Source organism: Perognathus longimembris, chromosome 19 (assembly GCF_023159225.1).
Source record: "Perognathus longimembris pacificus isolate PPM17 chromosome 19, ASM2315922v1, whole genome shotgun sequence".
Classification (NCBI taxonomy): Eukaryota; Metazoa; Chordata; class Mammalia; order Rodentia; family Heteromyidae; genus Perognathus; species Perognathus longimembris.
In genome coordinates this window covers 25,139,334-25,283,512 of record NC_063179.1, presented here as the reverse complement: position 1 = coordinate 25,283,512, position 144,179 = coordinate 25,139,334, and the positions used below count along the sequence as shown (strand labels likewise).

General features: G+C 38.6%; 1 protein-coding gene and 1 long non-coding RNA gene across 5 annotated transcripts; one reads left to right on the top strand and one right to left on the bottom strand.

Annotated features, from left to right (window-relative positions):
• Positions 1–27,204: 27,204 nt before the first annotated feature.
• Nnt (nicotinamide nucleotide transhydrogenase) lies at positions 27,205–135,106 on the bottom strand. Of its 4 annotated transcripts, none has more exons than XM_048368472.1 (22): positions 134,952–135,106; positions 129,349–129,551; positions 125,040–125,269; positions 120,130–120,347; positions 117,796–117,883; positions 113,430–113,518; positions 108,802–108,989; positions 74,665–74,798; positions 74,017–74,208; positions 72,833–72,986; positions 69,984–70,145; positions 68,850–68,960; positions 67,813–67,958; positions 65,902–66,097; positions 62,917–63,150; positions 61,330–61,490; positions 59,875–60,054; positions 47,146–47,305; positions 45,235–45,316; positions 31,500–31,618; positions 29,939–30,054; positions 27,205–28,130 (listed from the first exon to the last, which is right to left on the bottom strand). In XM_048368472.1, exons 2-22 carry the CDS (start codon positions 129,497–129,499, stop codon positions 27,981–27,983), a joined length of 3,261 nt encoding a protein of 1,086 aa, XP_048224429.1. In that variant the 5' UTR covers positions 129,500–129,551; positions 134,952–135,106; the 3' UTR covers positions 27,205–27,980. The 4 variants fall into 4 exon arrangements, with proteins under 4 accessions (XP_048224429.1, XP_048224431.1, XP_048224430.1 ...); XM_048368474.1 differs by lacking the exon at positions 134,952–135,106 and adding an exon at positions 134,745–134,837; XM_048368473.1 differs by lacking the exon at positions 134,952–135,106 and adding an exon at positions 134,452–134,606.
• Positions 47,659–62,834, top strand: LOC125367782. Its single transcript, XR_007214153.1, has 3 exons — positions 47,659–47,798; positions 50,948–50,951; positions 62,824–62,834. It is a non-coding gene; the product is annotated as an uncharacterized LOC125367782 (long non-coding RNA).
• Positions 135,107–144,179: the final 9,073 nt, after the last annotated feature.

Here is a 144,179-nt window from a genome sequence, read left to right as displayed (position 1 = left end):
CACCTGATCGAGGGTCTCAACCCCACTGCCACCCCTGTAATTCTAGCACATGACCATCACCTCCAGTCCTTTGAAAAATTATCTGAGGTATGAAAATAATAAATGGCAATAGCCAACACAGGGGCCAGTGGTTCATTTGCTCCATTCCCTCTGAAAGTGAATCATACAGCTCAGATCTGGTAGACCAGGTATGTATTGACAATGGATTGCCAAGCAATAAACAAGTCTTACATGTCAAATCCAGAGGACAAAACTAAGAAGGGCTGTGGACAGCAGCAGAGGATGTCTTAATGAGTTAGTACACAGACATGGTGATACCACAGCCTTCTTCAGACTAAGCTTCAGCTAACCACATAGCAAAACACAGAAGCAAGGCTCTGCCAACATTGGCTTGGGCCACAAACCAGAGTGCAATCGACATGTATACATGTGGCAAACTCTGCTTGTCAGATGTTGGTTTTCCTAGCCACAAGCTCATACGGTGGGGGTATCATCTTCAAATTTTGAAGGACAGTTTGATTCTTTAATTCCCCAGTCATTCAGCCACATAACCTACACTGACAAGTTAATGTCTTTGTAAGAAAGATCAATTATAAAATGTGTCATTTAGGGTGCTGCCTATATTTCCAGAATCAACTCAAACCATCTTTGTTTGGACTGGCATCTCAAGAGAATGATTAATGGCTGAGTCTCTACAGTCAGACAGAACTGGGTTTCAATATTAGCTCCACCATTCATTGGCTTTGTGGGCTAAGAAGAGTTATTTAATATCTCCAAATCCAAATTTTCTCAACTCTGCAAGTGGATATTAGCAATTTGTAGGCTTGAAGTGAGGATTAAATATGATGGTTCAGGTAGGGTTTCTACCACCACTCCTGGCAAAGCATTGGCCTTGGTTGAATACTGGCTGCCTGGGAAACATTGTGGTTCAAAAGGAAAATCACTGGGGCTGGGGATATGGCCTAGTGGCAAGAGTGCCTGCCTTGTACACATGAGGTCCTGGGTTCAATTCCCCAGCACCACATATACAGAAAATGGCCAGAAGTGGCACTGTGGCTCAAGTGGCAGAGTGCTAGCCTTGAGCAAAAAGAAGCCAGGGACAGTGCTCAGGCCCTGAGTCCAAGCCCCAGGACTGGCCAAAAAAAATGGTCGTGTATCACCTTCTTGTGATTGTATCTTTGTAATCTTATCTGAGTGTATGGGAAACAGTGTGTACTGGTATTAGAATTAGGAAATTCAAAGGGAATACCAAAATTGAGAGACAAAGGGTAAAATAAGAGAAACAACAACAAAAGCAATACTTGCAAAACTGTTTGGTGTAAGTGAACTGAACACTGCAGGGGGGGGAAAGGGGGAGGGGGGAGGGGGGTATGAGGGACAAGGTAACAAACAGTACAAGAAATGTATCCAATAACGTATGAAACTGTAACCTCTCTGTACATCAGTTTTATAATAAAAACTTTAAAAAAAGGAAAATCATTCATTTTTATTTTCACATGCCAAATTCTATATTCAAAAAAAGGACATAAATTCTATCAAACATATATGATAACAGAACTGAGGAACAGGGTACCCAATACAATTAAAAAAATGTTGACTCATGAATTTGTTCATGATTTTTTTTCTAAGATGTGGACATAACTTTGTCATACACACACACACACACACACACACACATAAATATACATATGTGTGTGTTTCTCCTGTGTTCTCTTTATATCCATATTCACACTATTGTGAGAGACAAAAAAATATTTTGTGTGTGTAGGTACTAGGGCTTAAGTTAGGACTTAGGCACTGTCTCTGAGCTTCTGTGCTCAACACTAGTGCTCTACCACTTGAGCTATAGCCCCACTGTGTCTTTTATTTGTGGTTATATTGGAGATAATAGTCTCATGGACTTTCCTGCCTCCGCTGGCTTGGAATTATGACCTTCAGATCTAAGCATCCTGAATAGCTTGGATTGCAGGTGTGAGCCACTAGTACCCAACTCAGATATTTCTTTTGAATAACTTTTTCCTCATACACTTCTCTATTTTTACTGTGATACTAGCCAGCCACACACAGGAATCTGCCAGCACCAGAAGTTCCAGGGACAGAAGTTTCCTATCAGTTGCTACAGTGGCTTAGTCTCAACTGTTACAGTGTAGAAACAAATCCATTTCCTACAGTTCAGAAGCTAAGGGATTCTGAAGTGCATGTAGTCTTAGTAAGATATAAGTCAGCTTCACATATATAGGCAGAATAATAATAGGTTCACAATAGCCCCCTGATCAAGTGGGCTAAAGACTTACAAAGAGACTTCTCTGATGAGGAAATGAGAATGGCCAAGAGACATATGAAAAAATGCTCTACATCACTGGCCATAAAAGAAATGCAAATCAAAACAACATTGAGATTCCATCTCACCCAAGTAAGAATGTCCTATATCAAGAAAACTAACAATAACAATTGTTGCAGGGGATGTGGCCAAAAGGGAACTCTACTTCATTGTTGGTGGGAATGTAAACTGGTTCAGCCACTCTGGAAAGTAGTATGGAGATTCCTCAGAAGGCTAAATATAGAACTCCCCTATGACCCAGCAACCCCACTTTTGGATATCTATCCAAAAGACCACAAACAAAATCACAGTAAAGCCACCAGCACAACAATGTTCATCGCAGCACAATTTGTCATAGCTAGAAGCTGGAACCAACCCAGATGCCCCTCAGTAGACGAATGGATCAGGAAAATGTGGTACATATACACAATGGAATTTTATGCCTCTATCAGAAAGAATGACATTGCCCCATTTGTAAGAAAATGGAAGAACTTGGGAAAAAAATTATACTAAGTGAAGTGAGCCAGACCCAAAGAAACATGGATGCTATGGTCTCCCTTATTGGGAATAATTAGCACAGGTTTAGGCAAGTCACAGCAGAGGACCATAAGTGCCCAATAGTTATACCCTTATGATCACATAAGATGATGCTAAGTGAAATGAACTCCATGTTATGGAAACAATTGTTATATCACTGTTGTAACTACTTTCAACATCCCATGTGTATCTGTAACTTCTACTATTGATGATGTTCTTGTATCACCTTCCTATGGTTGTATCTACACTATATAATCTTATCTGAGTATATTGGAAACCGTCTATACTGGTATTAGAACTAGGAAATTGAAAGGGAATACCAAAATCGAGAGACACAAGGTTAAAAAAAGACAAACAACTACAAAAGCAAAACTGCAAAACTGTTTGGTGTAAGTGAACTGAACACCTCATGGGGGGAAAGGGAAAGGGGAAGGCGGGAGCGGGGAATGAGGGACGAGGTAACAAACAGTACAAGAAATGTATCCAATGCCTAATGTATGAAACTGTAACCTCTCTGTATATCAGTTTGATAATAAAAATTTGAAAAAAAAAGAATAATAATAGGTTCAAACACTAGAATAAGAGAAAAGAATAAAAGAAACATGAACTTAAACTGGCATTTTCTTCTATTATTTTGTAATTTACTTGGTAAAATATGTGGGAAAAAGTCAGCCTTTAGTCTAAGTTTTTAACTTGTATTGGTTCACAAGTATATATATGAAAAACAAATCATAATATCTTCATTTTATAAGAATTATAGAAGCAAAAGAAGCATTAGTAGAGTACCCAGAATAGCTAATCCACTCACTAGTCAGAGGCAGATCTAGAATTTAGATCTCAAACATCATGTGCCCAATGACTTTTCCTTTCAAATTCTATACTTTGTGCCCCCCCATAAACATAAAAGTGTACTGAGTATCAGACAGCATTGAAAATATGACCAACTCATTTCACAAAATAAATAATAAAGCTAGTAACATGCCAGTAACAACTGAACTAAGTTTGCTTCCAGCTGAAGATTAATGGTGCACTTTAAAGAGAGCAAAGAGAATCTTTTAATTCAGTGGGATTAGACAAACCACAAAACATTCAGAATCTGATGATGGTAATAGTCTTAATGAGTAAATTTTTTCTTCCAAGAGTTCAAAATTTTTACCAGAAAGGAAAATGAGGTTTTCTCCAAGTCATTTAACTTAACTATAAAGGGATGTCTTAAATTGTTCTAATTTTTCTTTGCCTTGTTGTGCTTAATTCACAAATTTCTCATTTCCTCTTAAGTGAATAAATGATCAACTCAAATTTTCTTCTTTTTGGCTCACAAGCACCATCTAGTGAAGAAATGGACAATTGCAAGACACTTATTGGAAATTAATCTGTAAAATATTCATGTTTTTAACAACCATTTATCATTTTTCCAAAACAGTACATGAAATGCAAATATATGGATAAAGTTAATAAAATGCACACATTGAACTCTGTTTTTATTTTGCCTTTGAAGAAAGTGAGAATTGGCCTACTTTTACTTTCAGCCCTCTTTGCCTTTCTATTGCCAATAATAATGGTCTCTCAGAAACCTAAGGGCAATATTCCAGATTGGTTTTTGACATTTTTGTTTTACATCAGCCCACATTCTGCTCTCTCCTTTTTTGTATTTATTACACTATGTTTGAACACATACACACTATATGTGTATATATGTGCGTGTATATATATTCCTTTTTTACTTATTAAGAAGTATCTGTTCTCTATGATCTCTCCATCTGGTTGATTTTGATTTCAGGGAAATAAATTATTAGAGGTATGATGACAAAGTGTAGAGTTGACTTCATCAATTCTATATCCTAAATAGGAATTCTCTTTGGTAAATTCCACTTAGGCAACTCACTATATTAATGAAGTTCCCCATTACATTAATACAGTAACTCATGAATACACCCTGCACTCTGAATGCTCAGATACCAGGCTACTCTATCCATCTCCACTGAGGTAGATCATCAAGAGACAACTGAGTTTTGTTATTGAGTTCTTCCAATCAGGTGTACTTGTAGTTATATAATAACCATTATACCATTTAAGTAAACAATGAAACAACCAAGAACATATGACTTAAAAACTGGCATTCAATCAAATGAAAATGAAACAAATATAGAGGATGGTAGAAAAGTCAAAAAATCTGAGAAGAGTCTGTATTCAAATTGAAAACTCTAACTGTAGCTCTAATTTAGAAGAAAACATGTGGAAATATTAGCTGATAGTTTAGAATATTTTATGCACATAAGACAACTTTCTAAGATCTCAAACTTTAAAATGACATGAACAAAAAATAAGAATAACATTCTTAACCAAGAATAAGCGACATAGAAAAAAATAGTGTCAAATAAAGCAAAAGCACAAAATGAGCTCAAGTTGTGGAAAATAAGAATAAACTTGGCTCTATAAATTGTATTTAGAGAGAATGAGATCATGACAGATGCAAATCTTTGTACTATGGTAGATAATGCCATAAAAACAAGAAAAAACGAAAAAGTTGTTCTTGAATCCTATTTTACTTCTATTGTAAAATAGAGTGAACTTGGTCTGGAAAAGGTGAAATAAAGGACTTCATGAAGGATCTTCTAAGAACCCAAGAAATGTGCCCAGGACATGCCTTGAAATTAGAGAAATCTGCTTTCAGCCTCTTTGAGACCAAGACAAATATTGGAGAAATGCTGTAAGATTGATGGAGGTCTAGTGTTTTTCCTATTCCTCCCTGTAATATTTTCAGGGTATCTGCTTTTACATCCAGGTCCTTGATCCATTTGGAATTGATTCTGGTGCAGGGTGATATATAAGAATCTAACTTTAGTTTTCTACACATGTTTAGCCAATTCTGTCAGCACCATTTCTTTTATTTTTTTATATATTTTTTTATTTTATTTTTATTTTTTTTCAAATTTTTATTATCAAACTGATATACAGAGAGGTTATCATTTCTTGAAGAGGCTGTCTTTCTTCCACCCTATTTTTTGTCTCCCATGTCAAAGATAAGTGGCCACAGGTCTGAAGTTTCATTTCTGGATCTTCAATTCTATTCCATTGGTCCACTTACCTGTTCTTGTACTAGTACCAAGCTTGTTTAATAACTACAGCTTTTTAGTAGAGTTTGAAGTTTTGTATTGATATTCCTCCAGCACTGTTCTTGCTAAGATTTTGTTTTGCTATTCAGGGTCTTTTATTGTTCCATATGAATTTTTTGATTGCTTCCTCTATTTCATTAAAGAAAGAAGTTGGGATTTTGTTGGGTATTGCACTCAATTTGTTAGCCAGCTCATTAACAAGTGGGCTAAAGACTGAGATATATGTTTGGTAACATACCAGCAGATTGTTGACTTTCAAGAGTGATTTCAGCTAAATAATTAGGGTCAGATCCATTTGAAAGTGTGAAAATATAAATCACGATGTGAACATTTTGATTTGTAAAGAAAATAAATTGTAAGTAGAGAAGCTGAACTAATATTTAACCAATGTTAAGTTATCCTAATTTTAAAATATTTGTGTAACTTTTGAGCCAAAAGAATCCTATGTTTAAGCTCATGAGCTATCTGCTTATATTTTCAGATTATTACCTAATTTTAGCTATAATTTGCCTATAATATTTTTATTTTAAATTACACTTACTTGCTGTATAAGCAAATCAGAAAGACTAACTCTGAGGTTTCTAATAAGAGAACTACGAAATGGTTTCACAGAACTGCTGGGCTTAAAAAACAGACAAAAGGAGTATAGACTGTGGAGGAAGGATAATTTTCTGCAAAAAGTCTACCAGCTCTGCTGTAAAGAAACAGCCTGTGCAAGAGATATAGACTAGCATAAAGGGGGGACGAAAAGTGATGAAAAACCACAGAATAAAATGAGAACTAGAAATAGGACAGATATACTGCCCAAACCAGTCTAAAGTTCTGGCTTTGTAATTTTCTAGTAAGCAAAGTAGTTAGCATCAGAACAGCCAATGGTTTTGTAGTTGACTTACTTGTTGTGTGTGTGTGTGTGTGTGTGTGTGTGTGTGTGTGTGCTTAATAAGGTCTCTAGTTTTTCTATGGAAAAAAGTAAGAAGGAGGAAAGGAGAAGGAGAAAGAGGGGAAGAGAGATTGGGAGAGAGGAGAGACAGAGAGAGGGGAGAGGGAGAGAGAGAAAGAGAGAGAGAGAGACAGAGACAGAGACAGAGACAGAGAGAAACAAGAACACAGGAGTAGTCTGTACTTCAAAACAAGTTCAGATCCTAGGAGTGAATCTCATGATCCTGTTCATGGCACTGCACCAAAAACACAGATTCTGTATTTCTAAAAGGTGAAAAAAAAATCTTTTGGAAAAACTGACTCTGCCAAACACATGCATGAAGTTAAGCAAATGTCAAATTGGTACATTAGGCTGTCCTTCTTCGCTTCTTTGTTTCATATCCCAGAGTTCACAAATTACAAGTAGTTCCCAACATACCAAGAAGTTGTAGGACAGCACAGGGCTGCCATTTTAAATGCAATCAGACTGCCCATGTTCAAATCCCAATTGTACCACCTTTTTTCATTAATTGGACCCACATCTGTAAAATGGGCAATCTGTAAAATTTCCAAGGATTGTTCTACTATGATTAATGAGCTCTAGCATTGAAACTCTTCAGAACCAAGCCTGATTCCTTGCGCATGTTTGACAAATGTTAGCTATTATGGTCATCTTCACGCTATGGGAAAAAAAAGAATGGAAAATAACTCCTAGAGCAAGAGAATTAGGGAAGAGAAGGGGAACATCACAATAGTGAGACAAAGGACAAAGGGCAAACCAATGCAAGGGGAATAGAGAGGAGGGAAGGTGAGAGAAAAATGCGAGGAGATAGCAAGTTTGACAAGAAATGTACTCATTAACTTACATATGTAACTGTAACCCCTCTGTAGATCACCTTAAAAATAAAATAAAGTTTAAAAAAAAGAGGATCATAGGGCTGTGGCAATGGGAACAAAGAGTAAAGAATGTGCGCACATGGGTGCGTGCATGCATGCACATGTACACAGTGCATATACTGGGGCCTGAGCTCAGGACCTTGAACTCTCACTTGGTTTTTCACTCAAGGCTAGCACTCTACCATTTGAGCCACATCTCCACTTCTCACTTTTTGCTAATTAGAGGTAAGAGTCTCTCAGACTTGTTTGCCTGGGCTGGCTTCAGACTACCATCCTCAGACCATAGCCTCCTGAGTAGCTAAGATTACAGGCATGAGCAACTGTATTCATAAGAGGAAGCTTCTATAGCTTACATCTCCCAAAATATTTAACAAGGTCTATTTAAATCCCCAAAACACTCACTGAACTGAAGGGAAAAAAGTGTAATTAAATTTAACTTATTTTATCAGATAACAAAGGGAAATGCTGTATAAATATCCTTTCTTTTTGAAGATTATTCAGTGGGTATTACTATCAATCATGTGATTTAAAAAAAAGAAAAAATGCAATTAATGTTATTAAATCCAATTTTTTACAAATTCGTGACCACAGAACCCATTTTTCCTTTACCTGACATTAGCGTCACACTTTGGGAAAGGCTTGCCTAGGTCAATGACTTACCAGATTTTTTGAGTTGAAGAACAAACAGAAGTTCTCCATAGAGAAATAAAAGTAGAACTTTTTGATTCACACCCCTCCTCAGAGAATTATTAAAATGCTATTCATAAGTTGCCTATTGGCTAAGCCATAGCCATTCTTGCTCAACCTATTCAAAGTCAGAATAGCAATGTTAAAATGAAAATCTAAAGCTCCATCACTTCCTTCTTCTACTCATATTTGTAAACCCACTATAAATAAATTTGCGCCTAAATTAATTACTACACATGTTAATGAAGATAAATCTCAGAACTGCAAAGTGTATTAAAGCATTTTAGTTCTTCCTTAACAAATCTGAAATTATTTAATTATAAAAGAAAGAGAAGCTTCTAAACTATTACTGCATGGAAAAACAGGAATAATATTTATGGTATTCCAGTGATGTTTTTACAATTCATGCTAGTACAATGCAGGGTAGCTCTTATTAGACTTCCTGCCTCTGGGAATGATTTTGTTCAAGGGCTAGAATCGAGAATCTAAATGGATGAGGTCTTGTAAGGAAGCTGCATAGGCCTAACAAGTCATTGTTTCAGCATGGTACTCTCAGCTTTAATTCTTCCTCTTGAAATATCACAGAGCTTTTAGTAGGTCAAATGCTTGCTTTCTTGCTCCCAATAAAAAACAAGTTCAGACAGAATAAGTTCTAAACTACAAAAGCAAGAGAGAGAGAATTTAATTGTTCAGTGTCTCAAAATATTCATTCACTCATTCTCTCCTTCAACAAATATTGACTGCTTTTACAGTCCAGTAAATGCTTAAGTATTGGGGCTACAATAGTTCCTCCTTATTCTAGTTTCTCTTTCCATAGTTGCAATTACTCACAGCCACTCATAGTCTAAAGTTATTAATATTTGTCTTGACTCTTTCAAGAGTCACCATATAGCTATTATTAAAGTAGACTCAAATAAGTTTAATAAACTTAAATTATTGTTACTTTTGTTAATTTTGTCTGTGCTTCATTTATAAATTCAACTTTATCATACATACATATGCATATGTATGTAGAGAAAAATATATAGTAGGTATATAAGATTTAGTACTATTCATGGAGTCTTAGAATTACTTCTGTACTTGAGTAAAACATGCAAGACTTCTGTCCCACTGGAGCTTATGATCAAGTCCTAGGAAAATATAACCATAATTTAGCCCATATAAAAAGGTTAAAAATGTTGATGATGTTCTTGTATCACCTTCCTGTGGTTGTACCTACACTATCTCTGTAATCTTATCTGAGTATATTGGAAACCGTGTATACTGGTATTAGAAGTAGGAAATTGAAAGGGAATACCAAAATTGAGAGACACAGGATAAAAAGATGAACAACTAGAAAAGCAATACTTGCAAAACTGTTTGGTGTAAGTGAACTGAACACCTCAGGGGGGGAAAGGGAAAGGGGGAGGAGGGAGGGGGTATGAGGGACAAGGTAACAAACAGTACAAGAAATGTATCCAATGCCTAACGTATGAAACTGTAACCTCTCTGTACATCAGTTTGATAATAAAAATTTGAAGAAAAAAAAGGTTAAAAATGGGCTGGGAATATGGCCTAGTGGCAAGAGTGCTTGCCTCATATACAGGAAGCCCTGGGTTTGATTCCTCAGCACCACATATATAGAAAAGGCCAGAAGTGGCACAGTGGCTCAAGTGGCAGACTGCTAGCCCTGTGCAAAAAGAAGCCAGGGACAGTGCTCAGGCCCTGAGTCCAGGCCCTAGGACTGGTTAAAAAAAAAAAGGTTAAATTACTGGGAGAGCACTAGCCTTGAGCACAAAGAGGCTCAGGGACAGCACCCAAGTCCTGAGTTCAAGCCCACAACCAACAGAAAAAAAAAAGGTTAAATTCTTACTACTTTAAGTGCTCTGAAGAGGAGATGGTTTGCTGTTTTAAGAGTAAAAATGAGAAAGTTTATTTAATCATAAGGGTCAAGGAAAGCATGGAGGTCAGGTATGGTTTCCCTATGTGATAATAGAGTTAAAAGGAAGCCAAGTACAATATCACACACCTGTGGTTCCAGTGACTCAAGGAGGCTGAGGTGGGAAGATGGTTTTATCTCAGAAACTCAAAATCAAAGGGGGAGGCGGGAGGGGGAAATGAGGGACGAGGTAACAAATAGTACAAGAAATGTATCCAATGCCTAATGTATGAAACTGTAACCTCTCTGTAATTCAGTTTGATATATATATAAAGAAACTCAAAATCAGCCTGGAAAAACTAGCCTGACCTCATCTAAAAAATGTTAGCAAAAATAAAGAGCAGAGGGAAGAACCAGGAGTTAACTGGAAGAACAGGAAAATAAAACTAGCATGAAAACATCTGGGTACTGGCACAAAAACAGGCCTGCGAGCCAATTGGACAGATTAGAAGACCCAGAAATGAACCCACAGACCTACAGCCACCTAATATTCAATAAGGGTGCCAAAAATAAAGTCTGGAAGATAGTCTATTCAACAAATGGTCCTGGCAAAACTGGATATCCACGTGCAGAAAACTGAAACTTATTTCCCCATATATCACCTTACACCAGTATCACTTCAAAATGGACCAAAGACCTCAGTGTAAGGTGAGAAACCATGAAACATTTAAAGGAAAGGGTAGGGAGAACACTAGGGTTCTTGGGCACATATCAAACATTTATAAGTAAAAATCCAGAAACATAACAAATCAAAGAAAGATTTGAGAAATGTGATTACACCAAACTTAAAAGTTTCTGCACAGAAAAGAGCATAGTTAAGCTAAATGGATTTTTGTATATCAAGACAACAGTGTGATTCTACCTCACCCCAGTGAGAATGGTCTCTATCAATAAAACTAGCAATAATAAATGCTGACATGAATGTCACCAAAAATGAACTCTATTACACTGTTGGTAGGAAGGTAAGCTTGTTCATCACTCTGGAAAGCAGTATAGAGGTTCCTCAAAATACTAAACATAGAACTATCCTATGACCCAGCAATTCCACTCCTGAGAATTTATCCAATACAACACAAACAATGATATACTAAAGCCACCACTACAATCTTGTATATCCAAGATTATTTACAATAGCCATCACATGCAATCAACCCAGATACCCCTCAATGGATGAAAAAATAAGGAAAGTTTCTTATGTATACACAATCAAATTCTATTCATCCATCAGAAAGACTGATATTGTACCATTTGTAAGGAAACAGAAAGATTTGGGGAAAATGATAATAAGTGAAGTAAGCCAGACACAGAGAAACACAGGTTGCATAGTTTCCCTCATTTGTGGGAGCTAGAATGTTCCTATAAATCTAGAAGTAAACATACTTGGGATTTCTAAAACTTCCATCACCCTTTCTCAGTAGCTATGTACTTATTGTCACCAAAATGTCACTAAAAATCTTAACTTTGCTTTTTTGTATCTGCAAACACTCCCCAACTCCCCCCTCCTCAGCCAGGAAAAAGATAAGATTGTATAAGAGTTGAAGCTCTCATGGTATTAAATTGTTCTCTTTGGAAAAAGTGATCATTTATATTAGAGAGCTATTTACTATTTGATCTATTTATAAAAGGTAGTGAAATATGAGTCACTAATTTTATATTTGTTCAAGGTGCTAGAAAATATTAAATGAGATGTTTTCATCACCTAACATTTCAATGACTTACACTGCCCTCAACTTCTCATCACCATTATTAACCATAATTTAGTTATATTACCATTCATGATGTGTTATAAGGAAAATGTACCAGTTAAGAATTTAATCACTTTTTACCAAATGAATAATTCATGGGGGGAGAGGGGAAGAGGGAGGGGGGAATGGGGGAATGAGGGAAGAAGTAACAAAAAGTACAAGAAATGTACCCAAGGCCTAATGTATGAAACTGTAACCTCTCTGTACATCACTTTGACAATAAGAGAAAAAAAATAAAAAAATTTTTTTAAAAATTTAAAAAGAATTTAATCATAAAAATAGAATTACGATAAATCACAGGGAAGAAGTGCTTACTAGGGGCTAGACTTCACATGATTGTGGATATTGGTAAAGAAGCCCATGAAAGACATTTGGTTCTGGTTTCTGATGATGAGCTTGAAGTGACCCTGGGTCCCCTAGCCGGATGTGATGTGAGGTGAGGAGAAACTAGTACAACTGGAGGGGCTGGGGATCCGGCTCAGCGGAAGGGCACCTGCCTGGCTAGTGCAAGGCCCCAAGTTTGGTCCTCAGCTCTGGGAAAAAAAAAAAAAAAACACTATAAAAAGAAACTAGGACAACTGGAACCCTTGGCTGTCTCCTACCATACAGCAACACAGAGAACCTAGGGAAGCTGCTGCCCTTCCCCAAATAGCCATCCAAGAGTCTTTGCAACGAAAGAAAAAAGAGATTCAGGAAAAGTAAAGTGAGCTATGCTCCCAAATGTCATGTCAGCCATGTTCTGCCAAAGGCAGGGTAAGGAATAAATTTTTAAAATACTGGGCTGGGAATATGGCATAGTGGTAGAGTGCTTGCCTCGCGTACACATATGTGGTGCCTCAGCACCACATATATAGAAAAAGCCAGAAGTAGCGCTGTGGCTCAAGTGGCAGAGTGCTAGCCTTGAGCAAAAAGAAGCCAGGGACAGTGCTCAGGCCCTGAGTCCAAGACACAGGACAGGCAAAAAAAAAAAATTTTTAAATACTGAGTGCACTGTATGTTAATTTTATTTTTACCTGAGAACAGCAAAAGAAAAAGGAGATTCGTCATTATCAAAATGGACAAAGACTGTTGGAAAGGTGCTTTTTTTCTTTTCTTTTTTAACATTGAAGCACCTGCTTCCAAATATTGGAAAGCTGAGGCAAGGAAATGACTTGATGCCAGGAATTTGAGACAAAACTGGACAACATAGTGAGGACCTCATCTCAAAGAAAACAACAAAAAAGTAACTAAAGAGTCATGGCTTAATGCCTCCTTCTCTAAATGTCAAAAACTGTTGCAGTACACTAGCATAGAGCTTTATTTAAAAGTATTTCAAAATCAGTTTTATCTTACATATTTGTAGAGAAATATCCTCTTCGTAATTTCTTGATTCAGTAAACTTTCATGTTTTTGAACACCATTTAAAAATGGCTATTCCTCAGAATATAAGACTCAGAAATAAAATGATGGAACTACAGCCATTTGATCTTTAACAAAGGTGCCAAAAGCAGGGTGTCAGGGGGAGACAGCTTCTTAAAAAAAAGGGGGGGTTCAGGGAAAACTAACTATCTGCACACAGAAAATTGGAACCAGACACCTCTCTCACACACTCTAAATATTCAACTCCAGCTCACACCTGTAATCCTAGCTACTCAGGAAGCTAAGATCTGAGGATCATGGTTCAAAGCCAGACTGGGAAGGAAAGTCCATGAGACTCTTATCTCCAATATACTACTCAGAAAAGGCAAGAAGTGGCATTGTGGCTCAAGTGGTAGAGCCTTAGCCCTGCACAAAAGAAGCTCAGGGACAGTGCCTACGCCCAGAGCTCAAGCCCCAGGACAGGCACACAAAAGAAATAAATAAAAAGAAAGAAAAGAAAAAAGAAAAAGAAAAAGAAAGAAAGAAAGAAAGAAAGAAAGAAAGAAAGAAAGAAAGAAAGAAAGAAAGAAAGAAAGAAAGAAGAAAGAAAGAAAGAAAGAAAGGAAGGAAGGAAGGAAGGAAGGAAGGAAGGAAGGAAGGAAGGAAGGAAGGAAGGAAGGAAGGAAGAAAGATTGATTCAACTCCAAGTGAATCAGGAACCATAAAGTAAAACCTGAGATCATAAAACTATTACATAAAAGCATAGGGAAATCTCTGGGAATACATAAATAGGCAATTATTTTAAGAATAGGTCTCTAATAGCTTAGAGCAAAATGAATAAGACTTCTATTCAGTAAATGTGAGACTTTATAGACATTACAATTCCCTCTATACTACTTCCAGTTCAAACTTGTTGAATTTCTACAAGATAAAGTTTTACTCTAAACAAACAAACAAAAAAGCTTTGGTGAGTGAGGGAAGGGGTGGCATGGTTCAAAAAGAAATGTACTCATTTCCTGACTTATGTAATTGTAACCTCTCTCCAATAACAGTATCACCTCTACAATAACATCACCTCTACAATAACAATAATATCTATTTTAATAATAAAAATAAATCATTTTTAAAAGCTTTGGTACATCAGAAAACGTTACTAGACCCAACCACAGAAGGGGGGCATATCTGCACTATCTATTTAACATATAAAAGATTAATACACAGAATATATGGAGAACTTGAAAATTAAACAGCAAAAAAGGCAAATAATCCAATTAATAAATGATAAATTAAACAATTCTCAGAAGAAATGCAAATGGGTAATAAATACAAAAAGAAATACTCAGTATCCCTACCCATAAAGGAAATGCAAATCAAAACAACACTAAGATTCTATCTCACCCCAGGCAGAATGGCAATTATCAAAAAACAGCCCTGGTAAGGATGCAGGAAAAGGGAAGCCTCATGTACTGTTGTTGGAAATATAAACTAATGCAACCATGATGGAAATCAGTATGGAGACTCCTTAGGGGAAAAAATAGGCCTTCCTTATGACCTACCATACCAATCTTGGGCATATATCTGAAAGAAGACCAATCAATATACAAGAGAAACAGCTGTAACCATGTTTATCTTAGCTCTGTTCACAATAAGCATATTGGAATCAGCCAAACTACCAAACAACAAATGAACAGATTTTTTTAAAACATGGTTATCTGTGCTTGGTATATGTGATGCTAGAACTTGAACTCAGGTTTTTTAGCTTGCTAGGAAGGTGCCACACCTCCAGTACTCTCCTACACTATTTTTAAATTTAATTTTATTATCAAGGTGATGTACAAAGGGGTTACAGTTACATATATAAGGTAGTGAGTACATTTCTTGTCAAACTTTTTACCTCCTCCCTCATTTTTCTCCCACTTTCCCTCCTCCCCACCCCCCCCAAGTTGTACAGTTAATTTCCAACACATTACCTTGTGTCACTGTTGCATTGGTTCACCCTTTGTCCTTTGTCTCACCATTTTGATGTTCCCTTTCCTTTCCCTAACTCAGATAAATATACATACAATATCCAGGGTACAAAAATTTTTAAAGAAATAATTTTACATAGTACATTAAAAATAAACACAATGAAAAATCTCATTTCCATATCTTGGCATTCATTTCATTTAGGATCATCTGATAAGATCATATGTACATAGCTATTGAGTTATTGTGATCTTCTGCTAGGACTATCCTAGACATATACTAAGTATTTCAAATGAGGGAAACCGTGGAATCTATTTCTTTGGGTCTGTCTCACTTCATTTAATATGATTTTTTCCAAATCTTCCCATTTCCTAACAAATGGGGTGAAATCATTCTTTCTGATGGAAGCATAGAATTCCATTGTGTATATATACCACATTGTCTTGATCCATTCATCTACTGGGTTGGTTCCATATTTTAGCTATGGTAAATAATGCTGCAATGAACACATTTGTGCTAGTAGCTTTAGTATGGCCTTGTTTGTGATCATTTGAGTAAATGTCCAGAAGTTGGATTGCTGGGTCATAGGGGAACTCTATATTTTATCTTTTGAGGAACTTCCATACTGTTTTCCTGAGTGGTTGAACAAGTTCACACCCCTCCAACAGTATAGTAGTGTTCCCTTTTGACCGCATCCCCACCAGCATGTTTTTATTAGATATCTTGATAATGGCTGTTCTAACTAGGGTGAGGTGGAATCTCAGTGTTGTTTTGATTTGTATTTCTGTTATGGCCAGAGATATTGACTATTTCTTCATGTGTCTATTAGCCATTCTTATTTCCTCTTCAAAGAAGTCTCTCTTAAAGTCTTTATCCCATTTATTAATCAAACTTGTTTCTTTGAGGATTTGTTTTGGGGGGGATTTAAGTTTTTGACTTCTAACTGTATTTTAGGTATGAGGACCTTGTCTATTATATGGCTAGTGAAGATCTCCCAATTTGTGGGCTTTCTATTTATCGTACTAGCTATATCCTTTGCCATGCAAGAGCTCTGAAGTTTCATGCAATCCCATTTGCCCAACCTTTCTTTGATCTATGGTTCTGGTTCTTTATTAAGAAAGTTTTGACCTGCCCCTGCACTATTTTTAAGACAGAGTCTTAGCTTTTGCCTAAGCCAGCCTGGAGAGCAATTCTCCTGTTTCAACTTCCTGCCATACCTGGGATGACAAGCACTTGCCACCATGCCCATCTATTAATTGATATGTCTTGAAAACTTTCTGCTCAGCTTGTCCTCAAAGCACAATCCTGCTCAGGTGTTAGATTCTAGATGTGAGCCATCTGTTCCTGGAGTTTTCTCCTCTTTGACATCCTCCCGACCTTCTTTTGAATCTCAAAGAACTATGATAGCTGGGTTCTACTCCATCTCACAAATCCTCAATTCTCCTCTCTTTTTAGGCTTCTGCTTCATACCTCAAGGAATATGAAAGTCCACTATGCTTAGCAATAGTTGCTTCACCTTCCTCAACTAGTGTTCCACCTTGTCAAGCCCATCTCCTCCTCCTGGCCTAAGTACATTTGGAATACTGATTATTTCTCCAGGTCTTTCCTTTCATCTATTTTAATTTTATGCTCAGATAGAGGTATAGATATTTAATCACAACAATTAGAAACATGCTTATCTTTTCCCATTTTAGTCAACTTTGTTTACTTCTGTAGGGAAAATAACATCATTCCAGAATAACAATAGGTTTGTGCATAAAGTAAGAACCATGACATTTACTGAAACCAGCACTTGTAATTTAAGAGAAAAAAAGTAGCTAATTGGCAGAAGATATGATTCTTATCATTCCATCTGCCACCAGATAATTATGGAAAATTTGTGATGGTTTGTGCTACAGTTTCTCTAGAGAAAATTATAATTAATAACATACACAAGAATCACTTTTAAAAAATGATTTCATGAGTCATACATCAGTACAAAAAAAATCAGATGGCCTAGAAATGTTAACTTGTGTTCTTAAAAAGAGAAAATTATTAAAAGAGCTGTGTTTTGACCTTTCTGTCTTGGTTTCAGATGTGTTCCAACTGTGAATTAATGATTCTTCTCAACTTTTGGCTATAGATTTAATACCAAAGCATTGCTGATAAACTAACAAAAATTAGATGACAGAGCACTTTTTATTCCTCATAGGACGGGAGGGGAAATTTCCCTTAAAACAACTCAATAATTTACTGTTTCTCCAAGTACAGATTTTTTGAAGCAATTCAGATAATCTCAGAAGATGAATTAAATGACTTTTCCCTACTATTTCTCTTTTTAAAACATTTGAATGAATTCCATTGTAACTTTAAATTTAAACAGATTACCTACTACTTTATCTTATAGAAAGAAGACTAATATTCCGTTTTACAGAGCTTTTCAACATTTTTCCATCCCAAAAGTAAATTGTAAATTGTTAAAATATATTGAAATTATCATGACATTCACCTGGTATTTTTCTTCTTTCTCAATACATATTATATTTAAACATTAACATTTATTGACTTAAACTTCTTGTATTTAGACCAGATAATTAGAGTTCGGTGTGCAAAGATAACAATGAAGGAGGACAATGCACATCTTTGCACATTTCAGACTGGACAAATGAGGACAATGACCCAGCTCACCCACATTGTGTCACTAACTTTTCTCCCAATTCTACTGTGTCTCTAATATGTCCTCTGGAGAAGCACAGAGGCAAGAAAACACTCTGAAGTAAAGTCAAATTTATATTGACAGGGAAAACAGAAACTCAAAAGACGAATTAGGTTCTGTCATAAAAGTCCTATTTTCACACAAGAGTTTGTGGCTTGTAGAATTCACAGCAAAGAACCCTTGCTTGACTAACTGTCCTAGAGGTAGGTGTAGGTCAGTTCACACATGGGGGTGCAGCAGGTATGGTCATGAAAAGGGAAACACAGAGTTATGTAAGGTCTACCTTCACTAAAAGAAGCATTCTCAGAGATTAGGCTTTTGTATATGGGACAAAATGGTGGTAGCTGCTTGAACAAAGAATGAGTAGGAGCACAAATAATGACTATATAATCAACCACCTTTCTAATGATGCTCTGTAAAAACTACAGGTACTTATTTTCTCTTGGAAATGGTTACCATCTCCTCTCATCTTCATACACAGGTGACATCTTGCTGAAAATATTTCTGCAATGAGTTTTACAACAACATTTAAATACTTTAGTGTGATATGATCCTGCCTTTTTATGAATAGCATCCTTCCTTTATTATTTCTTAGTGAAAGTCCACGGAGTAGGTGAGTGGACCTCACCACCAGCCAGGTCGAGGTTGAAGTCCCATTGTCTTTCTGTAGGTTGCACTGAAATTCATAGGCTGTCGACAGAGTGTTGCTTAGCAACATTAAGCAAAAGCTACTCTTTGCTATCTACCTCATGAGTCTGAAAATGAATGATGGAGAAGGGTTTTTTCACCTACAATCTAAAAATAGAGTAATAAAATAAATTTCCAGATAATAAGTCCTGACAGAAGTCAATATGAAAAAAAGTCAGTGTGAAACATACATGCCCCTCCCTCTGCTCTGCATTGTAGTGTGTGTGTGTGTGTGTTAACACACCTATATTCACATACCTATATTAAAATGCCTTTGTGTTTTCTTTAATCATGTTCCCAACTTACTTAGGATACAAAACATTAATGAAGCAGGCATTCCCAAGCAGAATCAAGAATGAGGATCCAGAAACATTTCTGGGCTTCCAGGCCTATGTTATCAAAGCAGAACAAAACCATAGAGCTAGCTATAATTTGAAAGCACAAAAATTTCCAGAATCAGTAAAAGCCTGAAAGCTTTAAAAGGCCCTTTCTAGAAATAACTTCTGTTACCTAGTATTCCAGTAAACTCAGAGACTAGTGGACAAAACAATCTAAAGAAAAAACCATGGCATTCAGCTTCACTCTTTGGGGAAAGAAATCATCCCCCTCCTGACATACCAAAGGGGTTTTTGGTCCCATTCTCTTTGGGTTCTAACTGGCTGAGGCTGCTACCTCCATTTGTGCCATAGGTGTCTAGAAGCACAGGCTCTGAAGAGAATTCACCAGCCCAGGGCCCTGCTGAATTAGTGTTAGGCTCTGTGTCCTTATGGAAAGTGCAATCCCTAATTGAGAAAAAGAAAAAACAAAAAGACAAGGCTAGCTGGTAATAACTCATGGACTTTTGGAAAATCAGTTCCAGAAATGAACATGGTTTACATAAAACTCCACTAGCTGCACCCAGCTCCATTCTTTGTTTGGACATTTCCAAGTTCTCTATTTTCTACAGTAAGCCAAAAATGACATCGGAAATAGAAGATGCATGGCCTAGTTTCAGTCTTTGAAAGATCTGTTTATAAAGATTTTTGTCCTATATGCTCTCAAGTAGCTACTTGTGTTTTCCATCTTCTCAAGTCTAACAGGGAGGAGGATGAGAAAAAGTTTATATTCTGTCTGTACCAGAAGAAATTTAAGGAACTCTACTACCTTCAACTCCTTGAATTCTCACTCTCCTTTCCACTGATCTACACTCTTTGCCACCATCTATGGGGCTTACATTCCCAAATCCAGGTCTCCACAACTCTCTTCATGTCAACTTCTCCATCCTGAGACTGATGTGTATGTCTGTCCTCATCTCAGTCACCTTAAACAAGTAGAATTGCTGTCTCCATCCATCCCAACATCTTCCCATCTTTTTTTCGTAAGCAAAAAAACAAACAAACAAAAAAAAGCAATGCATCCACAATACACATCTCTCTGAAGATCTGGATTGATTCATGGGTGAAAGACAAATCCAGACACAAACTAGACTCAGCAACCTTTAAGGACATTTTTCTATGAGTAGTTTTCTTTACAAGAATGTTTTTGGCAAGGACTAGAAAGCAGAGTTCAAGGTGGTAATCTTTGGCAAGATATAAAGTACAAAAATCTTTATACGGAATAGAGTGTTGGTAATCAATGTGACAGATATAGATAGTATCTTGCCTCTACTTAGCATTCCAACTTTGGAAGTTTTTCAGAATCATTACTTGAGATGTCTACCTCCTATACAGTAAGATTTATCACTAGTTCCTGGAATATATTATTTCTAAGGATCTATTTTTTCTACTTCTAGCTTAATCATTTTATTTAGAACTCTCTATTACTGATTTTTTTTAACAACTATTTTTTTTGGCCTGTCCTGGGGCTTGAACTCAGGGCCTGAGCACTGGCTTCTTTTTGCTCAAGACTAGCACTCTACCACTTGAGCCATAGCGCCACTTCCTAAACAGCTATCTTAACCATATCAGCTCAGGCACCCCTCAGTGGATGAATGGATCAAGAAAATGTCTAGAAGTGGAGCTCTGACTGAAGTCGTAAAGTACTAGTCTTGAAAAAAAGAAGAAAATGTGGTATATGTACACAATGGAATTTTATCTTCCACAACAAGCCTTCTATATGGTGGGACCCACTGAAGAAGCTGTGACAAAAGCTGAAAAGCTGGCTGAGGAGTGTGCACCATGAGGTGTCCCCTTGACAAACTAAGCACTCGTCTCATCCAGTCCCTCTCCTAAAATCTAGTTTTTCTCTGAAAGCAAACAAGACCCTTGAGTGAAGACATGTCCTGTCTCGAGTATTTAGGTTTCTAATCAAATGTATACCTCTCAAAACAGAAGGAAGGAAGGAAGGAAGGAAGGAAGGAAGGAAGGAAGGAAGGAAGGAAGGAAGGAAGGAAGGAAGGAGGGAGGGAGGGAGGGAGGGAGGGAGGGAGGGAGGGAGGGAGGGAGGGAGGGAGGGAGGGAGGAAGAAGGGAGGAAGGAAGGAAGGAAGGAAGGAAGGAAGGAAGGAAGGAAGGAAGGAAGGAAGGAAGGAAGGAAGGAAGGAAGGAAGGAAGGAAGGAAGGAAGGAAGGAAGGAAGGAAGGAGTACCATTTGTAAAAAAAAATGGAAAGACTTGGAAAAGATTTATGTTAAATGAAAGTAAGTCAGGCTCAGAGAGACAGAGCAACCATGTTTTCGCTTATATGTGGAAGTTAGATTTAGCCTATACACTTGTAAGTAAACACACTGAGGGGTATGGAAGTATGTACAAATGTATTAACTAACATAAAGTTGACTCAAGGGAGACCTCAAATAGTGTAATCCTTTAGAAAGCCAAAATCAGAGTTCAGCAGGTACTCAAAAGGGATGAGGTAGGATCAAGGGGGAAAAGGTAGATAGATGAAGAGGAAAAGACAGAGGAAAGGCAAACAAGATTCCAATGTATATTCTACAAAAAATAAAAAGAGTGAGGGAATGGGTAGATGGAGAGGGATGGGTGAGAATTTTGGAAGGGGTGACATTGATCAAGATATATTGTATTCATGAACTGCTTTGTTAAATGGCAACTCCTTTGTACAACTAAAGATAATTTAAGAAAGAAAAAGGAAACCTGGTGAAAAAAAATGAAATGCACCAAAAAAGAGTTCCAAAAATTGACTCATACTACACATCACTATGTTGCTAGGATCCAAAAGATTTTCACTCAGAATTATAATATGCAACATGTTAAATGCCTATAATGACTTAAATGGTAAATAAAACAGTCCATTTTCTCAGCTTGTAATTTCTAAAAGATAAAAATTTAAGAACAGGAATCCTGAGTGTTTTGAAATTTGTATGTGACCATTCCTGCTGCTTTGCGGAAACAACACTTTAAAAGCTTCATTTATAAACATTTTGTTTTCTCATTGCTAATTAATTTTTTATCCTTTGAGAATCTAAAAAGCAGCTTGATTATGCAAGTGGCTGCCACTAGAGTGAAGGATTTGTGTTTGGGGTTTCGGGGAGGGGGGTGTTTTCCTTGCCATTCTGACCCAATATCAACTGGCAAAGGCTCTCAAACACTGGCAAGAGCTAAAACTAGATGTCTGAACTACTCTCCCTAGATGTGCAAAAGATCTGTCCAACTTTCCAGCAAGAAAATGCTTTCAGTTCATATGACCTATGACTTAGAGGACTAGAAAATCTGTCTCTACGTTAGGTGAACATATGGGTTATAGGTTATTAACTATACTGACTAAAGCTCTGGGATCAGATAAATCAAACTAAACCCTAAAGCCGACTGATACATAATATATTCTATATTTGTGTTGGATGAAACAAGACAGCAGAATCTAAAAGTTAGGGTTATGACTTGGGTGGAATCAGAAAAGCTAAGGCTCACTTTCGAGGTTCAATCTTAGATACTTAACTAATAACTCCCTGATTCAGTAAAGGGCTAAATGCCCACTCATATAGCAAGACTTCTCTATTCTAATCCCAGAGGTGGGAGAGTCTGTAAAATGATAACAAGATTATATACCAGACAAAGAGATACATACAAATTTGTATATAAAAATTTACACTTTGCATCTATACATTTTGATTTAGATGAGTAATTTAAACAGTAACTCATGATTTAAGACAAGAGAAAACAATGCTTATAAGACAAATTTAGGGCTGGGATGTAGCTCAGTGGCAAAGCACTTTCCTAGCAAGTGCAATGTCCTAGGTTCAATCCCCAATACCAAAAAAGAAAAGATTTTTTAAAAAGTTAAAAAAATAAAATAAAATAAGACAAATTTACATTAGTGTTTTACCTAAGTGTAATTGTTGAGGAGAGACAGACAGTAAAGCACAATGAGTTATAAAGTACAATGAATGATACAGACAGATGTAGATAGACGGGTATATAGAGATAGACAGACAGGTAGATGGATGAATGATGCATGGATGAATGGATGGACAGATAGAACAGATGATGGATGGATTATTATATTGCACAATGGATTGTATACATACATATATTCACTGCAGAGTATGTGTATGTCTGTGGAAGTGTGCAGGATGCGCTTATTAGTATGATTTGGATGTAACTTGTTTCCCAAAAGTTTATGAACTTGAAACTTGGTCCCCAGTGTATCACTGTTGAGGCCCACACAAAGCCTTTGAAGAGGTGGGGCTTAATGAAAGGTAATTAGGTTCACCCTGAGTGAATTGCTGCTGTCTCCAAGAAGGGGGGTAAATCTCCTAAGGGTGGATTAATTTCTCTAAGAACAGAATAAGCCATGACCCCCTCCAACCCCCCCCCCCCCATTCTCCTGTTTACTTCCTCACATCTGGGCTCCTTCTGCAGAAGGCTGTATCTCCTGCTTCTCTGAACCATGCTATGACACAATCTTGGTCACCAAAATCCTGAACCAAATACCCTCTCTTCTTTATAATGTATCCAGCCTCAAGTATTTTGTTACAACATAAAATAAACCAAGACAGTTGAATATTAAACACATAGAAAATTGTACAAAAATAAATCCTACTTACCAGTTACATGACTTACCAGGAAAGGTAGAATGGCAAAACAGGATGTATGAAAAATAAATTTTTCATTTTAGATTTTGCCATAGTTAATATTCAAAGTCATCAACTTTTTGCAGTATTAAATTAAGATATTATATATTATAAAGTCTTTTAAATATCCTGACAAAGCTATATAAAACCAACTGGAGGGCCGGGAATGTGGCTTAGTGGTAGAGTGCTGGCCTAGTATGCATGAAGCCCTGGGTTCAATTGCTCAGCACCACATAAACAGAAAAAGCTGGAAGTCATGTTGTAGCTTAAGAGGTAGAGTGGTAGCCTTGAGCAAAAAGAAGCCAGGAACAGTGCTCAGGCCCTGAGTCCAAGCACCAGGACTGGCCAAAAAAAAAAAAAAAAGGAACATGAATTTTCAGTTGTTAATACAACTAGATATCTAAGAATTGGTATCAAAACTAGATCATACTAAAAAATACATATTATATAACTATTGAGCTGTTGTGATGCTCTGCTAGGACTATCCTAGACAAATTATAATCATAAAAAATTATAAAAAAGTATTATTATCCTAGACATATACTAATTACTATCCTAAACATATACTAATTATTACAAATGAGGGAAACCTATGTTTCTTATTTCTTTTTTTAATTTTATTAGTAAGTACATTTCTTGCTGAACATTGTTACCTGTGTTTCTTTGGGTCTGGCTTACTTCACTTAATATAATTTTTTTCCAAGTCTTTCCATCTCCTTACAAATAGGGAGATGTCATTCTTTCTGATGGGAGCATAGAATTCCATTGTGTATATATATATACAACATTTTCTTGATCCATTCATCTACTGAGGGGCATCTGGGTTGACTCCATATCTTAGCTATTTTAGATAATGCTACATTGAACATAGTTCTGCTGTTAAGTGTGGCCTTATTTGTGATCGTTTGGGTAAATGCCCAGGAGTGGGATTGCTGGGTCATAGAGGAGCTCCATGTTTAGTCTTTTGAGGAACTTCCATACTGATTTTTTAAGTAAAAGAGTGAATTTGCTAATGTTAATGGTTTTCCTTTTTTGTAAGTAGGTTTGTGCTAACACATAGGGACTTTAACTCAGGAATTCAAGTTCCCACTCAACTCTTTTGCTCATAGCTGGGATTTTACCAGAATTTTTGCTAGTTGCCTAAAGATACAGTCTCTTAGACTTTTCAGCCCTCTGTTAAATGATTTTCTATTAATGTTGACCTATTGCACAACTTGAAGGGCAATTAATTTCTTTGTAAGATTAGAATCAAGGCTTAAGCAGTCTAGCCATGAAGCTAGATTCTTCTCCCTATCTTTCAGAGTGAAATCAATAAGGAACATGTTTGTTATACTTGTTTTAGTAAACTTTTACAATATCATAACTGATTCATCATATCCGTCTTTTCATGTTTTCTCTTTTGTGTTGTTTTCTTTTTAACAATACTGAAGTTGGAAATCATGGTCTTGGTCTTGCTAGACAAGCACTGTACCATCTGAGGCAAGTCTTTTTGCTCTAGCTTGTTTTTAGATATAATCTAGCAGTTTGGCCAAGGCCAGCATCAAACTGCAGTCCTCCAAATGCTACATCCCAGTTAGTTGGGATTGCACATGTGAGCTACTACTCTGGGCTTCTATGTCAATTTGAAGAGTTAGGAAACATATCTGTTTTAAAATTGGGGGTAATTTACAGACTTAAAGACTTACTGAAAGTCTCTTACTAGAAATCAAAGTAAGGAGAAGATCAGTGTGTTATAAAAAATAATTTTAAAATACATACATAAAAATTTTTGAGACAGGCCTCTCTACTTAGTCCAAGCTGGCCTTGAACTAGCAGTCTTTAGGCTAAGCTTCCTTAATGCTCTGGGTTTGTTGTTTTTCTTTTTATTTGTTTGTTTATCTCAACTGGGATTCTAAAAACAGGAGCATCAGCTAGAACTCAATCAGGGGCTCAGCATATGTCTGGAAGGTACACAGGGCACTGCCTTCAGGGTTACCCCTAAACCACATGATCTTGTTTGTCCTTCATATAACTAAAGGGCTTTTGTACTAGGTGAAGTCAGTTCTCACTGAACCACCTACCCCCGTGAAGTCATCAGCTCATCTGGATACTCAGTGGCTAATGAGAGCATAGGAAGCCACTCTAGGTGTTTGCTTCTAGGTCTGTTTCATTTTTCCTGTTTTGTGGCTCAGAAAAAGCTGAGTCAATACAGTCATTTTTAAAGACCTGTCCTCTGCTGCTGACAATCCTCAGAGGCAACCAAGTTTAGTCAATCATTACAGGCTTAACGGAATCAAAGTGCTGACTGTCCTCACCTCCCGGAGCTTCAGGAAAATATAGCTTCAACATCTGATTAAGCACATAACTTTAAAAAAGACTATGAAAACACACTGTGTCCCTAAAGCTACAAGACAGAATAAGTGGCATTTAAACCATCTAGAAAGAAGTTGGACTAAAACAACAGAGCAGACCAAGGCTTCTCAACGTTGGTACTATGATCACTCTATGACTGAGTAGTATCCTGTGCATTGTGAGACACTGAGCAGCATTCTGACTGTTTCTCAGTCACTACCAATAGCTCTGCCCAGTTGAGACAATTAAAAATGTCTCCAGACATGATCAAATGGCATCCAGGGAAAGGAAAGCAAAAATATCTCCTCTAATACACTTAAATATAAGTTGAACCCACAAACTATTTTAAGTCAAATGGTTATTTCCCAGATATATCTATAACCTTCAGTTAAAAGAAGGAACAGGACTTGAATGGAGATACTGTTTAATTTTTCTTCTAACTGAATTTTCATGATAAGCTTCAGTTATGAGGTTCTACTAACCTTAGATCAATTTAAAAAATTATATTCCTTACAGTTTTTTTAAATCTTTCCTGCTTACACACACACACACACACACACACACACACACACACACACACACACACACACTCCCCAATCTCAGGCACAACAAAACATAAATTGTTAATCAAACTGAAAAATCCTAAGCATTAGAATAAGAAATTTTTACTGATTTTTTTCTGATTTAGAGATAGCATTTTAGTAAGTACACTGTTTTTTGAGAAACTTAGTAGAAAATTGACACATATGCTTCATACTCACCTATAATCAGAGCTTTTGGCAGAATACAAAACACAAGATCTTCACTGGCACTTAAATAAGCAAAGTAGCAGCCTTAAAAGTATTATTTCTCTCAAATGTCATTAAATTACATAAGACCTCAAAACATCCTGTGGTTTAAAAAAATCCATTCTTATAAACAGTTAAGACAGATTAATGACGTCTATTTCATAGCAGTAGGTCAGCAATGACCTAAAACTCATTACTATGTGAGCAATTATAATGTTAGCAGTAAGATTTTTGTTGCCAGAGATGATTGCTACATCACTTGCAAAAAGGATAAACTTATTTTATTAGTCAAATGTCCTGAATTCCATTCAAGTGCCTTCAATACAGTACTACACATTATACATTGATTGAATTAGAAAAGGGTTTTTCAAAAATACAACCAGCGTTAATTTCAAGCTATACATTTCTTTGAACCTGTAAAGCAGATCATTTGTTTCCAGCATATCTTGAAGATTGCATATACTTTTATGTATTAAAATAGAAGTGAAAAAATAGACTCGAAACCTGGAATCTAAAAAGCATTCTGAAAAACAAATAACAGTTCAAATTATCATTAAAATACAAAAGGACAAGTCAGGAGTTGGTAGAAGTTCCAAATTAATAACATTTGTTGGAAAACACATAGATATATGTACTTGTCTGTTCAAATTATGTCACATTTTTCAGACTTGGGCATACTTTAAGTCCTATAATTCTAAACACTCAAGTTGTGAAAATATTTCTAGTTCCTGAAAAGAAATTTAAAAATCCAACTGGATTACAACTAAAATGAGACTCTTCTTTTTTTCTTTTATAAAATGCTTTTGCTTCTTAACAACAAAAAAAATTGCACAGACATACACTTAAGAATTTGCATTCTTTTTGTTGTTTTTTTTATTTTAAAAAAAAATCTCTGCTCTTGAAAAATCTCCCTCAATTTTCTAAGCTCTCTTCAGCCTTCATTTTCTCCCAGGAGCTTTGCTACAGATGTGGTTCTACCATGTATACCGATACTATGCCTGTTCCTACATCTGAAGAAGTGGGTTTTTTTAGCATTTACTTCTTATAGGATTCTCTAACTTTTGCCTGTAGCTCATCGCACGTCTTCTTGGCATCCCCTAGAAGCATAGCTGTGTTGGATTTGTAGAAGATTGGATTGTCCACAGCAGCATAGCCAACACCCAAAGACCTCTTCATGACAATGACCTAAGAACCAAACATTGAATGAGAGAATGTATTCAACAGACCCAGTTAGGATCTGTGAGTCACACAAACATTGCCCTTCTCTACTTTTGTTTTTTCTTATCACTGTTGTTTTCATTTATAAACTTCTTTTAAATTTACTTTTAGAATATATGAAAGCATAAAAAACTTCATATTTATAGCCTACAAGTAGTATTTCAATACTTGCATCCATTGTGTAATATTTAAATTAGGTCAAGCATAACTACCTCCTCCGATATTTATCATTTACTTACAGTTAAAAAAAAAAATGTAGTCTCCCCTTCCCAGCTTTTTGAAGTATATAGTACATTACATAGGGCTGGTTTAAGTGGTAGAATACCAGCAATGAGCAAGAAATATACAGTAAAATTTTAGCCATCTAACTATGCAATGGAACACTCTAACTTCTTCTCTAAGTGTGAAGACAAGCCTGTAACAATTCTAATTCTTCAGTCCAGAGACTTAAAAACATTAAGAATATTTTTAAATGTATGTCTATACTGACTACATTAATGTTAGTTTTTAAGTATGAGCATACTCTCATACCCATCAAAGAAAACTACATGCTAACAATAGGCTATCTCTGAGTGATGAAATTACATTGATTTTCTTCTTCCTTGTGCTTCACTCTAGGGTGACTATGAATAAAATTCTCTAACCAGGAAAAAACAGCACCTTTAGTGCTACCATTCACCTTTCCTTGAATAAGCAAAAGACAACAAATTTAGTGCATAAGCTCCCATTTACAAGTTCTAAAGTAAGTGTGGTTGAGTGGGGAAATCGTATGAGTCTTTTCTATCACTTTAGAATAAAGAATAAAAGAAGTTTTAGAAAAAAAGAAGTCTAAAAAGTAATTAAGGGCAGAACAAATAACTAACAATACTTTAATGAAGACTGAAAGGGGTAAATGAATCTAAAGTACTGCCACACATTATGGATCTTGCTGTCCTGTTGAATATCAAGTCACTCTTAAGACTAAAAGCCTTTTTATGCTCTTCTAGAACATGTAACCTACTCAAAAATAGAAGGACTACAAAATTATTCCTACATTATATACCATTACTCTCAAATATTGGCTACTAGTGTAGTAATATTTCATATATATGTGAACAAGTATATTTCATATCTTCTGACTCGTTTCAAATGCTAAGTTTTTAAATCATGTATATATAACAAAAAAAGCAACAAATTTAGGAGGAAAGCACACAAAAGACTCGGGAATGGTAAACATATACACTCTCTTCTATGGAAGAGGAAAATGTCCAAGCCTTTGCATTCTCTTAACATTTAGCAATTAGCTTTTGTCAGAAGCAATATGTATAAGTAAAGCCACCTTCCTTATGCCATGTTATTGCTTGGATTTCGAAAACACCTTTCTGCTAGACACTCCATAACAACCTACAAATTCCCTTTCCAAAAAAATTTATTAAAAAAATGTGTTCATCTTGGTATATGGAGGCTATGATAGTGACTCACTGTCCCAGAGGGAAGCCATCTGCTCTACTGGACTTGATCTGGAAGGTGGCCAGAGTCATTCCAAAAGCTCACAGCTCTTGCTTTAACTGTGGTTACAGATTTTGTTAATTCATCCACATAAACTCATCTGGTTCTACTCATGACAAGGCACTCACTCAGTAGCCAGAGAACAGACAGAAGCTGGATACCAGAAACTAGGCATAGGTTCTTAATCCGGAGCCTCATAAAAGGCATCATCACTTCTAATCCAGTGACCCAAGGAGGCTGTATGGACATATTTCCAGTAAATTATAAAGTGCAAATCTGAAACTTACCTGCTTTGATTTCCAGACCTCAAGGACTGGCATGCCTGCAATAATAGAGTTGGGATCTTCTTGGGCTGCTGAATTAACAGTGTCATTAGCTCCAATTACAAGGACCAAATCAGTGTCTACATGAACAAAAACAGAAAATACAAATGAGTCAATTTCAACGTTTTTTCAGGCAAATTATAGTGATCTTTATAAAAGCTAGTATTTATGAGATGTTCATCGTAGCAGGCCTGTTACAGCTTTATCAGAAACATTGGTCAATTCAGACACACACCTAAAACACAGATGTAGGGTCTGCCTTGAATATGACTATCTACACTATAGCCGGCTTCACTGTACATTCCCTCTCCCAATGGTTCTATCCAATCTGACTTTGTAATTCTTTTATTATCCCCAAATTATCTTGCTATTCATATGAATCTATAAGACATGTATCCATTTTTAACTTTTAAAATGACCACTTAAGATTCAATCTTATGCCTAAAAGACAATGGCCTGAAAGTCTACATTATATTAAAGCTGTGTCCACAATTCCTGGAACTGGCGGCTTTTACACATAATTTAACAACAGCAAAATTTTAAAAGAGGCGTAAAATTAAAATGGCCTAAATTCTTTAAGGACTATAATTTAAACTACCTTAGGATGTTGCCAAAAAATGCCATGTGCATCTAGACATACACACAATGTCATTTTTTCTAGTAAATAGTATTTTTTTAAGTTTACAGTAGATACTTTCCAGGGACAACTAGTCTAATTTTAACAAACATGATCTTAGGCCAAACAGCACCATTACTCAACATCTACACAATGACAGTTACAAACTATAGTACCTTATCTCACAAGGTCCTACTACAAGAACAAAAAGACAAGAAAAGAGGGGGGCGGGGAGAAAAGAAAGAGGATCAAAAAGAATGAAGGGGAGAGGGGTCAGGAAGGAACTGCTTCCTTGGATAACATAAAATCAGTAAAATCTCAGCCAATGGCAAGAATCTAAGTCAGCAACAGAATGATAATGAGGAGCCTATGGTATCTAGTTCAAGGCCACTACTTAGTACTTCCTGGTCTGCCCAGGTCTCAGATTCTCTTGTGCTCCACACACCAGGACGTGAACCATCCTTCAATGCCTGGAGGAAAAAAATGTAAGCATGGGGGCTGGGAATATGGCCTAGTGGCAAGAGAGCTCGCCTTGTATACATGAAGCCCTGGGTTCGATTCTCCAACACCACATATCTAGAAAACGGCCAGAAGTGGCGCTGTGGCTCAAGTGGCAGAGTGCTAGCCTTGAGCAAAAAGAAGCCAGGGACAGTGCTCAGACCCTGAGTCCAAGTCCCAGGACTGGCAAAAAAAAAAAAAAAAAAAAAATGTAAGCATGCAGCTTACAAACTTCTGCACTTATTCAGTACTGCCTTTCACTTAGGTTTTATTGCACATCCACTATACACAGACCTCTTTTCATCCTACTAATCAGTCTTCAATAACCCCACAATTTAGATTTGAAGTCTGTGGCATCACTTTACATACACTAAGAGCACCTTAAACTTCATCACTGACCCTGTCACTCACCTGGGAAATCACTGTTGATCTCATCCATCTCCAGCACAATGTCATATGGCACTCCAGCTTCCGCCAGAAGCACATTAAGCTGACCAGGCATTCGGCCGGCAACTGGATGAATTCCAAATCTGGATAGGAAACAAATGAACAGCTGGCCTTACTTGATAGGCCAAAATGTACAGGGACTCCAGATTCACCTCCAAATCTGCACACTTTGTTCTTGGAACCTCCATTTTCTCCTGGTACTATCTGATCTCTCCAAATAGGAGAATTACCCCAGATAAATAGTCAAGGTACAAATGCTGATGTCAGAATCAGTGTCTTAGCAAACACAAACTTCCCTCAATAAAAATAAGAGCATAGTTTTCTCTTTCTCTATGTCTCCTTCATATATATCTTAAGTAAAATTAACTTTCCAGGATATTTTTAAATCTTACATTTAAAAGCATTGTGTTCTCCCATGATACTTTCTGATAAATCCTAACTCTTTAAAATCAGTTAACCTAGAATTAAATGTTTTCATTGAAAAAATCAGCATTTTGCCATCAAAAGTTTTATCCTCTCTCAGCTTTACCCTCTATGTTCAAAGATGGAAAATGAAACGTTGCTATCTACATGATACTGAATAAAGATTTGCAACCTTTCAGAAACTGATCTGAAGCTATAATCCATGTTCTTCACAGAAGAAATGCAATAATAACACATTGGAAGGTATTAAGTTTATTGATCTTGCCCATTATATATACCTCTCAGCACTAGACATAATGCCTGGCACCTAGGAAGGGTTTATAACTCAAAAATAATTGAAGTCAGTGCTTTACCTCATGCCTGTAATCCTAGGTTCTCAGGAGGCTAAGATCTGAAAGCCAGCCCACCCAAGAAAGTCTGTGCAACTATTATCAATGATTAACCAGCAAAAAACCAAAGTGGATCTGACTTAATTGGTAGCATGCCATCCTTGAGTAAAAAAGCTGGGCCAGCTAGGCATTGGTGGCCTGTAATCCTAGCTACTCAGGGGGCTAAGATCTGAGAATCATGGTTCAAAGCCAACCTGGGCAAGAACGTCCTTGAGATATTTATCTCCAGTAAACTACTCAGAAAAAGCCAGAAGTGGTGCTGTGGCTCAAGTGGTAGAGCATTAGACTTGAGCAAAAGAAGCTCAGGGACGGCGCCTAAGCCCTGAGTTCAAGGAATCGGCAAAACAACCAAAATTTGTAAAAAGCTAAGACAGGGCCTCCCCTAATACCAGCACACAAGCATGTGCGGGCATGCACACTCACTCACACACACACACAAAAGAAGGGTGGTGGGGGTGGATAAATAGAGAAATCCAATGAAGGAAAGTGTTTTACAGCATCTCTTAGAAGGGATGAAGCCAACATCATCTTACAATACAGTGACTAGAAATGTGTTCCTTACTGTGGCCAGAAACATACTCCCTTCTCATTATTAGACTATCTACATATGGTGCATGTGCATGTGTATGTATATATGCACGTGTCTGTATTGGTTCTCATGTGGCCACAACATTCCAATCTCTGCCATATTCACTTCTCTGGCTCAGACCTTCCTGCCCCTCTCCTATCAGGACCTGATTACACTGGTCCAATCCAATAAAGTCCAGAATACTATCTTCCTAGTTCCTTACATAGTTCCTTTTTCCATGTAAAGTGTCATGGAAGGTTTTCAGGATGCGGACATGCTTGTTAATGGGAAAGGGTGATTTAGTGCCACAAAGCCCTCTTAAGTCTATGAATCAAGGCTTCTATTTTAGCTGAATAATCCAATATATACTTTGCATTTGCTTCTTTTATTCAATGTATGCCTCCTTGATTCTGGTACTTTCTATTCAACTTTATTATTTTTGTTTTTAATACTACCTTCATCATTTTTAAATGAATCTATGTGGCTACCATCTTGATGCTTTAAAGGAGTGTCTTGAATCAAGCTAAAAATCAAAGACCTCTAGATACATTAGTTTTGGGGTTTTTTTTCCTTTATTGAGGTTAACAACATAAATTTCACAGTATATATTTTAACCTTCCCAATGATGGACATCATCATTCTAATCTACAAAGTTTATGAACTCCATGAACATTAACAATAAAACTTTCTTCCAAATTGAGTGACATGTACATTTCTTTCATTTTGCTTAGTATCATCTGTTCCATCTTTTTCTTTCATTTCCTCCCTCCTGTCACCACCCTTGAGTCACTCAGTTCACTTTCATCAATGTCCGTTGTGGCTGTTGGGCCCCTCTGCTGTATTTTTTTACCCGCTTTTCCACTCATTCTGTGCCCTCTTCCCAGCTTCCCTCAAATGTGCACATGTAAATACATTAGTTTTTATTCCAGTGTCTTGATTAACTGCGGATTGCATAAAAACAATGTTCTATTTGGCTAGATGTGAAGGGCAAATAATCACCAGGCTAACCATCACACTGCACTGAATAGCCCTAAAGACAGATCATTTTATATGTTTGCATAATTGGTTACACTAAACTTTAAGGTTCTAAGTTTAGAGAAAAACACATACAAGATTCTAAAAGAGAATGCCAATGTTTTGAGAGAAATAATAGAACACACTCAAAATCTATACACATGCTGATGAATCAATGTGATTTTATAAAATTCTGGCCCCAGGTAACTAGCTAATCTCCAAAATATGTATTAAGATTAATTACATCAGACATAGGCTGGCCATGACCATCAATTTCCAATAAATAGTGGCCAAAGTTTATTAAATGTATCATCACCACATGCAGAGCATCCAGAATTCTAAAACACGAAGTCTACCAGCCTTTCAATTCTTCCCTTTCAACAATCAAAATAATCGTTTGTTGTAAATAAATAGCTATGCCTTGACCATGATAATATTCTATGGTAGAAAAAATAACTATTAAAATGAGATTACAGAGTAACCAGCTATGCCCCTAAACTCTCTTTTTGTATACATCCCCTCCTAACCTTACCATACCATTAAAACTGATAGACATGACCATGCTCATCCAACAGGGAGGTCCTTGACTACAGGAGCCATGTTTTATGAACCAGTTCCCACAGTGACTGACACTCTGTTGCAGGTACTTATGGGGGGAAGGGGAGGGTAGTATACTCAATGATGTACACTGGCACATAAACTTTTTCTTTTTAGACAAAGAGTTTAGGGAAACCCAGTGTGACACTGCATGTCTATAATCCTAGCACTCAGGAGACTGAAAGTTCAAGGCCCGCTTCAACTATTTAGCAAGAATCTGACCTTCACACTACAAACAAAAAAGGACAGGGTAGTAGCTGAATCCTAACTACTTGGGAGGTGGAGATCAGGAAGATTGTGGCTCAAAGCTCACCCAGGTAAAAAGTTAGCAAGACCCCAACCAACAAGATAGACATAGGACCTCACACAAGTAATCTCAGCTACATAGCAATAAGTAGAAGGATCATGGTCCAAAGGCCATATCTGAGAAGACTTAATAGGGGCTGGAGATGTAGTTCAAGTAGTGGAGTACTTCTGAGTTCAAACTCCAATATCACCAAAAAAAAAAGGTAGAATGACAAATGACCCCAAATATTTGAACAAATTCTATGCATTTCAGTTTCCTCATATGTGCCATGAGAAATAGAGATTTTGATAACAAAATCTCCTTAGAAGATTGCTTTGAGATGGCATTGGAGTATTTTGTATAAAGAGCTTTTCATACAAAGTGCTTTAGGTAAGTGCTTGACTGATACAAGCCTTCAATAGAGGTGCACTGTCATTATAATATTCTATTCAAATATATTTGGTAATACAAATGCTCATCTATACTTTTCAAGTGTATACATTTTCTAATGTCCACATCATACAAAGGAGTGCATATTTTTACAGTAGAACAAATGTTAGTTTATACCAACACACTCTAGGTTGCTTTTCTAATTCAACTTTGAAATATCAGTATATGTCAAGTTAATACAATAAAAGCCAGAAGTTCTCTGTGCTTACAACAACATAAGAAAGACTAGAGAACGCATAGACAAAAGCTACATACTATAATGGTAGTATGGGGCTAGGAATATGGCCTAGTGGTAAAGTGCTCGCCTCGTGTAATGATAGTATATGAAAACTGGACTCAAGGAGAACTTGATCACTAATAGTCAAATACACATTTATGCTAATAGTCTTTTGGTGGGGGGGGGGGGGGGCAGGGGTTGTGGGGCTTGAACTCTGGGCCTAGGCACTATCCCTGAGCTCTTCAGCTCAAAGCTAGTGCTCTACCACTTTGAGACAGTGCCACTTCCAGTTTTCTGGTGGTTAATTGAAGATGAGAGTCTCACCAGCTTTCCTGCCCAGACTGGCTTTGACAGGTGTAAGCCACTGGCACCCAGCTCGGCAACATGACTGGGATGATAGACATATACTATACCACGATGCCCAGTGATTGGTTGAGTTGGGAGTCTCACAATATTTTTTAACCAACTTGTCCTCCAACTGTGATTCTCTGAATCTCTGTTTCCCTAATCTAGGAATACAGGCATAAGCCATTTTACCTGTCTTCAAATAGTCACTTTCACCTTTTCAATAGACCATTAGGCAAACAAGTAGTGCTTTGTTTGACAGATACAACAAATGTTATCTTTTAGTTTGGCTAGTGTCTTCAGTATCTTGAAACAAGAAAAACACCAGTATTTTTTGCCATTTTGTCTCTCAAATACGAAGATGATAAACATATATAATATAAAATTATTATATAATAAAAAAGCTCAATCCTGAGTTACCAATTAAGAACAGACCCAGGCACAATTTTTTTAAAGTGGAATAATAAACTCTACTTAAAAAAAAAAAAGATCTTCTGAGTTTTTCTAATTAATCTAGGAAGAATGAAAACAACTAAGAGAGTATGTAAGGACTATTCACGAATCACAAGTAAATGGATAAAATTTGGAAAAGGAGCTATTCACAACGTATTGTTGTTTTGAAAGCTTCTTTTATAACATATGATGACAAATAAGCCCACTGTTAACAGTTTTGTGCAGCCTCACATTAGATTTCAGATACCACATGTTTTAAAACAAAGCACAGCAACATGAATTTCCATCATCCCAGGCCATGGAGACAATGTGTTCTGACTGGGTGGATTAAGCTGTTGTTCTTAGGCATATGAAGCTATGACAGAATATAAAACAATCTTTACCAAATGGTTATCACCACAAATGCCCAAATAGACTACATTTTCCTTCACGGAAATATCCAGATTGGGGTTCAATAAACCATGACAAATGGCTTATTGAATTGAGCAGTCTAATTCAACAACTAGACAAAGAAACATCGGGAACAGTTGAGCCTCTTTCTCAAATATTGAGAGTGTTTTCCCACTGTGTAGTCTCATCCTGTCTTAAATACTCAAAAGGATCTCCATATTCTAAAAAAAAATAGATAAATAAAATTCTTTATAACCCCCAGTTATTTGATTACATGTTTTGGGAGTCATGGGGCAATTTTTTTCCATACTCAGGTTTTCAAAAGGTCAACTTCCCTTTCTTTACTATGTTTTGTACTTTAGAAATCAAATTGTGTATGGGGGAATGTACACTGAAGGCAGTTAGGAATTCTGTCTTCTCAACCCAATTTTCCTAAATAGGTATTGTAACCTCTTCAGAAATGGACAGATTCACTAAGCAAAATATGCAAAGAGAAAATAAAATAAAAAGAGTGTTCATTTGTTAAAAGCCCACTTACTGTTCTTGGTTGCAAACCATAAATATTTATAAATCAATAGACGTGTTGTACAGACATGTAATGTTATGTTGTCTCAGCATCCAATCTAAATATAGCATAGGCAGTGTCATAGGAGAAGTGGAGCTTAGTCATCTTGGTTAGTTTCCAGCTCTTGGCTTCCTCTTCCCCATATTTGAATCAATACCTCCCCTAAACAACCACCTGTAGGACATATAAAGGTACTCTTTCTGACTCCCCCAGAACAACCACTGCACTCTGTGTGGATTGTCTACGTATGCTACAGTGGCCATTTCACAGTCCCATCAGAAACTGTTGGTCTCCTATCTACTTACTCTGAACTCACAAATCAGAACTCTTCATGGGGAGCTGCTAACATACGGCCCAGAACCCAACAAAAGCTTTGGTCCTCCAGGCTCACTTAATCATCCTACTGGTTGGATTTGATATCACCCTTCCAATCATCTGTATCCCTCTTCTCTCAGGGGTCTATGAGGAATAAAAACTGATTATGATGTCATGTCTTATTTGGCTGTGTTTTACCTGACCCATACACCCAAACATAACTCTCTTTATGGCCAGGTTGGTCACAGCAAGTGGCCAGTAGGATAGGAATAAATTGGGCCTAGAACAGACAAGAGTAACAAGACATCTACCAGTATTAACAAGTTTCCCATGAGAGGCACACACTTGGCCACAGGTGAGGCATTTCAGTATTACGGGGTCTACAGAATAAAAGTGTCCCCTGGAAGGCACACTGTAAACAGAGTGGCCTCATGACCTCCCCTGCAACCTCTGAAGTAAAGGATCGTGATCCAATGAGAGGAAAATGACAACCACCTTAATGATGAAAACAGACCTCCAAAATTCCTCCAATCCAACTGCTACCAATGACAAGCATCCTTTGTGTGAAATTACACCAGCTTATGTCCACATAGAGTTCTTTCATCAAACAGGCTAAAGGTCCCACTGCAGATTCAATAAAAAGTCTCTTAAGGACTGTTATAGTCTGAGTTTGCAATGACCTATGCTAAAAGAGGATGTGTGAGGGAGTTAAAAGAATTCATTACTAGGGTCAATATTTTTTTACATTTAGTTATTCATGTCATCTAGAAAAATATGCAAGATTAAGTAGGCAAGTTTCTTTGACTTATATCACACTACTAATCAAAACTTCTGATTGATAGCCAGAGTTCCTTTTATTTTTTTAAGCATACATACACACACACAATTATTTCTGAAGTAATAATTGCCTTCTAAAACATGAAGTGAACATAGAAAACACTACTTAAATTACCATTGGTAGTGTAAAGGTCAGGACTAACTAACCAGTTGGTTTACTATTGGAAGAGAGACAGGGTTAATTAACTGAAAAAGACTTCCCTTGGGCAGGACATGTAAAAAGTTCCCTTGGCGCATCACTATAATCCTATGAGGATTTTTGCCAGCCTAGGCAAAAAAAAAATGAGATGGCCTTTTTTATCATTTATTTAAAGGCAGGGCTGAATCACTACTCCAGTTCTAACATCTGGTATTTGCATATACCTTCCCTTCTTCAGGAAAAAAAAAATAGCTATGATGTCAAAGAGTTTACAAAAACATCTCCACAGCATAATTGTTCTATCTATGCTAGCTAGTCATACAAATCAAAGAGATGAGAAGATGTCCACAGAAAACCAGGTACAAATACCAGCAGAGTGCTCTATAGTACTACATACAACACCTCTTCTATACCAAGGGTTTTCATTATAAATGTTATTTAAATTCAGCTTTTCTATAATTGAACCAAATCTAGCTGCCAAGCTCAGAATAGAAACTGCATGACTACTAGCACTTCTTTTTATTTCCAAAATAAAAAGCAAAACCATGAAGAGTGCTACAACAAAAACTAAAAATTCAATACTATCCCGTATTAATTCTGGAAGATTATACTCTAGCATATTTCTGCCTGAATAACTTTAATTTTATCATTGCATGGAACTTGGGATGCAATGGCTAATGAACACCATGAAAATTATAAGGAAAACATAACAGGAATCTGATGATGAAATGAGAAGAGGGGAGGGGTTTTATTAATCTATATTCTGTTCACATGAACCTCACTGAATAAACCAAAGTCAAAGAGTTTGTTACAACACTTAAACTAAAAGCCAAAAATCACCAAGATGGCCAGAAACACTGGCTTCATATGGCAAGTGATTGATCTTCAAACACTGGAACACCTGAGACTGGAGAGTCTAAGGAGTGAGCCCTACAATGGTAGGGCTAGGAAAGACTATAACATGCATCTAAAGCTCTGGCTTTTAACACATTCACCATGCCAATATGCCAGGGGTAGTAAAGTCAACTATCTGGGGAGAAGACTATCACTTTGGAAAAACTTAACAGACACCTTTGATCTGGGAGATCACTGGCAATCTTATACAATAGGCTTGACATACATGTGAGTGAATGGATATTCTTTAATTTTATTCTCTGCCATCAAAAGTTTGATTCAGTTGGCCAATTCCATAAATAACAGCCATCCAATCCATCCTTCCTCCCCTGTTTTTTCAAGGAATCCAACTCAATGTGAAGTAACACCACATTCTCTAGGCAAACCAGAAACACAGGCTAATTCGGCACCTCACAGTGCCAGTTAAAATGCTGAAGCTCTGATCCAAGAACCTATTCACCACTGTTCCTCCTTTTAACTAGCATCCGAACAAGGGAGTAGGAGCTGATCAGTGTCCCCTATTCAAAATATCTTGAAATCTATTACCTAACTTCCCAATGAATATTAACTCCATAGGACTACAGATTTTTGTCTGTAGTACTCACAGATGCAGCCCCAGAACCCAGAACAGTGCCCTGACACAAAGTATTACACATGGCCAGTGATATGAATAGTCATGGCTTTTCTTAAAAAGTACTGACATAAAACTGCTAGATAATGTCTTTCTTCACTCAAATACCATACTAGTTCTTCAGCCTGACCTAATTCCCATTCTCTTCAGAAGCACCTGCCTTTGTTACTTTACAAATCTTCATGCCTTAATTTTTCTGCTACCCCAAAACACAACAAATCCTAGATAGCTTAACTCTGTTTATTTGAATGACACTGAACTCATTAGGACAAAGAAAAACACACTTGGAGGGACAGAATATTTCATCTTTAAGTGTCCTCTAATATATATTTAAGGCTATAACCATATTACAAAATCATAAGATATTACTAAACTTAAAACACCATAGATATCATGATGTATTTTGACAGGTGATGAACAATAGATTATACACATAAACAGACATGTGTGTCTGTATCTATATATACATGCCTGAAATTTCCCAGGTGTACATATGTCTATATATACACATATATACATACTCATACATTTTATTCTGAAAAAATTTATGTGTTATAAGTAACACAAAAAATTGAAACTGCTACTATTAGCCCCTCTCCATTATATTCCTACCCTACCCCTATTCTACCTGGCTTACTTAACACAGTAGCATATTAAATGGAACTCATTGATTCACTGATAAACTTATTTTCTTCATAACTATAAAATTTGAAGCAAGAAATTCTATTAAGTTAATTAATAGAGCGTTTGGTTGAACATTAATACAAATGTGGTCAGGCACTAGCTATATTCACCCATGTAATCATAGCTATTCAGGAAGTTAAAGATCCAGAGGATTGTTTGAAGCCAGCCTATGCAGGAAAGTCCAAGAGACTCCATCTCCAAAATAACCATCAGAAAAACAAATGATATGGCTCTAGTAGTAGAGCATCAGCCAGCTGAGTAAGCAAGCACAATGCCCTGAGTTCAAACCCCAGTACTATCCACTAAATAAAGTAATATGTGGCATCAGTTAGTCAATCAAAGGAAGATAAAAAATGTTTCCCATAGATATAAAAATATCTCAAAAACCAGGCAATATATCAGGGGAAAAAATCATGTAGTTATTTACTCATTGGGAATGCTATCTTTGATTTATGAAAAGGTTTCATTATAAATCAAAGATGGGAAAGTACCAAGAAAAACTGTACTCTTGTACTCTAATGTTTTTTGTCCTAAAATGCTTTCCAAGATCCAAGTTAGGTAAACGTACACAGGCATTCTAGGCAACTGCAAAGGACTTGTCTTGGCCATTACACAAAGCCTAAGTCAGTAAATTTGCATAACATGGATGTCCTGAGATGAGTTCCTGTCATGAAATGTCATGAGCTTCATTATAACATCCCAGGCTTTTGTGAGCATGTTATGTCTGTGGTCAAAGTAAAGGAAAACAGGAGTATCTCTAAATCAATCATGAGCCGTGAAGCCAGACATACTGAATGACAGATGCAATTTTTCTTGGCACCACTTGAGCATAACTAATTGATGACAATTGTTATGTCCCTACTGGCACATTTCCACTGGGGATGTGTGTAAGTATGTCACCACATCTGGATGCTAGGCATGCTGGGGTCCTGAGGCACAAAGACCTACTAAAACCAGAGGCTCAGCAGCTGCACTCAATGAACACTATGCGAGCTCCCCAAAGTGATGAAAGGACTGAATTAATGCAAACTGTAAATACAGATTTATTCTATTAAAATCCGAGGTAAGTGCTGCAGCCATCACTTGTTCAAACACACATTTGCCTCTTTAAAACCAAGTTCACATCTTTGTGCTCATACAATCCTGTCACGGAGATTTGCATTTTGTCTATGAAAAGATGATGACACACATTTATACAGCAAGATCAACTGAAAAGACGATGACACATTTATACAGCAAGATCAACCAAGTATCAACTTAAAAACTTATATTCCACACAGAAGCTAGAAAGGAAAAAATATGATAGCCTACTGTCATCATTTCACTCTAATAGTACTCTTCTTATCGGATTCAAATGCAAGCTTTGCATAACTTGTTATAAAGCTTATGCTGAAAATTCAACATTTGAGAGTAAAAAAAAAAACACTGCAATATATTACATTATAATTGCACCTTTAATGAGAATAGCAGATGAATGTAAATTGGTAATGTCTCCTAACTCGCAGAGAAACCAGACTGAGCAATAATTTTATTCTGATTCTATATCATAAGTTATTAACAAATTGACTAATAAATTATTTTGAGTAAATTATGTCAGCAATTATGCAAAATAACAAAAGGCTCTCTCAGGAAAAGCTTTCTATTATATTCACAAAATTACTTCAGGAAATGCAGTTTATTACTGAGACAGACTCATGTATGTATAGTTAAATCTTTCTGATAAGTGGTAAATCAAATGATTACTTTTCCTATATAGATAAACAGTAGTTTATCTGTGGCCTTATCAGAATCTAAAACTTCACCTATCCTATACCTTTTTCAGATACATTTTCTTTCTTATTCACTTCTTTCCTTGCCCTGTTTTTTTTTTCAGGCTGTCCAAAAGTCTTATAATAATCTTCAAATCTATATTTAACAGTCTAAGATTGGGTTGGTTTCCTAAGATATCTGATAAACCTGAGCTGATGGGTGGATATCAAAAGAAATATTCCATATTTAAACATTCCCTTCCCTGAGGAAAAGTAAACCATGAATGCCATCTTTTCTATATATTGTATTGTGCTTGCCACACATCCCCTAAACATTTCTCTGGCAGAGGAAGGCATTACTAATACATCAGACTTCTTCACATGTAGATAAAGATAATTTATTGTTGGAAAATAACACATCCTTTTTACTTATAGGTCTGAAAATGTTCTAAGTCATGAGGCCATGACTAAAAGAGATAACACAACTTAGTATCTTATAAAAAATAGGAATAAAGAATTTTCAAAGATTTCTTATAGAATAAAAATCAAATGGTGACTTTTCTCATCTTTCATCTTTAATTCATCTAGAAGTATCACTAAATAAGAAAATCATCCACGTATGAAACTGTAACCTCTCTGTACATCAGTTTTATAATAAAAACTTAAAAAAAAAAAAAGAAAAGAAAATCATCCACATCTTAGAAGTTTAGGTCCTACCACAAAGTAGTATTTTGACTCTATGTATTTAAAAAAACACAAATCATAGATTTCAGGTAGAGATGGGAGAAGATTGCTGGAAAAGAAAGCAACAATAGGAAGGAAGGAAGAAAAATAGCTGGCATAGCTGCTGATGCTAAGACAATTCAGATCCCTCTGATTTTGCCATCTACATCTTTTCCAACATGAGCACTGGAACAGCATTCTGCAGCCAGTCTGGCTCACACCCTCAGACTAGTCTAAGGTACACTGTTTAGCTTTCTTATCTGCTTACAAAAATGTAATGTTTATCTTAATTTTTTTTGCCAGTCCTGGGGCTTGGGACTCAGGACCTGGGCACTGTCCCTGGTTTCTTTTTGCCCAAGGCTAGCACTCTACCTCTTGAGCCACAGTGCCATTTCCAGCCTTTTCTGTGTATGTGGTGCTAAGGAATCAAACCCAGGGCTTTAAGCATGCTAGGCCAGCACTCTACCACTAAGCTACACTCCATGCCCTTATCTTAAAATTTTTACAAGGGGGCCAGGTACAGGTGGCTCACATCTATAATCCTAGCTATTCAGGAGGCTGAGATCTGAGAGCCCCAGCTCTTATCTCCAATTAATCATCAAAAAAGCCAGAAGTGGTGCTGTACCTCAAGTGCTAGAGAACTAGCTTTGAGCATAAAAGCTCAAGGACAGCACCCAGACCCTGAGTTCAAGCCCTAGAAGCCCCCCTTAATCTCCCACACACATACAAAATCTACGGATTTGGCGGGGGGGGGGGGGGGGGAGAGGAGGGTAAAACTAGGAATCAAACCACATGTCACACAAATGCTAAGTAAGAGCTCTACCACTGAGCCATACCTTCAGTCTCTAAAATGAATTTTTATGAATAAACATTAACAGTTCAGTGCATAGATGTTATTCATTCTATTTACTCAGACTTACAGTGCCCTGGCTATGTAACTGCTCGGGAACCTGCCTGCCCACTAACTGAACAGCAGTGTGTCTCCTGGGGATGACCAGGCACTGTCTTCTCTGACTTCTAAGTAAGAGCAGAGCTCCAGATGGGGTCGCAAAGCAGAGCAGAACAGATGTGAAGTACTACAATGACACCAAGTTCATCCCCAATTGCCCTATTTTTTAGGTTCCTCAAACTCTTTACCTAAGATCATGGGAATAGTGAGGCATACAGAATCCTTTACTTTTCTGGTCTGCCTAATGTCCTCCTGAAAGCAGGGGCCAATAATCAAAAGGGAAGTATCAGGAGCAGCCACAGTGCTACTTCTGGTTTCAAAAAGTATGGAGAATTAAAAAAAAAAAAAAAACATTTTCAGCTGTATTTTCCACCTTGAGAGCTTGAGAATGAAATCAGCAAACAATGAACAGCCAGGCAATAGGTTTATTTCTGGGACATTCTCTTCCAAAACCACCTTGGAGGCTCTTTGTTTGTCAATGTGAACAGAAACCAAAACAAACAAAAACTACAACTTAATGTCATACAAATGCTCTGCCTGCTCTCCTTCCCAAAATCAAATCATACAGAAACACGACTTCTGGTTTTTCTCAACTAATAAATTTGGAACAATAAAATTTTCCTTTCGAAAATAAGTCTATGACTGGAAGCATGGCTCAAACAATAAAGAACAAAGCCCTGAGTTCAAGCCCAGTACTGCCAAAAAATAAATCAAATAAATCTACATATAGATGCCATGCTATTAGCCAGAAGCAGGAAAACTAAGTAACAAGAAATGTCGAGGCTTTTCTTCACAACTTAAGTTTCTTTACTTAAGAGTACATGTGAAACATGTCACTTTAAGGATACAACTTGGAGTAAGGATGGGAAGGAAAAACTGGGAGAGAATGAAGGACGTGGTGATATTGTCCAAAAAATAAAAACTCTTTACCGGACTTGGGTAACTGTAACTGCTCTGTACATCACCTTTATAATATCAATTTTTTTAAAAATAAGAAACAATTATTATTTTAAGGCATTTATTTATTTGCTTTAATACCTATATGTTCCTTTGTACTGCAACCACCCAATGTGTACACATACCTGACCTTTTTGCCTTGTCCAATGAGCATCTTTACCAAATCAGCAATGGGATACTGGGCTTTGGCTGCACAGAGGCCATATCCTGCGAGGAACATCAAGAACACAGAGAAACATGGTTTTATTTTGCAATCTTAGGGACTAACACTTCTCTCTGATTCAAAACATGTTTTATGCCAATGAAGGCAAGTCATGAGCAGAATGAAAGCAAAATCATAATGTGAACCTTTAAAAAAATCTCAATCTGATATTCAAAATCTAACGATCTCTCCACAGCACTGTGTGGATCTGCTGCCACTGGGTACACATTTGCATGTGCCTTCTCCTTTCTCTCCCCCACTCAGATCTTTAAACTCTCTGTGTACTTGGCTTTGCAAATAAAATCCTTGGGTTCTCTTCCTTGGGTTCCTATCCCTTGGATTCTTTTTTTCTCCTCCTGTTCTCTTCGAATGGCCAAGTTTGTAGCTCAGCTTGTTCAGCAACTACACATATGACCTGTGCAGACTCGAGCTGAGTTGAGTTCTAGTACAATATGATCATTATACAGACTTAATGTCTCCAAAGGGAGACTTTCAAAACCTTCTTCCCAACCCCAACCCTACCCCTACACCAAATATCATTTTCTAAGTTCTCCATTGTTATAGATGTAACCAAGAACCAGTCATCATTCTTCCTGTAATAGGACATGACTGTCTCCACATTTCCAGCCCTTCTCCATTTTTCCAAATACCAACATCTGGCTCTAGCTATTTCCTTCCCTGACCCCAAACACATCCATTTTCTACAGCTCAAAACAAGTCATCACTTTCCCACAAACTTTCTTAGGTCCCTCATGAGAGAAAAATTGTCTATAGTATGATTTAGCCATTATCTAAGCCATTTTGTGTTATTTATTTGCCTATCTGACTTCTTCGCTAGCTGGAAAATGTCTAGAGGAAAAGACTATGTCCTCACTCTATATCTTTGGACCTTTCCATTCCAACAGTTTCTTAACAGCTGCCATTTTGGCTAGAACAATTCATTATGCAGGTGTGTCCCATACTTTAGATTTAGTTCATTTACATTGTATTTAGTTCATTTGATTCCACCAACTAATTGGCAATACCAGGCCCGTTTTTAATGACATTCCAAAAATATACACACATGTTTTAAATATCCCTTAAATTAAAACTGTCCCAAGGTGAGAAGGCTTGCAGCTTAACATTCAATTTGGCTGTGCTTTTTGTTTTTAATCTTCATATACAACCAGCTAGTAAACTATCTACATGTAAAATCAGTAGGTTTTCTTCACATAAAACTATTCTCTATAACAACATAAGATTAAGAGTGAAAAACTGAGCTAAGCATTAGAACACTGAAAAATGAAATCTAGAGAGGTGAAATGATTTGGGCAATGTCATATGGACTGTCAGAAGCAAACTTAAGGACAAAGGGGGTTTTGTGCCTCACAGATCAAACTCTTTCCAGGCTATGTTCTTATCTGATGAAAGCCATGTAATTGTTAGGGTTTTTTAATATTTATTATTGCAAAGAGAGTAACACTGACTGAAAAGTCTAATTCGTGGACAAGACATCTGTACTATATCTAATTTAATCTTGATAATAGATCCAAAATTTGCCAATGAGAAAAAAAAATCAACCACGACTTAATGTGTGTACAGAATTACAAAAAGACATGACTAAAACTAATGCATTAACTAATAAAATATCTATGTAATGTCCAAAATATTAACCTAAACTGGGAACTCTCTATTTCTCACTTAGAAACTATTGTGTTGCTACCAAATTTCCATAAAATTTTCAAAAGTAAAGACATTTCAATACTTTTCCCATTATAAAACACTATTTTAATATAATCAGTTACAACAGCTACTAAAGGTTGTTTTTCTTTGCTTTTGTTTTTCCCTTTTTTACCTGGAGTAATAATAATGCTCTTAGCATCTTGAATCATCTCAACTGCATTGTCAAGGTTGATTTCTGTATGCGTGCCAGAAATTTCCATGGGTTTTCCACCAGCTGTCGAAGTGGTACCGTAGCCTCCAAGAATCACATTAGCCAGGGAGCGGTTCATTGCCTGAAAAGCAATACTATCAACTGTGAGAGCTTAATCCATGAAACTCTTTTAGAATAGCGCAAATTTTGTGATATGATACAACCATTCAGAGAAAGTTATTTGCATGTAAGCCATCTTAAAACCAGGTAAATTCAAGCATTTCTGAAAATTACTTCAAAAATTTAAATGTCAGGGCTGGGAAAGTGGCTTAGCGTTAGAGTGCTTGCCTTGCATACACAAAGCCCTGGGTTCGATTCCTCAGCACCACATAAACAGAAAAAGCTGGAAGTAGCACTGTGGCTCAGAGGTAGAATGCTAGCCTCGAGCAAAAAGAAGCCAGGGACAGTGCTCCGTCCCTGAATCCAAACCCCAGGACTGGCAGCAATAAAGAAAAAAAAAAAGTAAATGACAGAGACATTTGGAAACTACATGCACTTTTTATATCAAGCCATTTGCAAACCAATACTCTTTATTGAACCGAACTTCAAGAAAAGGAAACATGGTTTGTTTGGGAGTTGGGGGCAGGGGGTTATTATTGGTGTTGTTTGTTTTGCTTTGGTTTTTCCTTTTCCTTCTTAGGGGGCCAGTGGAGGGAGGGGCAAAACAGGAAGGGAGGGATGAGGGATGAACAAATGCAATCATGCTATTCAATATACACTATGTGAAAAATGACCTATGTAACTTGTGCACAGGAGAGGGAGGGAGGAAAGGGAAAAGGAAGAGGGTGACATTGCCCAAAAAACAAAATGTACTCATTACCTGACTTAAGAAATAGTAGCCCCCCACCCCTGTACAGCACCTTAATAATAACAATACAATTATTTTAAATAAAACAAAAAAATAAGGAAAATTACCAGTAAAATTTTAAAATAAATGGAATAATCTAGATCTACTATTATTGCCTGAGTGCTGATGAGCAACTTCTCTCTATATATTTTGATGCATGTCACCAGACTGAAAGAGGACTAAAGAAGTGAGAAGAAGAAAAAACTTTACAGAGTGAATCCAGTTATCAGGTACAAGCTGCCAAGAGGCAAGAGAAGAAAGCAAAATATAAGGATAGGTTTCATTTAGAATTCTGCTGCCTTCTGTCTTCAAGGGGGGAAAAAAAGGAAAAATGGAGTATAGCACTCATCTTCCAAATCTATTTCAGCCTCAGGAAATATGACATGTAAGTTGTCATAGAAGATACATGCATTATTAGGATCTTAATATATTTTTCAGTTCCAAAGAGGTAGATGGATAATCAAGTCATTGGCACAGATATATTCAGCAAATAGATGAAAAACAAACAATTCAATGTAAATTACCAAGTGTAGAAATTAATAGGAAACCTGAATCTACCGTTTCTAACATAAAAATAAGAAAAAGGCATTTGTCATTTATCTTGAACCATTTACAATAATTCAAAAATGTACCAAACAAATGCCACAACTGAAATATATGACATTTAGGTGCTCTGGTTTTGAAAATAAGTAATTTGTAGATATCTTGGTGTTACGTGGTTAAAGAAACTAGATGTTTTGAGTAACCAAACATATTTCAAGAATTCAAAGAAGCAGAGCTATGGCTCAAATGGTAGAGTGCTAGCCTTGAGCACAACAGCTAGAGACACCACCACCCAGGCCCCGAGTTCAATCCCCAGTCCTAGTACAAAAGAAGGAAGGAATAAAAGGAGGGAGGGAATAAAGATGAAAGAGGAGAGAAGGAGAGAAGAAGAAGGGGGAAGGGAAGAAAGGAGGGAGGCGAGAAGCTGGAACCAACCCAGATGCCCCTCCATAGATGAATGGATCAGGAAAATGTGGTACATTTACACAATGGAATTTTATGCCTCTATCAGAAAGAATGACATTGTTCCATTTGTAAGGAAATGGAAGGACTTGGAAAAAGTTATACTAAGTGAAGTGAGCCAGACCCAAAGAAACATGGACTCTATGGCCTCCCTTATTGGGAATAATTAGTACAGGTTTAGGCAAGCCATAGGAGAGCATCACAAGGCCCAATAGCTATACCCTTAGGAACACATATGATGATGCTAAGTGAAATGAACTCCATGTTATGGAAACAAGTGATATATCACAGTTGTAACTACTTTCAACGTCCTATGTGTATGTGTAGTTTCTATTATTGATGATGTTCTTGTATCACCTTCCTATGGTTGTACCTACACTATCTCTGTAATCTTATCTGAGTATATTGGAAACCGTGTTTACTGGTATTGGAAGTAGGAAATTCAAAGGGAATACCAAATTTGAGAGACACAGGGTAAAAAAAAGAGAAATAACTACAAAAGCAATACTTGCAAAACTGTTTGGTGTAAGTGAACTGTACACCTGGGGGGGGAGGGAAAGGGGGGGAGGGAGGGGGGCATGAGGGACAAGGCAACAAACAGTACAAGAAATGTATCCAATGCCCAACGTATGATACTGTAACCTCTCTGTACATCAGTTTGATAATAAAAATTTGAGAAAAAAAATAAAATAAAAAGGACATGAAAAAAAAAAGAAAGGAGGGAGGGGGAGGAGGGGGAGGGGGAGGAGGGGGAGGGGGAGGAGGGGGAGGGGTAGAGGGGAGGGGGAGGGGGAGGAAGGGGGAGGGAGGGAGAAAGTTAGTAGGTAGGTATTTGCAATTAGATGAAAATCTAACCTTTAGCCAGCCACCAGTGGCTCACACCTATAATCCTAGCTCTTCGGGACACTGAGTTATGAGGATCACAGTTCAAAGTCAACCCAGGCAAGAAAGTCCATGAGATTTTTATCTCTAACACACTACCAAAAAAAAAAAAAAAAAGCCAGAAGTGGAGCTGTGGTTCAAGTGTTGGAATGTCAGCCTTGAGCAAAGGAAGCTCAGGAACAGTGCCCAGACCCTAAGCTTAAGCACCAAGACTAACAAAAGGGAAAGGGAAAGGGAAAGGGAAAGGGAAAGGGAAAGGGAAAGGGAAAAGGAAAGGGAGGGAAGGGAAGGAAAGGAAAAATTCTCCCAAAATTGTAAAGCCTATTTGAACAGTTACAATAAGTATATCCATTATACCACTTAAAAGTGACACAGGTGTCAATCTAATACTTTAAGAAAAAGAGACAGCACTTCATTATTTACAAAGCACTTGGAGTTCTTTGCTGACCAGCACTAAATCAGGGAAAATTAAAGTACTGACTACTAGTACAACAGCCAGTAGCCACTTTGTAGATACAGATGTAACTCTTAATGAAACAGAAGATAACAAAAAGCCACACCTAAATACACAATATAAAAGCTATACTTTAATTTTTTCTGAAGCTTTTAGGCTTTTGAGTCCATAATGCCAAACTGACATGAAGCTTTAAATTCTTGAATGAAAACTGAAATAACTCTACTTGAGACTTCATAAATTTCCACTTCTGAGTCACAAATCCTGAAATTAAGTTATCAAAAAATAAGTTCCACCAAATCTTTGCCTTAATGATTTGATTCAAAAACACTAGGTTAAAGTTGGATAATGAATGTACTCACTGCCTTACATATGAAACTGTAACCCCTGTACAATCACTTTGACAATAAAAAAAATGGAAAAAATTTAATGTCACTAGGGTTTGAACTGAGAACTTAGTAGGCAAGAGCTCTACCAGCTAAGTTACTTTCCCAGCCCCTTTTTGATTCAGTCATTGTTCAAACAGGGTCTCAAAGTTTTGTCCTAGAGAGCCTGGACCCTGATCCTGCAGTTATATCTCCCACAGAACTGGAATGACAGGTACATGCTACTACTAAACTAATCTTTCTTGGCTGAAAGTAGGTCTTACTTTTTCTTTCTTTCTTTCTTTCTTTCTTTTTTGTTTTTTGTCCAGGATGACCTTGAACCATTATCCTCCTGACCTCCTGATAGTTAGAATTACAGGCATGAAACACCACATTCAGTTAAACAACAACAAAAACTATTTTAGAAAATGAAATATTTCTATCACAGAAATCATCACAAAGTCCTTCTGAGGGCTAGGACACAGAAAGATATAACACAGAGAAACAGATGTATAAGAATCACCTTATTCTAGGGCTGGGGATATAGCCTAGTGGCAAGAGTGCCTGCCTCGGATACACGAGGCCCTAGGTTCGATTCCCCAGCACCACATATACAGAAAACGGCCAGAAGCGGCGCTGTGGCTCAAGTGGCGGAGTGCTAGCCTTGAGCGGGAAGAAGCCAGGGACAGTGCTCAGGCCCTGAGTCCAAGGCCCAGGACCGGCCAAAAAAAAAAAGAATCACCTTATTCTAATAATGCTTTAAATTAAAGCATTATTTACAAAAGGAAGCATTATTTATAAAACAGAGTGGAGGGGCTGGGGATATAGCCTAGTGGCAAGAGTGCCTGCCTCGGATACACGAGGCCCTAGGTTCGATTCCCCAGCACCACATATACAGAAAAAAAAAAAAAAAACGGCCAGAAGCGCGCTGTGGCTCAAGTGGCAGAGTGCTAGCCTTGAGCAAAAAGAAGCCAGGGACAGTGCTCAGGCCCTGAGTCCAAGGCCCAGGACTAGCCAAAAAAAAAAAAAAAAAAAAAAGAGTGGAGAGAATAAAACAATTGAGAGCCCATAGTAGTCTAACAATCAAAGTGTGCTTGTTGAACACATATCCACAATTATATCACTACTGTGTTAATTCCATGTGGTCTCGTAAAAGCTACTTTATTTTTCATCTCTAAACTTACATTGCAACACCATGTCCTCAATAAACATTTAGGGTTTACAGCTTTGTTTCTCTTTTCTTCTTCTTCTTTTGCTTACTTAAGTAATTCATAAAGCTATCCTGTGACCATCAACAGTTTGAACAGTTCCCAGGTTCCAAGACAAAAACTTTGCAATACTGGGCAAGGCAGGCCTTTTTAAGCTACTAAGCCCTATAATAAAACTTTTATTCAACATTAAAGAGATCCTTAACTCATATAATTCCAAATGCTTATAAGAAATAAGTCTGAAAACAAACTCAAGGACATAAAAAAGAAAAAAGTAGAAGCAATAACATATATACCATTGACCAGCCTCTTTCATGTTACTGCTTTGTAGATACAAATTAATCCATCACAAAGCCAAAATAAATTATTTTTGATTTAGTTTTTGACTCATTTCATTCTATCTTCATTTGAAAACAGACAGCAAAGTACAAAAACCACAAAATTTTTGTCTGTAAAATACTATCCTAGTTCTACAAAAGCTCTATTTCCCATGTAATCACAATTCTAACATCAGCACAAGGATTATAAGATCATAAAGAGGCTAATGTCTACTCAATACCTGAATAAAAAGCAAATCAGATGAGAGTGCTATTTAGACACTATCAAATTTTTCAGTTTTTATAGTATTGGATATTGTATAACCACAGCACTTGGACTGAGAGGATACCCAAAAGAACTCATTTCCACAACATTCCATTTCTTCCCACATAATTAAACCACTCTGCTCTAGTTGGTACTATAGTGAAAACTAACATGCCAGTATTACATTAATTCTATATTGTCCTCTACCATAACCTGTCCATGGGATACCCCAAAATATGAAATGAGCTAACAAAATAGCCATTTAATGTTCATTTAGAAAACATTATATTCATCTGAATGTACCAGGTAAAAGACAAGCTTCATGAACACAAAGATGAATACTTTAACATACCTTCTCATTAAATAATAATTTTTTTTTTTTTTTTGGCCAGTCCTGGGGCTTGGACCCAGGGCTTCAGCACTGTCCCTGGCTTCTTTTTGCTCAAGGCTAGCACTCTGCCCTGCCACTTGAGCCACAGCGCCACTTCTGGCCGCTTTCTGTATATGTGGTGCTGGGGAATTGAACCCAGGGCTTCATGTATACAAGGCAAGCACTCTTGCCATTAGGCCATATCCCCAGCCCAAATAATAATATTTCTTACCTTTGTGCTTTGTGGAATTAAATGAACTAATAATTTATAAGACATCCAGCATGGTTCTTGCAATATGGCACTAATGACCAAATTTCTAGTTCATTTTATTATTATTCTAAATAATCTAGAACCATGAAGCACAGGCCACAAAAAACAAGCTTCTTGTAATGAAGAAGCATAAGTTAAGAATCGGTGATGATTAAGGAAAAATATCAGAAATCGTGGACATCTGGAAGGGAAGAAAAATTGTATCTTGCTATTTTGTAATACACCTAGAAGTAGCGTGCACAGGAAAGGAGCACTCCACTCATCCCTATCAAATGTTATGATTGTTGAACTTTCTGTGGAGATTAATTCATCCATATTCAAAGGCAACAAAAAGATCTCACTCCCAGAACTCAGCACTGATGGCTCAAGCCTATAATCATAATTACTCAGGAGGCTTAGATCTGAGGATCAGAATTTGAAGCCAGCTGGGGTAGAAAAGTCTGAGAGATGCTTGTTTCCAAATAATCACCACCAAAACAAACAAACAAACAAAAAAGCAAGTCAGATACAGAGCTGTATAGAACATCAGCCTTGAACAAAAGAGCCAATGGAGAGCATGAGTTCCTGAGTTCAAGCCCCAGTGCTGGCACATACAAAAAAAAGTCATAGTCTCTTTGACCATGTACATAAACTCATAAAAATCTAACTTAAGGAACTAATCTAAGATGCACAAAGGGTACTACAACTGAAAACAAATAAAAGGAAGCCAGGCATAGTCACATTATACCTGTAATCCTAGCTATTCAGAGCCTGAGATCTGAGGATCATGGTTCAAAAAGCTTCTCATTAAATAATATTTGTAAGACATCAAGTGAGCAGAAAAGTCTCTTATCTCCAATTAACTACCAAAAAGAGCCAGAAGTAGAGCTGTGACCCAAGTGGTAGACTGCTAGCCTTGAGCAAACAAAATCTCAGGGCCAGCACCCAGATTGAGTCCAGTACTGGCACACAAAAAAAATTAAAAACAACTAAGAACATACATCTGCATAGACTTCAATGCATCTATGTGCTATATTAACATGTAGATGCTAAAATATACTAGAAAATTCAACAGAAAAACTAAAGTTAATGATAGACATTAAATAATACATTAAGTGGAATATAGATTGAATAGTACATTAAACAGAATATACTTAAACGTATGTACATAAAGAAAAAATTCATAGTGAGAATACCATATTAGCAGTTAAGAAGTAATGGGAGTTAAATTACTTATTTCTTTTCTGTTTCTTCCAAATTTCCTACATTAAACTTCTTTTACTTTTTTAGTTGAATATTTCTTAAATTAAGAATAACTGTCCTTGGGGCTGGGGATATGGCCTAGTGGCAAGAGTGCTTGCCTCCTATACATGAGGCCCTGGGTTCAATTCCCCAGTACCACATATACAGAAAATGGCCAGAAATGGTGCTGTGGCTCAAGTGGCAGAGTGCTAGCCTTGAGCAAAAAGAAGCCAGGGACAGTGCTCAGGCCCTGAGTCCAAGCCCCAGGACTGGCAAAAAAAGAATAACTGTCCTTGAATCCAAGGTAGTAGAAGCTTGCTATTATTGATATATTTTAATCAGATGCAACATGATTATCAGTCTCAGACCACTGCTATACAAAGATCTTATTAGCTATATACACAGGACAAGATTTTTTTAGAAAGAAAAGAAAACAAGTAATAAGCTGAAGGTAAATGGCATACTTGAGGCAGTAGAAGTAGAAAGAAAAGAACAATAGGACTATAGATATAGAACACAGATCCTGAAATGCAGAATAAGGAAAATGAATGATCAGATAATTTCAGAAGTACACACAAGAATATTTTCAATAAGTGTCCCCTAATTTTTATTCTGGTTACTGCTACAGAAATGTTATTGTAAAAGTTGCTGCAGTTACTAAACCAACAAGAATTTTAAACATTAAATCTAGATGGAAAAAGACAGAAATAAGGGTCAATAGAAATTAGGAGATATTGTTGATTAACCTAAAAACCTGAAGAAAGGAATTTAAGAAACAAGACCAATAAATATATGAAAAAGTAAATGTTCAATATCCCTAGCCATAGTGGAAATACAAATTAAAATGACACAGATTTCATCTCATCCCACTCATGAAGAATTATTATCAGGAAAATAAACAATACACACTAGCAAAGGTGGGGAATTAAAAAAATAATCCTTATACACTGTGGCATGGATGTTAAAACCAGTGCAGTCACTATCAAAAACACTAAAACTGGGACTGCTGCATGACCCTGCTATACCACTCTTGAGCAGATATCTGAAGGACATACAATAGTTACCTAACACACATGTTTATAGCAGCACTATTCATAGTACCCAAGCTATGAAGTCAGCCTAGGTGCCCAAAAACTGACCTTCCCCCCCCCCAAAAAAAGTGGCATATATACCCATTTATTCATTCATCAATAAAAAGAATGACACTATGTCTTTACAAAGATGGATAGAACTTAAGATCATCTTATTGAGCAAAATAGACTAAGCTAAGAAAGCCAAATGTTTGTGTCTCTGGGCCTGACTTCACTGAGGAGCATCTGGGTTCATTCCATACCTTGTCTGTAGTGAATAGTGTTGCTTGGTGAATAGTGTTGCAGTGAACATGGTTGTACTAGTGGCTTTACTGTGCCCTGCCTGATTTGTAACCTTTTGGATAAATGCCCAGGAATGGAATTGTTGAGTCATAGGTCAGTTTTATGCTTAGTTTTTTTGAGGAACCAACATACTGCTTTCCAGAGAGATTGAGCAAAGTTATATGTTTTCCGTAATATATAAAAGCTAGAATTAGCTTGTAAACTTGTAAGTATATACATTGGGTGGTATGCAAATGTACAAATGTACATGCAAATATACAAATGTATTAACTGAAATATAGTAGATTCATGAGATAACTCAAATAGTGTAACTCCTTAGAAAGGCAAAGTTCAACAAAATAAACATTAGGAAATGGTACTTGCAAAGGATAGGGTGGGGTCAAGGGGAAAGAAGTAAATAAATGAAAAGGAGAAGAGAGGGAGAATGCAGTCAATGTATATCCTACAAGAGTGAGTGAGAGTAGGTTGAGAGACATGCATGAGAATGTCGAAAGCTGAAAGCAATGACATTTATCAAGATGCATTATATTCATAACTGCTTTGATAATGGCAATTCCTTTGTACAACTACATAAAGATAATCAAAATTTTGAAAAAGACAAACATTACATATTTTCACTGGTATGCAAAATCTAGATCTAAGAAGAAAAGGTGGGGTATGAACGATTATAAAATGCAAGATTGTTTGTGGGGGAAATGGGGAAATACATATACATATTCTTTCGTGTGTGTGTGTGTGTGTGTGTGTGTGTGTGTATGCTGGCTGGTTCTGGGGTTTGGACTCAGGGCCTGGGTGTTATCCTTGTGCTTTATCAACTCCAGGGCAGGTTCTACTATTTGAGCCACAGCTCTGCTTCTGGCTTTTTGGGTGGTTAACTGGAGATAAGAGTCTCACAGACTTTCCTGCCCTGAGCTGGCTTTGAACTACAATCCTCTGATCCCAGTCTCCTAAGTAGCTGAGGTTACAGGCATGAGCCACTGGTGATCTAAGTATATTTTATATGCATACTACCCATTATCATCTATCCATAGATGACAGACACCCATAGATAGATAATAGACACGAGACAGCCTAATAAAACAATAATCTGGAGGAGAAAGGGGAGTTAGGAAAGAATAATACAGACAGGCTTAATTAGATCAAAGTATGTGTTACATGCAAATACCACAATTAAACCCCTTTGTTTCATAATTGTATGTTTACAAACTTGATTTTTAAAAAAAGCAGAAAGGCACCTTTCAAAAACTTGGTAGAAGTCTTGCCCTTTATTCTCAGTATGCCACTGACTTTGATAAAGTTCAAATCTCAATTTTAAAATCAGATTTCTGGAAAAGCACAAATAATGAAAATCTGCTGCCCTCTGCTGGTCATTTAATTTTCCAAGTCAAAGCAAGTTAAAGGGTTTTAGACATTAATATTTATTAGGAATGGAATATATTTTTTCTTCTTTAAAAACATTTATATAGCTGGGCACTGGTGGCTCATGCCTGTAATACTAGATATTCAGGAGGCAGAAATCTGAGGATCATGGTTCAACCCCAGCCTGGACAGGAGAGTCTTCTTATCTCCAATTAAATTACAGAAAAAGCTGGAAATGGCCTGTGGCCTGTGGTAGAATGCTAGCTAGCCTTGAGCAAAAGGAGCTCAGAGATAGTGCCCAGGCCTAGAGTTCAAGCCTGGGGAGCAGGGGGAAAAAAAAGTTAAACCTAAAACCTCACTAAACTTGGCAGCTTTCCAATAGGATATGAAGCTCCACCTTTCCAGATTCTCAAGGCAACCTGGAAAACTTACTACATAAACCTTCACCTTGTTTCAAATTTAAATCCTTTGTTTTACAAGGTGGACAAATAAATAAAAATGTTTTTGATAGGAAAAGATAAACTCAATATTAAATGACAATGAGGTATTTATATTAAGAGAGAAAAATGTTGAATTGTAAACTACAGGATTTTACTTCTTCATTGCTCGAAAACAACTAAGGTGGACTGAACAGGACCTCTTTTTCATCCCAAATATTTATCAGTGTAAAGACACATACTTATTTCACTTAATTTTATACCTATACTTCAATAGTCATCCAAAGATATTATGCAGAGAATATCTACAAATTAACATTTTTGTAGTTACATCTTTGAATTAGTTGAAGGAAAACTTCTTTCCATTCAAAAGAAAATTTAAATTTACCAAAAAGAGCAGTTAGGAAGTATTTATGGTACTGTTTCCTGTCCTGTTCCTTTCTATTTATATAAAGCTCACCATAAAAATTCAAGATAGGCATTCTCATAGATGATCAGTGAGAGCATAAATGAGAAAGGAGCTCTCTAAGCTATGGCAATAAGTATACAAAATCCTTGCCAAAAAAAAAAACTGGAAGACTACTCTAAACTAATAAGGTTCCAAGTGTTTTTAGAAGTTACATGAGAGGAAGGAAAGAGAAACAATTATTTAGTACAATCTGGGAGTTGGTGGTTCTAGCCTGTAATCCTATTTATGTAAGAGGCTGAGACTTTGCAGAAGAGACTCCAAATGTTCAACAAAAATTTGGACCGAAGGTGTGTTTCAAATAGAAGCAAGAAAGCTGAGTAACTGCAAGATCCTAAGAGTCCAACCACTTGTACTGACATGGACTAGGAAGAATGATGAAGGAAATGACATTGACCAAGATGCATTGTACGTGTAACCTAATTTTTGGAATTGAAACCCCTCTGTACAACTACTTACTATAAATAAATAAATACTAAAAAAAGAAGAAAATCCTTGCAATCTACCTAAAGACAAAAGTCAGAAACATCAAAGATACATGTAATGTGAAAGAAAAATAACAAATTATATAGCACTGGAAACTTTTAAATTAATTTTGTATATCAGTCTGCTTGATTAGTATAAAGCTTCAAAAAATGACACATTTTATTAATCTTTAAGAAGTCAAGAACTTTTATGCAAAGTAATTAAAAATGGAATGAAAGCTACATATACTGGTGCTTGCTTATAATTCCAGCAGTAGGGAGGCAGAGGAAAGAGGAACACTAATGTCAGGCCAGACTGCTGTACATAAAGATACTCTATCTCAAAAAGAAAAAAAATGAAAATATGTTATAAAATAAAACACAAAAATATACAGATATGTAATACATTCAAAAAATTGAAAAAATTTTATGTATTTTATTCTCCAGGCATTAGAAAGCATTAAAGGATTTTTATTTTTACTCGTTTTGTCTAATTCTCCACAGTTGAATAGAAAAAACAGCTAATACAAATAGAAATTACAAAATAGAAAAACAGTAAAAATATACACAGAAAAACAAGAGTATGTAAACATATATTACACTTCCAACAAGACATACATTACTTCTTTATTTATTATTATTACCTTTAAGTAATTGTAGAAAAAATTTCAATTCAACATGTCAGTTTGTGAATGCAATGCGTCTTTCTCAGTGTCATCCCTTTCGTCATTCTCCCTATCTCCCCCAAACATTAATCCTCTTAATTTTCCTAGTCCCATTTTTACATATATATATTAAATATTATGATTACATTCTCCCACTCTTCCTCTCTTCATTCATCTACCCCCAATCCCCTGACCTCAGCCCACAGGAAAGAATTCCCATGGTGTCACTCCTTTCAGTAACAAACTTAAAGACTTATTCATTTTATATTCCTTATTAGATGTCATACTTAAATTATAAAAAAAAATTGAGAGGGCTGGGAATATGGCCTAGTGGCAAGAGTGCTTGACTCGTATACATGAAGCCCTGCGTTCGATTCCTCAGCACCACATATATAGAAAAGAGCCAGAAGTGGCACTGTGGTTCAAGTGGCAGAGTGCTAGCCTTGAGCAAAAAGAAGCCAAGGACAGTGCTCAGGCCCTGAGTCCAAGGCCCAGGACTGGAAAAAAAAAATTATAAGGGACAGGAAGAAAAAGATATGTATTCACATAAAAAATTCTGATATTTTTGTGGAAAATAATTAAAAACAATCAATGAAGCAGACTTACTCTTCCTGAAAAGAAATGACTGGCACTTCCATGTTTCTGGAGATGCCTTTCCTTGCCTTTCACACATGTCTCTTACCACACACATGATGTATGACAGGATGGCACCGGAGGAGCCGATGAGGGCACCCACAATAGTCAGCAGGTTGTTGTTGAGCAGGAAGCCCTCCGCACACAGGGCCCAGCCTGAGTAGCTGTTCAGCACGGTGATCACAACAGGCATGTCAGCACCCCCGATGGCAGCTGTCAAGGTCACACCCTACCATGAAAAGCAAAGCAGAACACAGAGCTAACATCAGAAAAGTTAAACCCCTGACATTTAATGTCTTGCCTCCTAATCGCCCCAGTTTCCTGATGAGCAGTTCCAAACAAGTTCTATTTCAGCTATTAGCCACATCTCCCATCTCATAGATAATACATTAAAGCAAAAAAAGGAAAGTCGAATCTATCATGGAAGGCTTAACTTCCAAGCTGAGTGTAGGAGGTCTTTTCACTGCAGTTTATTTTATGTACTTGTTTGATTTGCTGTCACTTCTCCCGATGAAGTTGAGAACAACTAATGGGCAAGAACTATATTTTACATAAACCCCAAAGCAGTATTTTGTAGGATTTGTCACACAATAGGCACCCACTCAATAAAGTTGAAACCCTTGATGTTTTTAAACTCCTATTTGCCAACACATTGATCCAGTGAAGACTCCAAGCAATAAAGCTGTCATATGACTTTTAAATGATCAATTCAGTTGAGAGAAAGTTATTTTCTTTATATATCTTATCATATATTTCTTCTCATACATAAAAGGTAAACATTGAATACATATATATTCATGAACATGTTTATATGTACATATGCCTACATACACACAAATACATAGAAGGTGATTTTAACTTTTGGACTATGAGAGGAAAAAGTGAGAAACAGAAAGATGAAAAGGGTGAATAATTTCAAAATATGGTGCAAGTTTGAAAAGGACATAAGGAACTTCAGTGAAAGTTACTGATCAAAAGTGGATTGGGAAGGTATGGGAAGAGAGAACAATAGAGAGGGTTATTCTGAGCAAAACATAATACATGTGCATGTCTGAAATAGCATAGTGAAACCCCTTGGTAAAATTAATACATGCTTTAAAAAGGGGAGGAGGGATAAATGGGAGGAAAGAAAACAGGCTCTAATGGGGAGTACCAGTAGGCAAGGGGAGAGCTAAGGAAGTGGGTGAGTAAAGATGAATATGGTTGAATAATACTTGAATGTATGAAAATAGTACAATAAAAGCTGTTGAAACTATTTTAAGAAGAAGTGGGATGGGGAAGAGTAACAAAGGAGATGTGGTCAATTATTATACATTCTTTACTTGTGTAAAAATATCACAGTAAAACTCCTAGTACAACTGGTATATTCTAATAAAATAAATACAAACATTTTTAAAGACTAGTTCAAAAACCAGAAAAAAATATATGGCTATATGGTAATCTACAAAATATTCTCAATGCCTTGATAAGTACAGTATGTACTTTTCTATCTACAGCTTCTTACCATGATAGCAGAGAGAGCCGACACTGAACCCAGACAGGTAATGCCAGTGGTAAAGCTAGGGTCGACCATGAATGGGATCATCCCACCCACACTAGCAGCCAGCAAGCCTGCATTGAGTAAGTGCCTTCCAGGTAGGAGGAGAGGAGCAGACTTCAGGATACCTAGACCAAAACACGTGGTATTCAAAATCTAGAATGTGTCATACGAAATCCTCTCACACACAAAATGAAGAGTGGGTCATTTAATCCTGAACTACTCCAACTTAACATTAGAATAATAACATGGTAATTAAGCCCTCACTCTATGTCACTGTATATCACTATACATAAAATAAGAGATAGATATATCTAGGTATATATAAAATTATATTTAAATCAGTATATAGGACAAACATTAATAGAAACAGGAAAAGTATGGTTTGACTTAACTGTTCTTTTCCTAACTTTGACCACATAATTTCTTTATTCTGTCACGGAATCCTAAAAAGTGATTTTCCCCCCAACACGGAAGTTGTTAAGTGTGGTTTTATTTAGTTAAAACTTCAATACAGAGTCCCAGTACATTAACATTTCTGATTTTATCCACTGAGCCCAAGGGAGAAGAACCCTTGTTTGTTAGTTATTTCTAAAGAAAAGGCCTAAGACAGAAATGTCATGAGCTTGAAGTTCTGTTAGAACTGTTAATTTTCATGGAAGTTTCCCCACTTAATGATTTTATTACTCAGAGGCAAGACCAGATTTTTAAGTTTCTCTAGGGATTCATTTGTTTGTGAAAACACTGAAGGCAGCCTCTCTGGCTTTTCCTCCCTTTCCATATTTCTAAGTTACTACAGCAGTAGCTAAAGTTGCTGTGGTAGAACTATAAAATATATATTTGCTTTCAAAGTGAGTATGGTTTACCAATCACATAAATTACTCAGTAAGGTTCTCTCTATTCTAGAAAATATACAAAGTTCATTTCTGTGAAGTCTGCATAGACATTTGTAAGCAAAGATAATGAAGACCTTTTTCTGTGGAATTTGTGTGGATTTAAACTCAGGGCCTTACACTTACCAGACAGGCACCCTTCCACCTAATCCATGCCCCCAGGCCTTTTTGCTCCATTTTTAATAGGGTCTCACATTTATGCCAAAGCCAGCCTGAAATACAGCCTTCCTATTTATGCTTCCCATATAGCTAGGGTGACAAGCATAAACTACTACACCCAACAAAAACATTCTGCTCAATCTCTGCCTCTTGAGTACCTAGAATAACAAGTGTGAGCTACTGCACCTGGATATGCTTATGTTATTTTGTTTACATGTCTTACCTAAGGTCACCTGATCTCTATACAAATTTCTGTGCACAGATTCCTCTACTAGCTATCTGAAGAAGAAACAGCCACAAAGCTTTGATGTTCCTAACAATCAATTTTTTAAAAATAAGTAGCATCTTTATAAGTTGAGGGAGTCTTTTAGATATCCTAAAGGTTATGCAATTGTTCTTCACTTAATAGTGTTGGTTGGGAAGCTATTTCTGAAATTGAAATAGACCCATGAATACTCCCAAACAATAGACATTTATCTCTACATCATACTGACTCACTTACCTTGCAATTTTCCATAGGCAACAAGAGACCCACTAAAGGTGACTCCACCAATGTAAGTGCCAAGGTAAGCTATGGTCTTGGTGAGATTGGCTGTTGCATCCACAGAAAAATGTGGATACTCTATGATGTACTCAGATATGCAAGTAAGTACAGCTGCCAAACCCACTAAACTATGGAAAGCAGCCACTAACTGAGGCAAATCAGAAATCTGGATGCGTTTGGCAATTGACAATCCTGTTGGGAAATAAAGGTCAAACAGAAATTAAAATTTGATAGACTTTTAAGATGCAACCAAAACAAATCACACAAGGTTTCCATCAATAAATATCACCTAGTTCCTAGCATGGGCTAAATATTTGGGACAAGGGTTATATAGAAGATAAAGACACTGGAGATAGATATAGACATATTCTCTTTCAAAGTAGTCTGTTTTCTCAATCCTGAAGGCCCAATTCCAAATAACACAAACATACAGCATCAATACATACGTCTTCCTCTCATGAACTCCAAACATTGTCCTAAGCACAAGCTTCCTTGCATTACTTAAAGCTTCAGTTAGATCTCCTTACATTCTCCCCACTGAATGTATACTCCAGACCTTCTCCAAAGCTAGTACTTGTTCCTGCACACATAAGTAACAACTACAATATGGGGGGTGAGAGGGTGGCAAAGGTTTTCAGGTGGGTAGAGGGAAACCAAGTCCAAAAGCAAAGAAATGCAAAACTCAGTACTGAATGCCTAATTAGGAGGCTTTGAAGTTTCAAAGCTATAGGAAACATATAAGAAAGATAAATAGAAGGAATAGACATCAGAATATTTGCTCAGATCATGTCTAAAGAATTTCCCACTATCCACCCACAATATAACCATTGTTCTTTAAGTGCCTTTCTAGGGATTGTCAAGAAAGCACTCAAAGCTAAACTGTAAAAAAAATACATAAATAAAGCCTAAAGCTGACATATATAGTGCTAGTAGGTATTTAACACTGTTAAATATGTTCGTGGGCAAAACTGTGTACATGTAAACATATGAGATATGAGTTTGATATGAAGCTGCATCCACACAACTTTCAAATTACAAAATATGTTGTTCTTTATCCCAAATTCTGTTTAGATTGTTGACTTACACAGAATGCTTCTACTGACTACTGATAACTTCTTTTACCTGCAGCCAAGCTAGTGTTTGCAATTCATGAATGAGTGCACTTCCCACATAAATATTGGTTCAGATTTTTGCACTATATTAACAAGTATGGTAACAGGTAAGCAAACCACTGCGTGTTGTAGCATGTGTGTGTGACTGCACTCATTAACCACATGAGTGACTTCTTTGCTGAATGTGATGACAATTCTAAAATACAGGAACATTCCTGATGTTTTTGAAGACAAAGTGTTATGCTGTTCACACCCGCTGTATTTTTGATTGTTCAAAGTAATAGAGCAAAAGAATAGAATGGCATTTTGCACAGCACAACTAGCAGACAGAATATACAATTAGCCTTGATTCATAGCATTTATTAAAATTTCCACTTAATTGCTAATTAGTCTTTACAGATTTGTAAATGTAGGGCCTGGCACGTGTTTTCTATAAAAACACTAACCAGTTTTACATTTGTACAAATATGAATATAAAACCAAGAAAATGATAGAAATGTCTTATGCTAAGTTATGCCATAATAGAATGAATTCATTATCACAGGAGGCAGGAACTTTCAACTATGAAGTATAGTCATGTTATAGTAATCCATACAGTATAATAACAGATAAAACTTATTTGAACATAATAGACTATTTGAATGTTGAAAGGGATGATGTTGATCAAGATATATTGTATTCATAAATGCTTTGTTAAATAGCAATTCCTTGGTACAACTACTTCAAGATAATAAAGTTTCACAAAAAAAGTAAAGAACATGAACACTATTTGCTCAATTTTTTGTACTAGTCACAATATAATGGCTATAGTCACAAAACAGTTTAAGCTTCAGTTGCATTATTCACATTTTTCCATCATTTTCTTAGGCCTTAAAAGAGATTAAATAATACATTTTGCAGCATGAGCTTATTTGTATAGTGCATAACTGCTTCTATCAAAGATAATTACAGTCTGCCAGTGTGACACCTTAGAATGCAGAACTGGGAGGAAATGTACAGTATCACACTTTACATGGCACATTCCTTCTACACAGGGACACAGATATAAATAACCTCCAGAGCTCAGATAATAAAGTCTAGTGAATTAATTAGAAAGTTATGTCTTTAGTATTACTACCTTTGTTTCTAATATAATGTATTTAATAAGCTACATAATTTTTTAACAATGTCTGTTTTAAAACATCTCACAAAATTCCTTTTAAAAAACTAGTAATAGCTTCAGCTCACCTCTTAAAATTACAACAGTAGTTTTTCTGCTCAATTGTGTTTTCCAACTTCTTAACGGGTTATGAAGCAGAATCTCATGCTATTACTTGTAATTAACAAGGGGGGGGGGAAAGAGCTGCTCTATGTCATAGAGGTAAGTATTCCTATCTCCAATTCTATTATGAGCTAACTGGACACACTAGGTAAAGGGAAATAAGAACTGAATACAAGGTGTCTGTCACCTGTTTTCAATTCTGTTGAAAGACTTTGGAAAACAGTATTTGAATGAAAATGATTAACAGGATGATAGGTATAGAAGTTACTTCCATGCAGAAAATTTCATCCTTTCAACTGAGCTTCAACTCAAAAATTGAATTGCAAATTGTAAAAAGTCTTACTCCTCGAAAAGTACATCTCCTAACTATCTACAATATAGCATAGCTTTGTGATAAGCATGCCATCCAGGTTTGGTTAAGTAAATTCCCTGGTGTTTGCACAAGGATGAAATTGCATAAGGATGGAACTGCCTAAGAATGCATTCTTCAGAGTGTATCCACATTTTTAAGCAATACATGACTATACTCAAATCTCTGAACCTTCGAGTACATAAAAGACAAGTGCTTACCAATGGTACTACCTAAAGCCATTGCTCCAGACATCTGAGCTAATAATTCTGGGCCTGGTTTTAGGCCTCCAAGAGTAGCTGCCAGTCCTCCTGCAACACCAATCATGCCCAAGGCATTTCCAAGACGAGCAGTTCCCTGGGAGGAAAGACCGGCCAAGGCACCAACACAGCACAGGCCTGAACCAAGGTACATGAGCTTTTGAGGAAGGAGAGACAAAGATTATTAATGCCTTCAGTCTATTCACTTGGAGAGGTCCTCTTTTATAGAATATGATTCTCTAAAGACAAGTTAAGTTGAAATAATAAGAGGACAGACCTAAGTTCTTCTTCTAATATTTCAATATATTTTCTTATCCATTAGGAATATTAACATATTAAATACTTTAAATTATACTTGAAAATATACTGTTAGTGTAAATTAGTGTCTTCTGGATTTGAAATGATGCACAATTACATATTTTAAAGTACCTAAATTTAGTGAGGTTACTGTGGAACCTAAAAATACTAAACCTGACCAAACACCACAAAAAATCTAACTCATCCCTGACATCATCAGTGCCACCGTAGAATCTCCTTATTCAGTATCTTAGTGTTGTGATAGTTACATAAGGAAAGAATCATTAGTTTTTCAGAAAATCATTTTTTACAAAAATCAAAGCTTTCAGAGATTATACAACTTCTCCAAGGTAAATGATCAACAAATGGGATAGGAACTCAGATTTAGGTTTTTCTAACTGCCTGTTTCAATTCTTGTTTTGTTTTGTTTTTGTTGCCAGTCCTGGGGTGTGGCCTCAGGGCCTAGCACTGTCCCTGGCTTCTTTTTGCTCAAGGCTAGCACTCTGCTACTTGAGTCACAGTGCCACTTCTGGCCTTTTCTTTATATGTGGTGCTGAGATCGAACCCAGGGCTTCATGTATACAAGGCGAGCACTCTACCACTAGGCCATATTCCCAGCCCCACTTTTTGTTTTGTTTTGTTTTGTTTTTGTTGCCAGTCCTGGGGCGTGGCCTCAGAGCTGTATCAATTCTTCTCAGTAAAAGATTTTATCATTCAAATAATGGAAAATACAGAGTTCAAATGAAAGTTGAAGCTCTATTATATTTTGGCAGAAAACTTCTAAAGATCATCTAGACTGTGTCTAAGAGTACACAACTTTTCTTTTTTTCAGTGAATTGGCATAACATTTGGTCATAAGAGATGATGTTCTGGATTAGTAGAGGAAGAAAAAGAACAGAGAAAGGACTCATAATACTTCATTTTAAAGGTTTCAAATTAATTACTGAAGGGCTGGGATGTGGCTCAGTGGCAAAGCACTTGCCTAGCAAGTGCAACGTCCTGGGTTCGATCCCCAGTACCAAAAAAGAAAAGAAAGAAAAAATACAGGCTAAAAAAAAAAAAAACAATCGGGGCTGGGAATATGGCCTAGTGGCAAGAGTGCTTGCCTCCTACACATGAGGCCCTCGGTTCGATTCCCCAGCACCACATATATGGAAAACGGCCAGAAGGGGCGCTGTGGCTCAGGTGGCAGAGTGCTAGCCTTGAGGGGGAAGAAGCCAGGGATGGTGCTCAGGCCCTGAGTCCAAGGCCCAGGACTGGCCAAAAAAAAACCAATTGAATTAATTACTGATTATTTCATTGCATACTTTCAAGTACATAAGAAAGGCACTGATTCCTTCTCAACGCTTCTCAACACTTGGGAGCAAACAGGTACGCCCATGTGAGTAGGCAAGTCTGACTATGGAGTGCAGAGTGCTGATTCTTGGGGAATGGAAATGCTTCATTTGAACAAAGTATTTCCAGGGTCATTAGTTTATTTGCCTGAGAAAGCCATGTTTCTTGAGTATTTTGGATTTGTGTCGTAATAATGTTAAATCTAATAGAGAAGAAGTAGACTTTCAAAAGAACTCTTACTTCTTCAATGTTGTAACCACTGTAGAAAGCAGCAAGATATCCACCCACAAAGGTGCCAGCAGGAAGCAGATACAAGTAATTGTATTCTGGGGGATCCGTGGGACGCTTGAACATATCCAGCATTCTCTTAGTCACTAGAAAGCCACCTTATCAAAACAAAGGAAATGCAAATGCAAGCAGGTACCTCATTATGCATTGTGAGTTTTCTTTCTTCTTTAGAATGCTACACTACAACTTGTTCAATTTTAATCATATCTTTTTCACCTATGAACATATTCTCTGGGTAACATTTTAGAAGCTCAAAGATAAAAGGAATTCTAATATTCAAGCCAACCCCACTACAGTAGAAGAAGAAGGGTTTTGGAAAAACCCTACTTGTATCTGGGAAGAAAACTTGCTATCAGAATGCAAAACCCAATATTTCTGCATGACTAAAAGTAAATAGCCATTCATAAAGCTTGAAAATGCAAAAGACTAAAGGTCAATACTTTTTCTAATAGGTTACTCCATTTTTCAAACTCTGTAATAAATGATAAAGGGGAAAAATACCACATTAACAGGCACCAGGTTTCTTGGACACTTGATAGAATTTTTAGTTACAAAATAGCATCAAGTGAGTCTCATATATGAATGGTGTGCTAGGCTGTTTTCATGAATAAGCACTGGCTGTGATAAGGCAAAAGACCAAAATTTTATCTAAAATTGTATTTATTTATAGATGTCATGGTGATAGTGCTAAGTCAACATAATGCAAAAGCATGCAGCTGAGAGCTTTCCAGTTAGCTTGTAACAAAACATCATCATGCATGCTTAGAGGTAAGGATGGGAATTGTTCTTTTATCAATAGAAGTTTCTAATAATTACAAATGGGCAGAAACATTTAATTTTCCTTCATGAAGAACATTTATGGTCTGAGTAAAGTGGGTTTTCTTAAGGTATTATTCTTAAAATCAGGATGGTCTGCTTTACACTGATTTATATTATTTGTTATATCTCTGTCACAAATATCACTCTGGTTTCTTTCATCATTGAGGTACCTGCAATGTTGATTGAGGATATAAATGTAGCAAGAGCTGCAAGACCCTGAGAAGTTGTAGAAGGAAGCATCTGTCCTCCCATGAGCGCCAACCCACCAACTGCCGTCAAACCTAGACAGAAAACATCAACATGGTGAATGACTGTAGTGACACCTTGAATGACCAGTGCAAAGACCTCTCATGCATAGACTCAGGCAGGAGAAAGTTTTCACATCAAAAACCCGAGACAGCTTTCAGGCAACTTCATCAAAATGATATAAACAACTTCCCTGATGAAGCCTGTTGACAACACACCTTAATACCTTTCTGATGTGAAGTACTACCGCATACAAACAGCTAACCCAACTTTCCTTCCTCCTGCAGAGGAATCTGCCCTTTCACTTCACATGGCAATAATGCTTGTGATGAAAAGTGGCTGCAGGCGGGCACTTTGCAACTGGAATGGAAGGAACCAACTCTGGAACAATAAATACCTGATCAGGAGGTCATAGTTTTGAGCTTCCTGAGTTCAGTGCCTCTTGAAAATCGATCTGATCCCTGCAGAAATCAGGAACTATGACCAAAATAAGTTTCTAAGCGATAACCAACTATACCGATGCCTGTCTACTATGAGTCTCATTGTTTCACATCTAATCCAACCCTGAGGGCCAAGAATAGCTTCTAAGCAACCGTGTGCACAGCTACATGGACTGCTGTGCAAATTTGCACCAAAGAGATACCTGACTGGCAACTATTTCCTGAACCCTAAGCATCACGGTGAACCAATGTCATGTGTAGCTTATTGCAGATATGTATCCTTGCTAAGCTGAATGTTTAGTTGACTCAAGGAAAATATCCTAAAGGATGCTGCAACTGAGTCTGTGAAATAATGGTTTTCAAATTTCATCAATGTCTTTATAAGAAATCATAGTTGAAAAAAATATCAGTGGATCCACATTGTTCAAAATGGGAGCAGTCCAAAAGACTGAACCACGCCATAGCCACTTGCTTCACATGCCCACTAGCCTTTGGGAGCCCCTAGGTTATCCATAACAACTTTAGAAAGAACTGACTTTAATAGTCCTTGATGAAAGCACTCCTTGAGGCCAGAGGCCTATCAAAGTCTAAGAGGCAGTAAACAAACGAAAAACAAACCTGAGATTGCATTAGTGACCGACATCAGAGGTGAGTGAAGAGCAGGGGTCACTCCCCAAACAGTATGGTACCCCACAATGCCAGCCAGGCCAAAAGTGGTCACCATCTGAGAAAAGGCTAAATTGGGGGCCGCAATGCCCAAACCTAGTATCCCAGTGAGACCTACAGAAAGAGAAAAAAATAGATATAGATATAGATATAGATACATATGGTGATTTCCAATAAATCTCAGTAAGATTAAAAGCATACACACACAAACATGTGGAACAGTCAAGGTCATTATTAGATTCCCCTGCAAGCAATGAGCAAATTCCTTTAGACTTTTGACAACAGAGCAAGACACTGGTCAAAACTCAACTTTCTGATCATTTCTTCCCAGATAAACTGTAAAGACTTAGTGAGATTTATGAGTCACCTTAATAACAATTTGCACAATTTCCCCTGCATAGCTTTGTCTTCTTCCCTGTTTTAACTTCCATTGACAATGCCACATATGTTTATACTAGCATTTATATTCCATAATTATAGACAAATAGAGCAGCTACAAAGCACTTCGTACTTGTGCAAGACATAACCTTTATAAGACAGGACTTTTATGAGGCCAATTTTATGTCACTCTCAGATTTGGCTGAGGAAGAGGAGCTTTAAAAAGAGTAGGAAGGATTTCATTTACGCCAGCACCTCCCCAAAACATATGGCTTCCACCCACCCAAGACAGAAGTTTTGCAATTGCTCCCGAGTCTAGGCTGGACTGCTGGCCAAACAGTCAGCTCCAGCCTCAACACCAAGTCAGCAAACAAGATTTTACAAAGAAAAGAAAAAAATACAAATTAAATTAAGAATGTGCAGAATACAAATAGTGCTGAACATACATCTTTAATTATCGTCTTCCTTAATCACAAACATTTGGACGGTGTTCTGCAACAAGAGAAAGGGTTACCTCGTGGTCAGTAAAAACAAAAGGAGTTGAGTTATGGCAGAGCTGGAATTCAATTTTCCTGAGTAGGAACCTACTTTCCTTGGTAGGCAAAGCTAGAACACCTACACACTGACATCAAGTTTTACTTTAAATCATTCAGTAAGACTGAAGTTTTCCAGACAGGCACCAGTGGTTCATGCCTATAATCCTCGTTACTCAGGAGGCTAAGATCTGAGGATCACAGTTCAAAGCCAGCCCAAACAGAAGAGTCTAAAAGACCTTTATCTCCAGTTAACCACCAAAATGCCTAAAGTGGAGCCGTGAATCAAGTAACACATGCAGTATCTCCAAGGTTCTACTGTATGGTCTGTTAACTATCAAGAGGAAGAGTCAAATAAAGCATGTTACCATCCAGTTAAAAAAATCAGAGAAGTTGGATAGGGTTGTGGTTAAGCATGTGTGTCAAGTCACATTGTTTGGTTCAAATCCTCATTTAGCGGCTTGCTAGTGTATGACCTCAGATAAGTTATTTAGCTTCCCTGTGCTTTGGTGTCCTCTTCCACAAAATTATTAGCTCTCCTTGCCTTCATCTGAAGCATATATCCCATTCCTTTAATTCTTACAAGGAATAACTTCAGCAGAATGCTGTATACTCACTAGATGCTATCCATTAATCTAATCCCATCTATTAAGAAGCATGAACTTCTATCCTCCACAGTCCTTCGTGTGGGGTGTCAAAGGTGCAAATCATATTACACATGTGAAAGTTTGCTTAGCAATCATTTAACAATCTGTTTAAAAGCCATATATCTTGATTCCACCAATAGAAATCATTGTATCTGCCCTGGCATTTTTTCTTATGAATCTCAAAGAAAAATGGAAATTCACAAGTCTAACTTGGAAACTACTCCACAACACACGAATCTAGCTTCCTCTGTTTTTTGTTTTTTGGGTTTTTTTTTTCCTAAACCAATGAGTGCAAGTAGGGACATTGTCCCATGTATTCACAACATTCACAACCAGAAGCCTTTGGGGTCATTTTGCTGAGACTTGCTTTTTATTCAAGAAGTGTTACACATTCGGCTTCCTAACATCTGGGCTCACAAGGGAATCTGGAGGATGCTGAGGCTACAAGAATTCTGTGTGCCTGCGCTGGGCCTTTCAGTTCTTTATAGTTCACTTTCTTGTTTTGTTTTTATTTTTTCTTTTGGCATGAAGCACATCTAAACATTTTTAATTTGCTCTAGGAGAGTGAAACCAATTTAAAATCAAATACACAGACATCAATTTCTAATTAGGCAGTGCCATACTGAAAAGTTCTCACTATTTTACCATGGTTCTTTAGTGTTTTCATGAAGGGGCATTTAAAAATCAAGAACTGAGGACAAATTGTAAAGAAACAGGTCAAAACTAAAGTCTTCATTTTTTTTCTTTAGTAACTTAAAATGTTAGTTGCATGTTCTAGAGCTGTACCTTACTCTGTAGAAATTATTCTTCAAATGCCTTGTCTCCACCCCAGTAGTACAGATAATTAAAACTGGTATTTACAGAACACAAAGCCCTTAGATACACACTTATGTGCATATAACACCACTACAAATGGACCTTCATCACAAATAAATATATTTAATATAGGTAAGAATATTAATGGTAATAGGTACAACATCTATGAAAGGAAACCTTTTAACAAACTATGTGTTCATTCGCATGCCTTTCCTCTAGCACTTGCCCAGTGGCTATGATGAGGCTAGGATGGTCAATGCACTCTCCAACCTCTCAGAGGTAGAATAAGTAATGTGCGGAGACAGGGCCATCAGGCCCGATACAGATAGAAGAAAAAGAATAGAACACCACATTTTTGCTAGCTTTGACAATTTGTAACTTACAAAATTCAAACAATCCAGATGAAGTCTGTTAGGTAGATGCTCACCTGCTGTACACACAGAAGCCATCCTCATTGTCTTCATGAAAGGAGTGACTGCAGCTACTTTTTCCATTTCCAGCTCAGCCACAGTCTTTGGCTTTACTGGGGCTTCTTGAGGAATCTTTTTTGGTGTGGGAGCGGGGAAAATTATATTGCCATCCTGACAGAGATTAGAAAATAAAATTTTTCTTGTAAGGTCCAATTGTCAGCTGGGCACCGTAGCTCATACCTATAATCCCAGCTACCCAGGAAGCTGACATCCAGAAGATAGAGGCTGGAAGCCAGCCTGGGCAGAAATGTCCTTAAGGCTCTATGTTCAATTAACCAGCAAAGAATGCCAGACTGGAGCTGTGGCTCAGGTGGTACAGCACTACTGGTAAACAAGAGCTCAAGGCCCTGAATTCAAGCTTCTCCCCACCCATTACTCACAGCACATAAAAAGTTGAATTATCATCTCAAAACCACAAAGGACAGTGCATGCTGAAAAATATTGTTCTTTCAAATATAATTTTATATACCTAACTTAATATAATTTTATACTATACATATGTTTTTGCAATATAGTCTGTGTATGCCTGGGACACAAAATAATATAAATCAAACCCTTAAAATAAGCAGACAAGTGGGGAGAACACTTAATTTTTATTTTATTCATCCTGTTTGTTTCTGAGTTTCAAAAGTGCTGTGTTGTAGAAATAATAAAATGAGAGAGAGATAAATGAACAAAAGAGGAAAAAGTTAATTTGTTAATCAATTAATGTATCCAGTAGTAAGATTATGGAAACTCCCTTCAGTTTGATCATGAAACAATTAAAATAAAAACTCCAGAGGGTTAGGGGAAGGAAAGGTGGGAGAGAAATTAGGGAGAGAGTAACAAGTATAACAAGAAATGTACTCACTACCTTATGTATGTAATTGTAACCCCTCTGCACATCACCTTGACAAGAAAATTAAATTTAAAAATAAATAAAACTCCAACATATGAAAAGAAGCACTGTGTTTTCAGTGAGTTGTATATACTTAAGTCTGAAATATTGTGTCTTTTAGTCACTCTACATTCTTAATTATTACTGGTATAACCACAACATGTCAGTGCTTTGTTAGAATATATCACTTTACTAAAACAGAATTCCTTAATGAACAGAAATCCTAAACAAATTATAAAGGCACAGGAAGAAAATCATCTTTACCTTCATCACTACAGTTCCTCTAATGACATGATCCATAGTACCAAAGTCAAAGTCATCTTTCACTTCAAAGTAAAAATTATCTTTGTCAGGACTGATGGCCTTGAGGAGTTTGGTGATGTTGTTGGAATACAGAGTGCTGGCCTGGGTGGCCATTCGGCTGGGAAGGTCTGTGTAGCCTATGTGAGTTACTCCCTAAATGAAATAAAACAAAAAACATGGAGTCACAGTGGTCTATTGTCCTACACTCTACCCTTCACAACCTCACATTCTTCCTAGGGCATTCCTTCTAGGACAGTTCACATCCACAGTTGGTGCTCAGCTGAGAAGTCATATCTTTATAGAGACACACATAGGCACACTTGCATGCACGCACACACATGCACTCAAACATAAATATGTTATTTCAAAAGAATCTCTAAACATGCCTGATTTTAATGTTTGAAGTTTCAGGCCTCAATATCTCCAAACATTTAAAGAATGTCACCCTCTCACAGGGAGCTGAGGCTAGAGCTCAGTGGTAGAGCTCTCTGCCTAGCAAACATGAAGCCCTGCATTCAACACCCAATACTTGAAAAAGAAAATACAACCCTCAACAAATCACTACAAATTTAAGAATTGATTCATAAGTAGAAGAATTTTTTGCTATACCTTATGAATATAAAGTTCTCCTGGCTTAGTGGTTTCAAAGTTTCCACCAGCCTCAGCTGCTAGATCCACCACAACTGAACCTTCCTTCATTGACTCGATCATTTCCTTACTAAATAAAACAGGAGCTTTTTTCCCTAATAAAATGAAAGAAAACAGTACAAATTACTTTAGCAGTTAATAAAGCCTTACGTTCTTCTAAATGTTACCATTTTCTCCAGGCACTGAAGAATTTAATTTGCAAAAAGTTGGCTCTTTCTATCCCATCATATTCCTAAAGACTAAAAGACAGCTGAGACTGGGCATCCCCTGTAGGAAAAGCTACAAGTATGGGTGCAGAGCCCAACGTAGCAGAGAGCCACCAGTGAGTCTCACCACCCACTTGCTTGGGAATCTCAGCCCTGTTCTTCCCAGCTGGCTTCTTCCAGGTACCATTCATTGAGAGATGGTGCTTTTAAATGCATTACAGTCATTACAGAAACTATGCTTAACCAAAGTGAACAATTCATAAAGGTCACAAGCATGGACAATTTATTCAGAACTAATTTACAAGTTATATGATAGAGTCACTCATAACAAATGTCACCAGATTTTCTAATATGTGATAATTACTTCCTTAATTTAAAAGAGGAAAATTTCTAGGAGTGAGAGAAAAGTGCCATAAAATAAAAGCAAGGGAATGCTACAAGCCTGAAGGTTGAAGACTCACTCACACTTTCATTTGATCTACTGATTCTGCACCTATGCTGGGTCAAGCACTGTCTATGCCTCGTGCTGGGAATGTAAAGATAAATAAAGAGAAAAGGTGCTTGTCTCCTGATGAACTTTTGCCTCCTGTGATATTTCACATTTTAAATTCTCAATGAGGTACAAGGCAGCATTGACTCACACCTATAATCCTATCTCTCAGGAGGCTGAGAGCTGAGAATCAAAGCCAACCTAGGCAGAGAAATCCTCAAGAATCTTATCTTAAGAAAGAAAAACAATAAAACAAAAAAGAATCTACTCTGCAACTTGTGGACAGGGACAGGAAGGGAAGATTGGGGAAAGCAAAGGAAAGGATGAAACTGTTTTTTAAAAAAACAAAGAATTGGGCTGGGGATATGGCCTAGTGGCAAGAGTGCCTGCCTCATATACATGAGGCCCTGGGTTCGATTCCCCAGCACCACATATACAGAAAATGGCCAGAAGTGGCGCTGTGGCTCAAGTGGCAGAGTGCTAGCCTGGAGCAAAAAGAAGCCAAGGACAGTGCTCAGGCCCTGAGTCCAAGCCCCAGGACTGGCAAAAAAAAAAAAAAAAGAATTATCTTGATAGGTGCCAGTGGCTCACACCCACAATCCTAGCTACTTAAGAGGCTGAGAGATCTGAGGATCAATGCCAGGCCAGGAAGGAAAGTATGTGAGACTCATCTCCAACAAACCACCAGAAAACCAGAAGTTGAAGTGTGGCATAAAGTGGTAGAGAGCTAGCCTTGAGCAAAAAAAGGACAGTGCCCAGGCCCTGAATTCAAGACCCACAACAACAACAACAATCATCGCCAATTAACTAGCAAAAATATAACAAAAGAAAAAACAAAAGTAGAGGCATGGCTCAAGTAATAGAGCAGCAGCTTTGAGAAAGAACATAAGACCCTAGAACTGGCATAAATTCCAAATGAGTTTTAAGTAGTTAATTAATTCTAACATAGGACATAAAGCCCCAAATACTAGGATTTTTCAAACTAACATATATCAAAATGGTCAGCAGGGACTCACCCTGTCACTATATTCTCACACCCACTATTCATAAAATAATGCAAATACCTAAACAAAAGAAGAATGGGGAAGGAAGATGGCACTGAAACAATAAAGAGGTACCCCAACTCGTTCCAACCAAATAGTGTGCTGGGAACTCCAACACCCAATGCCCCATCAAGAGAACAGCAAATCCAACAACCAGAACAAACAGAGAAACACAGGAAATGAGAAAAAAGAAAAGAAAGAAAAGACTATAATCTGCATGGAGCCGGAAAATCTCCGGGGTACCCCCCCACCCAGGCCCGAACAGGGCCAGGCGGGGAAAGTAAGCCAGCACCGGTGAACAGGACTGCAGATCATCAGGGACCACAGATGCAGCAACGGAAAAGTCCAACTGCGAGTGCAGAGACCAGACAGCAGGAGCTCCACGGGTCCCAGACCACTTTGCACAGACCGGACCAAGCCAGAGGGTGGCAGGGGACCGGCAGCGTGGAACCTGCAGCACGAGCCCAGACATCAGCAAGGGAGCCGGGTGCTGCGGACACATAGAGCCGGGGCTGCCACCAAACAATCACCACACCCCAGCCCTGAAAATCCCATACCATCGCGGGACACATACACAACCCAGAACCAGTAAGGTCCCCATTGCCCCCACCCCACCCAAACGAGAGATCAGCTCTGGCAGAGACCCAAAACCTGACACTCATACAAGGGGACAAAGAAACTAGAGCTCCCTCCCTTCCCCCTCCCTGCCCCTAGGGAACAAAAGAGCCCCATATCTGGCAGCTCTAGGAACCTACAGCTCCTGGGAGAACACAGGAGCTAGCAGTGGGCTGAGCAACTCCCAACAAAGGGGCCGGGAAGACACATTAGGCCAGTGTCCCCCAAAGCCCCAGCTGGGGAGCCTGAAGTTGCCTGCACCAGCCCCCTCCACCCCCAGCAGGGAACCGGGGACTGGTAGGCATTTGACCTCCACTTGAGGAACCCTGGTTTGCCCAGACTTTTTGAACAACAGTCACAGGCTTGCTGGTGTGCAATACCAGCCCAGCAGGGTCACCTGGGCCCGAGCACATGCCCCCCTCACAGCGGAGGCACAGAGAGTCTGTGGGCACCAACCTACACCCAGACACTTGAACCTGCTGGGGGCCACACACACCGCCTCCACAGCAGAATTTCAAGAGGACACAAGCACCTTCCAACAATCCGGGGCAGCATGTCCCCCAAAAGAAGCACAAGAGCTCACATGCACGCACCCCCCAGAGGGCCTGTGTGGGTCAGCATTCCAGCCCTCCAGCAGGAGGGTCCCATACTCACTCCCCTGCGGGAAGCGCACAGGTGGCAAGCTGCACCTCAGCGGCAACACCCGCTCTGATAGGCGCACTCTGCACAGGTGGGCGGGACCCCCCCAGCAGCAACACCTGCTCTGATAGGTGCACTCCGCACAGGTGGGCAATCTGCCCCTCGGTGGCAATAGTCAATCTGAGAGGCAAGCTCTCTTGACCCACAGCAATTAGCAGGGAAAGAATCAAAAAAGAGAAAAGTCTCCATGCCACGCTGAATCAGCAACCCGCGAACCCCCAACAGGGGTTCACAGGGGTCAGCACAGTACGGCAGCAGAGTACGGTCCCACAGAGAAAGCCACAGAACCTACCTACCCCTAACTGCAGTGAGGGTAAAGGTGTTGGCAGCAACCAAGACAGTCATGCTCACCCATAGGGCAGTAAGGTTCAACAGCAGAACCCAGTATACAAACAAGTCCCCGCTTGTGGACCAGCAGAAACCAGCACAAAGCCAAGCCGAGGCCGCCACCTACAGGCCCCTGAAAGGGAGTGCAAGAAGGAATCAAGAATCTATAACTGCTTCATCCCAGATGCATAAATCACAAAGAAACATTACAAATTTTATTAGAGGTCAAGCCAACTTGCCTGCTCCAAAAAGCAGTACGATCGAAGAGGAGATGGAGAATAAAAAAATTTTAAAAACTGAGGCTAAGATAGCAGAAATGCTTGAAAGCCTCAGGAACGAATTCAGAAAACAGTTCCAGGAGTTTAGAATGGAAGTCTAGAAGGACCTTCAGGAAGTAAAGAAAGAAATGGAAGCAAAAATAGGTACAGTCTACTCCTCCTTTAAAGAAGACCTTAACATCCAGAGAAACGAAATGCATGAAAAAATAGATTCAAAATACAACTCATTTTTTTTTATTTTTTTTTGTTTGTTTTGGCCAGTCCTGGGGCTTGGACTCAGGGACTGAGCACTGTCCCTGGCTTCTTTTTGCTCAAGGATAGCACTCTGCCACTTGAGCCACAGCACCACTTCTGGCCTTTTCTATATATGTGGTGCTGAGGAATCGAACCCGGGGCTTCATGTATACAAAGCAAGCACTCTTGCCACTAGGCCATATTCCCATGCCCCAAAATACAACTCATTAAAAGAAGAAATTACCACAATGGGGCTGATCTGGCAACCATAAACAGCTCACTTCCCTCAATACAAACCACACTCAAAGCCACATCAAAAAAAAATTGATCATCTTGAATCTCGAGTCTCTCTTTTGGATGATGATTCAGCTGATAAGGACCAGCAGATTATGGCACTCCAAGAAACTGTCAAACTCCAGGGCAGGCTAATCCAGAAGATAGTGAACAGGGAGAAGAGATATAATCTGCATATAACCAGAATACATGAAGGAAAGGAGTATCAGAGCAGAGGTATACAACACATATTCAACAGAATTATTATGGGGAATTTCCCCAAACTCAAAACGGAAAACCTTACCCAAATAACAGAAGCATACAGAACACCGAGCAGACCGGACCCTAGAAAAAACACCCCCAGACACATCATAGTCAAGGCCTCAGATTTTAACAAGAAACATATTCTAAAGGCAGTCAAAACAAAGAAAGAAATATACTATAATGGAAAAAAGATCAGAATCACAGCAGACCTCTCCACACAAACTTACAATGCACGAAGAGCCTAGAAGAACACCATCCAAGTCGTGCAGGCCAACAACTGCCAACACAGACTTAGATACCCAGCAAAATTAGAATTTACGTTTGAGGGAAAAAACATATCTTTCCATAGCAAAGAGAAACTAAAGGAATATGTGAACAAAAAAAAAAAAAAGAGCCTTACAGGGAATTCTAAGAGGGGAACCCCACCCAACAGAAAACATACAGGACCTCCAGACAGAAACAGAAAGAAACTAAAATAGCCAGAACCCAACAGGAAGAGCAACTCAATAAAGACAAGAAAGAAGGGAGAGGAAACACAGCCTAACAGGAAAATGGAAGGGGATAAAACACATCTATCTATGATCTCTTTAAATACAAATGGTTTAAACTCTCCGATAAAGAGGAGAAGATCAACAGAGTGGATTTATAAACAAAATATGCTATCTCTTGTCTTCAAGAGACCCATCTTACAGCAAGGACCTCAAAATCAGACCTGAATCCTTGAAACTACTAAAGGACAGAGTAGGAGAGACACTAGAACTTATAGGCACAGGAAGGAACTTCCTGAATAGAGTCCCAGGGGCACAACAGATAGGGGAGAGACTCGACAAATAGAAGTTTTTGCACAGCTAAAGACATAGCCACCAAACTAGAAAGACAGCCAACCATATGGGAAAGGATCTTCACCAGCACAGCAACAGACAAAGGCCCAATATCTGTCATCTACAGAGAACTAAAAAAACTAACCCCCCTCCAAACCCAGTAAACCAATTAGGAAATGGGCAAAGGAGCTAAAGAGAGACTTCACAAGAGAAGAAAAAAAAAATGGCAAAGAAACATATGAGGAAATGTTCAACATCCCTGGCAGTAAAGGAAATGCAAATAAAAACAACACTAAGATACCACCTCACTCCAGTTAAAATGGTCTATACTCTGAACTCAGGCAACAACAAATGCTGGAGGGGGATGCGGGGAAAGAGGAACCCTTCTCCACTGTTGGTGGGAGTGCAAATTAGTACAACCACTTTGGAGAACAGTATGGAGGTTCCTCAAAAAGCTCAGCATAGACATACCCTATGACCCAGCTATACTACTCCTAGGCATCTATCCTGAACAACAGGTCTCAGGATATCAAAAAGACACCTGCACATCCGTGTTTATCGCTGCACAATTCACAATAGCCAAAATATGGAAACAACCCAGATGCCTCTCTACAGATGAATGAATACAAAAAGTATGGTACCTATACACAATGGAATACACACAATGGAATACTACATAGCAATTAGAAATTATAAAATATTGTTATTCGCAGGGAAATGGTCAGAACTTGAACAAATAATGTTGAGTGAGACAAGCCTAGAACACAGAGAACAAAGGGGCATGGCCTCCTTGATATATGACTCTTAGGGTCGGGGGAGGGCGGGGGGGCCGGGACAGTAGAGACCAGGTCTGCAAAACAATAAACTTGTTTTCAAATGGCATTTCTACAGGTTTGGGTCAGCAACCTTACATTATGTATCTAAAAAAAAACAACTACTAAACAATAAAAAGGTATAAAATAAACCTATCAGTGGATCACAACAGCTCAACAGCTATGTACACATGATCATATAAGACAAGGATAAGCAAAAGCAACTCCAAGAGAAGGACACAGGAAGATTCTATTGTTGACGTTACATTTAAAGTCCTAGGTAAATTTCCTTTGGCGTACCCTATGTGGTTACTATATATGATTTTGGTACACTGGATATTGTATATATGCCTACCTGATCTAGGGAAGGGAAAGAAAAACAAAGGTGTAAGATATCACAAGAAATGTACTCACTGCCTTATTATGTAACGGTACCCCTTTTGCACAACACCTTGTCAACAAAATTTAATTAATAAAAATTTTTAAAAAGAATGCAATGAACTTGAGAGGTAAGTAAGATGAAAACAGAGCCTCAGATAATCTTCACCTTTTGAAAGTTTTCGATTCTGAGTTACACACTTTTAATTTTAAAATACTGCCAATTTTATAAATGGAAATTAGTTCAAAATATGATTTGCATCATAATCACCTGGTTTTTTATCCACTTGACTGCATATACAATAGGATTCAAAAATAAAAACATTATAATATTTGAGTATGCATGAGAAAGAAACCATATAGATACAAGTAGGCCAGACACCAATGGTTCACACCTGTAATCCTAGCTACTCAGGAGGCTGAGATCTGAAGATTTCAGTTCAATGCCAGTCCAGGCAGGAAAGTCCATGAGATTCTAATCTCCAATCAACCACCAAAATCCAGAAGTAGCACAAAACCTCAGGAACAGAGCCCAGGGCCGGAGTTCAATTGCTAAGGTCAACACACACACAAACACACACACACACACACACACACACACACACACACACACACACACACAACATGCAAGTAGGTGGTTATGTATAAACTCTTCTTTGCTACAATCTTCATAATTCCAAAATAAAGTGATAATGTTTAAATGCTAAAGCCATTCATCCTAAAGTTCTTTCTCATGTGCTCACTCATTACTGCCGGACTGGGCTATTTGCCCATGATTTATTGGATGATATATTTTTCTCTTTCCAAGTTTCCACAAAAGAACAAGAATCAGACACATTTACCCAAAACATACACCCTAATGTCCTGGTACTTTTACAAGATTTCAATATTCCTTAAAAATATTCTTTTCCAGGGCTGTGAATATGGCTTAGCTAGTGGTAAAGTGCTTGCCTCCTATACATGAAGCCCTGGGTTCGATTCCTCAGCCCCACATATGTAGAAAAAGCTGGAAGTGGCACTGTGGCACAAGCGGTAGAGTGCTAGCCTTAAGCGAAAAGAAGCCAGGGGCAGTGCTCAGGCCCTGTGTTAAAGCCCCAGGACTGGCAAAAAACAAAAACAAAAATATTCTTTCCCCTTACCCTCTCCAGATAGTCTAACAAAGACACTTTGAATATGCAACTAAATTTAACTGAGCCATTAGAATTTGAAGATGCAAACAATGCTCACCAACGACTCTTTTCATAATAAAGCACAGGCTACTCAGCTCTCCAGAAACTAGTGGCTATGAACCATGGTGCTGAAGCCACTCAGAGACAAATCTAAAGTGATAACCTGTTCTCTCCAGGTTTGAACTGTCATCACCACCTCCACCCTCTCACCTACAACTTCTCTATTGGCCAATCTCTTGTTCACTACAGCTTTTCCTAACACTTGATTGGTTTCCTCCATTCTTGGACTAATGGGATCCCTCTTTGGGTTCAAGTCTTTTTTTTTTTTCAAACTGTCCTTTATTCTATATTGTCCTATTATTCTTTCAACACGGCTATGAAATGCTTCTTAGGATACAGATTAGTAAATAAAAACTAAACGAGGAATCTCAGTACAGGAAAAAAATTAATAAATTAAACACAGAAGATCTGGGGAGAGCTGAGGCAGTAGGATCAGCTATCAGGAGAGTCTGAGAATACCCACAGAGCCACTGGGAGTCATCTCCTCAGGTCCTGAGGACCAAGAGTCTGATAATACCCACAGAGCCACTGGGAGTCATCTCCTCAGGTCCCGGGGACCATTAACAAGCACACCAGCCAAGAAAAGCTAGGTAGTGGTTTGAAGTTCTGAAATATGTACACTTACTTTGTACCAGCTAAACTGCTAATTTTACAGACCCATCTGGTAAAATAGAGACGATCTGAGAAAGATGCTTAATAAACAGTTGCTCAATTCAAATTAATGTTAGACCCAGTTTATAGGAGTTGAATCATTAGTGTTAAGTCTGCATGAAAAATACGTAAGTAAAGATGGCGCTGCCACAGTAGGGAGGCATCCCAACTTGCTCCAACTGAATAGTGAGCTGGGAACTCCAGCACCCAACATCCCATCAAGAATACAGCAAACCCAACAACCAGAAGCAACAGAGGAACTCAGGAAATGAAAAAGAACAAAAAAAGAAGAGCCTGAAGCCTGCACGAAGCCGGAAAGTCTCCGGCTACCCCTCCCCCACCTGCCGACCCTGGCCCGAACAGGGCCAGGCTGGGAAAGGGGACCCGGCGCCAGCAAACCAACTGCTGAAAAGTCACACCAGGATCGCAGAGTCCAGATGGCAGGAGCTCCAAGGACCCCAGAACTGAGTGCAGAGCTGCGGGACCAAAGGGGAAGCCAACTCGCCAGCCCCAAAAAGCAGCATGACTAAAGAGGAGATGGAGAATAAAAAATCAACTGAGACTATGATAGCAGAAATGATGGAAAGCCTCAGAAACGAAATCAAAAAACAATTCTAGGAGTTTAGAGTGGAAGTCTCAAAGGACATCCAGGAAGCCAAGAAAGAAATGGAAGCAAAAATGGATACAGTGCAAACCTCCATTAAAAAAGACCTTAACATCCTGAGAAGTGAAATGCATGAAAAAATAGATATAAAATACAACTCTTTTTTTTTAAGTTTTTATTATCAAACTGATGTACAGAGAGGTTACAGTTTCATACGTTAGGCATTGGATACATTTCTTGTACTGTTTGTGACCTTGTCCCTCATACCTAAAATACAACTCTTTAAAGGAAGAAATTTCCATGATCAGGCAACCATAAATAGCTCCCTGACATCCATAAACTCCACACTTGAATCCACAGCACAAAGAATTGACCATATTGAAGCCAGAATCTCTCTCGGACGATGATGAAGCAGATAAGGACCGGAAAATTACCACAATCCAAGAAACGGTAAAGATCCAGGGCAGACTAATCCAGGAGCTAGTGGACAAAGACAAGAGATATAATCTTCACATAATTGGAATAGAAGAAGGAGCCAAATACCAGAGCATAGGGCTTCAACATATTTTTAATAAAGTGATTGCAGAAAACTTCCCCAATCTCACAAGGGACCTCATCCAGGTAACCGAAGCATATAGAACAACTGGCAGACCAAACCCCAGAAAAGCCACAAAAAGGTACATAATATTCAAGACTTCAGATCTCAAGAATAAAGAGAAAATTCTGAATGTAGCCAAAGCAAAGAAAGAAATTTATTACAATGGGAAGAGGATCCAAATAACAGCAGACCTCTCCACACAAACCTACCACGCGGGAAGAGAATGGAAGAACACCATCCAAGTTCTACAGGCCAACAACTGCCAACCGAGAATAAAATATCCAGTGAAGCTGGAGTTCATATTCGAGGGGAAAACCAGATCTTTCCATAGCAAAGAGGATCTAAAGGATGATGTGAATAAAAAACCAGCCCTACAGCGAATTCTAAGAGGGGAACCCCACCCAACAGAAATCGTACAGGACACACAGACAGAAACAGAAAGAAACTACAACAGCCAGAGCCCAACAGAAAGAGCAGCTCACTAAAGACAAGAAAAAAAAAAAAAAAAGAGGAAAAACACCCTAACAAGAAAATGGAAGGAGGGGGCTGGGGATATAGCCTAGTGGCAAGAGTGCCTGCCTCGGATACACGAGGCCCTAGGTTCGATTCCCCAGCACCACATATACAGAAAACGGCCAGAAGTGGCGCTGTGGCTCAAGTGGCAGAGTGCTAGCCTTGAGCAGGAAGAAGCCAGGGACAGTGCTCAGGCCCTGAGTCCAAGGCCCAGGACTGGCCAAAAAAAAAAAAAGAAAATGGAAGGAGAAAAAACATTCTTATCCTTGATCTCTATGAATATAAACAGTATAAACTCTCCGATAAAGAGGAGCAGACTGGCAGAATGGATCCACAAACAAAAAGTTGCCATCTTTTGTCTACAAAAGACCCAACTAACAGCAAGGGATAAAAACAGGCTCCGAATGAAAGGATGGAACAAGATCTTCCAAGAAAACGCACCTACCAAAATGGCAGGAGTAGCCATCCTGATCTCAGGCAAGCTGGACTTTAAAATCAACTCAAAAAGACAAAGAAGGTCACTAAATTTTAATACAAGGAAAAATCCAAAATCAAGACATCATGGTGATAATCAATGAACAAAAGAGGCCCTACATATGTCAAGCAAATTCTCACAGAACTACAGAACAAGATAGACCCAAACACAATCATAGTGGGAGACTTTAATACCCCACTCTCTCCAAGAGACAGATCCAACACCCAGAGGATTAGCAAGGGAGCTGAGGACCTAAGTAACACCATATCCCAAATGGATCTGACAGATCTATACAGAATCTTCCACCCTACAGAGCCCCAATACACCTTCTTCTCAGCAGCCCATGGATCATACTCCAATATAGACCATGTCATAGCCCACACAAAGAACCTCAGCAAATACAAAAGTATTGGCGTCATCCCATGTATTATATCTGACCACAGTGGATTAAAGGTAACCCTCAATAACAATGGTTACCACACAAGCTACACACATTCTTGGAGGTTAAACCCCACACCGTTATCCAACACTTAGGCCACAGACCAAATTAAAGATGAAATCAATGAATTCATAAGCCACAATGACAATGAAAACACATCACAAAGAAACCTATGGGACACAGCCAAGGCAATACTGAGGGGCAAGACCATTGCCCTCAGCACTCACATTAAAAGAATGGAAGCAGAGCAGGTGAATAACCTCACGATGAAACTAAAAGAACTGGAGAAACAAGAAATGATCGAATCTAAAATGACTAGGAGGAGAGAGATCACAAAGATTAAAGAAGGGATAAATCTGATTGAAAATAGAAAGACCATTCAACAAATAAATAAGACTAAAAGCTGGTTTTTTGAGAAAATAAATAAAATTGACAGACCCCTCGCAAAACTTACAAAAAAAAGAAGAGAAGAGACTCATATATGTAAAATCAGGGACTCCACCAGAAAAAAATTACAACAAGTACACACGATATTCAAACAATTATAAGCAACTATTTCCAGAACCTCTACTCAGTAAAAAACAATAATTTTACAGAAATGGATCAATTCTTAGAGAAGTATAAACTGCCCAAACTGAACCAAGAAGAAATAAATCAACTAAATAAACCAATAACTTATAGCAAGACACAGGGGGTAATCAAGAACCTCCCAACAAAGAAAAGCCCAGGCCCAGATGGATTCACCAACGAATTCTATAAAACCTTTAGTGAGGAGCTAATACCAATACTCCTCAAACACTTCTGCGAAATAGAAACAGAGAGAGAAATCCCAAACTCATTCTATGAAGCTAATATCATACTCGTTCCCAAACCAGGTAAAGACCCAACAAAAAAAGAGAACTACAGACCAATATCACTAATGAACACAGACACAAAGCTCCTCAATAAAATATTAGCTAGCAGGATCCAGAAACTGATCAAGAAAATTATACATCATGACCAAGTAGGCTTCATCCCACAGTCACAAGGATGGTTCAACATCCGTAAATCAATCAACGTAATTCACCACATCAACAGAACTAAAATCAAGAATCACATTGTTATCTCAGTCGATGCCCAAAAAGCCTTTGACAAAATACAACATCCATACTTATTAAAAGCTCTGGAGAGAACAGGAATAGATGGAACATTCCTCAAAACAATAAAAGCCATATACAACAGACCAACTGCTAGCATCGTATTAAATGGAGAGAAACTTAAATCATTCCCCCTAAACTCAGGAACAAGACAAGGATGCCCACTCTCCCCACTTCTGTTCAACATAGTGCTGGAATCCCTAGCCATAGCAATAAAGCAGGAGGAGGACATCAAAGGGATCCACATCAGCAAAGAAGAAATCAAGCTATCCCTATTCGCAGATGACATGATCTTATATCTGAAGGACCCAAAAAACTCAGTCCCCAAACTCCTACACCTAATAAACCATTTTGGCAAAGTAGCAGGATACAAAATCAATCCACAAAAGTCAGCAGCTTTTCTGTACACCAGCAATGTACAAGCAGAAAAGGAAATTATGGAAACAATTGCATTTACAGTAGCCAAAAAAACAAAAAATAAAGCACCTAGGGATCAACCTAACCAAGGATGTGATGGACCTATTTAATGAGAACTATAAAAATCTAATAAGGGAAATCAAAGAAGACACAAGGAGATGGAAAGACCTCCCATGCTAATGGATAGGCAGAATCAATATAGTGAAAATGGACATATTGCCCAAATTGTTATACAAATTCAATGCAATATCTATCAAAATCCCAGTTACATTCTTCACTGAAATAGAGAAAGCAATCCATAAATTCATATGGAACAGCAAAAGACCTAGAATAGCCAAAGCAATTCTAGGCAAGAAAAGCAGTGCAGGAAGTATCACAATACCAGACTTCAAGCTCTACTATAGAGCCATCATAACAAAAACAGCCTGGTATTGGTATAAAAACAGACAGGAAGACCAATGGATTAGAATTGAAGATCCAGAAATAAAATCGCACTCTTACAGTCAGCTGATATTCGACAAAGGAGCTAAAGACATATAATGGAATAAACATAGCCTCTTCAACTACTGGTGCTGGGAGAACTGGGCAGCCATATGCAGAAAACTCAAAGTAGACCCAAGCCTATCACCATGCACCAAGATCAACTCAAAATGGATCAAGGACCTCAATATCAGATCTGAATCCTTGAAACTACTGAAGGACAGAGTAGGAAAGACACTAGAACTTATAAGCACAGGAAGGAACTTCCTGAATATAGTCCCAGGGGCACAACAAATAGGGGAGAGACTCGACAAATGGGACTACTACAAAATAAAAAGTTTCTGCACAGCTAAGGACATAGCCACCAAAATAGAAAGATAGCCTACCATATGGGAAAGGATCTTTACCAGCACAACAACAGACAAAGGCCTAATATCCATCATCTACAGAGAACTCAAAAAACTAAGCCCCTCCAAGCCCAGTAAACCAATTAGGAAATGGGCAAAGGAGCTAAAGAGAGACTTCACAAGAGAAGAAAAAAAAATGGCAAAGAAACATATGAGGAAATGTTCAACATCCCTGGTAGTAAAGGAAATGCAAATAAAAACAACCTTGAGATACCACCTCACTCCAGTTAGAATGGCCTATACTCTGAACTCAGGCAACAACAAATGCTGGAGGGGGTGCAGGGAAAGAGGAACCCTTCTCCATTGTTGGTGGGAGTGCAAGTTAGTACAGCCACTTTGGAGAACAGTATGGAGGTTTCTCAAAAAGCTCAACATAGACCTACCCTCTGACCCAGCCATACCACTTCTAGGCATCTATCCTGAACAGCAGGTCCCAAGATATCAAAAAGACATTCGCACTTCCATGTTTATCGCGGCACAAGTCACAATAGCCAAAATATGGAAACAACCCAGATGCCCCTCCACAGATGAATGAATCCAAAATATATGGTACCTATACACAATGGAATACTACATAGCGATTAGGAATGGTGAAATAATGTTATTCGCAGGGAAATGGTCAGAACCTGAACAAATAATGTTGAGCGAGACAAGCCTAGAACACAGAAAATAAAGGGGCATGATCTCCCTGATATATGACTGTTAAGATGGGGTGACGGGGTAGAGACCAGGTCTGTGAAAGCATAAACTTCTTGTCAAATGCTATTTCCCACAGGATTGGGTCAGCGACCCAACATTATGTAACTAAAACCAAACAACTACTCAACATATAAAGGTCAAAAATTGACCTCTCAGTGGAATACAATAGTTCAAAAGCTAGGTATGTACGTTCATATAAGACTATTGTCAACATATTGTCTAATGTCGACATTACATTTAAAGCCCTAGGCAAATTTTCTTTGGCATAGGCCACATGGCTACTGTATATGTTCTTGGTACATTGTGTATTGTATATATGTCTACCTGACCTAGGGAAGGGAAAGAAAAATAGGGTGTAAGATATGACAAAAAAAAATGTACACACTGCCCTACTATGTAACAGTACCCTTTTTGCACAACACCTTGTCAAAAAATTTTGGTTTAATTAATAAATAAATTACAAAAAAAAACAAAGAACAGAGGAGATAAATACTTATGAATGAGCTGAGATGCATAGAAGACATAAATATATTATGCATAAAAAAAAAGTACCAGCTAGTGGCTCACACCTGCTATCTACTCAGGAGGCTGAGTTCTAAAGATTGCCATTTAAAGCCATCTCCAGCAGGAGAGTCTCCAATTAACCACCAAAAAAGCCTGAAGTGGAGCTGTGGCTCAAGTAGTAGAGCATTAACCTTCAGCATAAATGTCCAGGAATTGTGTCCTGCCCTCAAAAAAGGATCATGTCCCACAGTCCCACGTGCATGGTGAAGTAAACATGACCTTTAATTTATGAAGGTGTCCTCAACCCTGGATTTGTACAACTTCTAAGAAGCTGTTATACAGAGGAATAGAAAGGCACTTGCCTATGTGCATCTAATCATACAAAATAACATTTCTCAAAATGAACTTCAGGAAATGAAAACAAGAGGTGCTTGTTTTTTATTTTTTGCTATTTTTGTTATCTTTCCTTTTTGTTCTGTTTGTTCATTCATCTGTCTTTAGGAGTGAAAGGAAAGGCACAGAAATGGAGAGACAAAGGATGAACAAATGCAGCAATGGTACTCACAAGACACTCTGTTGAAAATAAAGTATACAACTTATGGGTGGGAATGGGAGGGCAAAACTAGGAGCGAGGGAAGGAAGGGGTGACATTGTTCAAAAAGAAATGTATTCTTTCCTTGACTCGTGTAACTATAATCCCTCTGTACATCACCTTTATAATAATAATTAAAAAAAACTTTTTTTTTTTTTTTTGGCCAGTCCTGGGCCTTGGACTCAGGGCCTGAGCACTGTCCCTGGCTTCTTTCCGCTCAAGGCTAGCACTCTGCCACTTGAGCCACAGCGCCACTTCTGGCCGTTTTCTGTATATGTGGTGCTGGGGAATCGAACCTAGGGCCTCATGTATCCGAGGCAGGCACTCTTGCCACTAGGCTATATCCCCAGCCCCTAAAAAAAAACTTCTAATAAAAATAAAAGCTATTATGTAACCTGGATTCAGGCTTACGGAAATAAAAGAAAGATACTAGGTTAAAAAAAAAAATATGTAAGTAATTCACTGAAAACCCAGTACGCTAAGTGCTTATGCTAAGGATATGGCCCTAAAATAGGCCGTCTAGAGTACAATGACCATGGACCATAGCAACTAAACATATCCAAGTGAAGAGAATGGTTATATACAAGCCATACTTCAGGCTGAGGTGAGTGTGAACATGGTCACTCATCTAGCTTCCACAGTCTGAGCAGCAGAAGAATGATCTGCAGGATCTTCATTGGTGCACAAAGAGAAGAGTTCAATTACTTTCTGGTAAGATTCATCCAGTTCCTCAATGTGATAGAGAGACTCCTACATCGCAGATTTTAACTGTTTCAAAATCACCTTTAATTACAACATTAGAAGACTTTATATTTCCCTAAAGCAGTTTCTTTTCCTGGTGCAGATACTTCAATACTCTAGCCATGTTCAAGGCAACTTCTAAAATGATAGCCTCTGGAAAAGGAGCATAGCTTTCTTTATTTCGCTCTTCTATCAAGTCATTTAGAGACTTTTCTCCTCCATATTCCATAGCAAGGCAGAGGCTACCATCACCCGCTTCAGTAAAAGCACGGTAGCCTATGATGTTTGGATGATGAAGACTTTTTAAAATCTTCACTACATTGGTTAGTCTCTTCTAGTAAATAGTTCTATAATGATCATTGCAAATAGGATTTATCTTTTATACAGCCCAGGGAGAATGAGACAGGCCTCTTGGATATCTTTTCATTAGGTAAACATTCACCCCAGTCCTGAAGCCAAGCCTTTTCATAAATGGAGAGGCAGGGATGTTTACACTTGGAGTTAAACATGATACAGGTTTCTTTTTTCAGATAATTTGCTTGGTGTTTTGAAGTTACCAATCCCTTCCGTTGGCACAATCACTCAGAGCTGCGGGCTCAGTAGGGAAGGATGGAGGTGAAGGACTTGTGCAAAGCCTCCCCAGGGCATCCAGGACCAGACCCACCTGCACCCAATGGCCCTGGTGGTTTCTGGATTCAAGTCTTAACAATACCTCCCCCTTCTTACTTCTGACTATATCAATTTTACAGCCACCAATCTCACAAATTTTACTTGGGATACCACTAATTCTTGTCCTCAAAATTCTGGATTCCGTTTTACTTTGGAGATATCTATAGCTAAGGAGCATTCCTAGACTACAATGCTACTATTGTGTAAAGACTCGAGTGACCAAAACTGTCTAGGCTTCCTAAGAAACATGAAATGTACATTGCACTGTGCCCTCTGACTTTACTATGAACTGTATAGAAAACAATTGAGTAGCAGTGGACAAAGACTTAAAAAACACAAATACACAGCCAGAAAAGTGACTCACACCTCTAATCCCAGCTAGGCAGGAGATGTAGATGGGAGAATCACAGGTCTAAGGCCAGGAGAGTGGCAAAAATTCTAGACTTCAAGACTTCATTAAAAAAAAAAAAACCCAAAACTAAGGAGTTATGTCTCAAGTGTCACAGCACTTACCTAGCAAGCACAAGGCACTGGCATTAATATCCAGTACTACAAAAAGAAAAAGAAATGTGTGTGCACATGTGCACACACACACACACACACACACATACATTTATAGAGATACCATAGGTATTCTGTCCATATTATTGCTCTGAAATTCAATCACTTCTGAAACAATAGCACATTCACAGTCAGTAATTACTCATATATAATCTGGGGGGAAGCACTAGAATAAGTTAAACATCCACTTACATTATAGAAATATTCATAAAGACATGAAATTGGGACTGGGGATATTGCTTAGAGTAGAGTGACTGTCTAGCACATACAAGGCCTTGGGTTCATTTCCCAGCACTAAAAAAAAAAAAAAAGAAAAAAGTGTGGAATTTTTATAAGTAAGAAGAACTTAACAAAATAATATGTACATTTATTTATAATATTTATGAGTATTTTATGCATTTCCATATACTATAAAACTATAGCAAATTTGCCATATAGCATTTAACAATATCAGAATATACTTGAATGGTAAGACTAATTTATTTTCTTCCCTGTACTTTTCCTTATCTCCCACATGTTCTAATTCTGAAAGTTAAGAAATTTTAATAAGACCACAGGGACTACGATGCTGAATGTCATGGTGCAGCTGCCTGCAAGCACTCACATGTGGATCCATTTTTTTTCTTTAATTCTGAAAAGTGAAGAAATAAAAATTGAAAACAGAAAGAGAGAAAATAGAGCCAAAAGAGAAGCAGAGTAGTAAATAAATGTTCCAAATGAACAAATCCTCAAAAGATTAGGTCAGGAGAGAGAAAGTCCGAGATGACAATTTCAAAATATTATCTCACACTGATAGCCTAATATGATAGAAAGCGTGATATCACAAAATTAGAGAAAATAAATGAATAAAATGATTAGTTGCACATTTAGGGGAGACTTTTTCATTCAACCCTAATATTATACTTTAAACTTAAGGTAGATCATAAGGACTTGTCCCATAAAGAGAAAAAAAATGACGGGGGGGGACCTTTAATATCTTTCTAATCTGTGGATTAAACAATGCTTCCTAAATGTAAGGCAATGGAGAAAAATTACAAAGGAAAACATCAGTATATTTAAATTTGAAAACATATATACTATAACCCTCAAAAAACATAAATGAAAAAAACTTAATAAGAGCTCACAGAAAAGAGAAAATTAAACACCAATACCTTGATTTTGCCTTCAAAAAAAAATAAGAGCTCACAGAAACTTAAAAGCAAAATGCTAAAATCCTAATAATTGAACAGTAAATATAATTGGCCTATTCAAAAAATGATAACAAATAAAAATGTTTAATCATAGTAAAAGAAATACTATATATAAAGAAACTTATTATGGCCTCTCAAACTATCAGAGTACTAAAAAAAAATACATACTAGGGGCTGGGAATGTGGCTTAGCAGTAGAGTGCTTGCCTAGCATGCGTGAAGCCTTGGGTTTGATTCCTTAGCACCACATAAACAGAAAAAGCTGGAAGTGGTATTGTGGCTCAAGTGGTAGAGTGCTAACCTTGAGCAAAATGAAGCCAGGTGCCCAGGCCCTGAGTTCAAGCCCCAGGACTGGAAAAAAAAATTTAATATTTAAATGAAGCCTCACTGATGAAATTTCAAGAAAGCAGTATATTAAGTATGTACTAACTAATCAAAGCATTAATATTTACTCTTGAGTAATTCTACTTCTAAAAACTAATGAATTGGAAGAATACATGAAAATTTAGGCATAGGCATCAAGCAGAAAAGAGTGTAATTTTTTAATTGACAAAAACTAGTAGCACCGTTTTATTATTTTTGTTATTTTTTTTTTCCTGGTCATAGGGCTTGAACTCAGAGTCTAGGTGCTTGTCCTTGAGCTCTTTTGCTCAAGGCTACTGCTCTATCACTTTGAGCCACAGTGCCACTTCTGGATTTCTGGTGGTTAATTAGAGATAGGAGTCTCATGGACTTTCTTGCCTGGCTGGCTTTCAACCACTATCCTCAGATGTCAACCTCCTGAGTAGCTAGGATTATAGACATGAGCCAGCACCCAGTTTACTAGTCCCATTTTTACCCAACTAAAAGCCCAACTTCTGGGAAATGGTTAAATATGATAAGGTAGACTCCAAAAAAATAAAATTCTGTAAAACCATTAGAATATATTAAGAGTTAACAAAAGAATGAATAAGTCATTTGTTAGAAGACACAATTGAGCTTTCCCATTTTGAATCAGAGTTCTGTTAATTTTGCACTTATCTGAAAAGATAGGAAAGCAATGTTCCCTAACACTATTTGTATAAAAAGATAAGTACCACAGAAAAATTAATGAGGGAACAAAAATGTTAAAGTATTTCCTAGCACAATACAAACTGGGTGGAAATTTTGACATGGTTTCCAAGTTTCTGAAGTATTTCTTGCTCTTTTCTTGTTCATACACATTGTTTTCCCTGCTAACTCGGATTCTTCCAAAGAAATTATTTCCATATTTCAGCCAAGACAATGGTAGGACTTCAGTAACCACTCATCATTCAAATATTCTCATTGACTCAACTAATAATTATTTATTAGTTCTAATGCATAGGCTAAATCAGGAAGAATATACAATATTTACTTCTAATTCTGGAATATATTTTTGAAATAATATTTTAATTTATTAAATTTTTTCCTGGTCATGCTTATAATACTAACTACAAGAGACTGAGATCTCAAAATAGCCAAGACACTCATCTCCAATAGCCATCAAAAAGCCAGAAATACAGGAGTGTCTCAAGTGGTATAGCTTCAACTGTGAGCAGAAAAGACCAAGAAAGAGCCCGCCTTGAGTTCAAGCCCTGGTTCTGGCACAAAAGACAAAGAAAAATTGTGAGATCTGATTCGAACCCAGAGCAGGCAGTAAACTCCAAGAGATAAATAAACTACTCAAAAAAGCAAGAAGCAGCGCTTTGGCTCAAGTGGTAGAGCATTCGCCTTGAGCAAAAGAAGCTCAGAGACAGTGCCCAAACCCAGAGTTCAAGCCTCAGGACTGGCAAAAAAAAAAAAAAAAGATTGTCAGGTTTTAAGTTTAGAGCCAACTTAACAATGCTGCATTTAAAAGTTAGTAAACAGTTTTCTACAAGAGTGGAAGGTTTTTAAAGCCCTCATCTAAATTTTAATTATGCAGTTTTCAAACTGGTTGGCTATTACTTAGAAAGAAGATGGTATTCTAGGTTAGTAGAAGACTCCTCTAGCTTCTGTGGGCATTACAAACAGACTGTAGACTCCATAAATATATCATACCTATGCACTATTTTTTTTCCACTCCTGGGGCTTGAACTCAGGCCTGGGCACTGTCCCTGAGCTTCTTTTACTCAATGCTAGCACTCTACCACTTGAGCCACAGCACCACTTGAGGCTTTTTCTGTTTGTATGATACTGAGGAATCAAACGCAGGACTTCAGGCATGCTAGGCAAGCAGTCTACCACTAAGCCACATTCCCAGACCCGCTATTTTTAGTAATATGTACAGATGGCTATAATTCATATAAATTCATTATGTTATTGAGTTTGTAGTATCTTTCATAATCATACATATCAATAAATTTACAGAAATATTTAGCATAAAAAGTATTAAAATTAGGAGCTACTAGGAAAATTACTAATATCTAAAAACAGCCTCAACAACATATTGTTACATCGGGAAAGAATATGCCCTCACTTCTCTGTAACACTAAAATAAAATCAAAATGATTGAGTTAGCTTAAACTGAATACCAAAAGCTAAAGACTTACTGGAAAATTTTGTAAGATACCTCTCTGAATAAATCAGGCCTAAAACAATCATCTGAAATCAATAAATTCTCAGATTCTATTCTACTGGGAAAAGAATCAACCCTTCACAGACAACTTTAATAACACCAAAAAGAGGAGGGGAAAAATAAATTAATTAAGAATAAGCCACTAAAAATATTAAGAACAAAAGCACCAAGATGAAATGGGTACCACAAAGAGCACTTAACATTATTTACTGGAATTATTCAAATAGCATGCAATCATGAGGAAATTCCTAACTTCCTGGCCTGCAAAGCATCAAATTATGACAAGAGAAACTCTCTGCTTTAACATGAACATGGTAAATTTAACTCCATACTAGCAAACAGATTAAGTATATAAATTATATAATATCCAGGAGGCTAGAAATGTGGCTTAGTGGTAGAGTGCTTGCCTCGCATGCAGTAAACACTGAGTCCAATTCCTTAGTACCACATAAAATCCGAGTGCTCAGACCCTGAGTCCAAGCCCCAGGACTGACAAAGAAAAAAAGAAAAAAAAATCCAGAAGTGGCTCTGTGGCTCAAGTGGTAAAGTGCTAGCCTTGAGCATAAAGAAGCTCAGGGACAGCACCCAGGCCATGAGGCCAAGCCCCAGGACTGGCAAAAATAAAAACTCTGTGTGTGTGTGTGTGTGTGTGTGTGTGTGTGTGTGTGTGTGTCCAAATCAAAACAACATCTTTCTCATAAATAAGTACTAAGAAGTACTAGGGGATAGATACACACATAGGTAAATACATACATGCATACATACATAGGTAGACACATGCATGCATGCATAGACAGACAAACTGATAGATACATGCATCTATGGATATATACATGTATGCATACATAGGTAGATAAAGATTTTCATATATACATACTCAATGCAAAAATGTTCAGGTAAAAAAATCCTGAATTTCAATGTTTTTGTATTAAGAAATTTCCTCACAACACAAATTTGTAGTATTGTTAGCACCTACCTAGCATTCATTTTCTCATTTTGTCACTTGTCTCATTTTTGTTTCCTTCCTATGACCTTGAACTTCAGCAGAAATAACCTCAGAAGTTGGTTAGATTGATGAGGGTAATCCCATCATCTTTCTAATAACTGGTCCGGAGATCCAAACATAAGTTGAGGCATATCTAATTTGCGCTAACACTCACAAGAGAAAGTTTGCTTCTGAGTACGGTTCCTTGCTCTTCAAGATGGAGCCACCAGAAGAGGCCTCTGTCTTCCATCCTATGGCTGTTGTGTTGAACAAACTGGAGACCCGCTGTTGTCTACATTCCATTAGGGTTTCTGAAGCCCACTCAAAGGAAACAAAGGGTCCAAAGAAACACAGGAGTGCACTCCACAGCCTCTGAGACACACACCTCGCCCCAGGTATAAATGGGCTGTGTTCTGGTAATATAAGTTAAGCACTCACCTTTCCTAAGGCAGATTATGTGGGAATTTCTTCTCCTGACAGCCAAAGGTATCAGTTAGGATACTGATAAACGTTAAAGATGCTTTTGGAACATCAAAACCACAAATGAAGTTAAAGTATTGGATCTTAAATTTTTAAACATGTTATGGATGAACATGAAAGTTCTTTTTTCACACATGTATACATAGACATGTGAGAAAAGAGATCATCAGTTATGCAATAAAAGGGATGTGGTAAGAAAAATGGCTGAATATCTGATTCAATCCTCCATTATCCAATGAGTCTCTGTAGGGTGAAGAAGAGCACAGATGCTTCCTGGCACTACTGGCACTGGTGGCTCACGCCTGCAATCCTAACTATTCAGAAGGCTAAGATCTGAGGATGGAAGTTTGAAGCCAACCCAGGCAGGAAAGTCCATGAGATTCTTACCTCCAATAAACTACTCAGAAAAAGCTGGAAGTGGCACTGTGGTTCAAGTAGTAGAGCTCAGGGACAGTATACAGGCCTTGAATTCAAACCACAGGACAGGTACCCCCCCCCACACACACAGTAAAAAGAAGCTACCACTAATTTCATAAACATATTCCCAATTCCAAATAGTTAAGCAGAGTACAGTACAGATGAGCTCTATCTTTGAAACTAGAGGAACAATTTCTCTGCATAATTATTTGCAAAAAGAACCAAAAGGTAGTTAGTAAATAGTTAACTTTGACAGACTGGATGCCTTGACATATATATGCTCTATATACTCACACTTATCCCAGAGCCTATTGGTTAGTCTGTTCATTTGTTTTCACCCTATCTTCCAAACACCTCTGTAAAAAAGATATTTTTATCACCATTTCAAAGATGAGGATGCTTATCTTCAGCTAGACAAATCAGCTATTAAGCAGTGGAGTCAGAGTTTGAATCTACCTCTAAATTCAAGAACTTCCCTCTAAATTTCAATAAATTGATAAAGGGATAAACTTACAAAATGGGGAAGAAAAAAGAGGCTGTGAGCTGCACAAAAACAAAACTACATTTGTTTTGGACTGAACTGCATACTATCCCATTCACAGTTGAACCCCCGGGATCTCAGAATATGACTTTATTTGAAGATATGCTTAAAAGAGGTGATAAGTCACTTAGGTTGTCTGAGACCATTAGGATGGGTCCTACTCTAATCTGTGTCCTAAATAAAAAAGGAAATTAGATACTAAAGCAGACACCAAAGATGCAAACACTCAGAGCAATGACCACGTGAGAACAACAGGGAGAAGGTGGCCATCTACAAACCAAGAAGCCACAAAAGAAACCAATGCTGCCAACAGGTTGATTTTGAACTTGTAGACTATAAAACAGTGAGTAAATTGATTTCTGCTACATGAACTACAGGTCTGTGGCATCTTGTTATGGCCGCCTTCACAAGTGCATAAAAGGTTCCCTTGTACCTGGCCATGTAGCTATGTTATCATTCCCAGCTTGCTTCTCAGGTTTGGCCAAGTGACTGTTTCAGAGAAAGAAGAGTGGGTAGGAGCATTGTGTGCCACTTCTAGGCCTTCAACACATGATCCTCAAATCCAGACAATGCATGGAGTGACCTTCAGGGCTTCATCATGATAGGAAAGAGCTGTCCACTAATGTGGGAACTGACTATGAATGTTAACTTAGCAAGAAATAAATGCCTATAATACCTAAACAGTTAAACTCATTTGGGTTAATACGTTACAGCAAAGATCACAGATCCAGAGCTATTCTGCCTTAATATTGGTGCACAAAGAAGGGAAACCTGAAGGAAGGAGATTCAGAAGTGCATATGGTGGAGAATACTAATAGGGTCCTGGTAGTGATCAGTGATGATCACCAGTGGCAGCCTCAACCTCCCAAACCTTCTCAACTCAAGAGCTGTCAAGGAAGTATGCACAATGCTTCTCCATCTTGCAACACACTTTTGAAGAAATAACAGACCACACCAGAATACAATAACAGAACATTTGTTAAATTTTGCCTAGTCACTCACTAAGTGTGTTCAAACACACCCTAAGGAATCAGGATTGACAAATGGCAATGGAAAACCCCACACTTCTGGCATCCTCCCCTTGACGACAAGTTGTCCTGCCTGTGTTGAAAGCTATTAAGAAGTGTGTGGAGCCCATGGTTACCAGCTGCTGATGTTGCAATGTTTAAGTATTTGTCTCTCTCCAAGCAAGCAATGCTTTCTGTAAGTAATATCACAAAATTCCATCTAGTCAACAAATATGTTGAAGGGAGATGAGGATAGCAGATGAACTAGCTAGTTAGTAAAAAGTGAAAGAAAATAAGTAATATGGTTCTCAAAATGTTGGGTATTATTAGCCTATAGCCAGTACTATTGACATCTACAAAAAAAGGATAATCTGAAAAATAAACCTTTACTTTTGGGAATTATAGAGATTATTAGTCAGTACTATTTTACTCTCGTGCCTAAAAGTACAAGCTTGCAAATTACTGCAGAAAGTCATTCTTTTGCACTACTCCATAGGAAACATAGATTCAAAGAAATGGGTGGCATCAGATGGAGAACAAATAAAAACTTTCCACAAAATGTATGAAACTGTAACCTCTCTGTACATCAGTTTGACAATAAAAATTTAAAAAAAACTTTCCACAAGACCAATATCTCTCAAGTTCAGACTCAGACATGGAAGACTCATGCATAATGCGAGAGCTATCTCTCGCCCCAGTCTCCAGAACCATAGAAAACCACAAGTGTTCTGTGATGGGTATTTTACAGACCATAACTCATATAAACACCAGAAGTCTTGCTACCTTAATGTGGACTTGTGGCCTAAGAGATCTAATTACATCTGGCCTAAGTTATTGTAACTTACTAGCAATAGATATCTTTTTGCTTGACAGGATACTTTGCAATTTCTAAACCAACCTTCCACTATTTCCTAATTGAATCTCCTGAGAGGTCTAACTAACCATCTCAAATCGCAGACTAGGTTTCGAATAATTAAAGTTTCTCATGTTGAATTAGCTTCTTCCCTGGTCCTATTCAAAACTGAGCCAATACTAACAGAGTGCTCTATCCATCTTTCCTTAGGTAGCACTTAGAAAATATAAAGGGGATTGTGCCAACCAAGACCTAAGGAAGGGACACAGAAAATGGCTTCAGTAAAATTTGCTGAAGCAGTATTGTGTGTGAATGGCTGTGCCAAGCACTGGCCTCAACAGAGACAGATAGCACACTCTCGCTGCACCCACAGCAAAGAGGAGCACAAAGCATGGGCAAGGTGCCGTGAGTGCAGGGACCATGCAGCCACTGCATGGGATGTAGTAGACAGCATGGAGGAAGTGGGAACTGTGTAGAGTAGGATTTGAAAAGGAAGGGCACAATGACTGCAGTCAGAAGAGAAAGAACAATATGTGCAAGTTTTAAAAGAATCATTTTATCCCCTCCAATGACTGAAATCCAGCCGAAACAGTAAATGCAATGTGCACTTATAAGATATCAAAAGTAAACTGGAGTGGGCTGGGAATATGGCCTAGTGGCAAAAGTGCTTGCCTCGTATACATGAAGCCCTGGGTTCGATTCCCCAGCACCACATATATAGAAAACGGGCAGAAGCGGTGCTGTGGCTCAAGTGGCAGAGTGCTAGCCTTGAGCAAAAAGAAGCCGGGGACAGTGCTCAGGCCCTGAGTCCAAGGCCCAGGACTGGCAAAAAAATTTAAAAAAAGTAAATTGGAGCTAAGACATGAAACCAAGGACTGTAGACTACGGATAGGTAACTGGAAAATGGGAAGCTGAGATCCAACTCTATCCATTTAGATGCCCTCATCTAAGAATCTGGGAACCCAAGTGGTCCAGGACAAATTCATCATTATTAAACAAAACCTCAGGACCTACAGTAGTGCTATGGCTTGTTCAATTAATAAGGGCAGAATCTGAGGTAGACAAAGGGAGGGTAGACAAAGGAAATTACAAATCACAAAGGGAGGTAGACAAAGGAAATTACATAACCATACAATAATCATAATTGAATTGTTTTGTTTTTTTTCCAGTAGGAAAGATTTTCAATGAGAAAAGTGGGGTAAATCTAGTGAGTGCTCTACAACATGTTTCATTCTCACAAGTCTCTATGTAAAATCTATCCAAGACACAATCAGTGCAAAGTCACTATGACTCCTCCTCAATGTTCACTCCCTAGGGGATTCTCCCCTCCCTAGTTGCTAAGAAGAGTTTCAACCTGGCTCAGTCCCTTCCTGATGATTCTAAGTCATCCAAAGAGGTTTCTAAATCCAATGGATGCTTTAAAAAAAAATCTTTTGTGTCTCAGAAGTCTTAGCAGAAAGGAGATGAATATAGCCTGAACATTTCCAGGAACCAGGGCCAACTCACTTCTTAATGGTAACTCCAAAAACTAAAGGCTGAATAGGAAGTTTGGGAGCTTCTCTTCTGGGCACAAATATGATTACAGCTAGGCCCTATCCTGAAAGTATCTACATTAAGTGAAATTCTCACCTTTAATTCATCACCCAACCCCGTAGGGGTCTAAGGACAAGGTAGCAGCAGAACAATTTTATTTCACATACAGTCTACACTTAAGTACAAGGACATTATCTTTATTCAAATCCACTGAGTGATGTGTATGGAAAGGCAATAAAAAATGTATCAATTTATGAAGGTGCTACCTGAAAACAATACTTACCTATGTTCCTCTTCCATTATCTTTTATCCATGCCAAGCCTTCTATGGATCCTGGACTATGGAATTTCAGATTAACCAAATAACTGACAGTGTGCTTGATGCTCTTTGAACCCTTTAAAGGTTCTGAAGTTTTTCAGAATAACTTCTGCTCTGAAAGTCATTCCTCAGCTTGACACAACCTCACATGATCCACAAAAATGTTTACAACATAAGCCAGTAAAGGTACAATGTCAAGGACAATAGTTTGCAAGGGGCACTTGTGCCTTTATGTAATATTTTCTGGTTTTTACCAGTATTAGGGTCTAAACTCAGGGCTTGTACTTACTCAGCTTGCTTGCTTGATTGCTTGCTTGGCTAGCAGCACTTTACCACTTGAGCCATGCTTCCAGCCCTGCTTTTTACTGGTTATTTTAGAAATGGAATCTCACATATTTTTCTGCCTGGACTGTTTTGAAATACAGTCCTCTACACCTCAGCCTCTTGAATAGCTAGGATTACAGTGTGAATCACCAATGCCTAACTAAATCGTGTGTGTGTGTGTGTGTGTGTGTGTGTGTGTGTGTGTGTGTGTAAAGCAGCTCTCCAAATGAACTACAGCTCCACTTTCAGCTTTTTGGTGGTTAATTTGAGATGAGTTTCATGGACTTTTCTACCTGGGCTGCAGTCAAACCTCGACTCTCAGATCTTAGCCTCCTGAATAGCTAGGATTACAGGCATGAGCCACCATTAAGAGCTTGGCTCTTAATCTTTCTTTTAATGATCATGTTTTCAATTACCAGTACTCCAAGCATATACAAGAATTTTAGAAAAAACATTTTTCCTCATATTTGAATTAACTCTTCTCTTTTTTCCCCAAAAAACATTAGGAGAGGGCTGGGGATATGGCCTAGTGGCAAGAGTGCTTGCCTCGTATACATGAAGCCCTGGGTTCGATTCCCCAGCACTGCATATATAGAAAATGGCCGGAAGTGGCGCTGTGGCTCAAGTGGCAGAGTGCTAGCCTTGAGCAAAAGGAAGCCAGGGACAGTGCTCAGGCCCTGAGTCCAAGGCCCCGGACTGACCAAAAAAACATTAGGAGAAAGGTAATTTTGAACAAGCTTTTGGCAGCAGGAACTAAGCCAATGTACTGACAAACTTGACTTTATACAAATTTCATATGAAGATCGGGATTCCATAAAACAGGAAAGGCTCAGTTAAAAAAAATTTAACTAGTCTTCATGATTATCTTATACTTTGACCTTCTACTAAAATATACTATGTCTGTTTGTAAGAAATAAAGGCTGGCCAGGTAGTGTACACCTGAAATTGTAGAACTTGAAAGGTTAAGGCAGAAAGACCACAAGTTGAAGGCCAGTCAGTGTAGGTTATATAGCCTGATCTTGTCTCAAAACAAACAAAAGCCACTATGAATGTAGGTCCTAAGGTTCTGTGTGTGTTCATATAAGAAGTTTTAAATTGTATCATTCACTCCTAGATTTATAACCAATAATAAAGCTGTATACTATGTCCAAATTACTCCCACTTCTTTATTAGAATGAGTTACCAAGGATAGAGCTTGTTCAAAGTACATTCTACATATGTATAAAATTGTCACAATGACACCTCCTTGTACTATGAATGTAAACCAATAAATAAAGTACATTTAAAGAGAAAAAGTATGAGTTGATTAAAGCTAGCTTCCTGTTGTACCCTTTTCTCCATGAGTAGATGTTTTAGCTCCCTCTACTGGCCATTTGTTGAAACTAGTCAGCTCTTAACACCTCCCTCCCCGGCTGTGCAAAGCTCTGTCTTAAAAAGCTCTGATGGTGACTACAGCACAGACCTCTTGTTCCTTCAAAGCCAGGTCTACCATATCTGACCTACGAGCCACTGCCACTGCTTGTGAATGACTTTAAAATTTGCAATATAATAATGATAGAAAGTGGTTTCACTATCTATGCATGCATATAATGTACTTTGATCAAATTATCTTACCCACTCCTATTTTTTAAAAATAAGTTTAATGAAAGTTTCTGCACAGCTAAGGACATAGCCACCAAAATAGAAAGACAGCCAACGATATGGGAAAGGATATTTACCAGCACAGCAACAGACAAAGGCCTGATATCTGTCATCTACAGAGAACTCAAAAAACTAAGCCCCTCCAAGCCCAATAAACCTATTAGGAAATGGGCAAAAGAGCTAAAGAGAGACTTCACAAGAGAAGATATAAAAATGGCAAAGAAACACATGAGGAAATGCTCAACATCCCTGGTAGTAAAGGAAATGCAAATAAAAACAACCCTGAGATACCACCTTACCCCAGTTAGAATGGCCTATACTCTGAACTCAGGCAACAACAAATGCTGGAGGGGGTGCAGGGAAAGAGGAACCCTTCTCCATTGTTGGTGGGAGTGCAAATTAGTACAACCACTTTGGAGACAGTATGGAGGTTTCTCAAAAAGCTCAATATAGACCTACCCTATGACCCAGCCATACCACTCCTAGGCATCTATCCTAAACAGCAAAACCCAAGATATCAAAAAGACATTTGTACTTCCATGTTTATCGTGGCACAATTCACAATAGCCAAAATATGGAAACAACCCAGATGCCCCTCCACAGATGAATGGATCCAAAAAATATGGTACCTATACACAATGGAATACTACATAGCGATTAGGAATGGTGAAATATTGTTATTCGCAGGGAAATGGTCAGAACTCGAACAAATAATGTTGAGCGAGACAAGCCTAGAACACAGAAAACAAAGGGGCAGGGGCTGGGGATATAGCCTAGTGGCAAGAGTGCCTGCCTCGGATACACGAGGCCCTAGGTTCAATTCCCCAGCACCACATATACAGAAAATGGCCAGAAGCAGCGCTGTGGCTCAAGTGGCAGAGTGCTAGCCTTGAGCAAAAAGAAGCCAGGGACAGTGCTCAGGCCCTGAGTCCAAGGCCCAGGACTGGCCAAAAAAAAAAAGAAAACAAAGGGGCATAATCTCCCTGATATATGACTGTTAACAAAGGGAGACAGAGGGGCTGGGGATATGGCCTAGTGGCAAGAGTGCTTGCCTCATATACACGAGGCCCTAGGTTCAATTCCCCAGCACCACATATACAGAAAATGGCCAGAAGCAGCGCTGTGGCTCAAGTGGCAGAGTGCTAGCCTTGAGCAAAAAGAAGCCAGGGACAGTGCTCAGGCCCTGAGTCCAAGGCCCAGGACTGGCCAAAAAAAAAAGAAAACAAAGGGGCATAATCTCCCTGATATATGACTGTTAACAAAGGGAGACAGAGGGGCTGGGGATATGGCCTAGTGGCAAGAGTGCTTGCCTCATATACATGAGGCCCTGGGTTCAATTCCCCAGCACCACATATACAGAAATCGGCCAGAAGTAGCGCTGTGGCTCAAGTGGCAGAGTGCCAGCCTTGAGCAAAAAGAAGCCAGGGACAGTGCTCAGGCCCTGAGTCCAAGCCCCAGGACTGGCCAAAAAAAAAAAAAAAACAAAGGGAGACAGAGAGACAGTAGAGACCAAGTCTGTGAATACTGTATATGTTCTTGATACATTGTATATTGTATATATGTCTACCTGACCTAGAGAAGGGATAGAAAAACAGGACGTAAGCTATCACAAGAAATGTACACACTGCTCTACTATGTAACTGTACCCTTTTTGCACAACACCTTGTAAAAAAATTTGTGTTCAATTAATAAACAAATAAAAAAATAATAAGTTTAATGGGTTTCATTATCTTATTTCCATACAGACATATGAAGTACTTCAGTCACATTCACCACCTCCCCTCATTCTTCTCCTTTCACCCTTTCATCCTTCCACTGGTTTCTACCCTACAAAAAAGTCCTGGTTTTAAGGACATGTCATTTTTTTTTAGGTCTAGATTCTACATATGAGAGAAAATGTGCACTACTTGTCTTTCTCCATCCAACATATTTTGCTAAACCTGATAGTCTCCAGCTCTATCCATTTTCCTATAAATGACACAATTTTATTCTACCTCTGTTCTCTTTATACTTGTACATGACTTCTCTTCCTGCTGATAGATTTCACAGACCTTATCCTAAGCTAGAAGCTTCTGATCTGTATCTACCTCAGGTACCTAATTACAGACCTCATTTCTGCATATAGATGTTTTCCTCGTCTGAGCCTTCTATTATCCTCCTGTTGGTCTGCTTCATCTAGACACTCTCCTGGTAGAGACCACCTCACCAATCACCTGGATTCACAGAAGTCAGAAAGAAGAACTGGGCAGCACATTCTCCCTCCAGAAGCTCGCAGATTTCATACCAATGAAGTCCCTGCCCTTAGGTTTATATGAGTCCGTTTTTCTAGTAAAGGAGGGTTCCAGAAGAAAATGTCCCCACTCCTCTATGGCCTCAAGATGACGCAATGTCTAATTCTCCAGAGTCTAATATGAAAGTAAAGTCCCCTTGATAAGATCAAACCTAATCATGAACTCTGTACACGCTTCTTGTCTGTCCATTTTCTTTTGGAAAGCAAAAATTGAGTCAATATTATACTCCTTGTTTAATAACAGAAGGAAATGACAGGCAAAGAGGCAAAAAAAAAAAAAAAAGTAGCAGGGTCTGGGAATATGACCTAGTGGTAAAGTGCTTGCCTCCTATACATGAAGCCCTGGGTTCGATTCCTCAGCATCACATATATAGAAAAAGTCGGAAGTGATGCTGTGGCTCAAGTGGTAGAGTGCTAGCCTTGAGCAAAAGGAAGCCAGGGACAGTGTTCAGACCCTAAGTTCAAGCCCCAGGACTGGCAAAAAAAAAAAAAGAATAACAAAAAAAAAGTGGAGAATTTCTTCACTATAAAATCTTGCCAGATGAAGCTACTATTTACTGGTTAATAAATGCTTACTAGTTCAATATTATGCACTGAGTTCAAGTATTCTTTAGAGAATGTTGCAAAGGGTCTAGAACATAATTCATGTCATCAATGAGCTCAGAATTTCATGAGAACAAACAAATATGACAGAAGAAATCATTAAAAAGTGACAGAATGTCCTACCCTTAAGTAAAAATATACATTGGAAAACCAGGCCCTAGAGGCTCATGCCTATAATCTAGCTAATCAGGAGGATGAAATCTAAAAATTATGGTTCAAAGCCAGCCCAAGCAGAAGTATCAGTGAGATTCTTATCTCCAATTAACTAGTAAATGGCGAGAAGTACAGGTGTGGCTCAAGAACTCTGGCCTTGAGTAGAAAAGGCTAAATGAGAGTCGAATGCCTGAGTTCAAGCCTGTTGTACCACCATAAAAAGAAAAAACAAAAAGATATTCAAAGCCAGGTGCCAGTACCTCACACTACACAAGAGGCTAACATAAAGTTCAAAACTAACTCAGAGGGGGTGGGAATGTGGCTTAGTGGTAGAGTGCTTGCCTAGCATGCATGAAGTCCTGGGTTCAATTCTTCAGCACCATATAAACAGAAAAAAAGCCAGAAGTGTGTTGTGGCTCAAGAGGTAGAGTGCTAGCCTTAAGCAAAAAGAAGCTAGGGATAGGGGCTGGGGATATGGCCTAGTGGCAAGAGTGCTTGCCTTGTATACATGAGGCCCTGGGTTCGATTCCCCAGCACCACATATACAGAAAATGGCCAGAAGTGGCGCTGTGGCTCAAGTGGCAGAGTGCTAGCCTTGAGCAAAAAGAAGCCAGGGACAGTGCTCAGGCCCTGAGTTCACGGCCCAGGACTGGCCAAAAAGAAAAAAGAAAAAAAAAAAACTAACTCAGAAAAGACTGTGACACTATATCAACAATAAATGAGCAGAACTGTAGACTGTAGATGTGGCTCAATAGTAGATCACCAGTTGTGAACAAGAAAGCTGAATGACAGCACAAGGATTAGAGTTCAAGCTCCAGTAGGCACACAAAAAAAATCATATATATATAATATATAAACAATGTTATATATTACAATATTTCTTACAAACTTATATAATATATTGTATATGTTGTATAATATATTAATACTATAAAATATATGATCGTATATTATATAATGATACATAATATATTATAGATATATATATTATATGGAAATACAATGCTTATCTTCAGACTTTTCAGTACTGTTTATAAAGTTTCTACTATAAGAATAGAAGGTATTGGATTGGGAATGTAGCTTAGCAGTAGAGTGCTTGCCTTGCATGCATGAAGCCCTGGGTTCCATTCCTCAGCACCACATAAACAGAAAAAGCCAAAAGAGGTGCTGTGGCTCAAGTGGTAGAGTGCTAGCCATGAGCAAAAAGAAGCCAGGGACAGTGCCTAGGCTCTGAGTCCAAGCGCCAAGACTGGCAAAAAACAAAAACAAACAAAAGAATAGAAGGAATTTACAAGAACAGGAAAATAATAACAGATCAAGAATGTGAACAAAGGGCTGGGGATATGGCCTAGTGGCAAGAGTGCCTGCCTCATATACATGAGGCCCTGGGTTTGATTCCCCAGCACCACATATACAGAAAATGGCCAGAAGTGGTACTGTGGCTCAAGTGGCAGAGTGCTAGCCTTGAGCAAAAAGAAGCCAGGGACAGTGCTCAGGCCCTGAGTCCAAGCCCCAGGACTGGCCAAAAAAAAAAAAAAAAAAGATTACCCTTGGGGCTGGGGATATAGCCTAGTGGCAAGAGTGCCTGCCTCGGATACACGAGGCCCTAGGTTCGATTCCCCAGCACCACATATACAGAAAACGGCCAGAAGTGGCACTGTGGCTCAAGTGGCAGAGTGCTAGCCTTGAGCGGGAAGAAGCCAGGGACAGTGCTCAGGCCCTGAGTCCAAGGCCCAGGACTGGCCAAAAAAAAAAAAAAAAGAATGTGAACAAAGAAAAATGCTTATAAATAGAATTGTACACATAGAAAACAATTTGTGAGCACAATCATATAAAAAACACATTGGAAGGAAACAGGAAAGCATTAATGACTCGCCTCTAGAGCAAGTGATTTGTATCACATGCCTTTTTTTCATTTTCTAGCCCTTTTATAGTAGGAAAAAAAAACATCTTTACTTCAAGACACTCAGATGTTAAACAACCATGCAATCTTCATGTTTAAGAAAATTGTAATAGAAACTCTTTAAAGGTACCAATTATTCAGCAGCGTACCTGGGATGAGTGCTGTGCTGATAAGAATATCCACCTCCTTGCACTGCTGAGCAAAGAGCTTCATTTCAGCTTCAATAAACTCTTTGGACATCTCTTTTGCATATCCTCCTTGACCCTCACCAGATTCTTTCAAGTCGACCTCCAAGGGCTCAGCACCAAGAGACTTGAACTGCTCCAAAGCTGCGGCTCTGAATCATTAAAAGAGAAATGAGTAACCATTTTAGGTACTTAATAAGAGAACTAAAGTCTTCACTTACATTTTTAAATTTTTATTATTATTATAAGGTGATGTACAGAGAAGTAAATCAGGTAATGAGGACATGTTAAGAGTAGACTGCATAGAATGAAAAGTCAGGTTTATTTCATGCCTCTGAACTCTTTTGTTGTTGTTGTTTGGGGGGGTTCTAGAGGCAGATAATTTTTTAATGATAATATTTTTTTCTGGAAAAAATAAGGAAATGCAACTTCAGCTTCAGTTTAATTGCAAAAAGAATTACACTGGCAATAAACAATCAGATTTCCAGTAATCATCTTATCACAAGGATATTCATCCTTGTCACATGATCTGATATACATTACCATTTAATATCAGCTGGGAGTGGTAGCCTGAGCTTATAATCCTAGCTATTCAAAAAGCTGAGATTAGAAGGAGATTCAAGACCAGCCTAGGCAAAAAAGTTCAACTAAGAGCTGACCACAGTAGCCTATGGCCTGTCATCCCAGCTATTTAGGGGTTGAGATCAAGAGGAATATAGCTCCAGGCCAGCCTGGGCAAAAGGAAACAAAAAAATTGAGAGACTCTATCCCAATAGAAAGAAACTGGGGATGGAGGCACAAACCTGTCATCCCAACTAGGGCAAGAGGCCTAAAATTAGAAGAGTCAATCCAGGAGCAAACCTGGGCAAAAAGTGAAACTCTACCTCAGAACAACTAATATATTAAAGTGCTACAGATGTGGCTCAGCCACATCTGCCTAACAAGCACAAAACCCTGTACAGCCAAAATAATTTCTAAGGAAGGAAGGAGACCTAACATCATTCACATAGCCCAAGTTGGGTTTTTTCATTTGCAAATGATCTGAGTTTGTTCTTATATTGGGATTTTCTCATGGACATGACTCTTACTTAGAACTATTTTAATCAAGCCATTTTTGTTACCTCATAAACTTAGTTTCTGAAAAATATGAAACACCAACATTAAAAATTATAATAAAATGTATTATACATATTATATATTCTAATATATTATATGTGTATATTATACTTTTTTCTGTTTATTTTCTTTTCTCACTTTTTTATTGTCAAAGTAATGTACAGAGGGGTTACAATGACATAAGGCAGTGAGTATATTTCTTATCAATATATCATACATTTTTTCAGTACAAAAATAAATAAATGCTACACATTTTCCTGATCCTTGTTGTAAAACCATAGCCAACAAAGATTTCAGCTCTGTGTTCGAACTCACCAATACCCATTCTACTAGGGCAAATCTCAAACCTCCCTAAGGCAACAATCCCTGGAGGTATTTGTTAGAAATTCAAATCCCCAGGCTCTTCCCCAGAACCAATGAATCATAATAATACCCAGCAGAGAGATCAGAAGTTATTTTTAGAAAGAACATAGGTCAGTCTTGTCATCAAAGAATTTGGGAAACCAAGGTCCAAGCCAAGAAATCCCCAGCCACCATCATGTTCTGGCATGGGCATAAAGGGTTAGGACATACAAGCATTGTTAGCAGTGCAGGCCAAGTTAAAGCTGAGGACAGCAGAGAAGAAAGGCAGAAAGAACTTAGGAGAGATAATTCATTGTCTGATGGGTTAGGCCAATTTAAATTGATGTTTTCCATTCCTTGCAGCCACAATGATACAGTTCTTTAAAAAGTTTGAAGAATGTATAATAGTAATACAAAAAATAAAAGTAAAACAAAAATACTATATATGTACCATATATTAAATTACACACACACACACACACACACACACACACACACACACACACTTGTATAATGACCCAAGGTCATTGGAGGAATTTATCCCAAGAAAATGAAATACTTCCAAATTGTTACAGGGTTAGAAATGTTACGGGGTTCGAGGGAGGAGATTCTCCTTCCCTCCAAGAGTCCACCACTCAGAGACAGTCTCAAGCAAAAAGATGGATTTAGCGGGGAAGCAAAAAGTGAACTGACCATCCAGGGATGCAGCACAGACTCGGGAGCTGAACTACGACATTGAAAAGGGGGCTGACCAGCCAGGGACAGAGGGCAGACTCAGGAGCTGCCACCATGACCCTGAGCAGTCCTCAAATTAGGCATAGCACAGATGTAGGGGCTTGACACAGGGGGTAGAACAAGAAACATTAACAAGCAAGTATGGCACAGATGTAGGAGGTTGATGCAGGGGGCAGAGCACACAACAAAGCAAGCCATTTTCAGAAGCAGAATTTTGAGGTCAGGTTGAAATCTACTCCCTCCAACATTTCCTACTATGTTTCCTAATCAAGATGGAGTCAGCTGTACTACCTACAACACAAATATGTAAATTATACACAGAAGTAGAGTTAAGCAAAATACTATTCTGTCAATCTGAGATAACATCAATCTACTAAATTACCAGTAGTTCACTTACTACCAAGTTTCAAATCATCTATAGGTCAGATATAACCAGTTCTATTTTAATATTATTATCTATTACAATGAACACATAAGCAACCTGCTCTCCAAAGGTCTACTAAAATATTCGTCCCAACAAACATTAAAAATGAAAACACAGCCAAACACCAGTGGCCCATGCCTGTAGTCCTACGTACTCAAGAGACAGAGATTTGGATGACTGTAATTCAATACTAGTCCAGACAGTAAAGTCCTCCATCTCAAAAAATAACCAGAAAAGGCTGGGCTGGAGGCATGGCCCAAGTAATAAAGTGACAGATGAGCAAGCAGGGATCCTTGAATTCAAACCTGGTACCATTACAAAGTAAAAGTGATACTTATTGAGTCATTGTATTTATATAAATATATATATATGTGTGTGTGTGTATATATCTATATATGTAACCTCTTTATGCAACTACATACAGATTTTTTTTTGTTTTTTTTTTTTGTTTTTTGGCCAATCCTGGGGCTTGGACTCAGGGCCTGAGCACTGTCCCTGGCTTCTTTTTGCTCAAGGCTAGCACTCTGCCACTTGAGCCACAGCGCCACTTCTGGCCGTTTTCTGTATATGTGGTGCTAGGGAATTGAACCCAGGGCCTCATGTATACGAGGCAAGCACTCTTGCCACTAGGCCATATCCCCAGCCCCAGATTTTTTTTTAAAGACAAACTTATCATGTCTAATCTTGGCCTTCCTTGGTTGTGACCTGGTTTCTTTGCAAATCACTTATTTGCTCATTTTAGTACAGTTCTTATCAATATACCACCTCTCTAAAGTCTAGGTAAGAACCACTGACTACATTCTATGGAATACTATTTACTATCATTTTATATCATTTTATATTTAAGATTGGCAGCAGAAAGATATATGTAGCTTAGTGATAGAGCATGCACAATGCTCTAGGTTCAATTCCCAGCACCAAAAACAAATCAACAATCAAACAAATCAAAAGCAGTGACACTATTGCTCTGTTGCCCTCAATTGATAATAACTAATGTTTCAACTGCAAGGAGTACACGGACACCTGCATGACCATAATACTCAACAAACATTTAATAAAAACCAATATGTAGTGTCTTCAGCAACAAATGGAAATTTTAATCAAACTTCTTTTTAAAGACAATCTATGAAGTGTTTGTAAAGTTGCCTTAGGGAAATACAGAATGCAGGTAACCAACTCCTTTCACTTAGGAGCTCTAAAATTATCAGAGGAAGATAACCAACCCTCACTTTACATTCAAAACAGAAGCCTTGGGGCTGGGAATGTGGCTTAGCAGTGGAGTGCTTGCCTTGCATGCATGAAGCCCTGGGTTCAATTCCTCAGAACCACACAAACAGAAAAAGCCAGACGTGGCACTGTAGCTCAAGAGGTAGAGTGTTAACCTTGAGCAAAAAGAAGCCATGGACAGTGCTCAGGGCAAGCCCAAGGACTAGCAAAAAAAAAAAAAAGGAAAAAAAGAAAAGAAAACAGAAACCTTATCCTAAATATAACTCATTCTTTGTATGAAAGCAGCTACATTTTCCTTTCCATTCAGGGCAGGCAAGCTCCCCATTTGTCTCCTAAGACGTCTCCTATCCCATTCTCTTTCCTCATTCATAATTAGCTTTGTTCATGTGGTACCTAAAGGCATTCTAAGAGAAACTGGACATTGTAAAGCAATAAAGAAATTCAGGACGACAGATAATTCTAGCCCTCTTGGCAATTTAAGCAAAGAAAGACTAGTGAATTACTCATTTTCAGTTTTTTTGTTGTTTATTTCTACTATACTGAGGCTGTTATCTACTTGTTTTCCACTAAGGAATACAACTTCACTCTTGAGTTAACTTTTAAAAACCTGAAATGTTTTCTAATGGAAAGAACTTACCTGGCAGTGTCAGTGAGGTATAACAATTGATAAATTCCAAGGAAAATGTGATAGTACTCATTTGAAATAAAATATTTTCAGATCACTACCAATCACTAATAAAGCACTAACCTCGTGTCAAATCCTTTGACAACTGCACCCATGGACTTTGCTGCACCTGCAGAAGCAAGCCCAGCAACACCACCACCAACAATCAGAATCTAGCAAAGAAGAGAGAATCAGTTATATTTTCACTAAAGTTTAATATCACATGATTGTAAAAGATCACCAGCTCTCAACTACTAATAGTTAGCATTCAGTAAATGATGGTGCCATCCTGGTGGTAATTACCACCCCTCCAAATCTTGATAGGGTGAACAAACTGTTCTTTAGCTGAACCATCACTGCTTTTAATATTTTATCAAAGGAACAATGGCTGGCAAGGACCAATAACCTCCACTAAAAGTAGCCTGACAATCAGCACCTAAAAGCTGTGTAAGCACAATCAATGTTGCATGTGTTACAGATTAACAGGTTTATTTTACTGTGTAAAAGCATCTTCAACTAAATGCCCAGGATGACTTTCTAACTACCTCTCCCCTCTCCAAGTCTGAGATTTTTCCATGTGCATAAACTACCAAAACGTATTTCAAAGACAGTCACAAAACTGGGGAAACATCTACCCAAATGCTATTTTAAATCCAAATGCTTCTGAACAATATAGCTATGGTCCAACTGCATAATTCAGAATTGAATGAACTATATCTGAAATGTGAAATAACAGAAATAATCTACCTATCTATGGAAGGAACAGAGCCAAAAGAACCAAAGAATCGTTCAGTGTATAAAAAATAAAAATTTTAATAAGAAGGGGAGGCCCTTCCTTCATAGAAATGAAGTAAGAACAATGTTGTCCTAGTCTGGAATGGCCTTCCAGACAAGAAAAAAGTCTTTTTCTATATCCCATAAGAAAGAAGGGGAGAGGAGGGGAGAGGAGAAGAGGGGAGGGGAGGGAAAGGGAGGGGAGGGAAAGGGAGGGAAGGAGAAGGGAGGGGAGGGGAGGGAAGGGGAGGGGAGGGAAGGGAAGGGAAAGGGGAAAAGGGGTGAAGGGGAGGGAGGGGAGGGGAGAGGGAGGGAGAGAGGGAAAGAGGGAGGGAAGGAGAAGGGAAAGTAAAGGAAGGAAAGAGAAGGGGGGAAGGGAAGGGAAGGGAAAAGGGAAAGGTGAAAGGAAAGGGAAACTGTGTACTCCTAGGACCCTTTGGCAGGGCTTAGGGTTTCAGAGGGTACATCAGTGAATCTTGGTAATGATGGTTTGTGTGCAGAAGAAAAATTCATAGAAATAGAGACAGTAAGGGAACAATAAGCTTTGGGGTTGGAAGAATCAACCCTGTTGTACACAAAAGTTCCAACACTGCTAAAGAAAAAGAAAAAAATAATGAAACAAGGGGGAAAAAAATCACCAGCTCAATTATCCTAAACTAAGAAATAAGAAGAATGCATGAAATCTTAGTACCCAGGAGGCTGCAACAGAAAGATCATAGGTTTGAGGCCAGCCTAGACTGCATACTGAAATACTGAGACAAAATAAAATGATGCATGGTACAATTAAAAGGAATATATTTCAAGAGATCTATTGTTTTGTAAGATAACTACAGTTAAGGATGATACATTGTATTCCATTCCAGAAAAATGTAGAGAGAACAATATATACCTTTTCTACAAAAAAAAAAAAAATGAGGTAATGCATATGTTAATTAGGCATGATTAACAATTCCACTATATATGTTATATATAGACTCCAAAATAGAATGCCACAAATAATAAAGTTATTCAATGCAATCTGCCAATATAAAAAATTGTTTAAATTAACACCAAAAATAAATATGTAGCAAAGACTTCATAATTTAAAGAACAGGATTATACACAAGTAAAACCATGTAGGAGCTATAATACAAATTTACTTTTGTTCTTCAGCAAGGATTGAAGAAAAAGAGACCAATGGTCAGACAGCTTACATTGAAATCATGGCGGCTCTTTTACTAACTAGCTCTGGATGACCTTGAGTAAAATGCCTAGCATCTGCAATACAGTGAGATCCAATCTAACTAAAGCACTTACCGTCAACTGACACAGTGAACACATACATTTAAGAATATATGGCAAAAGACAAGAGCAAGGCAACACTTGTAGGAATCTTGCTGGTGTTCAGTCACATACCCTATTCCTCCTTTCAGCTTCCTCATCTTAATAAAGGGCACCAAGTATGCAAAACCCTCTAGTCAAACTGGGAGGTCATCTTGAGTGCCCTCATAATACACATTCCCATTTCTTTCTTTTTTTTTTTTTTTTTTTTTTTTTGCCAGACCTGGGGCTTGAACCCTGAGCACTGTCCCTGGCTTCTTTTTGTTCAAGGCTAGCACTCTGCCACCTGAGCCACAGTGCCACTTCTGGCTTTTTATATATATGTGGTGCTGAGGAATCAAACCCAGGGCTTCCTGTATGGGAGGCAAGCTCTCTACCTCTAGGCCACCTTCCCAGCCCTCCCATTTCTAATCCATCAACAAATACTACTGGTTTTAGCCCCCAAGGATAGCCAGCCACCATTGCTCTCCCTCCCTGTATCTCTGTTGTATAGCCAATTCATAATCTCCATTGTCTTCATTCTTCTGTTTTTTCCCCACCAGAACAGACAGATACTAATTTTAATCCTGAATGGTACATTTCCCTTACCTGTGAGACAACCAGAACTGTAAAACACAATCTCCAAGAGAGACCTACACAATCCAATCCAACCTTTCTCCTTACATCATCTCAGATCACCCCACTCTAAGGCCAATGGCCCTCTTTGTTTCCCTAGGATATACTAGGAAAACTCTTTCACATCCCAGATATCTGACAGGTACCATTCCCTTCGCCTAGCATCCTGTATACCTGATTTCTTTCTTTCATACTCAAATATCACAGAAACCTTCCAGTGTCCTAACTCAAGTAGCTGACATATTTATATTACTCACTGGAATATTATCTGGATCATTTCTTTTGTATCTAAAGTTAATCTGATATAACCCTGCTTTTTATTTTTATCTACACTCTGACCCTCCTCCACTGGAATGTAACTTTTGTGCAGCAAGAATACTGTTAAGAATATTGGTATTCAGGTCATATCCCCAGCTCCTACACCATTATTTGCCTGGCAACTCTTAAGACTGATTTTACTTGGTCTAGACTAGTAAAAATCTTCTATATTTAAAAGAAATCCAAACAAAAGATTATGCATAACGATTCCCACTAATATCTAATTCTTCAATCTCAGGAAACTATTCCTGATATGTAGCTAAAGTCTCTTAGACTGAATTTAAATTGCACTAAAGTGGAAATGATTAAATAAGAACAGATGGAAAGATGAAACATCTTAAAAGCTCAGTAAATTCTTCCTTCAGGCCTTTGGTCTTGTGCTACACTTTTTAATTTTATATCACAGCTTTCTTCTCAACTGCCACAGGTTTCTAAAAGGGCCCAAACCAAAACTAAGTAATGGAGTTGGGCATCAAAGCAATCAGCCAGTGGCTTATAGCCACCTTGAGCCAGATGTTTTCTTTTGATCCTGCAAATGATTTATTTCAAATATCATATCTATACTGTTTGCTCACACTTCCTTGTTAAGTATTCTGGCCTACACTTTAACCACCAGCTGTTTTCTTTCACTTGGTGTGTTTTCAAACAATATGTGACTAGATTTCTGAAAGCTACTATTGGTGTGTGTTTGTTTGTTGTTTGGTCATTTTTCCCTAGGAGGTTAACTTGTATGAAAACTCTGGGTTTATACAATGAAGCATTTAAAAGCAAGAAGCCTGTAGCTGCAGGCAGGTATATAACAATGTGAAAGGTTCTTCTTCCTGCACCTAGACTCAAGGTCTATATTGTCACTTAATGTACTTACTGTTACTGAAAAGTCACAACATAACTCCCAGTTATTTTGCTTAGCCATTCTTACTTTTAATCACTAACTGCATCCCTCTCCCAATCTGGATTCAAGAAGCAGAACTCTTCCCCTCTGCCAAATACAAGTATACCATTTCCCATTTTCTGTCCTCTCGACCCAAATATTGAGCAGGAATGAGGAAATTGAAAAGGTTTAATCTATGAACTAAAATGTTGCAATAATTGGGAAACCCAGAACTTGTGAATACTATCTTGAAGCTTTTTTCATAGATATAAACATGCCCACAAACCAAAAATCTCTTTAAGAATTTGTTACTAAACAAAAAACAGAAAGATTAAAAGTAAACTAAAATTTGAAAGAAACATAACTTCTAAAAGAAGGAAGTTCATTTTTTTCAAGCAGTCATTGAGGCTCTATCATAAATTTGTGAGCACCACAAAATCATCCATGGGGCTAATGCACAACAAAACTTTTAAATAAACATATTTTAAGACTACACATATCCTTGCTTTTCATAAACGTGCATTATGAATAAACACTAAAAGTTGTACCTACCTTGGCTGGAGGAACTTTTCCAGCAGCTGTGATCTGACCGGTAAAAAAGCGTCCAAAATGATTTGCTGCTAGGACAACAGCCTTATAACTTAAAAAAAAAAAAGGGGGGGGGTAATTCCATATAATAAAATTCTTAAGGCCTACACACACATATACATGTACATCTGCATACATAACCTAACCTATATATATTCCTAACCTATAAAATAAAAGTAGTACTTGCCAACACACACACACATACACTGGCAAGTATTACTTGTGATAGGTTAGGAAAACAAACACAGAAAATGAGCAGAGTAGCAGACTGTTGATGCCCAATAGGCTGCCTTACAGAGGCACTTGCCCATCTATGATGCCATCCCACTTCTTCCTAACTTACACTGCAGTGGATCAGTGGAGATAGAAAAAGGAAAGAAAGACATGAAAATGTTAACAATGCTTTTTGGGGGGTACTCAGACTTCATATTCTTCAAATTTTCCCTTCTACTTTTTTTATGTTGTCCAAATTTTCTTCAATGGTTAACTTGTAGGGCTTAAAAGGGATGGGAGAAACAAAGATTGCGGATTTTGGTGATAGCTTGAGATTTTTAAGGCTGATGATAGCTTTGTGACTGCAGGCAAATTCTTTAATTCTCTGAGTCCTTATCTATAAAGTGCAGACAAGACAACGTTTATCTCTGAGAGTTGGACCAGTAACTGGCAAGGAAACCTCTCCCTGACCAGATTTTATATGACAATGTCTGATAAAATAATTGATGTAAAAATATGTAACAGATACCTCCCTGGCTTCAAGTTAATCACACTGGAGCAGGAAAGCAGTATTTCTAGACAGACAATATGAATGTTTCTGGACACTCCTGCTATCAGTTCATCACACTTATTTATATAGCCCTTTAACATTGCTCAAAAGAATCTAAAGCTAGGGCTAGGAATGTGGATTAGTGGTAGAGTGCTTGCCTAGCATGCAGGAAGCTCTGGGTTCAATTCCTCAGAACCACATAAACAGAAAAAGCCAAAAGTAGTGCTATGGCTCAAGTGGTAGAGTGCTAGCCTTGAGTAATAGAAGCTCAGGGACAGTGCCCAGACCCTGAATTCAAGCCCCAAGACGGGGAAAAAAAAATCTAAAGCTAAAACCACAGATCCACAACTACTGATTTTGCTACTCTTTCACTTGTGTGCATTTCAGATAACAAAACTAGCACATCCTCCAACTTTACATTGTATATTCCATATAAAAACTTTAGTCCCACATTCCATTAACTCTTTTACAAGCTAAGTAAATACAGCAGCAGTTTTCTGCTTTATGTGATATTTATACCACAAACAAAGCCTTCAAACTGTTTAACACATTACATTAAGGAAAATAAAGTATGTTTTAGCTTGCCATTTTTGTTTATGGCATCTTACTCATATCAAAAGGGAATAGCTAAAACGCAAAGTAGACCCCATGACATATTTGATATGCTACATCCAAATTGTAAAACCAAAGAAAACTTTCAAATCTTGAGTGTAGAAAAGGCGTTTCTCATATTGGTCTGTTGTTTTGTTTTTCCCATGCACTTTGAATAGTTTTCATCAAAAAATATAATTTAATTAGATTCTTAGAGAGGATTTCATAAGCATTATTCTATTTCTCTTTTTTTTCCATCCTCCCAGGCAAAGTCAGCAATAAACTAAAATTGTGCATTTGCTCCTCTCCCTCATGACATGGCTGCAGCCACCTTCCTCCAAATAGAATAGATCTCAGAATCCTCCTCTCTCTAACATTCTAGGCAATAACAGGATTGCAAGGGTGCTGGCAGGCAGGTGCAGTTCATTACCATCCCAGCCTCAGAGTAAGAGGACACAGCCCCCAGTTATAAACATAAGCCTTCCACCAGTTGCCAGTGGCTCATGCCTGTAATCCTAGCTACTCGGGAGACTGAGATACGCGCATCATGGTTAGAAGCTAGCTCTGCAAAGAAAAGTCTATGAGACTCTTATTTCCACTTAATCACAAAAATCCAGAAGTGGAGCTGTTGCTCAAGTGATAGAGCAATAGCCTTAAGCAAAAATAAATAAATAAATAAATAATAAAAATAAAAAATAAACTTAGGGACAGCACTCAGGCCCTGAATTGGAGCCCCAAGACAGGCACACAAAAAAAGGTACAATTGAGCCCTTTTCCTATGTAATCACTGTAACTAAAAAGTGGATCATAAAAATAATGAAGTACACTTAAAAAATTCTAATGTCTGCAACCATGTTTACACGGAGAGAGAAGTGCTACAATACGAATGCTTGGGTACTGCCACTGTGCTTCTGTTCAATTGAAATAGAAAAGAATCAACTTACCCAGAAATGTTGGCCATGGAGCTGAGAGCGTCATATCCCTGAGCAATTGTGACTCTTGGAACCTGGTCCATTGCCAAAACTGTAGTTTTTCTTTTGGAAAGTTTATTTAACAGGTCTGGATTTTGAGCTGGGTAAATAAAACTTATCAGTGTCCCTGACAGCTTTAAAAGGTCAGCTTCGTGAAGACCTAAGGTTGGATTAACCATAGGAGCTCGCACCTGAAAATAGACAGTCACACATTAAAAACATAAATACCTCCACATTTTTAAGTGAAGGAGACAAACTTAGATAATACACAACCATTGAGATAAGACTGCAGAAGAACAAGCTAAGCAGCAGTGGCTAAAGCCTGTAATCTTAGCAACTCCGGAGGCTGAGACCTGAAGATCAGAGTAGGAAGCCAGCCTGGGAGGGAGGTCTGTGAAAGTCTTATCTCCCAACAAACTACTCAGAAAGTCAGATGGAGTGCTGTGGTTCAAGTGGTAGAATTCTAGCCTTGAGGAAAAACACTTCAGGGACAGCATGTAGGCCCTTAAGTTCAAAACACAGGACACACACACACACACACACACACACACACACACACACACACACACACACACACAGAGAGAGAGAGAGAGAAATGACTGTAGAAGAAAATAAACAAATACCTGCCTAAAAATTCTTAAGCAAGATAAGGTAAATAAGATACAAATTACCTATCCTCTGACCCACAGACCTACTGTAAGAAAAGAATATACACACCAGAAAATCTGCAGCAATTGGTCTGGTTAACTTAAAGTGGTGAAATAAGGAGGTTTGTGTCAAACTTGTCTTCTCAAAACCCATTACTCTGCTCAAATCAAGAGAGGTTAGAGGGGCTGGGGATATGGCCTAGTGGCAGGAGTGCTTGCCTCATATACATGAAGCCCTGGGTTCAATTCCCCAGCACCAAATATACAGAAAACGGCCAGAAGCGGTGCTGTGGCTCAAGTGGCAGAGTGCTGGCCTTGAGCAAAAAGAAGCCAGGGACAGTGCTTACGCCCTGAGTTCATGGCCCAGGACTGGCAAAAAGAAAAAGAGAGGTTAGAATAAAAAGACAGGAAGATTTGTTGTGTGTTCAGAGATTAATACTTGCTTATTTTGGTAATTTGGTAATTTTGGCATATTGAGACACTAGGAATATTATCAACTAAAGATGCCACAGCAGTTTACAGATTTATGTCACTTCTAAAACCCACATGATTATAAATGAGCACAGTTTGAGTCAGTAGCTTTTCTGAGTTGGGCTTAAGCAAAAAGCAATATTGGGGCTGGGAATATGGCCTAGTGGTAGAGTGCTTGCGTCCCATACATATATAGAAAAGGCCAGAAGTGCTTGCCTCGTATACATGAGACCCTGGGTTCAATTCCCCAGCACCACATATACAGAAAACGGCCAGAAGCGGCGCTGTTGCTCAAGTGGTAGAGTGCTAGCCTTGAGCGAAAAGGAAGCCAGGGACAGTGCTCAGGCCCTGAATTCAGGCCCCAGTACTGGAGGGAGGGGGGGGCGGGAAACCACAATATTATTTTATTAGAGTAAAAACATTCAGGCTGGGCTTGCTGGCACATATCTGTAAGCCCAGCTACTCAGGAGGATGGATGCTCAAGACAAGCCAGAACAAATCCAGTGTCATACCATATCTCAAAACTAAACTAAAATAGGAAAGTACTAGGGGCGTGGTTCATGTGGTAAAGGACAAGCACAAAGCTCTGAGATCAATCCCCAGCAGTGTAAAAAAAAAAAAAAGTCTCATTATATTTCATTAGCTCCGAGTTTGCAGTAATGCTTCTACCCATGAAAATACATAGAACAGCCATTGGACTTACATTGTAAATACAAACATAAAAATTTGTCCATCATTTTCTGTACTGCCTACCCAACAACTTTACAGACTAGGGTGAAGATGAAGCTCAATGGTAGGGAATTTACTCAGCATGCCACAGGCCCTAGATTCAATCTCCAGCACCAATTAATTAATTAAATAAAGCAAAGTTTAAAAAAAACTCTTTCACAGGAGTATTTTTTACCATAAAAATCTCTGATATAGATTTAAGAAAAATTAGAAAACAACTTTGATTTAATTCTACTACACTGGCCCTTATCAGATGCTTCATTGACACCATGGGCATTTGAGTATGTCAAGCCAGTAGAACATTCCTAATATTCTTAAATGTGTTCTTCAGAATATTAGTAGCATTGACTCAAGAGATAAGCCCCAGCCAGATGCCAGTGGCTCCAGCCTGAAGTCTTAGATACTCAGGAGGCTGAGATCTAAGGATCTATGTTCAAAGCAGTCCAGGCAGGAAAGTTCATGAGACTCTTATCTTCAATTAAGCACTAAGAAAGCAGGAAGTAAAACTGTGGCTCAAGTGGTAGAGAGCTAGCCTTGCGCAAAAAGGCTCAGGGACCTGAGTTCAAACCCAGGACCAACACCAAAAAAGAGAGAAGTCCTAAGTCAAATAATTCATTAATTCGAGTATAATGGTGTATAAATGTTTATATTACAGAGTTCTCAACAGATCTTTAATATGTTCATATACACTATGAATTCCTAAAAGAAATATAGTATTTCCAAAATTTATATGCACTCCTATCATCTTTTCTTGAGAGACACTGAAAAGAATTTGCCCCCTAAACCATACATTAGCATGGATTGTACCTATTCTCTATTACCTTTAAAGTCCTTTATTGCATATCAAGTTATATCACCAAGTAGCTGTAAATGCAAAATTTTTAAATACTTTAGCTGATTTACAATTTATCTCTGTACCATAATTTTTATTATTAATTTTCTATAGCAATAATTGTATCAGCTACAAAAAAAATGTCATCATTTAAGATCCTGTTGGGACTGAGGCTGGAGCTCATTTTTATCATGCTCACAGTAGTGGACACAATCCCTAGGACACCCCACCCACCCCCCCCAAAAAAGAAAAGTCTTCTAGAGCTGTTTGGTGGCAGGGGGAGGGGGGTTAATTCCTGTTAAAAATTCATATAAAAGCATTTGTTGGGCTGGGACTGTGGCTTAGTAGTAGAGTGCTTGCCTAGCATGCATGAAGCCCTGGATTGATTCCTCAGTACCTCAGAACAGAAAAAGCGGGAAGTGGTGCTAATGTTCAAGTGGTAGAGTGCTAGTCTTGAGCAAAAGAAGCTCAAGGACAGTGCCCAGGCCCTGAGTTTAAACCCCAGGATTGGCAAGAAAAAATAAAAATTAAAACCACTTGTTTTTCAATAGAAGTGAGTTGATTTTCGTCTAGTAATGAGGTTTGCCTTGATTGTAGGACAGTTAGAATATAATTTAATGCTCAGCTATATTTTCATAGAATATACACTCTCAATACAGTCTCTCTCCTTTTTTTTTCATGAATTTATTTGTGTGTCATTGGGGCTTGAGCTCAAGGCTTGTGCACTGTACTTGAGCTCAAAGCTAGCAATCTGCCACTTTGAGCCACAGCACTACTTCCAGTTTTTCTGGTGGTTAACTGGAGCTCTAAGAGTCTTAGGACTTTCCTGTCTAGGCTGGCTTTGAACTGCAATCCTCAGATCTCAGCCTCTTAAGTAGCTAGGATTACAGACATGAACCACCAGCACCCAGAGTACAAGGTTTTTTGTTTTGTTTTTCAATTCTAAAGTTCTTTAGCATATAGATTTCTACTACACATTACCTCAACAGCTTTTTGAAGACTATTTGCCCCTCAACCCAATGCTGAGAATTCTTCAGGATAGTCACTCTCTATCCAGAAATAGCACTACAGTATGTCCATGTAAATTACTGTGCCTTCATATATCAGTCTACTTAGTCCACTTAGTCTTGGATTGGGTTCTACCCCTTCCTTCTATTCTAGCAGTCAACACTTACCTGTAAGGTAGTCTGGTATATAGAGGACCATATACTATATATTTGCCTTCGCCAATTTTAAAAGGAAATTTCCACAGAGTAAATATAAAAATGAAGATCTCTTTACCCTTTTCACGGTTATTAAACATAGGTCACATTACTTGACAAAAGTTCTATGAAGCTGGGAATATGGCCTAGTGGCAAGAGAGCTTGCCTCCTATACATGAGGCCCTGGGTTCAATTCCCCAGCACCACATATATAGAAAATGGCCAGAAGTGGCACTGTGGCTTAAGTGGCAGAGTGCTAGCCTTGAGCAAAAGGAAGCCAGGGACAGTGCTCAGGCCCTGAGTTCAAGGCCCAGGACTGGCAAAAAAAAAAAAAAGTTGTATGAAGCATGAAGCACATCCACAACACATAAATCATTTCTTTGAAAAAGGGACATCATTTGAACACAGGAAAAGCTAAAGTGACTAATGTATACAGCGATGAGTATGCTAGTTACCTGTTTGAGCATTGCACATTACATTGCACAATAAATGGACAATTACTATGTATTAAATTTTTTTTTAAAGAACCAGTAAGGGTGGCTCATTTTTTTTTTTTTAAAGAACCAGTAAGGGTGGCTCCTGCCTATACTCCTAGCTACTCAGAAGGAACTTGGTTAAAGGACAGTGCACAAAGGAAGTTCTCAAACCTCATTCAACCAATTAAAAACTATGCATAGTAAGGAAACATAAGTAGGAGGACCTTTTTTTCAGGCCACCCTAGGTACACATTTGAGATCCCAAATAACCAATGCAAATGGTAATGTGGTCTCAAGTGACAAAGCATCATCCAGCAAGCATGAGGCCTTGAGTTCAAACCCCTGTACTGAAAAAAAGAAAGCAGAAGAAAAGAAAAGAAAGGGGGGAAAGGGGAGGAAAGGGAAGGAAAAGGAGGAAAATGATATGGAAAAATCTTGAACACCAGAGAAAGTTATTTAATTTTTCTACAATTGGATTTCAAAGAGTAAGCATGCAATAAACGGGAAAATGAAACAAAATAATTACTTTGATCACCAAATCAGAAGAAAGCACTTCCTTTGCCCCTTGGATTTGAGCCCCTGCTGCTCTGTAGTGATCATCTGAGAACTTAGAAGCTTCACCTGCACCCGATTCCACAACAACATTAAAACCTTGCTTGACTAAGGCCTGAACACCAGCAGGAGATAATGCCACTCGCTTCTCATTTTGGAAGACCTCCTTGGGGACACCAACAGTCATTTGCTTATATGGAATTCCTACAAAAACAAGGTCAACAACAACAATTTTTAAAAAACATATTTAGCAACAGATTTCAGAAAATAGAAATAAGCAGTCTGTTCTTCAAGAGTTACTATATACAAGTTGCTTTTTAAAATGATTACTTGAGCATGTTTTTTTTAATCATATGTATATCTTAGACCAAAAGGACAACCTCCATGTAAATATACATAGAAGGCAAATACATGACCAAGCAGGAGTGAAATTCCATGGTGTAAACCCTTAGAACAATAATTACATAATTTAACAAAATGAATAGCAGGAAGCTAAAACATCTTTTGTTTATTTTTCATAAGTTTTTTAATAAGAAATGGGCAGAGCCAGCTTTCTTGCACAATCAAAATACAAAACAAATGGAAAAGTTAGGATATTTAACAAGTTTTTTTAAATAGTAAATATAAGGGGAAGGGATAAATGGAAAAGAGAATAGTGGATGCACACAATTATACTCAATGTGCAATTATGAAAAAAGAAGTGGAAAACTCAGTGTAACTGGTAGGTAGGGATAGGTGGAAGAGGAGAGAATGATGGAAGGAGTGACTCTGTTCAAGATGTAGCACAACACACATAAATGGAAATGTTAATTTGTAATCTCCTGTACAATCATTTAAAGATAAAAATAAAAATTTTAAAAATAAAATGATTCATAATTGTAAGTCCTTTACCTTTTTTAATTTATTTATTTCTTTATTATCAAAGTGATATACAGAGGGGTTACAGTTTCATATGTAAAGCAGTGCGTACATTTCTTTTTTTTTGGAATCAGGTTTATAAGATTGACTTGAACACTGTCTTTTTTTTTCTTTATTGTCAAAGGAAGTACAGAGGGGTTACAGTTTCATATGTAATGCAGTGAGTACATTTCTTATCCAACTTGTTACCTCCTCCCTAATTCAACCCCCCCACCTGCTCCCCTCATCTCCCTCCCCCCCATAAGTTGTACAGTTGGTTTACAGCATACAGTTTTCTTTACCGTTTTTTTTTTGTAAATCATGAGAATTATTTTTTTATTCTCACTCTCCTGAAAGGTCTAAATATCTTAATCAAATGAATCTTTACAAGACACATGACAAGCTTAGTTTATTCTTAGAAGAAAAACAAAAATAGGATGAAAGATCACACAGCATGCTAAGAGAACTTTTTCAATCAACTCTTTCAATCCCTCTGGGATTATGGTCTTAAATAAATCATTCTTTGAAGAAAAGTCCTGTACTACATATTTTGGGGGCCTGGCACACCTCTAGTCCCTTTCCTAATGACTGGTCACAGGCAATTCCTCATAAATTTCCAAGTGTTATATTTATACTCTTAGCAAAAGGTGATTAGAAAAGGCATCAACAACTAGGTCAAAGACAATCACATAAGGAAAAACAGCAGTCCAGCCAAGGAGATGACTTATGGCAGGAATGGTACTCAAGGACACTGTGTTAGCTGGCAACTGACCAATCCAGTCATAAACTCAATGACTCAATTGGTGGCTGACCAATCAAATCATAAACTCAATACATTCAAACCTCCTGAGAGGTTAGAATGAGAGACAAAATAAGGAGAGTTGAGTGGTACTAAAATTATCTGTAAGTACAACTATAAAGTAATCAAAGGGAGCTCAGCAGCAAGTGTTAGTAGACACAAAAGTACAAAAGAAAGAAGATGAGTCATAGCTACAAAATTGAGAATAACATTCCATTTCAGGAAGTACCTAAGGGGTACCCACCATCCTTCCCATCAATCCATACAACAAACCTGCATCTCAAAATATAACTTGACAGGATACAGTTTCATGCAGTCCAAAACATCTTATAATACGGGATTATAAGGTAACTCTGAACATACATAATAAAAGATTAATCAAATTATCAATACAGAATAATTTATTGAGACTTTAGAGAGGTTGAGTCAACTTAAAAGTACTTGGATTTTTGAAGAAAGCTGGCAAATATTTAGATGGATGCACAAAATTAAGTCATATATACTTATCTGGAGTCTACTTATCTGACAGCCTCAAATCTAAAGCACTACAAAACAAAAGACAAGTACATTACCAAAGATAATCAAAGTCTTGTGGGAAGTATTTAGGAGCCAATTAAAATGGCTTCCAAATAGGATAATGTGAACTTCAAATTGAATTATTAATACTGGCAGTGGAGTAAAACATGTTCAAAGGTGTTATAATCCAGGACTTTGTATTGATTCTCAAAAAAATGAATGTTTTTAAGATGCCTGGACAAGTTTTGAACTGCAATCCTCTCATTTTCAGCCCCCCAAGTAGCTCTCCTTCATTTATGTTTGTGGGACTATTCGTGTATTCATCAAACTTGAACTGCCAGGCATTTGACTTCTTATGTCTGTCTTAAAATAGAATTCATAGCCTCTTTCCTCCTGCTCAGGTGACACAAGTGGCAGAGTATCTTTTCCTAAGAGTTCCCAACTTTATCTCCAGATACTTTGTTTTAAATAATTTTGGAAAGTCAGGTCACATTATGGTAAAAATAAAAGCAAATAACTGTGTTGAGGATATGAGAATTGTCCTTGTGAGTAAATTTATGAATATTAATTTTAATAATGTTCCATTTTATATATCTAAGACTTTCGGGTTTGATTTCTGATCATCATTTCTATTATTTTTTAATCACTAAAAGATAAAGATTCTTTTTTTTTTCCTAATATGACCAGAGTCATTACCACACTGAAAAGCATGGCAAGCAATTCTAATCACTATTCATGTTTACTCACTTGTTCTTTTTCTCTTTCATTCTTTCTGTTTTCGTTGTTCAAAAAATGACCCAGGTAGCCCAATACCTGGGAGGCAGAGATTAGAGTTCACCATTCAAGGCTAGCATAGACTACATCTGATTTAATGGCTGAGCAGTGCCATACACCTGTTATCCCAACAACAAAGAAAACACAATGGCTGAACAAGGTTGGGCACCACCTGTCACTCCCGGCAACTCAGAGAAGTACAAGTAGCAGGATCACAGCGCTAGCCAGCCCCAGCAGAAAAGGAGACCCTGAAAGAATGGCTCAGCAGTAAGAGGACTGGCCTAGCAAGCTAGAAGCCCTAAGTCATTCCATAGTACTGTCAAATAAGAAAAGCATATCCATCTCATCCTCCACCATGGAAGGCAAATGCCATTTTTAGATGGGTGTATTGCCCTCTGGAACAAAAGACTAAATGTCTAAGGTTCCTGCACAAACAACCATATGCCTGAGGTCTAGCCAGTGAGAGGCAGATCGAAATGGTAGGCAAAGTCTGTGGGAAAAAAAAAAAAAAAGTGACTTAGCTTAAAAGGACCCCTTTTAGCCTCTCCTCCATCTGGCCTACAACCCAGAACAGAAGCCTGAAAGGACCCTATAGGGAAGGCATTGCAGGACACTGGAAAACTTCATTCTTACTCTGTATGGGCTAGGAAAGCAATAGTGAATTCTGAAGAGAGGACTGACATGATATTACAATTGTAAAATGATTATTCTGTGTTATGTGCAGAATAGACTGTAGGGGAGAAAAGGGAAGAAGTAAAAGACAATTTAGGAAACTGATACAGTAGTCCAGTGGCAGACAATAATGGTTTGTACCAAAAGGTGAGAAGAAGGCAGATCACAGACAAGGCAGAGACAGCCTCAGCCTACTCAAAACATGTAGGATGACTCCAAGAAGTCTCACCTGAACAACTACAATGGATTTTCTGTTTATTAAATTTTGAAACAATATAGATTAATTGATAGCCTCTATTCCAAATCCTTGAGCAGAAGTGAGCTATGTACAGTATGATTCCCCTATGTATCTAGGAACAAGGGAGGCCAGTAGGAGAAATAGTTACTATGAGTAACGGGCTCCTAAGAACAGCTCAACTGCTCTATCTTTTTCCTTTTTCTATTTTTTCCTGTCTATTAGAAATCACAATCAGGAAGTTCTAGACATGAAAAATATAAGATAGACTGCACTTTTTTTTTAATGCTCACATGCAAGCCCCAGGCCATAAAACTGAATGGCTTTCTCTATCAGCAAAAGAGCAATTAGCTCCTAAGACTTGAAGCAAACATTGCAATAAGACTTTACCTGGCTTCCCAGGGGATTTACACCGTAGTGCCTGATGTGTGTGAAATGTTCGTACAAAATTCTTCTTCCCAGGTAGAATCTTACAGGATCCCAAATTGCTTAGCAAAGGACACGAGCAGCCGGTCACCACAGTTTTCAATAGGTTTGCCATGTTGATATGGGCTCCCAACTTTCCAAACTCCAATGTCCTTGAAGGAAAATCTCTAAAAGAAAGACAATGTTTAGATACCAGACTCCCACAATATATTTACCACATAGGCTTGTGCTTGCAGATGTGATAAACCGTGAGCTCAGTTGGACACGGTTCTCACCAAGTAGCCATGTTTCCTACTCTAACAAGGTGAACTGTCACTAGCTTTTGCTGTTACTGAGGCTCCTTCACTCACTCTCCTCTGGCAGATCCCCAGGGATGCATGGAAGGCACTCCCACCATCTCCACAATTCCTAATGTTCCCCCCGCCTTTCTCTGCTTTCCTTCAAGAATGGAAAGAAGCACATGAAGTAGAACTCCATCCATCAAACTTGACTAACACCTATAGCTTCTGATTGAACAGCAGACAAACACAGAACCCGGAAGACTCCATAAATACTCCTCCCGACTCCACAGGAAGAAGGATGTACCTCAGTTTTAATTTCAGAACTGTTGCTACAACTCCCCCAAGAAATTTCTTTAAAAATGTCAGAAGGTAGTGGAAATTCTCAATCCAAGAAGTGCTTACTTATAAGATACCCTTTAATTCACCAAATATGTGCCTGGGGACAGGCTCTCAAGCCTAAGGAGTAATTGCAGAATCAAACTGGACTGGATCATCCATCTGGAGATAAGAAAAGTGGAAGTGGTGCAAGTTCAGCATTCTTTGATGGATCAAAAAGGAGATCTCTTTTATCTATCCTTCAGCTCAAAAGAAAAAAGGCATTTGAAACAGAATAAAACAACAACAAAAGCTAGAGAGAGAGAGCATGCAAGGTATGTTCAGGTATGCAATTAAAAATCAGCCCAAAGGGGGCTGGGAATATGGCCTAGTGGCAAGAGTGATTGCCTCCTACACATGAAGCTCTCAGTTCGATTCCCCAGCACCACATCTATGGAAAACGGCCAGAAGGGGCGCTGTGGCTCAGGTGGCAGAGTGCTAGCCTTGAGCGGGAAGAAGCCAGGTAAGGTGCTCAGGCCCTGAGTCCAAGGCCCAGGACTGGCCAAAAAAATAAAATAAAAATCAGTCCAAAGGCTCGGCACTGGTGACTCGCGCCTGTCATCCTAGCTACTCAGGAGGCTGAGATCTTAGGATCACAGTTCAATGCCAGCCCAGGCAAGACAGTCCACAAAACTCCTGTCTACAATTAAACACCAGAAAATTGGAAGTAGACCTGTGGCTCAAAGTAGTAGAGTGCGAGCTAGCCTTGAGCAAAAGAACTAATGGACAGCGCCCAAGCCTTGAGTTCAAGCCCTACCACAGACAAAAATAAACAATAGTCTGATTAATCCCTTACATTTGTGTAGATGATTTAAATTTAGTCTTCCCATTTTAACCCAAGTCCTATGAATATCCTCCTCCTCACTCATTCATGGGTCACATGTAGGTTCATTCATGGCTAAGAATAGAGAGAAAATTAGCTCAAAATTCAGTCACATGTTACCAAGTGCAGTCTACCTGTAATCCCACCTACTTAGGAGTCAGAGATCAAGAAAACCAACACAGGCAAAAGGTTAGTGAGACTCCATCTCAACAATCAAGCAGGCATGCATGGCATGTACCTGGATTCCTCCCTACATGGGAGGCATAGATAGGAAGATAAGGTCCAAGGTCAGTCAGGGCAAAAAGAATGAGACCCTGTCAGAACAATAGCCTAAAGCACCAAGAGCTGGAAGTGTAGCTCAATTTGGTAAAGCACTCAAGGACAGAGGGCTCTGAGTTGAAACACACATACAAAAAGAAAAACAAGTTCTGCCAAATATTCCAGATGTTTATTGAAATCTATGCCAAGAAAGAACTGAGAGATATAAAGATAAACAAGATAATGCTTGTCTGAGGGAGGGATTTTGGGGGGGGACATCACTAAGTAACATACCCTTTTATTTTTCTTTTCTTTTTTTTTGCCTGTCATGAGGCTTGATGAGCACTGTCCCTGAGCTCTTTTTGCTTAAGGCTGGTGATCTACCACTTTAAGCCACAATGGTTTTCTGCTGGTTAATTAGAGATAAGGGTCTCACAGACTTTTCCTGCCCAGGATGGCTTTTAACGCCCATCCTCAGATCTCCTGAGTACTCAGCCTCCTGAGTAGCTAGAATTACAAGCCTGAACCATTAGCGCCTGGCTAAATAACCAACTTTTATCCTAACCTCCCCACCTAGCTGTCTTTCCCTTCCTGGATCATTCCAGTATTCTAACAATCCCAATTCTCACAAGGCTGACTAAGCATTCTCAGACTTCATCAGCAAATGAATGAAGCTGGCTCCTATAAAGCCTAGTATTGTCCAAGCTTGGTAGGCCCTGGCAGTTTGAGCTGAACCTCTCATATCTCAGGCTGATCTAGAAAAGTAGCATTGGAAACCAACAACTTTCTAGGGCCCTTTTAGGTTCTAAAATTCTCATATCTGATAAACTTTCGCAGTGTTAAAAAGCTGAAATCCTATTTCATGGCCAGAAGTCTGGAAAATGGTAATTTGGTGTTTTAACACATACTTGAAGTCTCAGACATCAGGAGGACCAAGAATTTTAGAGACTAATTTCTCAGAAAAGAAGAGAAAAAGTACACTTCAAGTTGTAAACACTTTGAGCAGAGACCAGGAGGTAGTTCATGAGCAAAAGAACACCTAAACCACCTTGTCATTGGCCAGTATATGTTTCCTCCATCTTAAGAGTCACATCCCCTCCTGCATCTTCACTTCAAATGTGTCTTGTTTGATCATTCATGTGCTTTTATAGCTTTGAAACAATATGGGCAAAATTTAGAACTCAAAATTGCATGAAAAAGTATTTATTTAGCATAGCATGCATATGATTGTTGAATATAAGTATATAGGAAAACTATCTCTCCAAAATAGCGTGGTGTGTGTGTGTGTGTGTGTTACTGCAGATGGAACCCAGAGCCTCAAGCATGCTAGGCAAACATTCTACCACAGAGCTGCATCACCTGACCTGCCCTAAATAGACATTAAAATCCTTGGGAGTAAGCACTGAGTCTAGCAAAGGAAGACTGCATAGAATTGAAGAGGGTGAGCTCTGGCCTGAAAGCTCCTTCTGCAGTTCACTGGCTATGTAACCTTGACCCCGAACTTAATTTCTATGTACCAAATTTCATCATCTTTAAAATGAGGATAATAATGACATCTACTATAGATGGCTTCTTCTCAGGATTTTAAAACAAAATACTCTAGCCATAGATTTGTTGAGGCAATTAAAAGAACAGGGCATCTGGTAAGCTGTTGTATTCACTTTCCAGTGACCTAACCCAGTTATTTTAGAGCTTGGTTACTTATTAAACATCCTCCAAAGTTTCAGATTTCCTTTGAAAATAAAATGTTTGACCAACCATGGTGATCCATGCCTGGAATCCCAGCTGCTATTCAGGAAGTGGAGACAGGAGGACTGCAAATAGAGATTAGTCCCAGCTAATGCAAAATTAGCTAAAGACCCCATCTGAAAAACAAACTAAAGGCAAAAAGATTTAGGGGTATGGCTCTAATGGTATAGGCTTGTTTGCTCCAGGCCTAAAGTTCAAACTCCAGTACAGAAAAAATAAAAAAAAGAAATGAAATGCTTGTAAAGACCTGTGGAGCTGTGTGCTAGTGGCTCAGGCCTAGCTACTCAGGAGACTGGGATCTGAGGTAGTTCAAGGTCAGCCTGGGCATGAAAGTCCATGAGACCCTTAGCTTCAATAAACCACCAAAAAGTTGAAGTGAAGCTGTGGATCAAAGTGATAGAGTGCCAGCCTAAAACAAAGAGCTCATGACTGGGCCCAGATTTTGAGTTCAAGCCCCACAACCGAAGTAGAGGAAGCCTGTGGAAAACCCCTACTATCAGCAAAAGAAAGCAGTCTTAGCAAGCCAGCTGATAATAGGATAACTGTCACTTCAATCATTTCTAAGGGCATGCCTTACAAATAAAAGGGGTACAATAAAGAAGGGTGCATTTTAACTAAGAACATGTAGGCAAGTGAGCTCCATTCGTCCAAATAGCCTGTCCTCAGCAATGCCCAGCACACAGGACAAATAAAGGGCATTGGCAAAATATAAACGAGTCATGCTTTTAAAAGCTACATATACCAACAAGGACACAATAACCTACCCTGGCAAGCCCAGTCCAGCAGACAGCTGTGACCTCGCCCCAAGCCACCAGTGCCATGGCCAGTGTCACAGGTGTTGCCTCTCTCTGGACAACTTAACAGCCATCTCAGGAACATGTGGAGAAGGCTATTTATAATTCTCTCCGAGACGCATTGGTCCAGGCTGCATAACACTCATTCCACCTCTCAAGTTTGAACCAGCTCTGCCCTGGCCCGGCCCCACTACCTTCCCTCGCCTTGGCCTCACGGGTCTATGCCCCTTTTCCTCCCCCCCACCCGCCCTCCGCCGGCCTCAGAGGCTGTCACCCACCACCAGCAGCCTGCCATGAAGTACACCCTAAACTTTTGCGAGCTGTCGCCCTGTGTCCCCAACTGGCAACCGCACTCTCTTCCAACTGCCTCCGTGAACAAATACAACTTGAGGGCGTCCAGCTGCCATCTCTCCGGGGGCACTGCCCATCGAATGTCTTTGATGGTCTTCCCCAACCCCTCCCCAAAGGACTTTCGCCACCCTCACCCCAACTCCAAGATCTGCACCTACACCACTGCAACCTCCATTTCTGCCTTCTGCTAGGGACCCCGGTCCACGTCCCCACCCCAACTCCCTTCCACACCGACCCAGCAGAGCACAAGAAAGGGAGACATACTAACTCCTTCACAGCCAAAGTCCCTCCCCCCAGTTTCCAGGGCCCCGCGGGCCCCACTCCCCTTCTGCTCTTCGCTAGGTCTCTGTGCCCCGAGGGCTCTGGGAAGACAGGCGAGGCCGAGTGCCCTGGGCCGGGCTGCGCCCGCCGCACGCCCCCGCCGCCACACTCTCACCTGGGCGGAGGGCTGCGCGTCCGGGCCGCGCGGGAGCCGAGAGGAGACCGCCACACCGCGCCACGCCACGCCGCGCCGCGCCGGCAAACCCGGGTCCCCGCGGCCAGTGCTTCCAACCCGGAAGAACAGCCCCAGGCCGGTGGCTCCGGCGACGCCCACTTGATGGCTGCACCACCGCCCGGGCCCCGCGCCCCTTTTCCAAGCCCGGTTTTCCCGCCTGCCGCCCCCGCCCCCCCCCCCCAGCACCCTTCCCAGCGCCCTTTCGGAAGAAGGCAGCCTGACGAAATGCCTACCCTCGGTGGTGGCAAAGACCGGCGACCCACAGGGGGTCCGGCTGGTTGGTAGCCCGCACGTCTTTGTCTGTGCCCAGCCTGTGGGACCCCAGCCCCGCCTCCGCGCTTCCCCACCCCGGCCCTCGTCCTTGTCAATCAAGCCCGGATCGCGCGTGGACTTTCAGGAATTCATCTGCGCCCCTCTCCCTTCCCCCCTCAGCCATTCACCAAGTCCGATCTCCTCTCCCGTGTCCCACCAGAGCAAATAGGCGGAAAATGTAACTCCACTCTGGGTGCCTGACTCTCCTCCAGCTCTCTAGGAAAAAAAAAAATCTCAACTTCTGTAACTGGAGAGGACTAAAGGCAAAGGAGGAGGAGGGGGAGGCGGTGAGGGGCGGGGACGGGGGCGTTGTTTTCCAGTCCAGCTTGGGGAGGTGGAGTTAAATTCCTCAGAAACGATGTCAAGGCCCAAAAATGAGCACATATCTGCCGTTTGTCTTCAGCCTAGAGGAAGCTCTGCGCTCCTCTTCTGTACCCAGCGTCTGCAAGAGGCCCACAGGGGACCGCGTTAGCTTTCCTCACCCGCTTGGAGCTGTTTTCCAGCAAAACGATTCCAGGGCTCAAAACCATAATGACTTCGTTACTTATTCTGCAGGTGGATTCTGACTGAAAGTAGAGGGAAAGACACATGGAGGAGAAAAAGGCTCAGTCACCCAAAGCTGACACTTCATAAAGTGCCAGTGTTATTTCTTTCCACTTTAAATATTCAATGGGCAGAGGGCAAAGCCAGCATTGCATATCTTGGTGGGAAAACAAGAAATGTGCCCCCAGAGAAACCCTTACTTTGAAAAATGTGTTATGTATTTAATCAGCATAAAAGATCATTCAGCAAATGGACCTACAGTATGATCAAGTAAAACAAGTACATGTCCTGGAAGGGCTTGCAGGAAGGGAAGGTCTCAGAACCTGTTTTTTAAAAAAAAAATAGTTGCCAGGTGCTGGTGGCTCACACTTGTAATCCTTGCTACTCAGGAGGCTGAGGATCTTGATTCGAAGCCAGCCAAGGGAAGAAAGTTTGTGAGACTCTTTTTTTTTTAATTTTTTAAATTTAATTTATTTATTAATTGAACACAAATTTTTTGACAAGGTGTTGTGCAAAAAGGGTACTGTTACATAGTAGGGCAGTGTGTACATTTCTTGTGATATCTTACACCCTGTTTTTCTTTCCGTTCCCTAAGTCAGGTAAACATTTATACAATACACAATGTATCAAGAACATATACAGTAGCTACGTGGCCACGCCCAAGAAAATTCACCTAGGGCTTTAAATCTAATGTCGATATTACACAATATGTCGACAGTAGTCTTATATGAACGTACATACATAGCTTTTGAGCTATTGTATTCCACTGAGAGGTCAATTTTTGACCTTTATATTTTGAGTAGTTGTTTGGTTTTAGTTACATACTGTTGGGTCGCTGACCCAATCCTGTGGGAAATACCATTTGACAAGCAGTTTTTGGTTTCACAGACCTGGTCTCTACTGTCTCTCCATCTCCCTTTGTTAACAGTCATATATCAGGGAGATCATGCCCCTTTGTTTTCTGTGTTCTAGGCTTGTCTTGCTCAACATTATTTGTTCAAGTTCTGACCATTCCCTGCGAATAACAATATTTCACCATTCCTAATCGCTATGTAGTATTCCATTGTGTATAGGTACCATATTTTTTGGATCCATTCATCTGTGGAGGGGCATCTGGGTTGTTTCCATATGTGAGACTCTTATCTCCAGTTAATCACGGAAAAAGCTGGAAGTGGTGCTATAGCTCAAAAGGCAACGTTCTAGCCTTGAGCAAAAGGAGCTTAGAGACAGTGCCCAGGCCCCAGAATTCAAGGCTCAGGACTCGCAAATTAATAATAATAATAATAATAATATAAATGTAATAATAGTGAATAAGTGCAGCTTTAGAGCCAGGTCAGAGAAACAGCAGGTACAATGAGGCAAACAGATAAAGATAAGAGAGTAAATTATGCTGTGGACATTGCTCAATGGTAGACATGCCCTTAGTTGGTCCTTAATATTGCAACATAATAACAACAATAAGCTTGTTATAAAAGCAACATATTTAGGGTTAGGATTGCTTCTTTTATTAGATATAAAAATGAATGGCTCCTAGGTGCCAGTGGCTCAGATCTGCAATCCTACTATCTCTTGGGGGCTAAAATTTGAGGATCATAGTTCAAAGCCAGCTTAGGCAAGAAAGTCCAGTAGACTTTTATCTCCAATTTACTATCAAAAAGCTAGAACTGGAGCTCCTGCTCAAGTGGTAATGAGCTAGCCTTGAGCATAAAAGTTCAGGGTTCAAGCTCCAGGACTGTCCCCTGGCCCACTACACGCACACACACACACACACACACACACGAACATTTTGATTGCTATAACTACAGGCTTTTAATGCCTAAATACACTGTATTTCATAGGGCAGACCCTCACAACAAGATTGATCCATCCCCAAATGCCAAGGCTTAATGGTCAATTTAAGATTGTATCACCTGAAATTTTAGAAATAACTGCTTACCATTTTTGAGAAAGTGTGGATAGTAATAATCAGTAGTGAACATGTGAGAACTGATTTCATTCTGTTCATTTGTACAACATAATTTGGTTGCCATTGCTTCCAGTGAAAACATTTGTTACATGTAACGAACTGTTGTGTTCTGGGAAGCCAGAAAATCCACCGAGCACCCTTAAAGGTGACAAATGAGTTTTATTAGTCAGTTTACGACTGCCTTGCCCAGGGCTACCCCAGAGCTAGGAGCAGTTGCAGCCCCCAGGGGGCGAGATTCTTTCCTTTTTTCCTTTCCACAGGCTTCTCCTGTCCACAAGGCCTCTCTATAAGCCTCTTGTTCTCCATGGGCCTCGCCCATCTCTGAGGGCCTCCACTTTCCACATGGCTCTGCACGGGCCTCCCCTCTCCATGGGTCTCCCCTCTCCATGGGCCTCCGCTCTGCTCTGTCTCTGCTCCAAGAGGCACAAGGCTCTGGACTCCTCCACAGTCCCGGCTCAGCTCAGCTACGTTCCGCTCCACTCTCTGCCCACTCTCCTCTGGCCTCTGACTCTCAGCAGGCCTCTGCTCAGAAGGCCTCCTCTCTTCCCGCCCAGAGCTAGGCGGCTCCGACCTCCATTCTCTGCAGGCCCGGGACTTGGGCCTCGTGCTATCTGCAGGCCCGGGGTCTTGGGCCACGCCCCTATCCACACCACAAGGCTGGAGAGGGGCCTCTTTTGTCCGCAGGCCCAGGCTCCCCTTAAGCTTGAGGGGAATCCAGGCACTCCTCAGCTCCACGAGGAACCTCCTCTTCCCTCTTTTCCAGAAAATCCCGCGCCCTCTTATATCCCCCAGCCACCTGCCGTGGGGGTTGGGGGGGAATGGCGAACAGAGTCCCCTGAACCTTGTAGCGGTATCCCCTTTTATGCTCTGCAGTGGGACGTGGTGACAACATGGCCACCCCCCCCCAGGTTATTACATAACCTAAGCTACCACATATAATACATACATAACTACATGTAATTATGTATGCTATTCAGACAAGGAATAGCCAAAGAAAACTGAATGAAGACTTAAAAAAAAAGAAGAAAGAAAAGTAGCTCATGGACTGGGAATGTGGCTTAGTGGTAGAAAGCATGCCTAGCATGCAAGAAGCCCTGGGTTTGATTCCTCAGTACCACAAAAACAGAAAAAACTGGAAGTGGCGCTGTGGCTCAAATGGTAGAGTACTAGGCCTTGAGCAAAAGACTCTCAGGCCCTGAGTTCAAGCCCCAGGAATGGGGGGGGAGGGGCTCATAATTTTTTCCTAAATCTTGGGTCCTGTCTTACATAAAATCATTGTAAAGGCTTTACATACTCCATTAAGTTGTGAGAGCCTTACATATTTTGCTCTCTTCCCTTTTCTCTATGACTAAAAAGGCCTCCAAATGTTTATTTTAGAATAGTATTTCTCATATATGCAAGCTCTTATTGTACATTATTGGATGTTTTCACTTTAAACAAATTTCAACAGTAAGATACAAAATTTAAGCCTTCTGTATTTTAACAAACGCTTAAAATAGTATTCAATATCTAGAGTCCTCATATATAGGAAGCAGAAAATGGTAAATTATTTAGAAAAGTGTAGCAACATATCATTATTTTAAATTTTAAATGTTAAAAAAGCCCAAAAGGCAAAAATAAAGACATAGACTATACCTGAGAAGATATACTATTAAACACGAAACTCCAAGGATGATTTGTTACCAAAATCTGGCAAAACCAAAATCTAGTTAAAACCAGGTAGAAAATAGGTGGTTTTAATGTCTTCTCATCATAACATGTTAAACAGTTGTCCAGTTTATTGTTTCAAATTTACCTTTTAACAGTACAATCTATTATTAGCTAACTGAACAGCTGCAATGAAGTAAGATTTAGAAGAGTCAGTAATATCTAACAATACACACACTTGGCAGGTTTAATGAGAAAGGTCATTAGAACTGGGGGTATGGGCTCAGTGATACAGCACTTGTAAGCCCATGTAAAAGACTATTGATCTTAGCACCACTGCTTGCATCTAACTCCCAGGGGGGAAGGGGGAGAGTACCTTATAAGGTAAAATGGAAAGAAGTTCCTGGCATTTGACCACAGGCCAGCAAAAAGATCAGCGAAGAGACTGAGCCAGAAAAGGAAACAGAACATGCCAGAGGCAAAAGACTTCTTGCTTGATATTTATATATTAAGTAATGACTCGCCTTTCTCTTCAGTGCCAATCTTGGACTCTCTCCATCATCTGATTAGTATTTCCAGCTATCACATTACCTGGCTGATGGACAGCAAACACTTAGTTCAATTAGTTGAATTATGCAATTAGTAGAATACTGCATGTTGTGATTCTTCACCCAGAATTTTCTCCATATTTTTCAGCTTCTATATCTCAGCCTCTGGTCCACTTTATTTTCAGCCTCATTTCTCCTAGTCTCCTTTTATCTTCTCCCCTATTAGCTGCCTTCTCTCATCCAGCTTGATCCATCTAAGAAGTTTCTCAGGCCTGTCTTCATGCCTCAACTTCATGAAATTATATTCCCACCAAAAGGCTTCTCAGTCCCCATATCAAGGCATCCCAAAATGATTGTCCCTAAAAATCTCAAGTTTTCAACCTCAGTTAGGCCTCTGTACTAGCCAGCCAGTCTCCTATGTTCTCTTCTCCTACATGATAGCTTCCTCACCAAGAGCAGCTTTCACAGCTATTACCATGTTCCTCAAAGCTCCCTGTTTTTAGTCCCCCATCTACTCTTGGCAAAGATATTTGCTCTTTTCAACTGACCATAGAAGATAATACATCGTAAGACTCTAGCATCCTCCCTCTCCTGCAACATCTGCACCCATATTTATACCTCCCATTGACTTCAGTCTACTTTGAAGACAAACTATATTTTTTAATTCTGGCAATTGTTTGCAACCAAATTATTCACAAATCTCTATTATACAAATATTAGTATCAATAGAATGCCTAATTATTAATTTAGAGTGAGAAATGTAACTCAGTGGCAAAAGAATGTTTGCATCAGTATGATCCATTTCTTCTGGAGGCAAACTGTTATGGCTTAGGTTGTGGATGTGGTGCTTGCAACTGAGAAACTATGTGATATTAAGTAACTTAATAAACATCTCTGAACTCCAGTATTTGTATATATAAGGTAGGATAATTGTATCTACCTTATAAAGTTGCTTTGAAGATTCAACCCTTGGAAAGTGTTGGGAAATTGTTATCATTCATCTAATACAAGTTTTTTTTTTTTTTTTTGGCCAGTCCTGGGCCTTGGACTCAGGGCCTGAGCACTGTCCCTGGCTTCTTCCCGCTCAAGGCTAGCACTCTGCCACTTGAGCCACAGCACCGCTTCTGGCCGTTTTCTGTATATGTGGTGCTGGGGAATCGAACCTAGGGCCTCGTGTATCCGAGGCAGGCACTCTTGCCACTAGGCTATATCCCCAGCCCCATCTAATACAAGTTTAAGTAAATAGTAAAATAACAATAAGATTGCTTAGTGAATGTGCACTATATTACCAGGGGTGGTTGTTTATTGATGGCCTTGGGCAAGAAGCATCCAACATAGAGATTGGATGCTCAGCCTCAGGAAAGGGTACACTTCCATACACTCTGGAGAATCCTTTATGATACTCTCTCACACTTTCATTAGACTTCTGTTTTCTTCTGGCTTCTGTCCTATGTAAACAGAGAAAAAAAATCTCCATCAACCTAGCCATTAAGTTTGGTGCTTCTCTTCTCTGTCTCTATGTGCTTTTCCTAAATAATCTCATTTCTTCCTTTGTCCAGCCATCAAATTTTGAATTCATATACTTCTTTGAGTTCCATCACTTAAACTTAACTGCCCAATGAACAAAATTCTACTTGGATGCTATGTGTCCAATTAGATGTCCAAATGGAAACAGAGTTCCTGTGTCTTTTAACTTTCTTCCTTTTGGTTTCTCACTTTGGCTCCATTACCAAGCCAGAATCTGGGAGTAGTCTTTGTCTTTGGCCTCTCATTAATTAACATACACAATTAGCCAACTCCTTCCAGAATATCCATTGAACTTGGTCCTTCTACTTCCACCACCACCTCAGGAACCACAATATCGCCCCAACCACTACAAAACAGGCTTCTAGCCTCCAGGCTTACAGTCTCACACCTAACAAACTCACGCTCACACATATTTTCAGTACTCATGATCAGCCAGAGTACTTAACATAACATAGTCATACCTGCTGAGTAAACAAACAAGTGAATGAATAAGCTAATTTCATGGAATTATAATAACATGAGTTCAACATTAAACAACTGTCACTAGATGTTGGGGAGGTCTAAGCCAGCATCCTGGGCTACCTGAGATGCTGATGGATTGGTGACCTGATCCAGATAGGAGTTTCGAGTGCTAACTGGCTGGGGTTACATTTCATACTGGACCCAAGAGACCAGGAGAGGAAGGTAATTTACACAGATGAGACCCAGGAGAACAAACACATCAGCTAATTATTTTTCTCTTAGTGATGCCTGTATTCATTTATAATGGCTTTTAATATGCCATAATGATTTGAGTGGGGGAAAGTGATGAATTAGCAAATAAAGAACTCGGGTTGATGCAACAAGATAGGACAGGGTTTATTGTGTGAGTCCTCCCATCACTGTGACACATACAGGAGGAAAGATTTACTTTGGCTGATAGTTTCAGAGGTATCTGTCTATCATCAGCTAGTTCTACTGGTTTTAGGCCCATGGCAAGGCAGAAACATCATGGATGAAAGGCATGGTGGATAAAAGCTATTCACTTCAGGGCCGCCAGAAAGCAGTGAGGGGAAACAGAAGGTGACAGGACAAGATGTAGCACTCAAGGACATACCCTCTCCTCCAGCAAGGTCCCACTTCTTAAAGTTTCCAAAACTTTCCAAAATAACACCCTCAACTAAAGACCAAGATTTCCACAAATGAGCCTGTAGGAGATATTTCATATTCAAATCATATTTCTTTATATAGACTAGATTTTTCACAACCTCTCCTTACAGGCATAGACTTACATGAAGTTGTAAGGAATGGTAGAGAAATCCCGTTTGCCCTTTTTATTTATTTAGCCTCCCTAAGTGGTAACATCTTGCCTAACTGTAATACAATGATACAATCCACCTACCATTGTTGTGCATGCACTTCTGGGCATATATATTTGAGATTGTTACATTTTCATGTGTGCACAACTGTGTGCCTAGCACCACATTTCATAGTAGGATAGCTCTATCACAAGGATCACTGTACCTAGCTTTTAATTACATCTACTCCTCCAAACCCACCCCTTTGCCTCATTGATCCTTTATGCTTATTTTATTTTTTTATGCTGGTCCTGGGTTTAAACTCAGGGCCTGAGTTCTGCCCTTGAGCTTCTTTCTTTTGTTCAAGGCTAGTGCTTTACCACTTGAATCACAGGTCCATTTCTAGCTTTTTTTTTTTTTTTTTTTTGTACTCTTAGTGAAGAGTCTACTTTCCTGCCTGGGCTGGCTTTGAACCTCAGTCTCCAGAGTAGCTAGGATGACAGGCATGAGCCACCAGCACCCGCCTTTTCTTTTCTTTTGGATTGGCCCTTTTATCACTCATAATTTGATACACATCAATGTTCTATCAGTTGTCTTTTCTTGCAGAGCTGTAGTCTGTGGTATAAGTAAATTCAATGAGGGACATCTGGATTATTTCCAGTTTGAGGTTATTATATATAACAATGCCACTATAAACATTTAGATGCAGGTTTTGTGTGGACATAAATCTTTCTCTAGGAGAAATGCCCAGAAATGCACTTGTTGGCTTGTATGGTAACTCTGTGTGTGTGTGTGTGTGTGTGTGTGTGTGTGTGTGTGTGTGTGTGTTGAACAAAGTATCAGAACAGCTTTTCAGAGGACTGTGCCTTTATGCCTTCCTACAAATAAAGTGTGAGTTTCTAGTTTTTTTTTTTATATCCTTGAAAACATCTGATATTTGGGGGGGGGGGGTTAAGAATTTTAAGCCATCCTTCTAAGTGGATAGTGAAATGCAATACATTTTTTCAAACTTTAATTTTATTGTCAAGGTGATGTACAGAGGGGGTTACAGTTACATACGTAATGTACATTTCTTATCAAACTTGTTACCTTCTCCCTCATTTTTCTCCTATCTTCCCTTCTCTCCAAGCTCCCTCCCAAAGTTGTACAGTTAGTTTACAACATATTGTCTTGTAAGATATGAGGGTTTTAATTTTCATTTAGTGGCTAATTATTTTAAGCATTTTTCTGGGGTTTAAATGCTCTGTGATTTTTTTCAGTGAAATATCTGTTCTTGATTTTTTCCCCCCACCCATGTAGCATGCCCTTTATCTGGCTTGTTCTTTTGCAATTGTCTTGAGACCTCTTTAAACCTTCTAGATACATGTCTTCTGTTTGATATGACTTACAAACATGTCCTCTATATTTACAAAAAACATTTCATTAGCTGCACTAGAAAGGCTCAATTTTGTACTCCCATAAGGTCCAAAGATGAACTTAGTCTGAAAACTAGTCTTCTTTCCTGCCACTATGCTGGCAAAGGTAGGAGTATTGTAGTCCTGTTACTATTCAAGTACTGTTCTAGGATGGATCTAAAGGTATAGAGATGAAAACACATTCTCTTCCTTCAAGCTAAAATAGTGGAGGAGACAGGTATAAAAACTGAATACTAGCCAGGCACTCATAGTTCATGCCTGCAATCATAACTACTTGGGAGGTTGAGATCTGGAAGAATGAGATTTTAAGCCAGCCCTAACAAATAAGTCCATAAGACTTCATCTCAACCCAAGAAGCTGGGTGTTATGGTGCACACGAGTCATCTCAGTTATGATGGAAACCCTAAAACAGGCAGATTGAAGTCCAAAAGTA

What these genes read in the sequence shown, in the direction of transcription:
- Nnt (XM_048368472.1), bottom strand. Translation starts at nt 129,499, where the DNA reads ATGGCAAACCTATTGAAAACTGTGGTGACCGGCTGCTCGTGTCCTTTG. An exon ending in GAGGAACTGTAGTGATGAAG is followed by an intron (nt 72,987 to 74,016) that starts GTAAAGATGATT and finishes AATCTCTGTCAG; the next exon opens with GATGGCAATATAATTTTCCC. An exon ending in GGTCACTAATGCAATCTCAG is followed by an intron (nt 68,961 to 69,983) that starts GTTTGTTTTTCG and finishes TTTTCTGTCTAG; the next exon opens with GTTTGACGGCAGTTGGTGGG.